Source organism: Durio zibethinus, chromosome 9 (assembly GCF_047325235.1).
Source record: "Durio zibethinus cultivar Kanyao isolate XHJ-2024 chromosome 9, ASM4732523v1, whole genome shotgun sequence".
In the NCBI taxonomy this organism is placed as follows: domain Eukaryota; kingdom Viridiplantae; phylum Streptophyta; class Magnoliopsida; order Malvales; family Malvaceae; genus Durio; species Durio zibethinus.
The window spans coordinates 2,806,965-2,914,857 of NC_143170.1; the positions used below are offsets into that span (position 1 = coordinate 2,806,965).

A 107,893-nucleotide genomic window follows, 5' to 3' on the forward strand; every position below is an offset into this window, starting at 1 on the left:
ATTCAAGTTTGCAACTCTTAAGAACTATGTATATTTCCTCAATTTTATTTATATCTTTGGTGTCTTTGAATTGGATATCAATAGTTTCTAGTTTCTATTAATTTTTCTTTTAAAAATATCAGGGAAAGCGCATAATAATAGCAATCCAGTTTTCTTTGACTGAAGCAATGCAATTACAAAAGTTGAGAGCAATAATTTGGGCAAAACATTCAAGTTTTCAGCATCTCCATAATTTGTCATTATCAAATTTAGATGTGCTTGTGCTTTGTAAATACCAATCTCTAATGTTCCTGACCCTTATGCAGGAGAGCTCTGATAATGGAGATTACGTAGGCAGATAGCCATCATTACGTATCCCTCCTTCTTCCCTGTCAACCTCCTATATCAGGTGTATATGATGCTGATACAACAAAATCTTTTCATCTGATTTTTCAGTCAGAAGAAGATTTTAACCATCAAACAAAAATAGTTTTACATATACCTTGATATCCCTTTGTTGAAGCCACTGATCTGACGAACGCATAGCGTATGTAGACGAAAGGATTACATAACATTTTTCACAAGAATATATCATAATATACAAGTTGACAAATAAGACGCACCCCAAAATGTTTAAGTATCAAAATGGCCATGATGTTAGATGATAATGTGGCTTGGCTTGAAGAGATGATGATGAATGTGCATGCACCAATATGGAAGAGTGCAATCGATTGCAGTGCAACAGCAGAGAGAGAGAGAGAGAGAGAGAGAGAGAGTTGGGGTGTGCAAGTGTTTCTGTTTTGGATGGATTTGACACGCACTTGATGAGAATGGATGATGAATGAGGATGGAAGGCGAGAGGCTGGACCCATATACGTGGGATTAATAGGCGGCCACCATGATTGATTCATGTGTGAGATCTAACACGTCAAAAACAATGGAGTGTACAATCTTTCAGGCAGGGCACTTGAAGAGGAAGAAGAATAATAAGAGAAGAAAAGAAGGAAGATAATGCACATTCATTTTATTGTTGACTATTATATCTGAATCTGATCCTGAAATATCTGTTGCCTCACATTCATCACCATGTTTGGTACTTGTAGTAAAAGAAGATATAAGTGAAGTTCTGAGTATGTCTAGTACTCTCATCACTTCACTTGCCTCTCAACCTTCTAATAGTTCAAAATTTAATCATTGTGACTCTTTCTCCCAATACTTGTAATCCAATATACTTCCATTTCCATTTCCATTTCAATTTATATAGACTAGTTTCAGTGACACGTGTAATGCAAGTGAATGGGTTTTTCCATCCATTTCCCTACCTAAAAACATATAACAATAGGGGAATGATGCAATCTCTCCTTGGGGTTTTTCACCAAATGAAAATTAATTTCTGGTGAGATCCATTGGTTAGTGGGTCTTTGATTATCTATCAATGAGTTGCAAATGAGCACATGTGAAGAAGACTGATTTGCTAATATATATATATATATAGCAAGCTGAATTCACCAACTATATATGATTAAGCAGCAGCATAAGTCAAAAGAATCGATGTGTCATCGATCTTGATCATAAATCTCAAGAGTGGTCGGTTAATGTGATAATAATTGCCAAATAGCAGAAAGTCTACCAAGGCATTGTATAAGAGAATGACAACCCTCTTCCTATTTCATTGTAACTATATATATTTATAACATTCTCAAGCAGTCTCAACTATATCCATCACTATATGCTTGTAATTCTACCAAACCATCACATAAAAAAGGAAATACACCAAATCATCCCTAGGTATTGTTAATTGTATGAATACCTAAATCCATACACAGAAATATTATCATCATTATCATCTGTCATGAAATGTTGATCAGAAAATTAAAAGGTGATGGGGGGTTTTCTTTTATCAGGCCTTCAATATGAGGTTTGACTCTTAGATATCTGCGTTCAAAGTTCAAACCAAGTATCATGAGAAAATAAAAAGTGGGAGAGGACGCACGAAATTGAAGATGCCATTCCACCTTCCTCCTTCTAATGGTCCACAAAAACCTCTAACCCATTAGCTTTAACAATTCTCAAGCTGGGTCCCTACGGCAGCAAGGTGATGCCATGAAGCCACTTGTAATTAGCTTAACCATCTACACCATATCCAACCTGACTTTCACTGCAAATATTTGCAATCCAAATATACAAAACTAGTAGTACTCTACTTATCAACACTTCCATAGCTAATAAAACTACTTGCAATTGGCAGAATGATAGAGTTTTAACTTTGTTTTACATCGTAACAAAAGTTATCAGTGGAGTTGACGCTGGAGAGGGACGAGGAGGCATAGACCTTGCCATGGGGTTTTTCTTGTTCATTGATCAATATTTGGGTTGCTTATCTTTGCAATCATGAGTCCACTTGCCATCATTACAACTGAGGAGAAATCCCTCTTTTCTCCCTTTCTCTCATTTACATTACATAGGCACCAGCCCACCACATGGTGAAAGTGACCACGAACACCACAGCCCAACTATATTTATAAATAGGAGCTTATATCCCTCCTTTCTCTCAAGTTCCCCTCATTCCTTTTCCACCATCACCATCTTCTTTATGACCTTGTTTTCATTCATTTTATCGTTTCTACTACTCCAAATATAAAGAAATCATAAAAGGATGTGTAACAACATGGCTTGGAGCCCATCTCATCCCATCTATGCTTCTAATTCAAAGAGAAGGCATAGACCAAAACAATCTAAAGTTCAAATTTACAGGCTTTCCAGGTATACATATGTTTCACCTACTAATTTTTGAGAGTTGTGTGCGTATATGTTTGATGTTTCCTGTTAATGCAAACAAATTTTTACATATGCAGGAAACGATGCGAAGAAAATTTGGAGAAAGACATGGAACTAATGAACTTGAAGCTCTACTTGGAGAACCAAAGTATTATTGAAGAGAATGAAAAGTTAAGGAAGAAAGCAAATCTTCTCCATCAAGAAAACTTAGCCTTAATGTCTGAGTTTCAGAAGAAGTTTCCTCATTTGGATCGCTTTTCCAGCACCCTATTGGCTCTCCTGCAAAAACACTGACGAAGTTTAAGAAAAAATCATCTGCACCCTTCTATATATTTATATATATATATATATATATATTCCCTTTTCTTTATGATGTATGTTAGCAATATGGAATTTTGTAGCATCATGTTTTGCCTGAACTCCTAATTAAGATAAATGATGGAATTTCAATGTTTCAGCAAAAGTCTGTTTATACTAGTTTGCCTTTTTCAGCAAGGAATCATGTCAGATAATAAAGTCAGAGATTTTAGTTATTTGTTTCTACAGGTTAGGTTGATTTGGTAGATGGAACGAGTAATGCAGTTCCATGAACGTTTCCCTTCATGGGATCAATCCAAATTTAAGAAGCAAATTCTTCTGAATACGTATCAGTTTCATATGATCATCATTTAAACCTATTCTTTGGCCATGAAATTGTTATTGAGAGTAGCATCAGAATGGTTTGACCACAATTTTCGATTCACGCAGATTGCTTTTGGCATAGAAATTAAGCTTACTCTGATAGTGGAAAGTTTGCTGATCATACATTAGAGGGGGAAGGAAAGCATTTGGGTTATTGATCTTTGAACGAGGATTTACTGATTAAAAGAAAGAAATATCAGTCAATAAACCCATTCCAAACAGCTGTTTTGTTTTTTCTTTTTTCTTTTTAATTGGGTGGTGGGAGCTTCAAGGGGCTGTGTTTCTGGAAAATTTCAATTTTGTTGGTATCAACTGCACCAATAAGATGATTCATAATACACATAAAGGCTCCCTCCAACCAACAAAGGCTCACCACTCAACCATCATTCATAGATCCTTTAGTTTAAATCTTTGGGGACACTGCTTCAAACGTAAGGCCTTAAGCCCTTTAGCATCCTTATTTGCTCAACACCCATTGTTTTCTTGATCTGGCATCTTTGTCTCTCCTTATTGTCCTTGAATTGCTTTTTATGTCAAAAGCTCATGATTTCAATTTAACATTCTTTAAAGAAATCTCAAGTTAATGTAGCACATCAGTCAAATCAGAAATTATAGTTAGACAAGAAAATCATATTACAGAACAAAAATAACTCAGAAAGCAAGATAAAGATATTGACAATAGCTGTCACATGTTAACTGAGTCTTTTTTTTTTTTTTCCTTTTAAGAATTTGTAATTCAACTCTAACAAAAGAGGCTCAAGTCAAACCAGTCTGTTGACAAACTGACCAGACACAGCAAAGGAGAGGCTTTTTTATTATAGACACAGCTCAAAACATGATAACATTTGACTCTCAGGCTGCTTCTAGTCTTTCCCAAACAAGAATGAGAGAAAAATGCTCTCCGTTTAGATAGTACAATGTTTTTCCCTGGTGAAAATATGCTACCGTCACCAATGGGAAGCCTCCAGCCTGCCAAGTCCTTCCTGTAAAGGCTAAAGGATAAAAAATTCTTAATTTAAATTATAATTCAATAATCATTTAAATTTTTAATATTTTATTGTAATCAATCATTTTTTTTTAAAAATCAATTGAACCCTTAATTAGATAAAGTTTAATCATATGATAAAATTAAATCAATATCTCAATTAAACCCTTAAAAAGATCTTAGAAAGAGAGAGAAAATAAAGAAAATTATTTTATTTAATTTATATGTATATTAATTATGTCGCATCATAAATTTTATATATCACATGAAATTTTATCTTGATTGAAAAAAAATATAATGGTATTAAATTTTCCATCCAAATAAGGGTTTAATTTGAAACAAATAAATATTGAAAAAATTAATTAATTGCAATAAAAAAATAAAAGCTCAGATAATTTTTTAATTATAATTTAGGGACTTTTTACACCCTTTAGCCTTCTGGAAAAGATAATATTATGGCTGTTGTTGTAATCAGCTCTGGGGAACCATGCTGTCTATTACTTGGTAATCACTCCTTAATGACCTAAGCGAGGAGCATGGTACCCCAAATCACCTATTAAGTTATCAATGCCCTTTGTATAAATATGATTCAGCACAACATTAAAGAAACAAGGGAAAATTTCAAATTCTCTACTTGTCAGGAAGGAAATCTATTCTCTGCAGATGATCAGGGATTCAGGGGGTGCCCTACATCTGCCCTACAATGATCCCATTTTTCAACTTGTTTGCAGAAAAAATTTATGCATCATGTGACAAAGGATTGACAAATCATTGCCAAATGAACTCTTCTGATTATTCATTTTTCTTTGCCCAAAGCATGACCAGAGAGAAGCCCATCAAAGACATGATTACTGTCTGCAAATCCCAAAAAATAGATGATTAAGGATTCAGTTACAAGCAATTCGTCTTCAACAGAACTAACTATTTGGAACTTTGAAATAAGAAGAAAAACGTTGCAAAGATGTGGGATATGGAATGTAGAGAATTGAAACAAGTTTGTTCATCATTATGAATAAGGCATCAACATATCAGAAACCACACTAGCAAAAGCAAATACTTCCATCTTTAGATGCAAAAAAAAGGCCCTTTTAACAGTCTCTTATGTAAAGTACTCATTTTCAATCGACATTGGAAGAAAAGTTACCTTAAGCTTTTCATTCCTTTTCGAATGGGTAATCAGAAACAACAAAGGGAAAAGATACAAATTGACTTACAGAGAGAGCTGGAGGCACACCGACAAGTGGATCTTGGAAGAACCTATTAGCAAGTGCAAGTGCCAGAAGACTGCTTTGCATTCCTGCAAAAGGAAACATCTGTAATATTTGCAAACTAACAACAAAAGGGAAAAGAAGAAAAGGTTCTCACCTGTCTCGAAGGATAGAGTTCTTTGCAATGCTTTCACATCAGGTGCCTTATGGAAGACAGAACCACTAAGGAAATAACCAGCAATGAACGCTGATAAATGGAATGCAACAACAAGCAATGAAACAGTTAAACCAAAAGGAGACAAAACCGAATTAATGTTGATAGCAAGTGGCGCTCCAACACAGAAAGCTGTATCAAGTACAGAAAGCGGAGGCAAAAATGGCCTGATGGCTTCACAAAGATGAGGGAACAACCTGCAGACACATTAGTTGGATAAGAACTTCCTGAAAGATATCATCAAGTTTACATACTTATCCGGGGTTAGAGTATCACCGATTCAGAAGCAACCCTGCTGCAATCGGTGCAATAACAATCTGCAGAATGCTAGAGACCATTCCCATGACATCAACAGGCAGTCTTTTTCCAATAAGCAGGAGAGACAACATTGGTGTAACAAACACAGCAGTGGCAGTAGATAATGATGTCATAACAATGCTTAAGGGAGCTAGTGGTGGATCTGTCAGAAAGGTAGCATAATTTGAGAGCTGGGCACCACTGACACAGGATACCAACATAATCCCTGCACCTGATCCATTGATCCACATTCTGTCAGCATAGATTCTCCATTTGAAGGCAAGATACACAGAACTAATCTTTGGTAGCATTGACCACAAAGACAAACATACACCCACCTAAAGGAGTAGGAAGACCAAACACTGTCACAGCAATCATTCCAAAAATATATCCAAGTAGAGGCTTCACAACAAATTGACCAACATACCCAGCAAAAATAGCATCTGGCCTTTTGAATGCTTCAATAAAATCCTTCTCACTGGAATTAACCCCCACAGCAAACATCAAAAATCCTAATGCAGGGGCATAGTACCTAGAAAGAGATCAAATAACAAAAGCATAACCAAAGGTCAGTCCTCCATCATATAGTGGAACTTTTATTGTTGCATAAACTGTATTGGTTTATCACTTGCTTTAGGTTCTGGCCTCAAAAGTTGCCCCTAATTTAAATAGCATTTAAAAAGAAAAGGTTGTAAGGGATCCTACATATAAATAAGAAAAAAGGAATAAATGAACCAATCCTGATTTGAAAGGAATGGCTTAAACTGAGCATGAAAACTCGCAGTTTGCAATCTATTTGTCATTAAAAACAAAAGCGTGAAAATGAGTAGTGTTGACAACAAATTTATAGAAAGAATCAGCTAAAAAATGACCTGCTGGTAAACCATGTGAACGACGGCGGATAGACAAGAGCCAAAATCGTACTAGCAAGGACTACATGAGGCAGGATGGAATTTGATTGCTTCAAAATCTCCAATATAGAAGCCTTCTTTTGTTTAACCATCTGAAATGACATATATAAGAACTACTATCAATTTTGCCCCAAATTAATTGATAATGGCAATGTCTACAAGGAAATACATCACAACTTTTTAACTTCAAGCACCGTTTTAAAGAAAACCCATACTTAAATATAAAAGGATAAAAGTTATCAAATTTAGGATTTGGGTATCAAACCCCCTTTATAAAGTTTTGACCTTTGAGTATTAGGTAACATATAGTAATATTATAGCAAATAGAAAAGCGAGATTACTCTTTGAACCAAACATAACTATCCAACCGTAAGGAAGTTCAGTTTAGCTCAGTTTTTTCAACACTATTATATACAAAAACATGAGTACCTGATTTTGTTCAGGGCCATATTCCTGATCTGGATCCGTTTCAAAAGAACCTGAAAACTTTTGTGATGCACATTTACACACCAAAATTTCAGAGCTCCCAACTGCAAAAAAGAACCCAGACACGCACACAAATAATGAAAAGGAAAGGCTTTTAAACCCCAACCCAGAAACCCAGAAGATTAAATGATAAAAAAAAAAAAAAGAATTAGTGGTCAACAAGAAGAAAACTTACACTGAGAAATGGAGCTGACAGGACCAGGAAAATTGGAAATTAGTGGCAAAACTGGGAACAGAACTTGTTTTGGTAAATGAAAGCTATTGTTTTGCAAGTAAACATGATTGAATCGTGGGCGCTGGATCAAGAACTGACCAGTGGTTGAACTCATGTTTGTTTTTATGTATGGATTTTTTTTTTCCTTTTCAAAAATGAAAGTGTTTTTCAGGCCATTTGCCCTTTTCTGTGTTCTTAAAACCGTATTGGAAAGTAGCGTACGAAACACTGACATCTGTGCCGGCGCAAAGGCGAAAAGGAAAGAACAATTAATAATCCAATCCCTATACTATTATACTATTAATCACTAGATTACTTCTAATTACGGAGAAAATCTTGTTCTTTGATTTTGTCTTTATTTCGTTTGGTTTTTTAAATATGGGTGGACAGATCTTAACTAAAACCCTTCAAATCTTGAAAAACATAAAAAAAAAAAAAAAGAAAACCCGAAAAACTAAGGAAAATAATATTAAAAGTAGTGATTCAACAATTTACATGAAATTCAAATATGGCGTTCAAATTCGTTTTTCTTAAAAAAACATATAAAGCAGTAAGAATTTCAAAAATCAAACATTTGTACAAACCACGACTATATAAGTATAAACAACAGTAAGGTTTCTTTTTTTTTTTTTTATTTAGAGAATTCTCCTACAATAAAAGAGTTCCATAATCTTTACAGAGAATCAAAGAATATCATTCAATAAGAACTTATTCTAAGATAGCAGCATTAAGATTCGAAGTATCACACGAATCTTTGCTAACTATATCTGCAGTAATTTGACTTAAATCATATAATCTCCTCCTGACAGCATCCTTGATAAGGTTCATTACTTGTGCTGGACCCTCTGCCATATGCTTAAACAGCCCACAATTCCTTTCCCTCTATTTTTGATATACACAAGCAATGGCAGCTCTCGTTAGCTTCTTTTGGTCGTATTCAGTTTATCAGTAGCAGGTTTTCCTGTTTCTTTGGTAATGGAACAAATTCAATTATCCAAATAGAATTGACCAGAAGCCAACAAATTTTAACATTAGGGCCTTTGCAGCTTGCCAGGATAGTTGAATGGCTTAAATTTACTGGAAAGAAACTGATTACATCTAAAAGTGCTTTGCCGACATACATGAATCAGTGTCCAATTGGGTTTTAATTTTTCCCTTCAGCTTTTGGCTCTCATAGAAGGCTTACTGCAATAGCCAGTTGCCCAGTTCTGATGCCAATCTGTCAGATAAGGCTATGCTGTCATAGTGGTTTGTCTACAATTATTCAATCATAGGAGAAGAATTATCCTATTGTGGGCAGCCGGTTCTTGCCGTCACAGGTGTCCACTTGTAATTGCACCGTCCTCCGAATATGGCTCACCATAATGTCACTGTTAGAACAAGTCCTTTTTCCATTTGTCCTCGAATTGGTTTTTGGCCTCTAGCTTTTAACCACATTTTAAAGGGAAAAAAAAGGAATGGAGTGTGTCACGGGTTTTTTCGGTTTTAATCAAATAAATGGGTTGAATTGATTTAATTTAATTAATTAATTAATTTTGATTAATATTTAAATTTTTTAAAATTTTTTTATTTAATTCAATTAAAAAATTGAATTAATCAAATTAACTAAAATTAATCAAAATATTATAAAAAATATATATAATTAAAAATAAAAATATATGAAATTGTTTATTTTATTTTAAGTTCTAAAATTTTTAATTTAATATTTTAATATTTGAATGTTTTTATTAGATAATTTTATTTAAGAATGGCAATGAACCCCGTCCTCGACGGGTTCCGACCCGACCCGATCTCATAGGGTCGGATTTTTTTTTTTTTTAATTTCGATTTTCGGATCGGGTCGGGTATAGTTAGAGAATAATCGGGGTCGGGTCGGGTATGCCTAAAACTCGACCTGACCCGATCTGATATTATATAAAAAAATTATTAATTAATTAATTATTTATTTATTTATATATATTTATATAATGATATTTTTAAATATTTATATTTAAAAAATAATATTTTATTAATTTCGGATCTGATCGGGTACGATTTACATAGTATCGAGTCGGGTATTAAAAAATCGGGTAGGATCAGATTCGAGTATGTTAAAGCATAAAGTCGGATCGGGTTCGTGACGAGTAAAACCTGTCCCGAATCCGATCCGATGCCATCCTTAATTTTATTTAATTTATTTTATATATGAAAAATAAAATTTTAAAATAAAATTTAATATAATATATTTTGTTATTTGATTAATTAAAAAATTAACTAAATTGATTAAATTAATTTTGATGTATTAATTTTTTAAATTAAAAATGTTAGTTTAATTTAAAAAATAATATAATATAATTCCCATTTTGAATATTTCAATGAAAAATCAAACGAACCGATACATTCGTAGAGTGAGTGAGACAATTCCCGTGTTGACATCTCAAGACCAAACTCACTGAAACACTCAGTTCCTCAGTGTCATCAACGTGTACCAAACCTGTTAGTCCAAGCAACATCATTTCGCCGCGTGTCCTAAACTTTTAAACGACACCGTTGCTTCCAATGGTAGCATAGTAATTTTCAGTACCTTAACAACAGAAAAATTCCCAAATTGACCAATGAGAAAGAAAATAAATAATATTTGGGTTTTTTAAATTAATCAAAAACCAAAGAACAGACATTTCTTCTCCTTTACTAAATTGATTCTCTTCTTTGCTTTCAATTCATCTACCAATTCCTTCTTGACCTTCTCTTCTCATCTATCACCCCTCCCTCACATTTTCCTTCTCTAATATTCTCAGGAACCAAACAGGAAATTAGGGTTCTTTTTCTGAAATCCAATGACTTTTTATGATGATAATAATAATGATGAGGGAGTAGAGGTGGTACCAGAGCTGAACCTAAGAGTTGAGGGTGATGATGATGATGATGTTTACGGCAAAGGGGAGAACTTGAGTCAGAGATTATTAGAAGAATGTGAAGCAGAAGAGAGAGATTTGTTGTTAAAGGAGACAGCTTTTTCTTCTATATGGAGAAGGTCTACTTGGTATTGGATCAAATTGGGAATTTTATTTACCTTTATAGGGTTATTGGCTGCTGTTTTCCTCAAATGGATTGGCCCATTTTTCATGGACAAGGTTGGTTCTTTTTTCCCCTCAATTTCATGCCTTTGTTGAATTTTTTTTATTCGTGGTTGAATTTTGGGTTTTTTTTTTTTTTTTGTGGGTTTTAGTGATTGCATGGTATTAAACTGTCGATTGGAATCGAGGATGAGTTTCTTTCCCTTTTCTCAACTTGGGTTTTGCACCCTTTTTTCAATTTGCTAATTGCAATGTCTTTAAGGGTTAGTATGGGGTTAGTGGTTCTTGTACATTTGTTGGATATGATATTGTTCTGTAATTTCTGCATATGGTCTGATGAATAATCGTGTTTTTTATCATTATATGTTTTGGCGGTCATTGCTGATTTGTTCTTAAAATGGGCTGAAACCTTCTCCATTGGTTCAGTTGATATTATTATTGATTAAGCACGATATTTAGTGAGAATGTGTACATTGTCAAGGTTGAATGTTCATGCTTTTATCTTTTAAGTTAGAAAAATTCATCAGGCTACATGATGATTATATGCAGGGAACTCTTTTCCTAATGGCATGTTCCCAATCCAGCTTATGTTATTATCTTTGAATTTCATTTTATATATTTCACTGCTTGCTGACAAAGATCTGTATTATCGTTTGATTCTGTCTATCCATATGTATCCCTAACATTCCTTCCTGCCGCAACAGTACACTTTCTATGTGCATTTTCTTCTTTAGCTTCGTAATGTCAACAAAGCATGCTAGTGATTCCTTATATGGGAATAGTTTGTGCTTCGAGAAATTGAGAATAATTGATTTGTGTTTTATGGTTTTAGTCGAAAACTGGCACTGTTGGTCAACTAATCTATATTCTATACTGGAGTAAGCGTTAACTTTTCATTTCCTAGGATATGTGTCTAAGATGTGTAACTGCTATCCATGCATCCTCATTCTTCCAACCAAGTTATGAAATATATCTAATGGCCACTTAGGTTTGATTCATTTTTGAGGTGCAGTTTCACCCAAAGTTGTTGATGTTAGTGATATTTTGTGTTTCTTTTCCGCGATCTTCATGCGGAACTTAAGGTTAAAACATGATTTCCTTCCGGAGACCAGTGGACTTTGTTCATTTATCTCGTGTAGGATAACTTTGCACATTCTAACTGGACTTCACTGATGACATGATGACTGCAGGAGCTAATGCCTATAATAAATTGGGAGATGACAACCTTTAGTACTCCAATGCTGGCAGTTCTAGTCTTTGCTTCTGTGGCATTATTCCCCACAATACTTCTACCGTCTACACCATCTATGTGGGTGGCAGGGATGACATTTGGTTATGGTTTTGGATTTCTGTTAATCATATCTGCAGCCGCTGCGGGCGTATCACTTCCATTCTTTATTGGGTCTCTTTTCCTTCACAGAATTCAAGTGCGTTTCTTATCCTAAGATTTATTTATTCAATGAATCCTCTCTCCTTCTCTGACTCTGTCAGTGTGTGGGGTGGGTATGTGTGCTATTGCTGTGTTTTGCAATAATATTCAACTTTTTCCATTTTTATGTAGGGCTGGTTAGATAAATATCCTAAGAAAGCTGCCATTCTTAGGGCAGCTGGTGAAGGAAATTGGTTTCATCAATTTAGAGCTGTAACATTAATCAGGATCTCTCCATTCCCCTATATGATATATAATTACTGTGCAGTTGCAACGCATGTTCGGTATGGTCCTTACATCTTGGGATCTTTGATAGGAATGGTTCCAGAAATTTTTGTTGCAATATACACGTAAGCTCTTTCTCTCTCCCTCCCTCCCTTCCTCCCTCTCTTTTTTTTTTTTTATTTATTTAATCTTGAGCTTGTGTTTACATATGTATATGTGTTTATTTTGCAAATGATCACTGATTACAACATATCTGCATGTGCACGTGGCTATGAGATGTATTTTTGCGTAGTTACAGGTTCATGATTTTGAGGATGTTCTGCTGTCCATTCTTGTGTATAATGCTTTCTATCATAGATATTGCTTAATCCAACATGCGTAGTTAATGTATATAACTTCCATACCTCCTAAACTTATTAACATAGATATTGATTATTGCAGTGGGATCCTCATACAGACTTTGGCAGATGCTTCACAGGAGCCGCACGGCCTTTCAGCTCCACAGATTTTGTTAAATGTTGGTGGTTTCCTTTTAACAGTGGTGACAACAATTGTTTTCACAGTTTATGCGAAAAGGCAGCTAAAAATATTGCAGAAAGAAGAAGAATTACTATTGCAGTAAGCTGTAGCTTGGTTCAGAGAGAAAACATGTCTACCCAAGCCAGGTGTCTATCCCATGTTGAGACACGATATAAGGCTGGATGAAGTTTTATTTATTGAACAACTTTATCCATTGAAGGGAATGTGTGAACACAGTATGGTCCTATGTAACAATGTGAAGAAGTGACACAGGGAACCAAACCAAGATAAAAATCTGACATCATATAGAAAGGCAGTTTCATTCTTCCATTTATTTAATGAATTTTATTCTTTGCCCTTTGTCTCTCTTACACATAATAGAGATTTGTATATGAAAGAAACGTCTGTCTTATGAAAGTTGAAGTGGACGAAGGCAAAATTGCTGACATTTGTGTACATAAATCATTGTCATTTTGTCGACTTGTTATATATGATGTTCTGCAGAATCCTTGCTTTTATGGCAGAATAGTGCTTCCCGTGTTCAACTGTTCATTGGTCTGTATTTTTGTATTGCATTTCAGACGAACATGCTTCTCGTTTGTTCCTTCTATGTTTTAACGTTCGGTGCGATCTCTTTGCTAAATAAAGAAATGTTCACATTTAAGATTGAGGCTCTTTCTCTGGTTTTAAAATCCAGTTTCAACCTTAAATGATGGGACAATGATGCTCTTTCCTGTTTGCTTATCCTTCCATCTTTGTCAAAGTATCTAAGGTGGATCAATGATGTTTACACATGTCTGCTTAAACTTCAAGATCTCAACAATACGTAGAAATATCATTCAAGTAAAACTCTGACTCTGTTTGAAAATGTTTCATCGAAAACAACCACTAGAGTTTCTCTTTCAAACGTTTGTCCCAAACTTCATGCACTGAAGTATTCTTACACTTTGATACGGGGCAAGTTTTGAGAATTGCCGTGCCCTGCGCATCTCTCTTCTTCATTTTTGAACAACCTCAAGGATTTAAAGCCCAAGCACTTGGACTTCACTAAGTACTCAAATCTTTCAATCAAGCCTTACTACTGCCTAGAAAAATAAGTGCTAAAATTGCCATAGCAATGGTGGGGTTTTTTTTCTTTTGCTACAACGAACTAAAACGAAATTCTCTCAATTCTATCATTGACACTCATTAATGTTGAATTTTTTATTTTTGGCTTTTGGAACATTAATGTCTTTGAGACACATTATTATGTTGTTTTTGGAAGATGGGATATGTTTTTAACACAATGATTAATGATAATTTTGCCACATGTAATGTAACTTAAGAAATCTAACATTATTGTGTTGCATATAAGCAAAACATGGCTAAAAACAATTCCATTTCATCTAAATACATACAAATAAAATAACATTATGGAGATCAGATCCCTTTATTATTATTTTTTTTCACCTAAATTTCCCAACAGTCTTAAGAACCCTTCTCTAAATAGTTGTGGCTGAATAAAAATTGGTGGTCTGTCAAGCATTTGCATTCAAAGAAGCCTTTGGGCAATGTTGAACAACAAAGCTAATAAATCCCAGTTAAAATAAAAAACAATTTTAAGTTTTTAACTTGTTCCTAAGTTACTGTCTGGCTCAAGACAGATTCCAAATTACCAAATCTTGATCACATTTTCACTAGCAACAAAATTATACTACACTGCCAAGCATTATTCTTATGAGATTGAAAAGGAAATAAAAATTGAAATTGAACATTATTGAGAGAGTTGTTGTATACATATATTACTACAAGGAGGATTGAAATTGAAAGATTATGATTTTTGGGCAGACTGTTGGAGCTTTTTAAAAGAAAAAAATGATTCTACAAAAAGAAAAAAGAGAGAGGGGGAGGGGCCAGGGGGTGAGGAATTGACATCTCTACCTACAATCTACCATGGCAGTGACTGGAGATTGAAGGAGAAATGAGGGGATGGAGCTTGAGACTGCTGGCCTGGTATTCCAGTAAGGCATGTTAAAAGTTTTTCCAAGCATTGTCTATGCACTAATGCTTGAAGTGTTAATGGCATGTATCACAAGGCAGTGATACACCATTGTTGGGGACCCTACCAAAATGAAAATGCCATGTATCACAAGCCAAAAGCCAAAGGCACCAACAAATTTTTTTCTCTAAATTCTCAAGTTAATTAAAGTATAAAACCCATTAACGTTAAAGTGCTAAAATTTTATAAATATAAAAGAGAATAAAAAATTAAAGAAAAAAATGGAAATCTGCAGAAACCCAGGGTGAGACATGGCAAGTTCTGAGAAGGGTTCAGAAACTTTCAAAAGTCAAAAAATAAAGGCAAAAATAATAAAAAAAAAATTCTTGAACATAATAATTTTATTCAGATAAATTTTTATATTTTTATTATATTTAAATAAATTTTTAAATTTTAATTTATATTTAAATAAATTTTTAACTTTTAATCTATATTCAAATAAATTTTTAAAATTTTAATTTGTACTTCTTTCTTAACATAATAATTATTTCCTTTAAAATAAAAATTTATTTAAATTCAAATTAAAAATTAAAAATTTATTTAAATATAATAAAATTTAAAAAAATTTAAAAAAAATAATTCAAAAAATTTATTAATATTTATCCAAAAATAAACGGAGATAGGAGAAGACTCCCGTTAGCCAGCTGAAAATACGGTGTAAACACTTTTAATTTTTCTTTTTTTTTTTTTCCTTCTAAAATTTCTGCATATAAAGGGGAAAAAAAGGGAAATGGAAATAAATTTTGACGGCCCATCTGACTAAATTTAATAAAAATGAAAAATCAAATGAGTGTCCTCTCAAGGTCTCAATCAGAACGGAAACAAAGAATTAAATGCAAGTAGAAGAACAAAAAAGCACAACACAAGTCAGTCAACAAAAAACCCACCATTTTCTCCTTCATTGACGCTCCCTTCTCTTTTGGGTTGTACTTAAATTTTTATTTTTTTATAAACATATATTTTATGCTTCTATTATCACCCTGCCAATAATTTTGTTGTGATGATAAGAATTGGTAGCATGGGTTGGTGAGACAGACACAGCCGGAGGCCTATCCTTACACGGACCACTGTGGGGTTTTCAACTTCAACTTGTCTTCTTTTTCTTTATATCAAACTGGGAGTTAGAACAAAGAAAAATGGGAGGGGAGAGACAGAGAGAGAAGAGAGGGAGAGGGCTGTATTGTAATAAAAAGAGCTGAGCTTTGTGATAGAAAGAAATGTACATGCACGTGGTTCAGCTTCTGTTGGTGGCAACCGTATAGATATAAATATTGGCTCACCTGTACAACTGTATTCCTTTCCAGCCAAGACCCTTTCTGCATATTTGTTCTCACTTGTCAGTTGTCATCATTTTCGTTGCAATTTCTCCTATGCTTTTTTGCTTGCCGTCTTTAACTCTCTTTCTTTTGTTTATACCTGGAAGAGCTAAAAAATTTAAGATTTTAAACTCAAACCCGGAAAGAAAAAGGAGAGATCTTCGGTTCTGACTTCTTAGTCTTTGATTCATTGAGGAAAGTGTGGGTTAAAAGGGGTAGCTCTGTTGTTTTTGGTGAGAAAATGTCCGTAAAATTTTGGAGCTTGTTGAGTTGTTGTGAGAGGAAGGGAGTGAAAAATATTGGTGTTTGGCCTTGATTTTGATGTGTTTTCTTGTCTTTGGTACTCGAGATTTTTACAAGTGCAAAAAACAAGCTTTGCTATGGGAAAAGCATGATTGGCAGACCTTTGAATTTTATTCAATAAGGCCAAACGTGTAGACTCAATTGTCTGTGTTCCTGCCGTGTTTCGAGCATGAGAAGGATCCATCAATATTTTGTTTCGCATGCTTTGCTCTTCCTGATTCTTGCTTCCTTTGGTAACAGAATCCTCAACATTTTGTTATCAGCAACTGACAAGGAAACCTTGCTCCAATTTAAAGGAAACATCACTGATGATCCTTACAACAGCTTGACTTCCTGGGTCCCAAGTGGTAACCCTTGTTTAGATTTAAGTGGTGTGTTCTGTAATCCAGAGGGATTTGTGGACAAGATTGTTTTGTGGAACACTAGCCTCAGTGGACAACTGCCAGCTGCCTTGTCAGTTTTAAGCTCTCTCAGAGTCTTGACATTGTTTGGCAACAGATTTTTAGGTAACATCCCACAAGAATATTCACTGTTACAAACATTATGGAAGATCAATGTGAGTTGAAATGCTTTATCAGGTTCCATACCAGATTTCATTGGTGATTAACCTAACATCAGATTTCTCGATTTTTCAAAGAATAGTTATACTGGAGTGATTCCATTTGCTTTGTTTAAGAATTGTTACAAAACAAAGTATGTTTGTTTTTCCCATAACAGTCTCTCTGGTTCCATTCCGGGGTCCATTATGAATTGTAGTAAGCTTGAAGGGTTTGATTTCTCGTTCAAGAATCTTACTGGTGAATTACCTTCTCGAATTTGCGATATCTCAGTACTGAAGTATGTATCTGTTGGTAGCAATGCATTAAGTGGCAGTGTACTCGAAGATATATCAAAGTGCCAAAACTTGCTATATTTGGATCTTAGCACAAATTCTTTCACAGGGTTGGCACCACTATTGGTTCTTAAATTTAAAAATATTACTTATTTAAATGTTTCACATAACGGTTCTTCGGTGAGATTCCTTTGATTGGAACCTGTAGTGAGGCAATGAAATTTTTAGATGCTTCATGGAATAGTTTGAATGGGGAGATCCCAACAAGCATTTCAAACTGTAAAAGCCTCAAAATTTTAGACTTGGGGTTCAACGGGTTTACTGGAACCATACCGATTAATATTGGGGATTTGGAAAGCCGTTGGGCAATCAGCTTGGCTAATAATTCACTAAGTGGGACAATCCCAGCTGGATTTGGCAGCATTGAGTTACTGCAGGTCTTAGATTTGCATAATCTCAACCTTGCTGGTGGAATTCCTGAGGATATAAGCAATTGCAGGTTTCTTCGTAAACTGTCAGTATAAGCGCTAGCTTTATGTATTTTAGATTTTCATCAGCATTGCTTGGAATTAATTCTAAGAGACTTGTATTATGTTGGTTCAGGGATGTTTCTGGAAATACCCTAGAGGGACATATTCCAGATACCCTTTACAACCTGTCAAATCTGGAAATTCTTGACTTGCATGGCAACCATTTGAATGGAAGTATCCCATCTAGTCTGGGGAACTTGTCAAAAATCCAATTTCTTGATCTCTCACAGAATTCACTCTCTGGATCAATCCCCCCTTCACTTGGGAATTTGAATATGCTAACACACTTTAATCTTTCCTACAATTATCTCTCTGGTATCATTCCTACTCTTCAAACCATCCAGAACTTTGGTGCATCAGCATTTTTTAACAATCGTGGGGTCTGTGGTTCCCCTTTGACATCCTGTTCTGGAAGCGACACGGCTTCCACATTGCTAAAACCAAGGTCATTAGTGTTACTGCCATTGTTGCCATTTTTGCTGCTACTGTGATCCTTCCAGGGGTTTGTCTGGTAACCATCTTGAACATAAGGGTACGCAAGAGTAAAAAGGAGGGCGTGACAGTGGTTGATTGAGACTTACGACTCGTTTGGTTCGCCAAATAAAATAGAGGAAAAATGAAATTAATATTTTGTGAGAATGAAAATAGGAAGAATAGAATAAGATATGTAATATTAAGTTCGTTATTAGTAAAGGACGAATTAATATTATTATATTTGATTAGTTTAAAGACTATAGATGGAGTAGGTTCAAAAGATCATTTTATCTTTATAATTTATTATGAAATTATTAATTAATAAAAATGCATAAAAAATCACAATAATTTAATATAAAAATTAAATATTAATACATAACATTATTTTAAGAATATTTTGAATAATATTTTAATATTAAATATTTATTTAATAATATTTTAATATTGTATTCTATTTTAATATTTTAATATATTAATTATTAATTTATATTTTAATGCATAATAATATCTTTAATAATGTTTTAATATTAAATATTGATTTAATAAAATTTTAATATATTATGTTTTTTATATTAAATATTAATTTAATAATATAAAATAATAATTTAACAAATTTTATTGTAATTTAATATAATTTAATATAATATATCATTTTAATAATATTTTACTATATTATATTATTTTAATAATATTTTAACTTAATTATATTTAAATATATTATCATATTTTAATAATATTTTAACTTTAATTTAATAAAATTTTAATATTATTTTAATAATATTTTAATATTTACAAATACTAAATATTAATTTCATAATACTTTAATATTTAATATTATTTATTATATTAAAGTAATATTAATTAATTATCGAATTAAATATTAATATTAATGTTATTTAATTATGAAAATAAAATATTATTAATTAATCATAATAATTAAAATTAATTAAACATGTAAAGATAAAATTGAAATTAATTAAATATATAAAGACAATTATTCAATAAATAGTATTCTCAATTCCTAATGAGGCATGAATTACAATTCTTGAGAGCAAGTCAAGAATTCTTATTCATTGTTTTCAAAAAATTGATATTCCATGATATTACTATTTTTTGTTAAAAAAATGAACCAAATAACGGAGTAAAAAGGGCAAAAGGAAAATGGCTGGAATGGAATTCCAATTCCATCCAACCAAACATGCAGTTGTTGAGAAATGTGTGTATAGCTTTGGAGTACTGGAGGAAACAAGCAGAGTGTCCAACTGTAAATGAGGTAGTGATTTTGTGTGAATATGTCAGAGGATTGTTGGAGGAGTGGCTCTGCTTCAGCTTGCTTTGATGGATTGAGTGGTTTCGCCGAAAATGAATTAATACAGGATATGAAGATCCGTACATCAGAGGTTCTTTCAAGAAGACCTAGCATGGCTGAGGTTGTTCAAGTTCTGGAGTCCATCAGATATGGAATGGAATCGTAGTGATCAAGTAGCAATAGTTTGCTCGACAATGTAGAGAGTTAAAGTATATTTTTGGAGGAAAGTTCAAAGAAATGGTAGTCTAGCTGGTAGGGGATGTGATTAGTTGTGCAAAGCAGGCAGAGTTGGTGATTAGGGTAAAAAGAACTGAAAAAAAAAAAAAACCATTCTTTTATATTCATTTGCGATTAACATCATTGATTTGTTCCTCTATTTGTATTCTTGTGCAATAAAAAGTATTCATTTACGTGTATCCATCTGTTCTTTGGAGCGGGTGAGTAAGTTCAAGAAAATCAAACCTGTAGGAAGCCTTCCCGTTTAAGTTAACATCAATGGCAGCAGCACCAAGCAGACATTGTCTTTTGTGTTCTCTAATGTAAAGATAAAGCCTCTCAAAAGCATTGTTCATTCAACAATGCTGGCAAATTTTGCCGAAAAGCTTACTGAATTGATCACAACATTTCAAATACGATACAGAGCTCTTTAATAGTGCCTTTTCTTACTTGCGTTTCCATATCAGATTTCTATGGTTGCAACTGTCAGAATTGTTGAAAGAAAATGTTGCTTGAGGTAATAGCTTTTTCATTTATTTTTGGTTCTTTTAATATCAGGAATGGACCTTCAAAATTTCCTCTTTAGGGTATCTTTAACTACAAATTGTATTCACATTTGCGATGTCTGTCAACTCTACTGTCCTTATTTTGGTCCTTAACTTGTGACAATGACAATAATTTTTTCATTTTCATATATTGAAATTGTCACTATTGAATTTGATCATTGAAATAAAAAATTCAACATAACACTCATAAAACAACATCATTTCATTGTCAAATAAAAGAGCTTTCTATCAAAAAATATGAGGGTTGGCTGTAATCATAGCATAACACAACAGCATTTCAACTAATCAATTTACAGGTTTCAGAAACTTTCTGAATCCGTTCCATAACTAGAGGGATATCTTTCTCTGTCAACGAGGCAAAACAGAAGCGGAACCATCCAGGTTCAATACAATGACAACAAGAACCTGGAGTTACATTGACCTTGGCTATATTCAACAACTTATCCGAAAGCTCAAGTTTCCCTTTATCACTGTAAGAGCGGATTAAACCACTCATACCAGCCCAACAGTAAAAACCCCCACCGCTCTTTATGCACTCAATGCCCTGTTTTTTCAACCCTGCAACAAACTGAACATACATTCTTTGAAGCCTCTCCCTATTAATGCGAATGAATGTTTGAACAAATTTTGTATCAGATACCATAGAGATGAGCAAACGCTGAGTTGGAGCTGAAATGGATGAGAACCTGGACAATTTTTTAGCAACAGCCAGAACCTCCTCATTAAAAGAGTAGATAACGCCAACCCTAAAACCTGGAACAGAAAGGTCCTTTGACTGACTGTACACTATATGGACTCTTTTCCGGTCAATATCTACCAGGCCAATGATTTCTGCCATGCTCACAAATTCTTCATTTCCATGGGTAGAACCAGCCAATATTTCATTAAGAGACAATGTGGATGTTCTTCTCTCTGGCAAAGTCTAGCAGGCTGTAAAGTGTTTCCCGACTTAGAAGATTGCCAACAGGATTTGATAGGTTTGAAATTTTTATCGCACGCACCTTCAGCCCACGTTTCCTTGCCTGGTCGAATGCTCGATCAAGAGCAGCTATACTTAAATTGAAGTTGTCAGCACTTCAGCAAGGAACGTGTATTATTTCCACCCCAGTTCACCATTTTACATCCCTGTCAAAACTGCATATTTTGTTCAAAACCTCAGGTTCCTTGTTGGATAGCTAAGCTGGTTACCAGAATGAAAACTGCAAATGGTGGAAAAAAAAATTACCCAGGGTAATATGGTGTTGGAACAAGAAATGCATTTCCAGCATCTGCTAACCAGAAGCCTAGAATCTCAATTGCAGGGGCCGCACCAGCAGTCAGCACTACCAGTGAAGGGTTGAAGGAAACAGCTTTCTCCATGACTTGAGACATGAATCCTGCCACAGCCTGCAAAGATGTAAAAAGACAAGACACAAACGTTTCAGGTAGAGACTGTTTATTGACAAAAACAAAACATTTCCAGAAGGAACATTAGATGAGAGGATCTTCCAAGGGCAGGTAGAGAATTGATTCGAGACTAATGACCCAAGACATCAATATCAGACATCTTAACTCTTGAAGTTATGCATGTTAAATTTAAAATGTTACAAAAAAAATTTAGGCCGGTAAAGGTATTTTTCCAACATATTACATCACCTGAAAATTTTAAATACCCTGCAAAACTAGTGCACAAGTTAAGAAGATTTGTCATTAATTGTTAATATCTTTCTCCCTTTTCTTTCTCTAACAACGAGGTTACTTCATGATCAGGGGCATAAATGTATTCCAGCATATGTTTAATTTTCATCAAACACTACACTGCAAGTAATCAAAGTGCATGATACATAAATGATAGAAAAGGGAAAAAAAAACACTTGTTTTAAGACATAAACTAAACCAGAAATTACAAGATCTCAGTGCACGTACATGATTTAATGAAAGAATAGTTCTTGTATCTACCAACAACATATATCACTGAATAAGAATTAAGAGTTGATGAAGTTAGATTTATAGTTTTTTATTTATCCCTTTTTAATTGAACATGTAGCACTTAACCAAAAGGGAATAATTTCAATTTATTATATTCATGAACTTTTTTTTTCTCTTTTATATCCTCTTCTCTAAGAAGCTTACTTGGCTTGTCTTGTGTCTAGTGTCTGCCACCTGGCACCTGCAATCTGCTCAGGCCTCCAATACTACAATCCATATATTTGGTGTTTGCGACCTCAGTCTCACTTGATTCTTCATAATAGAAGCATTATACTCCATTAGAGATCTTTTCTAGGTACTCAATAAACTGCAAAGATACGTATCCTCCTTTGAGGAATGCCAAACAATCAAAGATCAAGGACCCTAAAAAATTTTTGGTGCCACCATTATTAATAGAGACCAAGAACCGTTAACCATAGGCCATAGCCATACACAGCAGTCCCTAGAGCACAGAGTAACCTTATTAAAGTCACCTAAAAGGCTAATAGTGATTACTATTAGCTTTCTCACTACCATCATATCAACCATTTGGAATTTGAATACAACTTCAAATAATAAAAACAAACCTAACAAGAGAATCGACTCACAAACTGGTAGTGAAAATATTAAACTAAGTTGAAAATATTTTCACAATGTTTACCACTTTCAACTCCATCAATCCGTCAAAAGGCTGGTAAGTTGCAATCCCGCTAATGCCCATATTTCCCAATATCGCTTCTTCAGCATTCTCTGCTAGCCAATCCTTAACCAAATCCAAAGACAACTAAAAAACCAAAAAGAAAAAAAAAATCAGAAAAAACCGAACCATAGAGCATGTTAACAGTTAAAAACACAAAAAGTAAAAAGAACCCACCTTGTTTTCTGCTAAACCCAGCTGGATGACCCCATTAGGGTTACCCAGTTCATCATACGAATCCTCCTTGACCCGCCTCAATCCCGCATAATACGGAGAATCCGCACCCTTCACAATCCCATCAACCCGAACCGAAACCGAGACGCGTCCACTCGGACTTCGCGGCGATAGCAAAGCCCGAGATAGATTACGTGTCAACCAAGGAAGCTCCGCCAACTTGCCGGACGATGGCGACCGGGTCCTTGGGTTATGACCCGGGGAATTCGATTCGTTCTGGTCATCCGGGTCATTTCGATGTCGCTTCAAATAGAAATGGAGAAAGTAAAAGAGCGCGCAAGGGATTACGGAGCCTAAAACTAAGCCTCCTTGTCCTTGAACAACACCTTGTAGAGGAACTATCACTCTCATGCCAGCTCCTCCTCCCCCTCTTTTTCTTTCCTTTTCGGGTTCGGGGCTCCGAGTCCGCGAATTTCGGATTTGTGTCATTGTAGTGAAGTCATGACCACATAACTAAAAAATATTGAATGGAAATGGGAATTGAAAATATGGGTTTTTCTGGTTTTTCCGATTAATGTTTAATGGAAGAACAAAAATAATAGCTTTGTAGTTTCTCTTTTGTGCTTTTTCTTCCTTTAACATTTTTCTGGTTTTCTGGGTTTCTTTTTTTGGTAGAATTATGGGAGACAGATTCTTTCTGAGCCATTCCTTGCTTGATTGGGGGGATTTTTTTATTTTTTTGGGGGGGGATTTAGCTGTTGAGATCGAGGGGAAAGCAATGAGTTTACTGAAATGGCCTTGCTATTTTTGTCCATTATTTCTTGTGATGGGTTTTGAAAGTTGGGACTTTTGTTTTTCTTCGGTAATTTTCATGCGTTGGTTGACAACTTTTGTTATCATTCCTTGACTAAGGGTTTATTTACACGGTCGATGAAATTAACTCGGATGATATTAAAAATAATAATAATTATTATTTTTAATTGTAATTAAAAAAAATTTTGCACTTAATCTAAAATTTTTAATTAAAAATTTGTGCTACGTTTAACCAACAGCACCTCATTGAATTCTTGTTTGGATTTTACGTATAAATTTTTGAAATTTAATTGCATTTCATCGAAGTTAACAATAGTCGTATCTAAATTCATCCTGTACCGAGGGGAAGATAATGTCAAGTAAAGGTGTAAATGATGCATTAGTACTCGCAAGTTACTCAGATTTGATTCGAAGAAAACTCGAATTCGGTTTGATTATTATCGAATCAAGCTCGAGCTCAGTAGCTCGACTTATCGATCGAGCCAAATTCGAGTATTTTTATATCCGACTCGAGTAACTCGCGAGCCTAATCGAGTTTTTATATTTAAATATATTTTTATTATTTTAATTAATAAAATATTTCGAGTCCGAGTTTGAGTTCGAGTTTGAACATGAATAATCGAACTCTTATCTAGTATACGAATCGAACTTATTTTTACATATTAATCGAACTTAATCGAACGAATTCGAGTAGCTCGAATTCGATCACGAATCAAGCTCGAACTTGAAAAATAAAACTCGATCGAGCTCGAATCGAGTATTGAACCTCAAATTGTAAGTCGAACTCGAGCTTCTCACTACTCGACTCGACTCGACTCGATTACACCCCTAACGTCAAGTCCTTCGGTTGCTTTGTTCACTGCTTTAAGATGAGATATCTGACGTAAATTTGCTACATATAATTACTACCTCAAGGTTTATCCTTTTGCACATGTTTTGGTTTTGGATCTAGCATTGCTTGCAAATAGATTAAAGTTATTGTGTTTGATCTAATCTTAGCTATGATAGTCATATGATGAAGCTGACAAAAAGATGTTCTTGATGCTATCAAAGGCATGTACTACTAACCTTATTCTAATGTGAAGCCAAAAAGATAGTATGATCACTCTCCTGTATTTTCGCTTATTATGAATAATGGCATCATTGGATCATTGATAGGTGAATTTCGTCGTAATTTTATTTCATAATTGATTTTATAATAATTTTAATTAAGATTAAATTAACAACATTTTGCGTTGCTTGATCCAATGATAAAGGAATTTTAAGAAGGCACAAATGTTTAGATTTGAATAAATCAATTGCTCTCCATTTTTAAATCACGTGGACAAAAAAATTAATTATTATTTATGTACAAGAAAACATTGTTCTAACCTAACCTTAATTAGAAACCCCTTGGAGTCTCTATAAAAGAACAAAGACTACAAGAGATAGAATCTGTCCACAATTGATCCTCAAAGTCCCCCTTTGCACTCAAGACAATACCCAAATTTTGTCTCTTTTTTGTCCACCACGACCTCAAGGCAAGTCACCATGTATCCCGAATAAATTATATACAACATTAGGGGTAAGAAAAAAAATAAAAAAAATCAAAATTTGTTTAAAATTTATAATATTCAATATGGTTCAAATTGATATTTTTTATTCGAATTAAAATCGAATATTATATATATATATTAAGTTCTATCAAATTGTGAATTGAGATATAAAAAATAGAAAAAAAAATCGAATCAAATTATATATTTTTATTAATTTTGTATATATTTTATATTTTTATAAAATAAAAATAATTATTTTATATAAATTTAATTAAATATATTAAAAATTCTTTTAAAATAATATGTATAAAACAAAATTTAAAAACATATGAATTGAATAAAACACAGTTTGAATAAGATAAATTTAAAAAAAAAATTTATATTTAAATCAAAATTTTAAAATTTATAATATTTTATATTATCCAAAAAAATTAAACTTAATTCAATTCGATCCGAATATTATCACTTTTACATAACACAAAACTTTGAAGCATTAACTTTGTTGGGGCCTTTTGTAGTTTACTAGTTGATGCCTTTCACTTCATTGAGGAATTTTGGTTATATTGATATTAATATAATTATATTTTATTAATTATAAATTTAAATATATATAAAAACTAATTATTTATAAATTATATAATACAAATGCATTGGCTTGAAAATAAAAACCAATTATTATTATTATTATTATTATTATTATTATTATTATTATTAAAATTTTATATAAAATTTTCTATAATTTGAGTTAAATTTAAGAAAAAAATTTCACATACAAAATTTTTCTAAATAAAATAGACCATTTGTAATTTATAATAATTTCATTGTTTGAATAATTATTATTTACTTTCAAAATTATTATTTACTTTTTCTTCCTTTTTTTTTTTTCTCTTCATTCTCTCTATAATAAAATGAATTTCTGGTCAAAAACATCAAATATTGTCAATCTTTATGATATTTTTCATATTTCGACAAACATTTGTTAAGGATTTTTTTTTTTAATTCCTGACGTTAGTTTAGGAAATAGATTTATTAACTTTGGGCTGGTGTTTCAATCTAGATATTTAGGCAAACATTAGTCAAATAGCTGATTTTTTAAATATTTAAATATTTAAATATTATTTAAAATTAATTTTAATTAAATCAATTTAAATGTTAATTATTTATTTAAATAATATTTATTTTTTATATGTTTTAATATTATTAATATTAGTTATTATAAATTACACAATAAATATGATTACATAATAATTATTTTTTCATAAATCTCTTTCCTTTCTAAATTTCTAATGTAAGAAAAAAAACAAACAACTAAAAAACATAAAAATAATAACAAAGTCAAATTCAACCATACTCATATAATTCTATACCTCAATTAACCCTTAAACCTTAAATCATTATTTATGGCAAATGTTAATTGTTTAAATTTTGAAACTCAAAAATCTAAATGAAAATTTTAGATTCAACAGGGATAACTTTAGTGTAATGGTATGGATGATGTTGGTTCTATCTTTGTTACTATTTAAAGTAACATATAAAATAAATATATGTAAATAAAAGTTAAAAAAAATATTTCTTATGAATTCAAACTGTTTCTAAAAAATAATAAAAATAAACTATTTAATTTTTTTCAATTAAATTGGTTTATTTATAATGGGCCAACCCTTTCATAAAAAAATGGGCTGACCTTTTCCCTTTGTTTTTTCTATCATAGCGACCTTTGTTCACTCCGCCAAGGTATTTTCCTATAAAATTTTCAATCAAGTTTATCCCCTCGTTGAACAATCAAGCTATAGTTATTTCCAATAAACTTTAAATTCATGTAAGGTTTTGAGGCTTTTTTTAGGGTTTTCCTTCAAATAGTTAAGGGTTTAATTAATTAAGTTAATTTAATTTTTGAACACAAAATTAAAATTTTTTTTAAATTATTTTTATTAATTAAAATTAATTAATAATCAATTAAATTGATTTAATTTAATTAAAATCAAATTTGAATATTCCCTCTTGTTAAAGCTAATCTACGAAAATATAGGATAGTGTGGCCAATCTTGCTAATGGATTTAATGCTTAACCCCGATTAGCTTCTCAAATCAAAATATCCAACCAAAAAAACAAAGGTCAAATGAAGATACAGGATAACAACAACACGAGTCTGTTGTCACTGCATTCAATGAACAACATTTATTAAGTAATCAGACATTTGCCTTCTGAAAAACACACACAAAAAAAGTTCTGAAATATCCAACAACCAAGCAATCATACCATTCAAAAGGCAAAGGTCATACTTCTAGGTCTTGGATCTCAAATCTCTTCCAAAGGGCCAAAAAATAAATAAAAAGGAGTGTCCTTTTCATCAAACAGTCTATTTATTTTCTTTTTAATCTTCAAAGAGATATATATATATATATTATTTAGAGGTAAAGCATAGATTTTTTTATAAAGAAAATTATAATACAAGAAAAAACATTATAAACATAAAACATTGAATTTTAAATTTATTAAATATTATATTTTAAATGTGAAAAATATGAATTAAAATCATATTTGATACACATAATTATAATATAATAAAATAAGATAATATTATGAATAGAATTAAATTAAATAATATCATTTTATTTATATTTATTAAGTGTAAGAATTAAAATAAAATAATTTATTTATTACTTAAAATTTTTTTAATTTATATAATTTAAATTATTAATATAATTTTTATGATATAATAAGATATATAAGTTTAATCATTTGAATTAAAAATAATCTTTTTCATTTTGGAGAAGATTAATCATCTTATATTAAAAAGTTGATAATTTTTTTTATAATCTTATTATTTTCAATTAGATATAAACTAAATATAACATAAAATAATTATCATATTATTTTATCAATCATCTTATCATCAAATATAACATAGTTGAATTAAATCTAAAATTTATGCACAAATTTCATAATCCTTTGAATGGGAAAAATGAAATCCATAATTCATTACATTAATTAAAAATTGTAATGTCAATAAATTCCATTGAAAAACCTCAAAATACCCTTCTTTTAAAATGATGATCTCTTCTTTATCATTGATTAACTTAAAAAAATGTTGCTCTGTCAAGTGTAATTCTTTAAAGATTTAGACATTTAAAATGTAAATAATATTTCATTTTTAATATTTTCAAATATAATTTTATTTAATAATTCATATCCTTCTTTTAATATTATTCTATTTTATATGGCCTTCTGCATAGAAGTTTCATCATTAATCAAGAAAAATAAATAAATTCCATCGTAATTTAGAGGTTTAATCATTAATCAAGAAAAAGAGGCTGGTTAATTTTAGGGTCGGTCCAAAACTCTGTAAATACTCTTTTTCCCTTCTCATCTTTGGCGCCAGATTTGAATTCCAATCAGAGGGCCCCCACTCTTCCCTACCCTTCATACCTGACAAAAAATATAACCGTTAAGTGGCAATCCCGCAATTACAATCAAACCCCAGTGGCAAATGCAACCAGCGCCGAAATTTCAGTCCCGTCGACAGGATCTCGCCACCCGAAGCCTTGTGCTCGAACCCCGATAGCAGTGCTCCTCACTTCTACGACAAATAAATTCCCCAAAGAAAATTCAAACCTAATTGACTATTTTACCCTCCCCTCACAGTTCCCCAAAACAAATTTTCGGAAAAGATCAGGGATTCAATCGTCAAAAGATTTTATAAACTGCCTTATATTTTTTGTTTTAATAATTTCAAAAGGCCGTAATATCAGACTTCGCTGCAAATTTTTTTTTTTATTTTGCTTCGAATGCTACAGTGAAGCTGGCTCAAGCGTAGTCATCACCGTTGTCAACTCAACCTCGCCGTGCCAAGATTTTTAGGGTTTCAGATTATCAGTCCCAATGGTGGCGGAGTTTGGTTCTGGTTGGTTAAGGCCAAGTTAGTTAGATCGGTATTTAAAAGAGAGAGAGAGAGAGAGAGAGAGAGAGAGAGAGAGAGAGAGAGAGAGAGAGAGAGAGAGAGAGAGAGAGAGATGGAAGAGGAGATGGAGATAGAGCCAGTGTTCGAGGTGCGAGAGATTGATCTTGATTACGAGTTTGATGCGACTCGGTTCTTTGATTTCACTCGCGAGGAGTTGCCGACGGAGGCCAGAGAAGCTGAACTTTGGTTCGAGTCGGCGCCGACTTATCCTCCCTCTCGTCAGTTTTTCTTTTGCTTAATAATGGTTGCTTGAAGCAAGAATTATTTTACCATTATTTTATTTAATTATTTGTTCATTATCTTCTTGTTTGATTGAAGAAAAATAAACTGTAAATATGATTTTATTTTCTTTCTTAGAGTTATTATCAATGATTGCCTTTTCTTTTGTTTCCTTTGTTTCAAAATTTTGGAGACATTATTGTTAAAAAAAGGTCCTTTAAATTTCTGGCATTTAATTGTTTTCCTCAAATCTTTCATGGTAAACATGTTTCTATCTTTTAACCTTTTTATGTTTTTGGTTGTAGCTTTTGTGTCAAAGTTAGTTTTAAGGGAGGAAAGTCTCCTGGAAATTGTGGCTACGTCTCCAAAATGTAGAGAAGCGGAAGATACTAGCACATTACTTGAGAATGATTCCGAAGATGTTATGGCGTTGGAATTTTCAGCTATGGGTGACACTAACAGAGGTACAATTACCCATGCCTAGCAACTTATATATGATGCTTTTATTGCATTGAACTTTCTTTTTATTTAGCTTTTAAGGCCAACTGCAATAATTTAGCTAATATTAAAGAGCTGTGGAGCTTGCTTCAGAAATAAATCGAGAGCCTTTGAGGCAAGCTTGTGCTTCCGCAGGCAATTATACGAAGCATGGGCTTGAGTATGGTCTGTTTTACAGTTGTTGGTTAAACCTTTGATTATATCAAAGGAAAAAGAAGATTTTTTATTTTCTTTGGAAAGTCTGAAAACTAAGCATAACTAATATTATTGTTTCCTTAATTGTCTTTTAGGCAATGAAGGAAATAACAGAGGGATCTTCACCAATATACAGAAGGTTTTACAAAAAGCTCTGAAAGAACGATTTCAATTAACTACAGGTGATCATCAAACTGTGCAAAGTGATTTTAAGTTTTTTTTTCTTAATTGTCTCTCTCTCCAGTGACATTCAAGTTGTTATCATTTGTGCCTTCTCAAGTATGTTCAGTTAACCACAAATATTACTTCTAATTGTTTGTACTGTCTAGATGTGTGCCCATCTATTTGCTGGAACTTATTCTCTGTACATGTAATTTCTTTTCCTATACCTCCCTCAGGCTTGACAACTTTCAATCACATACCAAACGATAAGTTAAAAGCTAAATCTAAGAGCATGAAACCATTTATGCCAAGGAGCTCAACCCTTATGAAACCTACTGTAAGTCAGTTAGCCAAACAAAATCTGCCCCCTCAAGTTGCTACATGCAGGTAATGCTCTATTGACTTTCTTATCTATTCAAGTCTCACAATCTAGTGTTTCTCAAAGAGAAAAAGAGAATCTTGCCTCTTGGAAATGGCTACTTTCAGTTTCAACTGTCATTAAGTTTCTTATTCCCTGAAATGTAAAAGATCCTATTTTCAATAAGAGGAACAGTTTTTCTGTGAAAGCTACTTATTAAAATATTTTGCTCATGGCAATGACTAATATCCTATTTAGTAATATTATACGCTTACAATTCTGATCTTTCTGTTGGTTTTTCTAATACTTCATTTCTCTATTGTAGATTTCAGAAGCTACAGGTGGTAAATGGTGACAGAAGCTTAGGTCATTCTTCTGTGCTTGAAAGTCAAGCTTCCAAGAGGCAGAAGCTTGAGGGCGGTCTCTCAAGTAAGGTATATGAATTCGTAAAATTTCCCTTTCTCTCATGATGCTAGCTCATACCTTGTAGAATTTCTTATGGCAGCTATTTGTATTGAACATGGGTTTTTCAAGTGTGATAGAAAAGTGGTTTTTATATTGTTGAAAGAACCTGTGCTTTTAATGTTCACAAGTTGGAAACTAATAACTACTTGAGTGCTTGTTATGACAAGGTGCTCTAATTGGTTGTTTTTATCATATATGAACCCATTAAAACTGAGAGAGAGGCAAACTAGATGTTGCTTAGATCAGCTCTCCTAATTAGCATCTGTCTTCACTTTGCCGTCTCCACATTTGATTTGAGATTGAGACTTAGATATTCTATATTTATCATTAATTTCTATTAATAGTATGGTTTGGTTGCATAATTTATCAAATAAGCTTCTGGTTTGAGCTCAAGTTTTGTTCTGCATTGCAGGTTGATGAGGTGAGGCAGCAAACTATTTTAGTCCACAAGGCACCTAAAAGGGTATACCCTTGAATTATGTTATATTTTTAAAGTGCATTTGGATATTAACCTATCTTGCATCTGAAACTTTCCGGGCTTTTCTTTGTGGTTATGCAGGATGGAACTGAAAGAAACACTATCAATACCAAACTGAAGCTTACCATTCCAAGGGAACCTGAGCTTGAAACAGCACACAGGGCTCAAAGAATACGGTTAGTTTCAAGTCACTCTTTCTTTACATGTTGAGGTACAGAGTAAAAGTATTGTTAACAATCTGCTGATGCAATGATGTCTTCATTTCAGGCCTAAGAATGGTACAGAACAGGAGCATGTTACATCTGTCACTCATAGATTCAAAGCACGGCCATTGAATAGAAAAGTTGGTACTTATGAGGCAACAAAATGGACTTTCTCTAAATTTGATTTGTTGTATTTCTCTCCTCTCAAATATATGTTTACAATTTGTAGATTCTCGAGGCTCCTTCGTTGCCTCTTTCAAAGAAGAGTGTTCCTAAGTTGCCAGAGTTTCAAGTAAGTAATGGACTTTAGTTTCTTGGTTGTTCCTGGATTAATGGCATTTTTTGGAAGCATCATGAAAAGTAATACTTTTAGCAAAATGAGGTTTCCTGCATTCCATATGTAGCTCAAATTGTTGTCCCGTTGCTCCTCAGGAATTTCATCTGAAGACATCAGAAAGAGCTGTGCAACTCTCATCAGCTGTATCATCCTCATTCCAAACAAATAATGCTGATAAGGTTACACGCGTTGATATTTTTATTTATCATCTTACTTTGAGCTTTTGCATCAATCCACTTTGTTACTTATGGAAAACTTGTGTTGTTGCAGGGGTCTGAGAAACCTTGTACAATTTCTGCTAACTGCAATGGAACTAGAGAAGCCAGAAGGTAAATGTTTTATATTTTCACTATCTAGAGAATGTAGTAACAGTTTATATTTCAACTATTTAGAGAATGTGGTTTTGCGCAGAATGTATACCATGTAAGCATGCTTTATTAGTATATATCATTCAAGCATGCATTTAGTCTTTTGTATGTAGGTCCCTAGTATTAAATTTGTATTAAATCTGAGAAGGAATGACTTTGGAATTTTTTCCGGCATTGCTTAGACCAAGTGCCATGGATGCCATTAGGCAGGATGCTTGTGACACAAAGTACAACTTCAAAGCTCGTCCTTTAAATAAGAAGGTAAACAAATGCAAAATTACATCAACGTACTGTTTTCTTAAAAGCTTGGGCTATTTATCAATGATTCCTATATAATGAGTATTTAATTCCCTGTATGCAGATATTTTCCAGTAAAGGAGATATTGGTGTTTTCCGAAATATCAAAAGGGAAACCACAGTGCCAATGGTAGAGCATGGAAGATCTTACCTCTGTTTGTTACAAATTGATTGTTGGCTGAATTGTTTCAGATGATATTGTGCTTTATTTACCAAACAGGAATTTAATTTCCATACAGAGAAGAAAATTCCCCAAAATCCACCTATAGAACTTTTTAGTAAGGTAAACCTTGATAAATATGTTTTAGTTATACTGTAATTCATATTCCTTCTTTATATATTTCCATTTAACTTTATATTGCATCTAATAATGCAATTGAATTTTTCTTATTTATCTTTTTGGGTTCTTATTGTTTACTTGGCATATTTTTGTTAATATACTCTCTTTTTCTATATCTATGTTGTCTGCCAGCTATCTCTTGCGACTGAACTACAGCCAAGCAATGGATCTCAGATGAAGTTGCCTCATCCTACAAAGGTTCTCCTAGTATTTTAACTCTATTACTTCAGATTAGCACTTTTGAATTTTGATTTTTCTTACTGTGTTATTGATGTAATTGTTCTTTGGTGTAAGGGCTCAAAAGAAAATAGATGGAATTCTTTCCATCCAGAACATGGGGTAAGTTTCATAATTTCAACACAGAAGTTTGATTTTCCCAATTATTTGCAATTTCTAATGATAAGGCTTTAGCTGTTCTTATAAAGTGATGCATCAAAATGCCATTATCTTGTAGATGAGGCATTTGGCAAAGGAAAAAGAACATGTGTTTGGCGGCAAGAACATTCAGTGCGAGAGTGATGGTTTTGTCACTGAAGTTGGTAATCAATTCAGCATGAGGTATGTCAGCTGAAGAAGATAGTTAAACAAAATATCTTTTTCGTCTTTCCCTTCTTAATTGTAAGTTTTCAACAAGATTAATACATGGAAATTACTCAGGAGCTTGGGCATCCGCTAAAAGTAAAGTGGCTGTTTGTTCGGAATTTTGACGGATCAACACTTGACAATTGCACAAACCTCATCAACAAAGAAAGTTTTTGCTGCACATGGAATCTGTTGATATCCAACTCTACTAGAAATCTGTTGATATGCAACTTTACCAGAAATCAATCTTTACCTCTAAAGAAACTGACATGCTAGATAGATGAACTTTCGTGCTCCATACTTCTGGGTCACAAGTCCTTGATACAATAAAAATGTTACAGTTGTACAGCCAATCAAGGCCTCGTACCATTTCCTTTGACGTTAATTTTGTAGCATTACCGCAAATATGATGGCCGTTAGTTCGGAAATGTAACCCATTTACTAGTTTCTTCAGAAACCCCTGGTGCTCAATTCAATTTTATGTCAGGTTGGATGAATCTGTAAGTCCATCTTCTGCTTGTGTGCAGATTGCACTTAGTATGCTACTCTATGTTGTATTATTTGTCTACGGAGTTGTTCTTCGGTAGAGCATTTTTCGTCTAGTGCTTTAAATCATAAGCCTTTTTGAAGGGCCTCTTCTCTTTGTTATAGCAACGGCAAGACCTTTCGGAAACAATGTCTGCCAAAAGAAGGCATAAAGAAGGGTGGACGTGAACAGTAGACGCCATTGCTGACGACTTGAATGAAAGAGAGAGGGCAAGCCTCTTGCTTAAAACAGAAGGAGCCTGCTCTGCATACTGGATCATTGCTGCTCTGCATACTAGATCATTGCTACTGATGCAGTCTTGGGAAAGGTCTATGACCACCATGCGACGGAGAACCTTCAAAATTAACTGTTAAATTAATGATTCAGAATTATATCATCTGATTGAAAGAAACTCGGACTGTGATATCGGTCAAGAGTTTGCGTACCTGAATCCTGTAAAGGAGTTGATCCTAACGACTAGTAAAATATAGAACAATGGTAGAAAAAGCATGTCGGGCACTCACCTTATTTGTATATTTTTTTTGTCACATGTTCGAATCAGTTCTAAAAAGAATTGTGACTGATGGAATAATGGAATCCCATTCGATAGTAGAGTTTAAACCCAACAGAAAAAATCCAAGGTGCCACAGCTACACGGTGAGGAAGCCTGCTGCCCTGAACCTTTAGCTTAAATTTGGCTTCAAACGCTGGAACCAAACAATCTCTGCCGGCTAGGATGCTAAACATAGAAAATTTGTCGTCTTTTTCTCCTTTTTGTTCCAACATTTCTCAAAGCCTCAAACTGCACTTACATGCAGGTGACCGCACGGTGTTCACCACAATAGTTTGCAGTCATGATAACATCAGTCATAGGAAAGTGACTAGAATTGTTCGGGCAACTAATCACATGCTTTATTGCGGTAAAGGAGCCCACAATGTTTTACAGAATCGATGCAAACGACTTTTTCATACAATGTGTTGCAGCTACTGCTGCAACCATGGATTCAACATTCAACAACCAGTAATGACGTGAACGTGAATGTGATCACCTTTACAACACCAGAAAAAAAAAAGAAAATTGGGTACAATTTGAGGTGCTGACAGACTTCTTGAAGTGGAAATCAGAAGCTAGCATTTGCTTGGTCCCCTCAGTTGAATATTTTTGTTACATGATAGCACAATTATTAGCTGAAACTAGAACCAAGGGTTATTAGGCAAATTCTCTGGTCTCCACCCCCAATCACTTGAATAAAAGCCAAATGGTTGCGATCACCAAATTTTTCATCCAGCTCCGACATAGACAGCTGACCCAGGATTAACCCGAAAGCATCAGCAGCAACTAATGCCTAATGGAGCATAATTACAGCATTTGGCTTTTTTTTTTTTTTTTTTATTTAACACGAATATTTTGTTGATTAAACTTTAAAAAGCAACATGCCAACTTTCCAACAACCCTATATCGTATTTTATGCCAATCCTTTGATCAGACGGAACGGGCGAACAAAAAAATCCATGTAACAACCCCGGTTGATTTGGAATATTAACTTTTATATATGAATTGCAAGCCAGGTCCTGTTTGTTTGAATTGCCTCGTCCCAAGCCTCAACAGATTTCCGACTTGACTCAGTCAAGCCATGTACACTAGAATTCATATTCATTAATTCTAGATCTTGCCCTTCAACCAACACAAAAATTTTAAAGCTAGCCACGCCGAGAATAAAGTTCCAACAACCCCCAAAATTTTGAGCAACCCTATGTCCCTCCCTGATGCAAGTTGCTGATTCGAAAATCCCAATCAAGCCACACCAAGTGGTTATCTGTAAGCTTAAACTGCCATACACACGTGGCAACCGACATGGAGGCACATAAACAGCAAATCAAGGTTAAACAGGACATGGAAACGTTGCTTTCAACCTGAAGCAGATGAACAGACACCTGTTTCATATTGACAATTGCCAGTTTATCAACCATTCAGACATTCACTTCACAGCCCTTATTTCTAAGGTGTTCCATGATAAGACAATGATCCCTGAATTGATTGACATTGATTTTGCCTTCAAAAACGCTAAGCTAGTAATACAATAAAAGTGAAAGCTTGATCACTCAGACAAAAGCTATCAAACTTAACAGCCAGCAGCAAATAAGCTGAAAATATTCAGCATGTTTGTTATAAACCTCGCATTCACATCACAGTCAGCAGGTTCATTAATTATTATACAATGAAAAGGCATCCAAATGGCAAAGAATAAGAAAATAAACTTCTTAGGTGATTTTGAATCTGCATGTCCATAGCTATTTTTTTTCCCGTGCAATTTCAAGAGTAAAAAGTGAAGCCTAAATTGTGCCACTAATAATAAAACAATTTGCATTACCTTCAAAAGTTCATTCGATTCCATTACTTGATTACACATGTCTGAAGCTAAAATTCTCTAATCATATGCCAGATTGACAGTTGATTCTCACCGGTTGATAGAAGATACAAATTCCTAACATAGAAAAAGTGTTTGTCCACAAGATAAAACCAGTATTTTAACATCAATCACAGGTCAGGGAAAAGCAGCATTTTTCTTACTTGCAGCTAGTTTCCTGGCAGAGAAATATGGACTCTGGTCATCTTTTGAAACTTCAGTGCACAGTTGTTAAAAGATTCTAAAGTTCTTCACACTTTTTTTGATAGTAGTAACAAAATGAATGGTCAATGACCTCAAAGCTTATCAAGAAATAGGCCCGAGGCGGATTCATTGTCCATCAATTTGAATTGAAGTTATCCCTTTGGTTTTCTACATCATATTTAATACAGAAAGTGACAGCCATGCTGAGAAATAAATGTGAATAATTAACCAATTATCATTGGATGGCAAAAACCACATTGTAGATCACAAGGATGAACTTTCAAATGGTATATAGAAGAAGAAAATTCTATTCAGATTCTCAGGACACCTGAAAACGCATCAAAATTTCATTCCCAGGTTTGTTATATCATACAAAAACATGTTTCCTTCTAAATTCAATTCAAAGGATTAGATCCCTAAACAGAATTACCAATGAAATTCTTCCAAACTCAAAAACAAGACCAAGAATGTCAATCATGCATAGATTTAATTGAACATGGCGTGAACAGAAGAATGAAGTCAATAATGCAACATATAGCAGTGGGGGAGATTTTTCTCCCAACTATAACACATAAAATTGAATATTTGAATTGAGTCTTCTATCTGTCTATTTTAATTCAGCAAAACCATATAGTATAAGATTACAAACAGGGGAAAATGAAAGAATTTTATTCTGTTAAACCACCCCAATAACAAAAGAAAAAAGCATCTAACCTTTTTCCTTTTCCACCATCGTTCCTATACAATCCAATCACAATTTTCTTTTATCCAAATTCTCTTCTTTGATTCTTTTTCCTCCATTAAAATCTAATCAAAAATAAAAAAGCAAGAAATTATAATGAATAATAAAAAAAAGAAAAAGAAAAAAGAGCCCCACCCCTGTTGCGGCAATCAAAATGAATCCTATCCTTTCTTTTTTAACTTATTGTCAGTGTGTTGTGACCTTCGATCTCTTCTTTGCCTCACTGTAAAGCACAATTCCCATAATCGTAACAGCGAATCCAGTAATCCCCATGCCGGTCACCGGATTCCTAAAGATCATAACCGACACAAACGCTGCCACTGCAGCTTTGGCATTACCCAAAACCTGCAAAGTAAGGGCACTCGTATGCTTGGTAACCAAAAAATTTGCCAAATTCACCAAATAGGCCACCGTAGCATTCCCAACCAACAAGAAAACAATAAAAGAATCACTCCTAGCTTTCTCAAGTGTGACTCTTGCAACATTCCCTTCAATATATAGAGTAAACGGTAACAAAATCATTGCTGCCATAGGAGCCATATACAATAACAAGTTCATGGAATGTAGTTTCTCAGCTTCACTAGTTAACAAGATCCCTTGAACCACAGATTTCAAAGCACGACCAGCAGTAGAACCAATACAAACCAAGAATCCAAACAGGTTAAACAAAGGCTCACTATTACTAGCCAAAACAATCCCAAAAACCACAGGCAAAAGTGCGAAATAAACCTCAGCAGATTCCCTCTTGCAAGTGATTAAGAAAGCAAAAATGGCAGTGAAAAAAGGGGTCGTTGCACCAATAGCTTGGTTAAACGACACCGGAATGTACCTTAAAGAAGTGTTCCCACACACCACAGAGAAACAAAAGATAGCACTCAAAGCAAAGATCTTGAAAAACTGCTTCCTTGACAAAATGTGTTGCCTTGGAACTATTTCAAGAAAGTTTATGGCTACGTAACTGTAACAAGCACATGCGATCATATGAAGCATGGTGAGAAAGATTGGATAACGGTAGCCATAAAAGCTGAGGAGATACTTGTTAAGTAAAAGGACCCCAATGTTGGACATGAACCATGAAGCAATGATCAGAGCTGTTAAAAGATTAGGAGAGAGATGGGATCCAACGCTGTAGAGGCCGTTTCTAACATCACCAGTTGGGGTTACTGGAATGTCCAACACCTGGTGGTTGGTAGTGGCGGTTGAGTCCAATCTTGGGTTGCTCATCCTCCTTGTTGTCCATGTTTGTGCTTCCACCATTTGGGTCTTTGGGGATGACAGTAAAAATAGTAACTTTAGCTCAAAGACTCAAAAAATTTTTTCTTTCGGTTTTCTTCTCTCTCCAAAAATTAGGAAACGAGAGACACAGAGAAGAAGAGAAGAAAGTATTGTTTTCCAATTGTTTTTGAGTGGCTGGTTAGATCTGAAGGATATGTTCAGTGAGGTGAGGTGATCTGATCAGAGGGTAAAGATTTAGAATTGAGAAAATGGAGAAATGGTAAACGTTGGAATGGAAGAAAGGGTACAGAGGATAAAACATAAAAGTACTAATTAGATTCCCTCATGAAAATAGCTTAGATGTCGAGGGAGTGTCGTTAATGGATTCGCTTTCAAGACTCTGGTATTACCGTGTGTCTTTTATGGTTAAGTGATAAAATGTACACGGTATGACTAAGATGTTAGTGGTGGGATTAGTAGGAACATAAGATTGAACATTGAAAAAGTAGGTGTTGATCAAAACTCCGTGGCCGTTGGCTGATAATGGGTAGGCCCATGCTTTAGCCGAAAGAGGTCTAATAAAAAGATTTATGTTTAAACCTTTACGTCCAAGCATTTTAAGGCCATATAGTGTTTTAGGTTCTTTTGGTAAATAACATTTTTTCATTATAAAATAATAGTAATTTCTTTTGGTTAGATATAGCAACGGAAATATAAATCATAAGTGCCTCGAGTTCCCCTCTATTGGATTTACTTTTTCTGTTGGGATTATTTTGATCCACTAGTGAAGGTTGAAGTTAGGAGCCCACGTTTTCGTTTGGGATGAAATTTTTTTCATGTTGCCTGCATTTTCTTGCCCACTGCTAGGATCACAATCCTCAATTTTTTTAGTACTTGACTTGAAGCACAATCCCCAAGCTTATCATATCTCATTTAGTCATTTTTGGTTGTATTACAGGGAAAAAAATTACCTGCAACAAAAGTTTAAGATTGAAAAATTTTTGTATCCACACATTTAGTTTGAATACTTCCTTCTCCAAATTAACAAAAAAGAAAAGTGTGGAGCATTAGAATTTTGGGCCCATTAGAAATCTAAAAGCCAACATTTTGCATTACCCATTATTCCACAGTAGCATTAGAAAAAAGCCTAAGCTGATAAAAGATAGGTGCAACCATGCGAGTACAACATTCAAGCTAGCTAAGGCTAGAGATTGATCAGAAATGGAGCCCATGAGTCGAAGCAACCCAACAAACACCGTTAATGTCTCTCGCATCTAAAACGTTACATCAAAACAAAAATCAAAGTCTCAAATCCTTCTAAGGCTCGAGCTTGCTGGTTACTTAACAACAAACATCTACCAAAATCTGTCATATTATATCCTTTGTTTCTTCCACAACTTTTGATACTGTAGTGAAGGTTCAGCTTTTGGATTACCCCCCTCGAAGAACACTCTTTGGAGAGAAACCAACAAAGCTGGAAGAGAGATTGCTGCCACTACTGCTGCTGCTATCCACTTGGAGTGAAATGGAGAGGTTGGTATCAGCATTAGTAGAGCTAATTCTAGTACGTGAAGTAGTAGCAGCTTGAGAAGCTTCCGCAAGCTTTCTTGAACGCTGGCGCCCTCTGTGCATGTGCCGCTCACAGTACTTGTGATCTGGGACTGCTTCTTTGCTACACCTCCATTTCTTCCCATCTGTTCGTCTACATCTTCCTGGCTCTGGATCCAGCCCATTTTTATACTCCAAGCGCAAGGCTCCATAACCCAAAACTGGACCAAGACGAAAGAAAAGAAGAAGAAAACTTTATTACTACTGATCAATTAACCAAAAAAATAGCAGTGCTAGAAAAAATTTTAGTGACTATGGGAGATGTTTTTTGGGTACTTACAGCCGGAGTAGAGTTGATAAGGACTGCCATGGAGGCCACCAAGAGAACCAGCAACACTTTTCCATATAGGAAGAAGAAGATGATGGGGGACAGGAAGTCCAGCTTCCATGTACTTGTAGATGAGAGATTGAAGATGCAGTTCCTGGAGCTGAAAAACTGTGAACCCACATGATTTTGTGTACCCAGTTGGTCTATGACCAGAGCCACGTCCAAGCTCAAGACCTAGCCCAATTGGAGCCGACCGTTCTTCCCCACTCAACCTATTACTCTCCATGTTCCACGAATCACCCAAATTTGTAAGTCCAATCCCTGTAAAAAGAATCACCAATACATGATGGTCAAAAATTTCTAGAAATCATGAAGTAATATGCCCTGAGTGAGAGAGAGAAAAAAAAAAAGGCAAGAGTACCGAAGTTTGCAAAACGGGCAATCTTGAGATGTGAGTCTTGGGGCTCCATTTCTTGCGTGTGGGCATAAATCAGAGAAAACAAAAGGTCAGAACAGATGCTGTATGGTCTGGAACACTAAAGATCAAAGATACATCCTCTTTGGAAGTGGGAGCAGTAAGACTTGATTTTTCAGTCAGAAAAGTTTAGCTCATGGCAGAGTTAATGGGATTGGAGAGGATGGGCCAATGGTATATCTAACCTTCTTAAATGACAAATGTAACAATGTCACCAAGCACGCCCCAGTTGTCCTTCTATGAATTGCGTTCCCATCCAACAAAGAGAGAGATAGACAGACAGAGATTAAAGTGAAAGTCTTCTGACATGTCAGGAAACTCTGCAGGTGTTGCAGAAACAAACGCGTGTGTCACGTCATGAGTCAAGACAAGTAGAACCTGGGACCCGCAATATGACAAAGAAGACGGTCTTTTTGCTTCGCTTCCCTTCTCCCACGTACGAACAAGCAACAGTTTGTCAGCATAACTAGATACTTATCAGAACGCGTGAGCAACACCTTAAAATTTGAAATGATCCATTCTGCATTTGCACATGAACTGGGGGAACTGCCTTGAAACAAAATGGTGACTAGGATTGTGGTCAATGGTTACGGTTTCATTGATTACCTCATCTCATTTATGGTATAGAGAAAAAAGCCACCTAAAGATACATTGAATTTAACCTTCAAATTTTCTGGTTTCCCTGTGCATTGCACCATTATCGAATTGATTTTCTAGTTGTTGTTAAGCAGACAAGAGTAAGTACAAACTGATATCATCACCAATCAAATATAAACACATGTACGTATGTATTTGTATTTCAACCGTTACTTTTGCAGTGCCATTTAGCATTGCTATTGTTAGAAAGAGCGAGTTAAGCCCCATGCGTTATTCAAATATTCAAAGGTCAGGAATTTTACGTTTTAGGTTACTTTAAAAGATTCTTATATAATAAAAGATATGAGGGTTGGTTTTGGCACGAAAAAAAAGAAAGAGAAGTGCATCGCAAGCCGAAAAGAGGAAAAAAAAAAGCCAAAAAAAATTAAAAAAAAAAAGAAAAAGAAAAGAGAGTTAATTGAATAAAAATTAATTTATGATTCGATTGAATTAAAATTTTATTAATAAATTTATAATTTAAAATTTTATATTTTGAACGAAAAAAATTAAATTTTAAGCTTTTTAGAAATAAATTTATGTTATATTTATTGAGTTATTTATTTGATGAAGTTTTTTTAATTATTTTTTTAGTTGTTGATTAACTTTAATTTTAGCTACAAGAAAATTTTTTATATCAATTATTTAATAAGGAAGATTTTTTTGATTGTTCATATTTTTTTTCTACAGTTGAAGGTTTTTCACGTAAATATTGGTGTCTTTTTTTTTTTTTACGTTTTAAATTATTGATTGTTATTTATTACAAGTGGTTTATTAAGATATATTACTTCTGCATTGTTATGTTTGTTGCTTCAAGCCCAACAAGTAGTATCAGAGCAAGAGTTATTTTGAGATATCGATATAAAAATAACGTAAGACAAAAGTAAATTCTATTTAAAATCATGAAATGTAATACATGTTTTATGATAAAATTGATAGCATCAAATTATTAAATTTAGAAGCTTATGATAGAGGAAGATTTATATGAGTCGGTATTGAGTGATTCAACTAAACTAGTAGATACAAAAAATAAAAATTGAAATAAGATAAGTAGAAAGACTTTGGTTACAATAAAAAAATAGGTTGATATCAACGTGTTCCATCATGTAATACAAGAGATAGATACCCACATTGTTTAAGAAAAATTAGTAGCATTGTATGAGAAAAAATATGTATGAATAAAATTATACTTGTTGAAAAGCTTACAGCTTTGCAGTATAAGGATGGATAATCGATTACAAAGCACTTGAATAATTTTTAAGATGTATTTAATCAGATGACTACTATGAAACTTAAGACGGATGATGAAATAAAAGCGTTGTTTCTTTTGAGTTTATTGCCAAACAGCTGAAATACTTTAATTATGATTATTCTTAACTTAGCTTCTTATTACAATGTGACATTGGAGATGGTAAAAAATAGTATGCTAAATGAAAAAGCAATGTGAAAAGATTTAGACCTTAGGAATCAAGTTTTTGTTATAGAGAACAAAGGTAGAAACATCGACAGAAGTTAAAACTCAAAAGATCATAATAAGTTTAAACGTAGATCTAAGTCTAGAAATAAAATGAAGTGTTTATATTATGGTAAAATAGGTCATATAAAGCAAAAATATAAAATCTTGAAGCAAGAACGAAAAGATAAAAAATATAAGAGTTTAGATGATGACAATATTATAATAGTGAATTCAGATAATGATACAGTTATTTTGATTTGTACACATAATGATTGTAATCATGTTGGTGATCCTAGTATTGAATAGATAGTTGACACAAGAACAGTATATCATTGATTCCTAAGAAAGAGCTATTTATAATTTACAAAGTAAGAGATTTTGATTACACCAAAATGAGAAATAAGAATGTGTCATAGATTCTTGAGATTGATGATGTTGTACAAACTAACACGAGCTGTATGTTAACTTTAAAAGATGTTAGACATATTTTGAATATGAGAATGAACTTGCTTGCTATTAATATCTTTGATAAAAAAAGATATAAGAGTTGATAAAAAAATGTGTAGTGAAAGCTTTTTAAATGATCTATGATAGTTGTAAGAGAAAAATTATACTGTATAATATATAAGATATGGATGCAATTGTACGAAAATCAGATAAATACTGTTGAGGATAATGTTTCAACAAATTTATAACATAAAAATTTGGCATATATGAGTAAAAAAAGGTTACAGGTTTTGACAAGGCTGTCTTTTATTATGTTGACCAAAAGTATTATCTTGATTTATGTAATCATTATTTATTTGGCAAGTATCATAAAGTTTTTTTTGTAAGCATTCTCAGAGAAAAGAAAACAAATTGAAATTGATTCATTCTGATGTATATGATCTCATTAAGGTTGAGTTATTGGGTGGTAGCTGATATTTTGTTACTTTTATTTATAATGCTTTACGTAAGACTTATGTGTATATGTTGAAAAACAAAAGTCAGATACTATAATACTTTTAAAAATTTCATGTCATGGTAGAAAAGATGACAAGGTTGCCATTGAAGTGTATTTAGACTGATAATGGTAAAGAATACACATTCAAAAACTTTGGAGAATATTGTTCAAAGCATAAGATTAGGTATGAGATGATAGAACCTGAAATATTGTAACATAATGGTATAGCTAAAAGGATGAACTGCACCATTATAAAAAAAATCAGATGTATATTGAGGATGACAAAATTACCAAAGTCATTTTAGGGTAAAGCAGTCAACATAGCTTGTTATTACTTAACAAACCACCATTAATTCCTTTGGGCTTTGACATTCCAAAAAAGGTACAGATAGAGTAAGATGCTTTATACTCTCACTTGAAAGTTTTTAGGTATAAAGCATTCATATACGTGTCAAAAGTATAGAGGTAAAAACTTGACAGTATAGCCATACATTATGTATTTGTAGGATATGATGATGAAAAATTTAGCTATAGGGAATGAGATCCAGTGAAAAAAAATGATTAGAAACAGAGATGTAATCTCTCATGAAAAAAAAACTATAACAGACTTTGAAAAAAATGAAAAGATTACACGAGTTACTATTGAGTATGATATTTCAACACCGATAGAAGTTCTACAAGAAAAAATTATAGATGGTAAAAATAAGTAAGAGATAGAACTTAAAGATACGAATGAGTCAACCATAGTTAGTGATGAGCCAAATACAATCAGTTTTGAACAGAAAAAATAATCCTCTCTATCTAAAAGTGTTGAGCAAGGTGAACAGTCTTCTCCACTAGAGGTGTTGAGCATGGGGAGCTACCTTCGAAATTAGGTAATGTAGAATCTCAACCTAAGAAATTTATTAGAGAGCACAGCCATCTACCAAGTATTCAAGTTTAGATTTTATTTTAGTTACCAGTAAGCCAAAGAGATTGCAATATGTGCAGACTATTTCATATAAATAACATTGATTAAAAGTAATAAAATAGAAGATTAAGTCATTGTGAAAAAATATTACATATGATTTTGTTAAACTTTCAAAAGAGAAGATGTCGTTGAAAAATAAATAGGTGTTCTAGTTGAAAAAATGTGACAAACTAGTGAGGTATAAAACTTGATTGATGGGTTTTTCTCATAAATCTAGCATCGATTTTGATAAAATCTTCTCTTTGATTATGAAAATGAGTTTCATTCTAGTATTGAAATTAGTAACTGATTTAAATCTTAAGCTTGAGCAATTTGATATTAAGATTACATTCTTGCATGATGACTTACAATAGGACATTTATATGGATCAGCCTGAAAGTTTTGAAGTGAAAGGAAAATAGCACTTAGTTTGCAAACTAAAGAAAAACTTATATGGCTTGAAACAAGCTTTATGACAGTGGTACAAAAAATTTGATTCTTTTATGGTGAGCAACAACTATAAAATAATGATAATGGATTCTTGTGTGTATGTTAAAATTTTTTTTGATGATAATATCATTATTGTTTTAGTAAATGTTGATAATATATTAATTGTGGAACAAGATGTTGGTATGATTCGTAGGTTGAAAAAATAATTACCTAAGTCATTTGACATGAAAGATTTAGTTCGAACAAAGCAGATTCTTAGTATAGATATTAAATATGATAAAAAAGCTAAAAAACTATGATTATCATAAAAAAAAGTATGTTGAATGAGTGCTTAGTAGATTCAACATATAACATGCTAAATCAGTTAGCAATCCACTTATCAACTATTTTCATTTGAGTAAAAAATCTTTTCAGTGACAAAAAAAGAGCAACTAGCTATGTTTAGTATTTCTTATTCTTTTGCAATTGTTTTTCATATATCTTATGGTTTGCACATGGCCTGGTATTACTTATGTAGTTGATGTAGTGAATAGATTTTTTTCTAATCCAGGAAAGGTTCACTGGGAAACAGTGAAATTGATTTTTAAATATTTGAAAGACAGCTAAAAAATATACTTAAGTTATAGAGTTTCATAACCAGTTCTAGAAGATTTACTGATGTTAATATGGTAGGTGATCTTGATGGTAAAAAATTTACTTTAAAATATTTGTTCATTTTTGCAGAATGAGCTATGTTTTGATGGTTTAAGTTACACGAGTATGTTACCTTATCAATTACAGAGGTTAAGTATATTACAGCAATTGAAGCAGGTAAAAAAATATTTTGGATGAAACGTTTTCTTCTTGAATTAAGGTTGAATAAAAAATAGTATGTAGTATTTTGTGATAGTCAAAGTACTTTAGATTTGAGTAAAAATATCACGTATCATGCTAGAATGAAGTACATTAATGTTAGATATCATTGACTATGTTTAGTTATTGAAGAACAATAAATGCTATTTAAAAAAAATCAACACCGATGAGAATGTAGCAGATATGTCTACTAAAACACTTCTTAGGAAAAAATTTGAGCTCTATAATAACTTGATCGGAATAGGTTCTTTGGTCAAGGTAAGTTTCAAATAAACCTGTTATAGTGATAAATCTTTTCATAATGGGGCTGGAGGGAAAATTTGTTAGGAAGAGTAGGGTCTAGCCCCATATGTTATTTGACTATTCAAAAGCTTGGCTTTGTGTTTTAGGCTATTCTAAGAGAGCCTTACATAACAAAAGATGTGATGATTGGTTTTGGCATGAAAAAAAATTAGAGAAATGCGTTGCAAGCCAAAAAAGGAAAAAAAAAAGCCAAAAAAATAAAGAGAAAAGGAAGACTGAAAGGTTAGTTGAACGAAAGTCGATTCGTAGTTCGATTGAGCTAAAATTTTATTAGTAAGTTTATGATTCAAAGTACTATATGTTAAATGATAAAATTTGAGTTTGAAGCTCTCTATGAACAAATCTATAGTGTATTTATTGAGTAACCTATTTAGTAAGATTTTTTCAATTATCTCTTTAATTGTTGATTAGCTCTAATTTTAGTTAAAAGATAATTTTATATATCTATTATTTTATAGTAGATATTTTTCTAGTGGTCTATAGTTTTTCCCTTTATACTAGAGGATTTTTTATGTAAATTTTAATGTGCTTTATTTTTTTACATTTTGAATTATTGATTGTTGTCTATTACTGTAAGTTTATTACAATATATTACTTCTACGTAATTATGTTTGTTGCTTTAAGCTCAATAGTTATATTCATCATTTTTTTTCTCAACTAAAACTCTCATTAAACTTATTTATTAAATTAAAGTAGTTTTGAACTTAATTCCTAAAATAGGTATTTTGTATATGTGGGCTCCACATCATATAAAAGTATTTAATTAATTATAATTTTATAAAAAAATTCAATTAGAGAGATGGGATTGGAAACCTGACTCTGTTCAAGAAATCAATTTCAAGATCTTAAAATAGGATTGAAAATTCATCTCTATTTAGAATGAAAACCAAGGAAAATGAGACATTAAAATGCAGTTTCTGATGATGATTTTATATTTTTATTGTCATTCAAAAAGACAAGGAGAATCACTCAAAACAATCTACCTGATTACTTTTTTATGTATAACATTTTGGCGAGATTTGTGCCATTTATCAATCATTGAACTTTTGTGATTGAAAGCATAACAAGTTTCAATGTAAATCGAACTTTTGTATTTGCCTTGGTTAACAATAAGGTTATGATTGCTTAATTTTAGAATCATTTATGCAAGTGATCCAATGTACTTCAAATATTAGCAATAACATGTGAATTTGAAAATAAGTTGTTTCTATTGCTCTGTGCTTAAAATGGATGTTTGGTTCTCATTACAGCATTCATTGTTGCCTTGTGACAGGAATACTTTCCCTGTTACGTTTTGATTTTAAAGATGTGTTCGACGAGGTGATGCATTGCTCCATATGTATTACTTGTGAAAAGTTGTCGAAATGGAAGGTAAAGATGAAGGGTTTGCGATTCTTTCTTTCCTCCTTTTCCCTACACGTTCTCATCCAAGCTAAGTCACGGAATGGTAAGAGAGCCAAAGACAATTTAACCAAAGAGAAAGGAGGTTAAAAATGAAAGATGATTGAACCCATGTCTAAGTTTAAGTCCTGCATTTTGGCCCACCAAGACTTCAACCCAAATCTATCATCCTCTCGCCATAGCTGTCCAATCTCTTACTCTTAATAAAAAACATTCTGAAGGAGGAAAGAACATCCTGTCATCAGCCCCGCGACAATTTTGGCATCAATTAAAGAGAAGTGAGTTTTTAAGCTTTAAAGAGATGTAGTTTTTTATGGTTCAAGCAAGCATTGCGTTCATTATGCAATTTGGATCCTTTTGTGCTAATAGGTTTTGAGATCTGTTTTACCATAGAAGATCCGCAAAATAAACAAACATGGATTTCTGAGTCGAGACATGCACTTTTGATTTTACTTTTTCACTTGACTTTCTCAATATTTAGTTTATGGAAACTACTAATTTATTCTTAACCAATGTCATTTTTGTTGGGAAAAGAAAACAACGAAAAAGATATGAAAATAGTCGCAGATTGGACTTCACAGAAGTAGAAAAAGAGTGGATTGGAGGAAGAAGAGTGACGTGAAATTCTTTTACTCGTGGAATTTAGTTGTACATCACTATAAGCTTTTGGGAATAAAGTTTAAAAACACCCCATGCAAGGAAATAAGATTACAAAATTCCCTTGTTTGGGAAAAAACTCGTTGTACCCGTGGCAGCTGGCTATTTCTTTGGTTTGATCAGTGGTCATTATTTTCAATTTGCTATGTAAATCCCAGTCAGACATCAGGCATCACCGAAGGTCAAAACTCGACAAAAGCAGGTGATTGTGTTAATACTAACTTACAACTATTAATATACGACTTAAAATAGAAAATTGGCGTCGCCCGGACTCGAACCGGAGACCTTCAGTGTGTTAGACTGACGTGATAACCAACTACACCACGACACCGTTGCTCTGTGAGGTCGTTTCTTTTAAAGCTAATTCTAAGGAATTTATCAGACATCAACATGACAATTGAGACTGGAAATAAAACATTATTTTATTTAGTCAAGTGGAAGATCCAAAAGCTTTTCTTTTAGTTTTTTACGGTGACATTCAGTTTTTCTTCTGATTCTTATGATGATGTGCTGCTTTAACAGTAAACATCTGCTGAACGTGGTATCTTACATGGGCATTCCTATTCACTCACTTCTTTATGATTCTTGTTTGGTGGATCTAGCAATAGGAATGCATGCCTATTCACTCACTTCTTTAAAAGAACCAACAGATTCTGCCATTTGGAAATCATGTTGCTTGCTGTACTGGAAATGGACTCAAATATGCACTCATGGATAGTTCATTTCCGGAAGATGATTAACTTTCTTGACAAACGTGATTGAGTGGTTAATATTGAGGTAAGAGCTTGATTCTCAGCAATGTGAGTAAAGGTTAGATTAAAAGTCTCTGTAATCTTCTGGGTAGCAATGGCACCTTAAAAATAAAGAGCATTTGCAGAGATTGCAGCACTGATTATTTGCCTTTGTGTAGGATCTCAAGTTCTCTACGCGAAACCATGCCACGGGACCCGTTTGCTGCAGAAAACTGATGCAACTACAATCAGGTCAAGAACCAATTATTGGCCGAAGGTCAATTTTTTTTTTAATCTTTTAGTTCAATAAAAAAATGGCCTAGGCCCACGAAGATCCACGTTCAATCATGAAAATCAAAGAAAATGTATGTTGTTTAGCCAGCGAGGTTGACTACTCTTTAAAATTGGGCATGGAGATTTTAATAATAAAAAAAAAATTTCAAGTTTTTTTTTTTTTTAAATCCGAAATAAACAGATTGATCAATTTTTTAAATTAAGTAAAATATATAATATCTGACAGCTTAAGATAAATAATTATAGATAGTATATTTAAAATAATCTTAATAAATAATCATTAATAAAATTTAAATTTAAAATTTTTTTATCAAAAAAAATAATTTTAATAGATTAAATTAATTATTTATTAATAAAAAACTTTTTTAACGTCTTAGGTTCTTATCCTTTATTTTAAAAGCGAAAAGATAGGATCTGCCAGGAAATGAATATTATAGAGCATAGAAATTTTCAGAGCAAAACTGTGGATAAGATTATAAATTTGGCAAGGGCTTTATTCATCTGCTCACTTGACTTTGTTTATTTTCTCTAAAATGAAAAAAGAATAGCAGACTGAAATAAATTGCATGCATAGACAAAAGAAAGAAAATCTCTCCACAAGTAAGATTCTTTTCCATGAGGTGAACAAAAAAAAAAAGCACATAATAATAAGGCAGAAAAAGAAAAGAGTTATCTTGGGATTGACCCACTACCCAAATAATATATTTATAAAATAGTTTAAGGAAACATTAATAATTTTGGTAAATAACTAAAAACAAAAAATATAAATCTTAATTAAAAAATTTATATAATATCTTGTTAAGTAAAATAAGTTAAATTATTTATATTCAAATTCTTCGTAGCCTAGATATTATCAAAGTCAAAAAAAAAAATTACCTAAAATAAAATTTTTATTCATAAAAAACTCACTGAATCAAGACTTGCAATATAAGAGCAAAACTCTAAAAAAACATAATCTATTAAAAACAAATTCAACCGAAAAAAGAAATAAAATCTTTCAACCCAACATAAAACATATAAAATCTTGTTAACACCTAAACTAGTCAAAAAATCTGCTAAAAATTTTACTTCTCTTAAACTAACCTTTCTAATTTCAACCCTAAATCTATAAAAAAAATCTCAATATAATTTCCCTCATTGTTTTTTAAAAAACTTGTCTTATAAATTAGAATCTCATTATGACTAGTCAAAATCTCATCGTAAATGTTGTAAGTACCTACCATCATAATCCTAAAAAGTTTATTATTGCACACTAAAATGAAAGAAAATGATATAGTAAATAGGGCAAGCCCTTCATTTTGATACCACATACAAATTCGCTATATATTAAAAAAAATCATTGATTATCAAATAAACAAAAAGAGGTTTTGGATATATATCTGGAATTGGGCATGGCTCAGTCAGTATCTCTTGCAAAACAAATGAAGAAATCATTACCAAAAAATATTTTAAAAAGTTTAATCTTTTAAAAAATGGACAGTTTCACTTTAATAAAATCTTAAAAATAAAAAATTCGAGAATGAATTTAAAAATCATAATAATTGACAAGACATATTCACGCGGCTACAGGCTACCTGCATACTTTTCTTTTTTTCATTAATTATCTGATAGCATTTTTCTCTGCTTGTACCTCCCACAATAATGACTAAGGAATGCAGCCTTTAGAAGAAAGTGTTTGATGTTATCTTTCAAAAATTCAAAATTATTATTAATAAATCTATAAATTTTTTTGGTCCTAAGTGGGACCCATGTCGCTCATGAAAAACTATTGTAGGTAAAAATATACGAGGTAAGATACTATAAGGCAGCTGTTTTTTCAGGACATTACTGGCTACTTTTTTAAGTCCCATATTGTTTATTATTATTTTGGGAGGAATGTTGGGGATGCTCAAAAAATAACGGTCTAACAACATTTGAAATTTTATGGAATCACATTAGTTTATTTTTATAATTTATAATTAATTACATGTTAATATTGTCTCATCTTTTCAGAAGTTAAATTTTATTTTTTTAACTGAAATTAGGTCATTTATAAAAGTAAGTATCCCATTTTGAATGAAAAAAAAAAAAAGATTAACGTGATTTCATTAAAATTTTGAGTGTTAAACGTGGCTATTGAGTTGGCTGCCCCTAACATTTTCCTTATTTTATTTCAAAACTTAAGTGGTTATCAAACACAACAATATGTATTTGATGCCTGACATCTTGGTGTGCAAACTGTACAGCATATTGACATGGTTTCTGATTTTTTTATTAGAGATCTTACTTGGATTCTGTAATCTCCTGGGTACCAATGGTACCTTAGAAATGAAGAGCATTTGCAGAGGCTGCAGCACTTATTATTTGCCTTTGTGTAGGATCTCAAATTCTCTACGCGAAATCATGTCACAGGACGCATTTGCATACAACTTCAATCAGGTCAACGACCGATTATTTGCCGAAGATCATTTTTTTTTTTAAATTTTTTAGTTCAATCAAAAAATGGCCTAGGCCCATGAAGATCCACGTTCTATCGTGAAAATAAAGGAAAATGTTTGGTGTTTAGCCAGCGAGGTCGACTACTCATAAATATTGGGCATGGAGATTTTAATAATAACAAAAAAATTTTCAAGTTTCAACGTGTTAGGTTCTCATCTTTCATTTTAAAAGCGAAAAGATAGGATCTACCTGAAAATGGATATTATAAAGCATAGAAATTTTCAGAGCAAAACTGTGATAAGATTATAATTTTGTGAACTTGGCTTCACTTCGTTTATTTTCTCAAAAAAAAAAAAAAATAGCAGACTGAAATTGTATAAATTGCAAGCGCAGACAAAAGAAAGAAAATCTCTCTACAAGTAAGAATCTTTTCCATGAGGTGAATAAAAAGAAAGCACATAATAATTAAGACAGAAAAAGAAAAAAGTTATATTGGGATTGACCCACTACACAAATAATGTATTTAAAAAATAGTTTAAGAAAACACAAATAATTTTGATAAGTAAATAAAATCAAAAATATAAATCTTAATTAAAAAATTCATATAATATCTTGCTAAGTAAAATAGGTCAAATTATTTATATTCAAAATTTCCAAAACCTAGATATCATCAAAGTCATAAAGAAATTTTTTTTTTACCTAAAATATGATTTTTATTCATAAAAGAGTCGCTAGATCAAGACTTACAATATAAGAGCAAAGATCTAGAAAAACATAATCTATTAGAAACAAATTAAGCCAAAAAAGAAAATAAAACCTTTCAACCCAAACATAAAACATATAAATCCTTTCTAATCTCAACCTTAAATCTACCAAAAATCTCAACATACTTTTCTACCATTGTTTTTTAAAAGATTTATCCTATAAATTAGAATCTCATTGCAACTGATCAAAATCTCGTTGAAAATGTTGTAAGTACCTACTATCATAATCCTAAAATGTTTATTTACCCTTTTTTTTTTTTCAAGTTCAATCATTCTACTTTTAATATTCAAAATGATTTTCTCATGTCCCATACCTTTCAACTTTATCTTTTATCTCTGCACAATTTAAACTTAAAAAATACAAACTAAGGTGACTGCAAAAGATTTTATAATGAAGGTTTTTAAGCAAAGATAATTGAATAAAGAGTCAGAGTTAGAGTCTTTTTTATTTTTAATTTTTTGCTTTATTGTTAACAACAAGAACTACTTGCAAACATAGAAAACATTAAGTGATTATTGCTATTGCACATTAAAATGAAACAAAATGATATAGCAAATAAAGGAAGCTTTTCATTTTGATACTACATACAAACTTATTATATGTTAAAAAAATCATTGACCATCAAATAAACGGAAAGAGATGTTGGGTACATATCTAAATTTGGGAATGCCTTGATCAATATCTCCTATAAAACAAACGTAAAAATCATTATCAAAAAGTATTTTGAAAGGTTTTACCTTTTCAAAAATTGAGTTCAATGTGCAAGGATTCCATTAACCAAATGAAACCAAAACAAAGGGATAGTTGTGAATATTTTTATTTTTTGAGACAATTTAACCATATAAAATGAAACATCGTTGCTTTGTAAGAAAATTAATGAATTCACATCGATTTTTGGAGTCATTGAAAGAAGTTTCTTCCTAGTGCTCTTATTAAGATGCCTTATACTTAAAAAAAAAAAAAAACTCTCGCAAACATTAACTCAAAGAAGAACAAAAGAGAAAGAAGAAAGGTTACTAATGACTAGTTCACGCTTTAAAAAAACAAATAGATGTAATTTTATTCTTATTTTAAGAGCCAAGTCTATCACTATTGATATTTTGACCGTATTCTTTATTTGCTAAAATTAAAAAATATTATTAAAATATTATTAAATTCTTTTTGGGTCTTGATAGTTTCACTTGGATAAAAATTTAGAAATAAAAAATTTGAGAATGAATTTAAAAATCATAATGATTGATAAGATATATTCCCATGTCTACACGCTTTTCTTTTTTTCAATAATTATTTGATGACTTTTTTCTCTAATGAGTTGAATGTATCTCCTACCGTAATTATTAATAAATGCAAACTTCACTTTAACAAAGTTTTTGATTTTATCTTTAATCTGAAAATTCAAAATTATTATTAACAATTTATAATTTTATTTTGTGCCCTAAGTGGGACCCTTGTTGTGCAGGTAAAAATATTATAGACAAAAATATACGGAGGTAAAATGCTATAAGGCAACTATTTCTTCAGTTTACTTACCAAAGGCAAGGATTGGAAACTTAGAGAAAGTCCTGGTTGAGATGAGAGATCACTATTTTTAAATCATTGATGTTTCATTCTCTGAAATGATGACACTATTTTCGTTATTATTTTTAAAATAAAAATAAAATTGTTTTTTCAGGACACTAATGGCTACTTTTTTAGGTGCCATATTGTTTATTATTATTTTCGGAGGACTGTTAGGGGCACTCAAAAAATAACTGTACAGCAACATTTGAAATTTTATGGAATCACATTGGTTTATTTTTATAATTTATAATTAATTACATGTTAATCTTGTCTCATCTTTTCAGAAGTTAAATTTTAATTTTTTTAACTGAAATTAAGTAATTTATAAAAGTATCCCATTTTGAATGAAAAAAATAGATTGACGTGATTTCATTAAAATTTTGTGTTCAACGTGGCAATTGAGTTGGCTGGCCCCAACATTTTCCTTGTTTTGTTACAAAAATGGTTATCAAACACAACAATATGTCTTTGATACCTGACATCTTGGTGCGCAAACTGTACGACACATTCCTATGGTTTCTGATATTTTATTAGAGATCTTACTTTGATTCCTTGCTGGGAAGAGGAAGGGAGAGAGAGAGTGAGAGAGAGAGATGGACTTCTTGACAAGTTCCTTGTTTTGTCTTCTGTTGACCTGGTTCCTGGTTCAAGCTTTCCATGCAATTAGGAGGGGCAGGAAAGCATGTCCGGACAAGCTCCCACCTGGACCGCGGCGGTTTCCAATCTTCGGAAATCTGTTCGATCTTGGGGACAAACCCCACAAGTCTCTGGCTAAGCTCGCAAATACTCATGGTCCTGTTATGAGTCTGAAACTAGGCAGCTTAATCACGGTAGTTGTTTCCTCAGAAAAAATGGCAAAAGAAGTCCTGCAAAAGCATGACCTCACATTCTCTAACCGAACTGTTATCGATGCTGCCCGAGCCTGCCAACACTATGAAGTTGGGTTGCCTTGGATACCCGTCTCACCACTATGGAGAACTCTTCGCAAAGTATGTAATACGCATCTTTTCACCAGTCAGAAACTCGATTCCAATCAGTTCCTGCGTCGCAAGAAAATTCAAGAACTCATCGCCAATGTTCAGAAAGGTTGCCAGACAGGTGAAGCAATTAACATAGGCCAAGCAGCTTTCAATACTACAATTAATTTGCTGTCAAACACTATATTTTCTATGGATTTGGTTGATCCAAATTCACCTATTGCTCAAGAATTCAGGAAAACGGTGTGGGATATCATGGAAGTCGCAGGGAAGCCTAATTTGGCGGATTATTTCCCTGTGCTTAGAAAGATTGACCCGCAAGGTGTAAGGCGCAGGATGACTATCCTTTTTGACAAGTTGCTTGATCTTTTTGGCAAAATCTTTGATGAGCGATTGCAATCAAGAAAAGCACAGGGTTCAACTGCATCAAAAGATGTTTTGGATACTCTAGTTGACATTATTGAAGGCAATATCGAGGAGCTTAATAAAACTCATGTTACACATTTGCTTTTGGTAATCTTTTCTCTTCCTCTAATTTTCTCTTTGTTAGATCTCTTGGTACCATTAATTGAAACTACAAATATTAATTTAACCATGTTACATGACAGGTTTTATTTGTTGCTGGAACCGATACAACATCAAACACATTAGAGTGGGCAATGGCAGAATTACTTCATAATCCACAGGTTTTACTTAAAGCTAAGAAAGAATTAGAGGAAGTTATTGGCAAAGGAAATCCAGTTGAGGAATCGAACATAAATCGTTTACCATACTTGCAAGCAATTATGAAAGAAACCTTCCGAATGCACCCGACTGTACCTCTGTTACTCCCTCGCAGAGCTGGAGCAGACGCAGAAATTTGTGGTTTCACAGTCCCGGAGGGTGCACAGGTGTTGGTTAATGCATGGGCTATGGGTAGAGATCCAAGCTTTTGGGAGAACCCAAATGCTTTTATGCCAGAGAGGTTCTTAGGATCAGAAATTGATGTCAAAGGCAGGGATTTTGGGTTCATTCCATTCGGTGCAGGACGACGAATATGCCCAGGATTGCCTTTGGCAAATAGAATGTTGCATTTGATGTTAGGTTCCCTTATTCACTCCTTTGATTGGAAACTTGAAGGTGGAATCTCGCCAAAGGATATGAACATGGAAGAGAAGTTTGGCCTCACACTTCACATGGCTGAACCCTTGCGTGCTATCCCTGTTCTAGTGTGACAACACTGTTTAAATCGAAATAAAACGTTCGTAGTTTGTAATGCATTTGCCGAGGACCATTGATGACTTGGTTCTCCTTATGTGGACATTTGCAGTCAAATGGTCAAAACTCTACTTCTATATTGCTATGATCTTAATTTGAGTGTTGCTGATATCCTTGTACTTCTCTTTGATATCATAATATGGGATTTAATGAAAGAAAATAACCTGAGAGAGATTTGATTGTTCTGTTCATCTGTTTGTCTTCTCCCTTTACCATTCCCACCATATTCATTTTTATTTTTGGCTGCCTATATAAGATGAACATTGGCATATGAGGTGAATATGTACAGAATTCATCTGTCAATGAGTTCCTTAGTAAAATCGTGCTCCTTGTCACGTGAAAACGAAGCTTAGCTTGACCTGCGATTGATTTGCTATTGCTTTTTTTCTTTTTGGCCAGAGATTTGCTAGAGCTTTAGAGCTATAGTATTCACAGTTCACTCCCTGGAAAAGCTGAAGTAGATGTTGAACTCCATCACTTCATCGTTCCAAAGTGTGCACAAGTGCTGGTCAATTCGTGGGCTTGAACTTTCAATATTAAAAAAAAAATAAATATTTTATAATTTTGATATATAATATAAATAAATTAAGAGTTACTCTTACCCATAAGATGATAATAGTATTTTATAATTTTGATGCATAAATAAATATATTAAAAAGTTACCCTTACTCATACGCAATTTGGCTCAATTATTAATTAATTATTATGAGTTCGAATAGCATTTTAAATCCACTTTCAATGAAAATTAAATTTACATTATTTATATTAATAATATTTTAAATCTTTTAATTAAAAAAAAAAAAAAGGAAAATTTTTTTCAACCATGTACTACTGTAGAAGCCTAGATGGGCCTCGCAAGTGTGCAGACATCTGACACAGATTGGGCAAAAACATGACTCATTTTCTCCAGTCTCCCTTGCTCATATCTACTCTCACCCTCCCAAAGCGGCTTGTCGGATCCTTCTCTCCCACTCTACTTCTGCACCGTCATACAAGAACAAAACCCTTCTGCTCCGACATGTCGGCCACGTCATCAACTTCCCTAACTCACTGCATCTCCTTGCCGACTCAACTCGGTCAACCCGTCCAAATCGTTGCTGCCCCTGGCCTGTCCGATTCCGAGTTCAGGTGAATCGCCTTTTTTTTTTCTTTTCTAATTTTAGTTCTTTGATGTTTTGAAATTTTTGAGTACCCATTGTTTGATCAATCATAAATATGGATTTACAGGAGTGCTATTGGGTCATCTTTATTTAGACAATGGTTAAAGAATCTGGAGAGTGAAAGTGGGATTTTGGCTAATGGAGACATGACTTTAACTCATGTCCTTATTCAGGTACCTACCCTTTGTAAAACTTGCATTAATCATTTGGGTCTTTTTGAAAAAAAAAAGGGTACTTTTTGTTTTCCTTGTTTTTCTCGTTGTTGTATTGAGAATAAGAATTGTTACTTAAATTGATTATAAGAGGCTATGTCTGGTGGGTTTTATGCAACATTTGAACTTGCTAAGCATTTGGGCTCTGAAATATTAGAAATGTTAGATATATCCAATAAACTCTGTTTTTCTTTGTTTATAGAACTTTAGGTTGATTGTTTGCTTTGATAACAGGGAGTTGATATGTTTGGAAAGCTCATTGGCTTCCTTAAATTCAAAGCTGATATTATTGATAAAGGAACGGGAAAGAAGGTATTTGATCATCTTCATGAATAGCTTTCTAAACAGATTCACAACAAAATATGGTTCTTTATGTAACTTCTTGATGTTGTAATTAATTATTGAATTCAGGTTTTATGGAGCATGTATTGCAACTATCTCAGCATTCCACGCTGTTTATTCATGCTATTTTGAAGTATCTTATGAACTAAAACATGCTTAGGTTCCAGGTATAGTATTTGCACGAGGACCCGCTGTAGCCGTACTAATTCTTTTGGAGTCAGAGGGCACGACATATGCTGTTCTCACTGAACAGGTGGGGTGATGTTTTAATTGAAAGTTTTCTAATCAGTTTGTCAAGTATGATGCAACTGAGCAGAGATTGAACTCAGAAGGTGGACATTTAAATATTGCTACTTCATTGAAACCTAATGAGTCTTCATTCTTCTCTAAGGTTAGGGTCCCTACTGGGAGGCTTGTTCTGGAATTGCCTGCGGGAATGTTGGATGATGACAAGGGTGATTTTGTTGGCACTGCAGTTCGTGAGGTCTGCTCTCTCTCCTCTCATCACAGCATGTGCGCAGACACAAACACATTATTCAAATGTTTATTTATGTACTTTTTCTGTGGGCATCTGTATGTTAGTCATTTTACCAAACATAAAGTTCATAAAATGATTCACTTTAGGTGATGAAATTTGCCATTATTGAGGTCAAGGGTTATATGCTAGTGTACCGGATATGCTGATGTTCAACATCTGCCATTCAGTTGAGGCAATATAATATTTTTGACAGGATATTTTTTGTTCAAAATTCCCTAGGATTAGCTTTTTTTTACCCCTCTTTTGTTATACAAATGATCTCTTAATGAGTTGAAACTGACAGGTTGAGGAGGAGATTGGTATTCACTTGAACCTAGAAGAGATGGTTGACCTCACAGCCTTCCTTGAGCCATCTACTGGATTCAAAGTTTTTCCTTCTCCGGTATGTTGACATCTACCAAGAAGTATCGGCAATACCCATGAGTGCTCTTCTTGGAAAATCATTCCATGTTGAAAATCCTAGAAGCATTACTTTGGAATAGGATTCTTAGCTACATATAATTTTCATTATCTTGTGAATTTATGATGTATACTATTTGCTTAGAATCCTTGCGTTACAATTCCAGAGCCTCAAAGGTTCCAGTAGTCCTTTCTTGAGAATACTGTGTCCTTTTTGGGGACATTTTGTATCATGACTTGATTCAGCTTAGTAGTAAGATTTCTTGTCTTTACATGTTAGGGAGGGTGTGATGAAGAAATTGGACTTTTTCTGTACAGAGGGCATGTTGATAAAAACATTATTACACAGCTGCAAGGAAAAGAAACAGGTCTTCATGAACGTGGTGAGCTGATCAAGGTTCGCGTCGTTCCTTATGAGAAACTCTGGCGCATGACACCTGATGCAAAGACACTCATGGCAGTTGCTATCTATGAAATGGCTAAGAAAGAAGGATTATTACCACAGAAATCTTAACCTGCCAGCATCTAGTTACAGGCTTCCTTTTTTCTGGTTTGATCATTCATTTTGAGATCATGGAATCATGGGTAACTATTGTCCTAGAAATCAAGTTATTATTTAGCCTGTATAAAGATGCGTAAAACTGTCCAATGCAGCATAGATTGTGTATTGACATTGAATTTATCCAATGATATTTCTAGTTCATAGTCATTGAGACATATTGAAAACCGTTTACATTTATCTTCCACAATCTTTTGTATGAAAAATTAAACTCATATCTATTTACTGGAGCCTCTATGAGTCACTACTAAAGTTGTGCGTTAGTGCAAGAAGATTTAAGTGATTGGGTGCAGCTAATATTAACATTTGAGCTTTAACAATCAGGTTCGTTTCCTCAACAACCAAAACATCAATGCCAAATTCTCTAGCTATATGGTTTGAGCAGCTTTTTCCATTGTAATTGAAGCATAAAGCTCACCTGTTTTATTAGATTGAAGTTCATCTTTGTTTTGCAGATCATGCCTAGAACTAATTAAATAAAGACAACAAGAGATAACCTAAACAAGAATCCTTATGCCAAGGAAACAAGGGAAGCTACAAGTAAATATACTTTGATAAAATACTGAGACCATACTGGTAACAAAATCTTTGTCACTTGCTTCCCAGACGGTGGTGCCATCACATGCACATATCTTCTTGTAGTTTTCACCAAACCCAGCGCTCCGGGCAATCACTGCAGCTGTCAAACTTGGATCTGATTTATCTTCAGTCTTATATACACCTATTGACCGCCCAATGAGATCAGCAACTCTGAGCAGGTGTTTGACACCAGTGTAAAAGGCCTCACCATTCTTATCCACATCCAGAGTTCGCAGGTCGCCAAGTGGCTGTAAAGCACAAACAAGGTTAAGGAATGAAATAAACAAACGTGATTGGTGTGAAAGAATAGATAACAAGATGCTGGCATATAATTAAACAAATATAATTATTCAAACAAAAGGAAAATATGCCAAATATATGGAAAACTCATTCAAGGGAAGATACAACTTGAAATGGGTCCAATCAAGCTGTCCATATGCAATAACTCTAGAGGCAAAATTGATTAACTTGTATGCGAATATCAACAACTCTTTTACAGCATAGAATCATCTTCCACAAGTTTATATATATATACATACATACAATATTCTCTTTCTCAATAAAGGTGCCGGGCAGGACAAGGGGGGGGGGGGGGGTTTAAACATATTTTCATTCATTAGGAAATTAAAAAAAAATATGAAAACACAAATTTGCTCCAGAAATAAACCATTTGAAAATAATGTTAAGGCAGCACAATGCCCTTCTTTTTTATTGTGCCCTTTAGATAGCATTGACGGATCCATCGACCAGTAAGTGCTATCTTTAACAGGTAAGTGGTACTTTGAGTCTCATACTTGCACTTTGGTGGTTGCTAAATGAAATTACACTGACATATACACGTACACACAGAGGGAGAGCTAGAGAGAAAAAGGAAAAGTGACAGAAAAGGCAGTGCATGTGAGGTGACTTGAAGATTTATTTAAAAAAAGGAAAATATGAAATCCAGGGATGGCAAAAGATGGAACAAGACCTCTTTATCAGTTCCTTCATTTGATGGATTAAACACTTTCCCAGTACTTGCTGCACCTCTTGTCAGATCACCGAATTCATTAATAGACCGTGTTTTCCAGGTGACAAACCACCAAAACTGGCTTCAGTCCTAGTCAATTCCATACTCAAGCCAATCGAACTGCACCAAAAATTTTGGACCTTTGAACTCAGCAACAGCAGCAGAAACTAAAAAGTCTGCAAAAGGACGTACAAGGTTAATAATTTGAGAAATTGTAGTTTTATTTGCTGACATGAGATGGTGAATTTACTCAATCCTATGAATGGCATGCACAGAAATGTACTTCATAAAGACCACTTTTAAAGCTTTAAGGTTCTAGGAAGTGAATATTGCTTGTTTCCTTATAATTTATTCAATGAAAGCTCTAAATGAACTGATTACCAGACAAAGCAACCTTTGGTCAATTTATTTAGGAGATGGTACCATTTAAGTAAACCACATCACTAATATTAGCAATTAAGAAAACATTTCTAAAATTTCAAGGACTTCATCAACAAGCTAATATGAGCATAAATTTTATTCAATCACAATATTTCTTAGAACATCTCAGTGTCCTCGGCTAAGTCATAGTAATGACCAAAACTTTCCTTCTTTTGGAATGAAATAGTAAAAGGTAGGATTGGCTGCTACATAAATTCTGAAATACCAAGAACAAATATGACTTTCCTCTCTGTCTGTTACCAGAATGCATAAATGAGGGCAAGCATCAAATGAATAGGTTAATGTCCCAAAGCGATTATAAGTTAGATTGACAAACCTTCTGGCGCTCCTTGTCCTATTAATCTAGCTTTTCGACCAGTCTGCTCCAATGCGTCAGTCAATGTTTTTCACGGGCAAAGAACCAAGTATTCTCACCACTTGATTGCTCAAGTCCACTTCCGCACTTTTGACTCCTTTGCATATAAAAACAAAACATACCATAATTCAGTAATTAAAGCAAAAATAAATATCAAATGAAAATTTAAAAACGTCGCTTCAAAGCCTTAAAAGATTGATCATGCACAAAATGGTTGCTATTGCTTACCATTAACTGTTTGTAGCTTACTCTTGAAGGCATTAAAACAACCTTCACACTTCATATCCACCATATACCCTGTCTGATACCAAGACTCAAAATTTTAGCATGTTAACAAAATTTAAGGATTAATCAACAATAACTATCCAATTCATGTTCAAGGAAAAAGGAAAACCTTAATTTACAACTAGAATACGCTTGAAACTGAATTAAAATAATCAAGAAGATAAATTTACAAGAAGGTCAGGCAAGGACCCATTTTCCCGCAAATTCAAGATAGAAAAAGTCAAACTTTAGTAAAGATAATAGTAATAAAGAAGAGCAAGACTGGATGTGAAAAGAAATGGGCAGTGCTCAAAATTTGAAATTTGATAGCAAATCTGAGATTGGTTGTGATCAGATGTGCATGAGTCCATGTGAAGAGCAGCGGGAAGACTGGTGAAGGTTCTTGTAAGGCCTAAGCGATTTGGTGATGAAGAGAGGACAGGGAGGCCTGAAGTTTTTGGGAAATGAGAAGATTTGCAGGAAGAAGAAAAGAAAGCAAAACCTGTAAGCAGAGCGGATACAGCAGCTATGGCAGTTGCTGGGGTCAGCGACCTCAAAAATGCCACTGCTTTCGTTTGGGTATTTCATTTTTAGGTGAAGACCAATTGGTGGCGACTCATCGTGCTTGATTAATGACGTAATCTTTTTCTTGTTCTTAATCATCAAATTCTGTTCCTTCTGAAAATTTAGCCAAAATTAATTAAACATTTTAATACTATTATTTTTCTTTGTTTCAAATGGACAATATAGACTTTGTCATGCAATTTTAAGATTGTCTTTTGAATAGATCATTGACCACCTTACTAGGAAGCAGAAGTATCTATTCTTTGTAAGATTACCGAGAAAAAAAAGAAGAGCAAAATGTTAAAAGAGTTGGGGCATGACATTGCCAATTGATTTCTGTACAAGTTCGCAACTGCCCCTTGTAAAAATACTACAATCAGTTCATACAATAGAGTACATAAATGTGTACAACATGACAATAGTTTTGTGTCTGAATTGTATCTCAACTATCGGATTAGAAGAATAAATTTACTTCACTCAATGACCACCTTGCGGCAAATTTGAGCTCCACCAGATGAAAGTGAACTGAAGCAAAAACCAAGATCTCTCTGCGCTGGGGCTGGAAACAATCTCAGGATGAGTTATGTGACCTCTTGCGAGAATGGCACCGGTCAGTTAATAAACTTGAGTTTCTGCAGAAGTCATCAAGCTGAGTAAAGATGCATAAAATCAAATTTAAATATTCAGTACTGAATCTGAATTACTCACGAATCATCACCATGCTTTCTACTTGTTGACTCTTTTATCGTCCGAGATTGTGTCATCATCTGCCAAGGACACAGTACTACATTAACAACATAAGATGAGGTTCAACACATATATATATATATATATATATATGCCACAGTGCAAGGCCAAGCTAGGGTGTACAACAAAGCAAAGTCCCAACTCCCAACTGGGGGGCTGATAAAACTTAGTTCATCCACACATTCAATTTTATTTTCCCTTTCTTGGTCTTTGGAATAAGTTCGGAATTTAAAAATTTAAAGTCCAATCAGAGGAACATGCAGATGTAAAAGTCTACTTTTACACATTCTTTCATGCAATAGAGGGTACAGATTGCAGGCCAGACCTCCTAATATGAAAGAATGTCATAAGTAGACATTTACTTTTCATACAGAAATGAGTAGGTTGTCTTCCTGATAGTGCTTCAGAACTCTAATACAATCAATCAAACTATCCAATCAATAGGACCCCAGACATTTTGCCAGGTGTGCAATCGGCTGGTGGTAGCATGATCATATTCATAAGCAACTTATTATTGGATTATTGACACATTTTATTGACTGCTTAGGCAACTAACCACATTAAAATATGCAGTGAATGCATTGACAGATACAGATAGCAGAGACAAAAATACACAAATAACCAGGATCAGGGAGTTATTGATAGAAAGTATACTGACAGGGTGACATAATTGTTTGCTGGTTCTGCCATGGGCTTCCAAGTATTCTTCATATGTCTGCAACAAAAATCAGGGGTAAGACATTAACAAGAAGAAAGATTCAGACATACGCCAACAGGACTATTCAGCGAGAGAGAGAGAGAGAGAGAGAGGGGATGTTCCTATTTTTTCCCTTTTGGTGATAAAACAGCAGAAAACACAGAACTTTGTCTAGAATGATATGCAGCAGCCAAAATTTGAATAAAGTGTGTTAATCCTCATGTCCGCAGTTGATTAAGGATAAACAGCACGTGGAGCACAAGAAAAATGTTGCAGGATTCAGTATGCTGCAATCTTCATATCCTCATGTGCACTAATCCTCATGTTCATGGTTAATTAAGGATAAACAGCACAGCACATGAAAAATGTCGCAGGATTCACTATGCTGAATTCTTCCTAGTCCAGAAAGAGAAGTGGGAACATATGGGTTAGGGGATCTAAGTTGAAATACTAACCTGATAAATCTAGCTTCTCTGATGAATCACATTTTATATGATCACAAAGAAAGTATCCGCTTAGGTTAAAAACATATAAATTAAACAAATAAAAATAAATTGGAAAATAAAGCTTAGATAAGGTCCCAGTACCATTTCAAGAAAATCATCCTCTGTCAAGGTACTAGCAAGAGGGCTTTCTGCAGATAAACCCCAAGCATCAAATTGAGTAGACATATCATGGTTTACTTGTATATTGGTGAGATTTCTGTTGATGCGAGAATTCTTCATACTTGCAACTTTTGATGCTCCCACAGTGGTCGGGAAATATGCAGTAGCCAAAGTATGTGGATGTGTTAAATGAAGTCTACTTGGGTCAGCTTGATGTTGATAGAGAAAGGAATGATAAGGCATGCGTGTACCAGCCCAAGACATATGCAGTGGAGGCACATTATAATCTTCATCTCCTAAAGAATATGGAGGTTCTAGGCAAGGCCTTTTTGAAGGTAGATCATCCCTGATAAAACTGTTCCAGTATAAATTCATGAAATTAAACCAGGCTCATGAGCTTGATTTTAATAGAACACATAACTTGAAGATACCTTTTCAGTGGGACACCTGCATCATTACTCCCATCAAGGAGCTCACAAAGAGCTTCCCCTATATCTTGAGGTAATTCCTAAAAAGAAAACATGAATCAAAATCTTAGCGTGCATCACACAGATGCTTAATTTTTTTTATTTCCAAAAAGAAAAAGGAGAAACAACAGCATAATATAAAGGATACCTGGCAGTCTCTGCTGATTTTGATAGGTTTGTAGTCATTCAATGGGTTCTTAAGGTGTAGAGTCTTTTGAAAAGGCAAGTGATTTAAGCAAAGCCATTTGATCTTAAAACTCCGGCCCCAAGGGTTACCTTTACCACTTCCTTGGCTCCAAACATTATCTCGCCTCCATCCAACGGAAGACAACATTTGGGCATAACCTTGGAAGAAACCACTCATGTTGACACTAAATATTAAAATAACTCTACCAGAATTCTGCAAGGCAAGAAAATTCTACCATATAAAACATCTAGACTAGAAAAACTACATAAGATCGAAATAAGAGGGATTTTACATGAAAGGCTTCTTCCAGAATTGGTTCATTCATGACTTGAGTAGCCCAAATTCCTTTGTCAATCGATAATTGGATATTTTGGTGGTTCAAACTCTTAATGATGAAATATCTTGTATTATACAATTCACCCCTTTTGTCTGTGACGTGGGAATGCTCTGGTTCTTGTGCCCTAAAGGGATAGCCATCCTCATTCTCTGACATACACCATAGGAAAAATGGCTTACTGATAATAAATAAAACTTGAATAGAAAAGGCAGTTGCCAAATAACTGGCAAATTCTGTACACAAAAAGCACATGGAAAGCAGTAAAAGGATAATCTACAGACTGCACTTTAATATATAAATGTTAACAATCTTCATTGCTTAATTACAACAACAACAACAATAACAAACTAAGCCTTATATCCCATTACTCTGTGGTTGGCTGTATGAAAGGCTAAAAAAAGGAATCATTTAGATCGTAGTTTTGAATCTTCTTACGCCACTCATTTCTATCACAAACAACCTTTTCATCTACTTCCTTAACCCTCATATCATTTCTTATTACTTGCATCCACATCTTTCATGGTCTACCACAAGAAGTTTTACTTAATTATAGTACAAAAATATAGATGGAGACAGATCGGTGCCAACGTCTCCATAATGTATCACAAAGTCAGGTGAACAAGTTTCAATGAAGTTAGAACTCTATCCTGCTTGTGTCTTGTTTAATGTCTTATTTTTACACAACCATCAGTCAATCCAAAATCACATGAAAGAAAAAATAGTTATGATCACACATCTACGATGAAATTATAATGCGAATAAAGGAGGAACATCAAGTTTTATCATAATCCACTTCATGCATTAGATGGTCAAAACTTTTACACTTCAGCAAACTTGATAAACATTAACTGCTGCCATCATCCATGTCAAGGAAAACCTGGTTTTAGTTCATGTTTCTTGCACTAAAGTGTACTATAGATGGGTATTCCTATTAATAGCACAATAGCACTTCCAAATTATATGTGTCCCAAAGAACCATACATTTGTTCTGAGCAAGGCAAAGAGAGAAGGAGATCATAAAACTTAGTTATAAGCTGTTTTAAAATAATTCTAGCTACAACCACAATCATGCACCACATAAGACGCAAGAATAAATATATGGGGAAGACAAATTTCTCATCAATCAAGTTAATTAAAATACAAGAAACATGTAATAATGTGTTAAACAAAACGAACATGCACCGTAACTTTACCTAGATCATCTGAATTTCCCATGTCATTTTTCCATTCAGTCACTGATGAATCAACTACAGACGCATTTTCTCTCGCAGTATCAGAAGACATGTCCGAATTATCTTCCTATCAGAATGCAGATATGGGTAAAATATTCAAGACAGATTCTGCCGCAGTACAAAGATTCAAGCAGACTCTGCAGCAGTACAAAGCTTTAAGCAGGCTCTGTAGTATTTGAAAAAAAAAAAAAACAGTAATATTTTGCAATCTCATTCAGTATGGACAGAGCTCAAGTATCAGAAATCTCTAGCGTCAGCAGCAGTAAGCAGAGATAAATTCTCACGAACAAATAAATTACGGCCAATTCCTTATTTGAAACATAAAAAAAAAAAAAAGAGAAAAACAAATTTGGGAAAGTTAACATTCAATAAAACGAAAATCTCAGAAAACAATTTAAAACTAATTATCCAAAGGAATTACTCCCATTTTCCTTCTACTACTTTGTTTCTCAGCAACCAAACAGGACATAAAACGAAAAGAGAAAATTGAAATAGAAAGAAAGAAGTAAAAGAGTGTACCCGTTTGAGAGAACAAAAAGCCCAAGGCAAAGACACAGGAGAGTAGCGTTCAAGTGAAAGTACCAAGTGATTGTCTTTTGAGTTGTGTCTTGCGCCTGTAGTAATGAGCCCTAATTTTCCCTTATTTTTTTATTTTTATTTTTTCAATTTTCCTTCCCTTGAATTGAACCTTCAAATTAGACGCCGTTTGAGTATGGGTTTTTTTCCCATTTACGGCTCTGGCGATTGAGCGGTTTTGGAGTGGTCCGGGGGCTGTAGAAGGGTGGACAGATCGGACGGTGATGCGTGCGTCTGTGAATGAGAGAGAATGTGTTTTAAACTAAGTTTAATCTGGTCCAGCTCAGCCTAGACCCAAATGGTTTACATGGTCCACCTTTCCCCGAGCCATGCCAAAAATTTCCAGATTTTTTAGGCTAAGACCAAAATATTACTGATTTTAACACTATTTTCATCCAAACACGATTAATTAGGGCTGCTATAATGGCACCCTTAAAAACATTATCACGAGTACAATAAAAGTCATTTATAAATTAGAAATACCCAAAAGTAAAAAAAAAAATTAAAGTCATATATATGAATACATTGAAATTGAAGTTTTTCATTAATTTTTCTTTTTCATTTTTTTTTTCAAATATCATATTGACACATCAGAAGGATTATGGCTTCCTCTGTCGTCTGAAAAACGATCCTGAAAAGTATGGGTTATCATCAAAAACAGCAAAACCTCTCCAAAACCCTTCAACAAGACCTCCTCCCTCTTGTTCTTGTCCTTCGCTCTCCTTCTGTTCCTCCTTTCTTCTTCTTCAAATCCCAATTACAAGCACATTTCAATCTCCTTGACCCACTCGACTCATCCGAGCCAACCCACTCTTTCCTCTCCCGTCATGCTTCCTCCGTGCTTGCCCTTCTCTGCGTGGGCAGCACCACCGTCTCCTCGGAAACCCTTTCCCTTCTTCCTTCTGTGAAGATTGTTGTGGCCTCAAGTGCTGGAATTGACCACATCGATTTACAAGAGTGCCACCGCCGAGGCATTGCCGTCACCAGTGCAGGTCAAGTCTTCTCAGAGGATGTTGCTGACTTTGCTGTCGGGCTTCTCATCGATGTTCTCCAGCGAGTGTCAGCCAGTGATAGGTATGTTCGGTCCGGATTTTGGGTCGCAAAGGGACCATATCCGCTTGGTCTCAAGGTGATTATTATCTTTTAAGTGTATTTTTAAATTTTCGAAACATTCCAAAGAGACCATACCTGCAAAAGCATTGCAAGATACAACTATGAAAAACATGGGAACGTCAATTGATGATTGATTGTCTTAAATTTGACGGTCCAGAGGTGCCTTGCTTTGTTCTTTTCTCCATCATGAACAAAAGTTCATTTAGCCAAAAGCTTAATGAAAATAAATGCATAGAGCATATATGATAGAATCATCCTGGGGAAATTAGTCAAAGATAAAAAGATATATCGGGATATATAGTGTGGGTTTGAGCTCTATGACTATATTCTAATGCTTCTTAGATGAATACTAGATGTATAATCCTGATTCATGGTTTGGTTGCAGTTGGGTGGAAAGCGAGTTGGAATTCTGGGGCTTGGAAGAATTGGGTCCGAAGTTGCCAAAAGGCTGGTAGCTTTTGGCTGCAACATTGCCTACTGCTCAAGGAAGGAGAAGCCATTTGTTCCATACCCTTATTATTCCACAGTCGTTGACCTTGCAACAAACAGTGATGCTCTCATTCTTTGCTGTTCATTGACAAAAGAAACTCGCCACATAATCAACAGGAGCGTCATGGAGGCATTGGGGAAGGAAGGAGTTATAATTAACATTGGAAGGGGGGCTCTGATCGATGAGAAGGAATTGGTGAAGTTTTTGGTGCAAGGACGAATTGGTGGTGCAGGTCTTGATGTGCACGAGAACGAGCCCCATGTACCGCAAGAGCTGTTTGCAATGGAGAATGTTGTTTCGACTCCTCATGCTGCTGTCTACTCCCCAGAATCCTTTGCAGCATTGCAAGAGCTGGTAGTGGGGAACTTGAAGGCTTTTCTTTCTAATAAGCCTTTGCTTTCACCTGCTCAACTTGAATGAAGGGGCTATCCCTTGTGGTAACTTCCTCATTTGACAATCTTTCCGCAGGATTAGGATCATAATCTTTTGATGCTTCAATCGCTTCAATCGCTTCAATCGATTCAAAGTAATTGTACATTTTATTTTATGAAATGTATTAAAAATTTTGCGATAAAAAATAATGATATATTAATGCTTTTGTACATCATCAGAATTTTAAAGATCGAAATAAACTGCATTTTTTTTTTTTTCTTGTTGAGCTTAATTGTTATTTGTATGCATGGTAATCCTACTCAACAAAGAAAATAACAGTGTAAAAGAGAAGAGTTTTGCTTATTTTAAATGGAAAACGAAAACGAACTTCAGGTGTATAAAGAGTTTTGCCAAGGAAAGTTTCAGGAGACAAATCGAGGAAGAAAATGTAAACAAAGGCATTAATTCAGAAACGGCTTAATACAAGGAAGCAAATTAGTCTCTCATTATTCCATAAAACAGGTAAGAGAGAAGCAAAGGAGTGCCAGACACACACCACACTGGTGTCAGCCTACCACATCCAAGGCTTTAAACCATGAAAATATAGCATCATCAGACCCGAAAACATGCATTGAAAATCACAAGATATTTTTGATGTAACTAAAGACTGGTCTCACTTAGACAGACCATCCTGGGTCTTCCTGAACAGCTTGTGCTGGATATGCTGAGCAAAGGTGCGAGGAGGGTACAAAGGAGGCTCTGTCTCGGACACTGTCTCTGGCAGTGGCTTGAGAATGATCTTCTCCTTTGGCGGTTCACAGAAAACTGCCCATGAGATCCTAACCTTCTCCTTGTTAACCAAACCCCTATGAAGAATGCTCTTGTACTTACCATTGCTGAGGATCTCGATGGTGTCGCCAATGTGCATGATGATGGAGTTTGGAACACATTTGGCGGTGATCCACTCGCCTTCGTAGAAAAGTTGAAGGCCAGGAACCATGTTGTGGAGAATGAAAGTGAGTGCACTTACATCTGTGTGAGCTTCAACACCGAGAGCGAGTTCTGGTTGAGGGCATTTGGGGTAGTAATTGATTTTCATTTGGAGGAGGAGCTCTTCCAAGCCACCAACTTCCTTCTCTAGCCTTCCTTTTTCCAATCCCAAGCAGAGTGACAGTGCCGAAAGAATCTTGCTTGCTAGGGCTCGGAGTTCCCTTGCGTACTCACTTGTGACTTCACTGCATATATATGTAGTAACCAATTAACGTTAATAGGGTGAATTGTTAAAATCCATACAGATCGTCTAGGTTTAATTTTATGGTAATGTAACCTAATACAATGAAAAGTAGATTCTATCTAATCAGGCAGATAATTAATTCTCAAACTGATAGATCATTTGATTAAATGTGAAAGTTTTCAATGAATCAGGTGGACAATATAGCATGTAAAGAATCTAGTTATAAACAAAATAAACCAGAATTCAACTATATTTGAGTGTAAACAAGCTAAATTACTCACGTGTAGTCGCTTGGTGTTTTAGGCCAGATTGACAAGTCTCTCTTCTCCTCAGGATACACAAGATGGAAGAAGTAGTCTTCCCATTCAAGCTGCCCACTAGCGTTGTTAGCTAGCTTGCTGCCATACCCCTGAATCTTCCCTGAAGCCTGGTCGTTTGCATACTTCTCTTTCTCCTCAAGAGGGAGTTCAAAGAACTTCTGTCCAGCTTTCCTGACACGATCCATGAGTTCGTCCGAGATTCCATGGTTAACAAGTTGCATCACACCCCATTCCATGGCAGCTTTCTTCAACTCCTGGCGACATCTTTGGCGTACCTCGTTGTCCTCAGAGTCAATTTCCTTTAAATCAATGGTTGGAACTTGAGGCCCTTCCTCTTTTTTCTCTTCATCAAATACATTACCTATGCTTGTCAGCTCTTCCTGAGGTCTGATATACTCTTTCGGGATCGACTGAATCCCACTGCTTGCCAAGCTTTCTACTCTGGGGGCCACTGAAGTCACCATTCTAGCAATCTAAACTTGTTTGAAAACTTTTGCGAAATTGCAGTATGAGGAATATGCTTTACTGCTGATCGTTAGAGGGCTTTTTATAGGGCCATGGATGAAGAAAATTTTAAGTGGAAGAGATGAAGAAAACAATGGAAAATCAAGCAATGATCAGTTGCCTGCTGAACAAGTAATGGTGTAGAGCTACCAACTCAAGAGAAGGAAATACTATTGAAGAAAAATAGACGGTAAGTTATACACGTGGTGAGTAGCCATGGTCAAACAAACTTGGATGTCCTAAATCTGAGTTGACTGAAAGATTGGAGCGAATGTGGAGTCCGAGCCTAACACTTTCCTTCTCTTTTCAGATAAATTATAGTAGAAAAGTTCTGTCATCATTTCTCAGCCACATGCGCTTATACTTTCATATAATTATTTGAGAAAATCTACTGCTTAGCAAGCATAATTACCAATCTTCAAACAATCCTGAGTTATGTTCAAAAATAATTATATTTGACCAAACTTTAGATTGTAATAAAGAAGAATGACCATCAGCAATAAGAACAAGTTTACACATCTTAAGTATTTCGATTAGATATTAAACGGTAAACTTAATTAATTAGTAGCTTATTAGAAATGCAAATATACTCATTATTGATGAAATTATTTTAATTTTTCGTTGGAAATCATTCTAAGTCAAATGATTGTTTAAATGATATGACCATGCGAAAATCAGGTGAATATTTCGTATTCTTTAACGATTGAATATTCACAATTTAAAAAAATAAATCAAAATTAAATGAACGATCATATAATTTATTTATTTTTCTTTTTTATAAAGGATTGGCGAGGATTGGAATGTGAACAATAATATTAATTAATACTTGTTAATTTCAGTCCATGTTACCCCTATCGTATCATTATAGTCTGCATATTTTTATTGTTGTATTAGAATTTTTTATTGGGCTGAGAGTTAATTATAAACTACGTTGTTGAATGGGATCGAAAGAGCTGCATCTGGAAGAATAAGGTTGTTGGTGTTTCGTGCTTCTGCCAATGAGCTTTCAGTCAGCCTCAGCCTCTGTGCCTGCTGCTGCTGCTGTGGGACGATCAAACAAAAACTAGGCAGGGAAGGTGAGAAAATCTATGGGCTGAGGAACATTGTTTTCAAAATCAAAGGTAGCTGGCCAACGAGAATAGAAGTCAGCCATGCTCAAGTTCTAGAGTACTGCATCCATGAAAGATCAAGTACTATTGCACTATCAATCATTTGCTTCATGTATCGGTCAAACTTGATCTTGAACTTTTTGGCCTAATTATCCTAATAATATATGCTAAAAACTTTATAATATTAAAAATCTGAAATCCCTTTTTAGAAATTTCTTCTCCAATTATAATCAATTCCATTTTCCTTTTTTTTTTAAATTTTAATATCAATGATCAAATTAATCACTACAAATTATATTTAATTTCCATTTTTTTCCAAAAAAGAGAGGGGGCTGGCTCGACGGGGCGCCAAAAGACTAGAGGAAGCACAAACTGAGTAATGAAGCCCAAGAAACACAAAACTCAAACGTGGGCCCCAAAAGACATGAACACGTGACTGCCCAATGGACTCACGCGGCCAAGACAAGGCAACCGCATGTCCACCTCAGGGGCGTAGAATGAGGATGATGACGTGGCAGATTTGTCAGATCAAAAATCGGTTATCCTCTGAAGCAAGACGAACGAGGTAAGACCGTTGCATTTCCCTTCACACGTTAATAGGTTGCCTTATCTTTATGCTGTCTCTCTTTCCCTCCAAAAATACCAAAAAAAGAAAGAGTGAAACAAATTAAATCACAATGCTCCATCATCATCAGCTTGACTCTCTCACCACCTGAAACCAGCAAAAACCAAATAGCTCCATAGCTTTAACAGATTGAGTTCTTGGTTAATTTTTGCCTTGTTCATCAATGGCTATCAAGTTGGCCTTTTCTTTGACACCCCCTCGTTTGTTCACTGTCACCTTTCAAAAACCCTTGATTACTTTCTCTTCATCTTCTTCTACCAGGGTTCAATCCAATGGAAAGCAGCTATGTTTTCGACGGAGATTGTTCTTACTTCCCATCAAGGCTACTGCTGATCAACAAGGTTTGAAACTTATAATCATCTTTCCGAGACCCAAAAAAAATTCCATAGTTAAGCTTACAGCTAAATTTGACAGAAAATTGAAATATATTCCTGAAAAAAGATTTTGATTTGTGGGAGAATCGTTGAGGTGAATCTATCATTCTTTGCAGGTCAGGTCGAAGAAGATGGGGTTGTTGATAGTAAAATTCTGCCATACTGTAGCATAGACAAGAAAGAGAAGAAGTCATTGGGAGAAATGGAGCAAGAGTTTCTTCAAGCCCTACAAGTATGGCAGCACAATTATGTTTTTAGTAATTTGTTTTCCCTTCAATTCGGATACTTAACACATATATCAACTCTACCAATGAATGGAGCAGCGGTGGTGTTCTACTTAGAAACCAAACTAGAAAACCTTTCCTGATCGCGTTAACTTCAACCTGGCTGTCAAGTATGCATAAGCATGACACAAATTTTCTTCCTTTCTTTCTTTTTTTTTTTTGGCAGGCATTTTATTATGAGGGAAAAGCTATCATGTCAAATGAGGAATTCGATAATCTAAAGGAAGAACTAATGTGGGAAGGAAGCAGTGTTGTCATGCTAAGTACAGTACAAATTTCCTATCAAGCAGTGTTCAAGTAATATGGTCATGAATCCTAACATTAACCTTGAAGATGTTATAACTTTCTTGGTTTCCTCTTTTTCCAGGTTCTGATGAGCAGAAGTTTCTGGAAGCATCAATGGCTTATGTGTCTGGGAAGCCAATTCTGAGTGATGAAGAATTTGATAATTTGAAGCTGAGGCTAAAGGTTTGTCAGCATTTGTCTCCTTTTTAGATGACACAAAATGATCTTCACCTCTCAATCTCACCAATTGTTGGAAACGTTAGCAGAGTAGTTCTTCATTGCATCATGACCTAACCTGTGTTTACTCATCCTATTGAATATTACAGTATCCTGTTCTTATATAGGTCTTCATGATGAAACATAAGACTTTTTTTTTGTGCTGTGAAAGGTATAGTGCTACAGCACTGCATAAATTGTTGGTTTGTATGCTTCTGGTTTATGGGTTTGATTTAGAAAGCGAAGGAGAGTTGTACCCTTATATGGTGTGGACTGTTCCCAGCTACTGAAGTGCCTAAAATATCTAGTTAATGTAACTGATTTATGAATTTGCTTTAATGAGAAAAGGAGAATTCTACCCTACAAATTATGCAACCATGTAAGCTCTATTTCTGCCCTTTTCCTATCCTAAATCGCCTGTAGTTAGTAATGGAGATTAGGCTATCAGATTTACTTGTTTAATGTAGCATTTCCTTCTAATATTGTTATTTTTTCTATAACTATTGTCTAGATGGAAGGAAGTGAAATTGTGGTTGAGGGTCCACGATGCAGTCTCCGTAGTAGAAAGGTAGAGAGTGTTCTGTTTTCTTCTGTTTTTAGTGTGGCTGTGCATACCATGAATTATTTTGAATTAAGCATCCCACATAGGTGTACAGTGATCATCTTTCAACTTCAAAAGCACAAAGGAATTTTCTGTTTAAGCCTAGTATAATTGTTCAATTCACACTCATTGGATTATCTTTCTTTTCTTAGGTGTACAGTGACCTCTCTGTTGACTATTTGAAGATGTTCCTCTTGAATGTCCCAGCGACTGTGATTGCCCTAGGATTGTAAGTTTTTTTTGCCCTAGGATTGTAAGTTTTTTTTTCCTTTCTTTCTTTGCACTAGTACTGTTTTTATCTGAAAACAACAAGATATTGACTACTTAAAAGAAATCTGCATTCCAAGCCTGTTGTCATGCTTTTCATCTGTAGTTATGATACGACTTATCCTTATAATTCACTCATCTATGTTCTGGTCTTGCTAGGTTTTTCTTCCTAGATGATCTGACTGGATTTGAAATCTCATATCTGTTGGAGGTAAACTGTTATTATCGCTGTTGTTTTGCTGCTGAAATTAATCCATGCAAAGGCTCATATATTATCCTGGTTCTCTGCCCTTTTCCAAATTTGAAACCTCACATTGACAACGGGAAAGTGTGATGCCAATCGGATAGCCATGCTCACAGCCTTTTGTACACTGTCAGTCTGTCATTAAATATGTGTCCTACATTTGTTTTTGTACTTAAAATTTTTACTGCGCATTTTTGAATTGCAGCTTCCAGAACCATTCAGTTTCATTTTCACGTGGTTTGCTGCTGTGCCCTTTTGTGTTTGGTTAGCTCAAGCCCTCACAAAAGTGGTTGTGAGAGACTTTCTGATCCTAAAGGTAAAACAATTGTTTCATCCCTTCCAATGTTACTCTGAAACACCCCATATTGTTTCTATAAACGATGATGAAACTAATTTGTGACTTTACCTTCTAGGGTCCTTGCCCGAACTGTGGTACTGAGAATGTCTCCTTCTTTGGCACCATATTATCGATTTCCAGTGGTGGAACCACCAACACTCTTAAATGTTCAAAGTAAGTCGATCATTTGTCAGCCTTTAAAAAAAAAAAATGAAAAGTCGACCATTTGTTTACTAACCACATTCACTAATAGAACTTTGAGTTTTCATCATTCACATCGCTGCAAAGTTCTAAGTTCCAATTGTTTTTCACTTCAGTTGTGGAACCCCATTGGAGTATAATTCGAAAACGCGGTTGATTACATTGCCAGAAGGAAGTCAAGCTTGATTGGAGGTATATACTATAAACCATGCTTACTGTAGAATCCCTCATGGGATAACTTTCAAATATCAGATAGTATACCTAATACGGTTCTCAGAACTTCAAATTTTGACTTGCTACGTATTTGCATTTTCAGAATTAAGAAATAAGTAAATCATTAGCCAATTTTTTCGTTCAACCAAAGGGGGACAAGGCAAAGGGACCAATCAGTTACTTATGGATTCATTATGCTCTTATACTAGCGAATGTTTTGATGTCTTAATTGCAATTGATGTTCTTGTTTAATTTCTGTCTCCTGCCCTCCAAAAGTTGCAGGCTCTAGCCTAGCCTGTGCTTGAGTTACTTTCAAACAGAGAAATAGTGCTAGTAATTTATTTTTCTTCTCTTCTCTTGGGCAGTGTTATTCCCACTTTTTAACGGGCACGGCCATGGCTGCAGGATAAATTACTTCCAGGGATCCACATTAAGACTGCTACTAACTCATGGAGTGAAGAGTGTCATATGTTCTAAACCTGGTGGGTCATCATTTGCAGCACAGGAGGAAATTTTGATATGTGCTGCATTGTAGAATGTATACCTGTTGTATGTTACGTCAAACACTGTATTTGTAAGCAACATGTAATATATTTATACCTATAACAGGAATGTTGACAGGAAGAGAAGAGAGCAAAATTGTTGTGAAGATCTTTAATTCAATAAATCATATTCTATGCAATGCTCTGAATGAGCTGTAATTCGTATTTGTAAGGCTGAAGCTTTCTTTTGATTCCATTCTCACTATATTGTTCATAGTGTAGTACATTTAAGTAAAATCAGATCATTGTATAGCCTTGCTGTATCGAGAAACTAATCTCGAAGCTGCACCATCAATTACTAAATAAACTTTGATGGCCAAAAAATAGTAGTAAATAAACCAATAGAAAAGATTCTGGTCGATATAAGCCAAATGTATGCTGTCTGGGACAAGAACAGGGTACAAAAATTGCAGTGACATGTTTCAGCACCCAAAGGCATTCAAAGATAAGCAAAATTAAGCATATGGGAACATGCTCTAACAAAAAGGAGCACCAATCCAATCCAAAAGACCGAAACACATTAAGAGACCAGACCCTCACATCAATCAACCATGGAAAATACTATTAACGCAATGCTATTGCCACTTATCTTATCAACATCCTGTTCCTCTATAAGATTGCCACATCCATGTAATCTCCAATCTGGATATTAAATGCAAACAAACTTTAAATGACTTAAAAGTATAATTCGGATATGGATATTTTTTAGTCTACCTGGAAACTAAGATCAGCCAATGCCTTATTATCATCAACTCTCCCATTTCCATAAGAATTGGTCATGCCCACCTACAGAAAAGCCAATAGCAAAACAGATTACAACTTCCATGAGAGAAGAAAAACTGACATCAGTTCTCGTCATAGGAGTTTCCTCTTGCAAATTTGACCGAGTTGAATATGTCAACTTTGTCCATTTTTCTGTGAACGTAGTGAAAATATTTGACTTATTTTGCTTTTTTATGGCTTGTAATACAAATTATCGGCGACAATAAATCTATGAACTGAATTGAATCAATCCAGATCAATGACAATGTTTGAAAACCATGACCACATGCTTGCAGTAGTACTTGGCTCTAACAGTATGTTTGGACTGAGGTAATGGGAGAGAAAGGAAAAGAATAGAAAGAAAACAAAAGGAAATGGAGAATCCTTTCCGTTGTTTGTATATGACATAAATAAAAATAAAGGAAAGGAAAATATACTTAGCTCCCTTTAGGTTTTTTTAATTTTCTCCATTTTTTAATTATCTCAAGGAAAGGGAAGGAAAAGAATAAAATTTTTAAAATATCAAATGATTATTATATTTTTATTAATTTTTATAAATTAAAAATATATGATTTTAAATTTCAAAATTAAATTAAGAATACAAAATATTATTTACCAATAAATTTATTATCTTCGATTTTTTTTTCTTATTTTTTTTTTTACTAATTTTTATTCAAACATAGCGCAAGTCTTTAACCGCATATTCGCATAAACAAAAATTGCCTGGAACACAAAAGAAGCAAATACCTGCCTCACCATAAAACGACCACGTTTATCAGGATACACAAGCAAAAGATAATTTGGCATTCCTTCATAGACTAAGGGTATGTTCGTCATATAAGCACCTTCATAGACGTCATTGTTTTGAACCTTTCCATTGTTATGTATATAATAGGATTTTTCTCATCCAATTTTTGTCTAAATCATGTGCATTGGTCGTTAATCGGTATCAATCATGAAGCAACATCGTGTATACTTTCTAATAGTAGTTCAGGTCCATCATTGGTGATTTAACCCAGTACGTTTTCTGTGTGAGCTTAAAGGAGGAGATTGTCGGTATGGGAATTTGTTTAGCAATGGTTACGGCACGGACACAGCTGCTCTTAGCAGCATTGTTCAACAATGGGCTTGCTTGCGGCACTTGTTACCAGATAAAGTGTGTCCAATCACCTTGGTGTTACCGTGGGGTTCCATTCACCACAGTGACTGCTACCAATCTATGCCCTCCAAAATTGGGCCCAAGACTCCAACAATGGTGGATGGTGCAACCCTCCTCGAGTCCATTTCGACATGTCCAAGCCCGCTTTCATGAAAATTGAACAGTGGAAGGCTGGCATTGTCCCATCATGTGCCGAACGTATATAACATCCTCAAGATTCAAACTCTAAGCCCGTTGGAAACTCAAATCCCGTCTTAAACCTTCACCTATTTGTTTAAAATTTCGGTTTGACTATTCAAATCCTCACTTTCATTGTTTTGATACAAAGAATTCAACGTATGAAGGAATATGTTTAAACCATTTTTTAACACTCCAACAAAGTAATGAACTATGATAACTTTTCTATTAAAACATGGCCTCCTAAATGTTCTATATATATAAGCATTTCAATCCTTGTAGGGTGCCGTGTGTGAGGCCAGGCGGGCTTAGATTTTCTTTCAAAGGAAATGGGTACCGGTTATTGGTGTGTGATGAATGTAAGAGGAGGTGGTGAAATTGCAAACATGTGGGTTAAAGGAAGCAGAACAGGGTGGATTAGCATGAGCCATAACTGGGAAGCTTCATACCAGGCATTTGCAACTCTTGGAGGCCAATCTCTTTCCTTCAAGCTCACTTCATACTCAACCAAGGAGACTATCATAGCTTGGAATGTTGCACCTGCAAATTGGAATGTAGGATTGATTTACAAGACAAATGTGAACTTCCGTTAATCAACAAGTTCACAATGACTCTTCTTTTTCCTTTTTTTGCCCTTTTTAAAGCCCTAGGTCAAAGATTTTGATCTTCAATTCTTGCTCAATATTTGCAATACAGAACATTGAAATACAGAACTGATAAATAATGCATGCATTAGCTAAAAACCTAAACCAATAACCAAGACTAAAGATGGCAGTTGGCATAATTAAAAAGAACTTTGACTCTCTGGTACTACTAATTCTTTTGATTTTTTTGTACAAAGGCCATGTGTGTCTGTGGACCAAATCAAAGGGATAAAAAGAATTGTGACAGGATGCCATATGGCTAGCTAACATGAGACCCACAAAATTTTTTAAAGTGGGGAACATGTTAAAACCACAGTTTGAGTACTGAGCCCCCAAATGGGAAATATACCCTCATTTCAATCCCTCAGCACGCCAGCTTCCTTTTCATTTCCCTTTTTTATATGAGGGGTCATCACTCATCATCAGGCCACGCCCCAAATCATTTCTCCCAACCTTAATCCTCCTCCTGCCTAGCTCGTCAAAGCTTCTTTCCGTGCCGCAAGCATAAAAGCTTCATGTTTTAGAAGCTTTTAGGCAATTTCAAGGGAATTTATTAATGCATATAGAAGTGCCTGTTGCTTGCTAGAAACTCCAAAATCCTCCTAAAATCATATCGTATTCAGTAATTTTTTTATGTAGATGATATATGGTTTGATAGCAAAGAAAAAGGAGAATCTCATTGTTAGAAAAAGAGAAAATCTCATTGTAAATTCACCAATGTGGCAAATTTATATTGGATTGAACCATTGGAGAAACTGCAGATGCCCCTACATTATCCGAAGCAGGCAATCGTTTTTAGCTACATTGTTTCGGCTATCTCATTTAGATTCTACTTGGGACACCATATAATGAAAAGAAAACAAGAACTTTCCTTCCTTTTTTTTTTTTTACTAGTACTTCCTTTCTCTTAAATTCAAAGCCTCTATCATCTATAAACTTCTCCAAACATTACATACTTTCCTCTTGGCAATTTCAAACCTGTCACATCTAGAAGAGAAACAATAATCTGATCTAGAATATAGCTTTCAAAGAAATAAAGTTCCTTCCATACACCAGCCTAGAAAAAGACCACACAAAACAGTTCTGGCCAACCTAAGTTCTTCTCATGGGCTCTCTCTTCTCCCTCACATTGATAATACTTTCATGGGCATCATTACTCTCATTGAAAGCTGAAGCTGAAGGGATCAGATCAGCTCGCCTTCTCGATCTTCTCATTAGGGACTACACAGTAAAGTCCTTTGACAGGCATTGGAGAACAGGTGTTGTACACACTGTACGTTTACCTGTAAACTTCTCTGGCATCAAAGTCGATATAGCAAGGTTTAGATGTGGAAGTCTCCACAGATATGGTGCACAAGTTAAGGAATTTCATCTGGGAAGTGGTGTGACTGTGCAGCCTTGTGCAGAGAGAGTCATGGTAGTTAGACAAAACTTGGGTTATAATTGGTCATCCATATATTATGCAAACTACGATCTATCAGGTTACCAGCTTGTGTCACCTGTATTAGGCCTCCTCGCTTATAATGTTGGTAGTGATATGAGTCCTGGTAGCCCTTTTCAGGTAGGAATTTTTGCCAGGGAAAATCCAATTAATATAGATTTCAGCAACATTACAAAGGCATCCAACATGACAGGAATCAGGCCATTGTGTGCTAGTTTCCAAGGAGATGGCAAAGTAACATTCAAAAACCAAGTATTACCCAACGTTTGTGTTGCAACCAGGCATGGCCATTTCGGTTTGGTCATTGAGTCACCGCCATTGATGCCTGTGAGGAAGAAGATTAGCAGATGGAAAGTGGCGGTTGGAAGCTCAATTGGAGCTGCGTTGGGTGCTTTCCTCTTGGCGTTGCTTTTGGTGGCAATGTTTGTGAGGGTGAAGAAGAAAGCAAGAATGGAGGAGTTGGAGAGGAGAGCATATGAAGAGGAAGCTCTTCAGGTTTCCATGGTTGGACATATCAGGGCTCCAATTGCATCTGTTACTCGAACAACGCCAACAATGGAACATGAGTACATACCTTACTCTTCTTGAAATGTTAGTTACATGATTTTTTTTTTTTTATATCTATGATCATTCTTTTTGTAAGATTAACTCTATTTGTTTTTGAGATAGAAAACAAATACGACAATATGTTCTTATGTTCAATTTCTTGGAACAGGACAACTCTGTTTTTCAAGGATATCTCTGTGCTTCAGAATTTCATTCTTTCTGAGCTCAAATTGGAACAAACCGCAGAATATCAGATTGTTAATTGTTTATTTGAAATTTCGGGTTCCAAAAAACATTAAATTGAAAGGGCTTTTCCGTTCTGTCCTTCTGGCCTACATCAGTCAAAAAGCCATCAGCGTGAGCTTTAAATATTTTCCAAAAATGATTACAACTTTCACTGACAATTAAGGACCAAAGAAAACCAAAGTGCTTCCTTTACCCCTCATCCCTATTCCCCCCGCCAAGAAAAAAAAAAATTGCATGTAAAATTTTGGATATTTACTGTTGTTTTTCACCATCATAAAAACAAAATGTAGGAAACAGTCTAATTTGGTAGTAGCAAAGAAGTTCTTGGCTGAAATCATGCAAGCCATCCCTCGGTAATTTTTGCTAACAATTACAACATCATGGAAAGAAGACTGCATGTCTTAACAAATTTCTTTTCTCCTTTGTGGGTCAAACACAATTATCATTTGAAGACCCTTGAAATTTAAGTTTGTTTAGGGGTGAAAAGAGTTGGTGGCCACCTCTACTTATGTCGTGTATGGGCCATAGCAATCCGTTGGCTTCCATATTATAACACAGAGTTTTTCAGCTTTTAATAGCTTCTAATGTTAGATATAACAGACTGAAATCTGAATTAAGAAATGCTATCGTGCAAAACAAAATAGGCAATTATTTCTCTCAGGAAATTAATCTCTGAAGAAGATGGAAATAGGGCTTGGCTATGCTACCCAAAGTGGGGAACCTTATAATTCAAGGTCAAGGATGTTATTATCAACCTTCAATTATTCCTCATAATATTAACTTTAACTAATACCTCCATCATCTATCCCAAAAAAAAAATCTCCATCAACTTTTTCCCCCTCTCATTTAATGCCAATCAGCCATGATTTTCTTGCTGCACCATCCCCTCTATGCATTGAACACTTTGTTTTTATAGCATTTTCTAGGCCTTGCAATGGTCATTGAGCCAAAATGGCACCATCAGCCCATGTCTCAAGTTCAAGTAAAAGATTTGAATTCTAATTTGAATTCAGTTAATTTAAAATTTAAATTTTTACAATTTTTAAAAAATTTTTAAATTTATTGTATGTTATCACTTGGGTGGTTAAAACTTGGATTTTACATATTTTTCTCGTTATTCTTTCTCACCTCATTTTTATTTTTAATTATTTTAAGTTTGGGTGTAACATGTGATTATATATCCAGAAAAATGGAATTAGGAAGTAAATTATTGAAGGATTAAGTATCATTTTCCTTTTAATTATTACTTTCAAGGAAATAGATCTTATAGCAAAATAACATTCCAAACGACTACCAGATTGATGGTTTAAAAAACCTCCAAATTTTAAGTTTTTTTTTTTTTTTGAGGTATTCAAATTGCATGTTTTTTAAAAGGAAAAAAAATTAGCCAAAAAAATTTTTCAACAATAAATACAATGATTTTGGACTGGTTTAGCCCAATTAAACCGAGTCTAATTTGCAAAATCTTTTATTTTTCAATAAACTATTTCTCATGGGACTCAGTTTTAATATTTTCTATTTATTTTAATTTTATGAAAATTTTATACTGTCTTACCAAAAGAAATATATCATTAGTTCTGAAATAATGGTTTGCAAATTGCAATTTTCAAACTTCCATTAGACGGAAGGTTTAAGAGGGAGAAAGAAATACATGAGTTGGGCCGGTTTCCAATAGGATGGCCCAATTATAATATACGATACAAACTGAAAAGCCGAATCGAAGTGTCGAATCAAACGGTCCACCTTCTGTCATTGGAATCTCTGTTGCGTTACATTTACCCACACCGAATCCTTTCCTTTCCTTCGCCCAATATCGCCTCAGTTATTGAGCACCGACGGTTGCCGTTCCCAAGATTTCCCGGGAAACAAACAAACAACAATAAAACGCTGTGTCCAAAAAAAAATATATATTTAAATTGCAAAAAGAAAAAGAAGAAACTATTTAATTAGTATTTTATTATTTTTCATTTAAGTTTTGAGAAAGCTACTAATTTTGTCTAATAATAAAATATTATGATTTTTAGAAAAATTATAAACTATAAATTTGATTAGTTTTTATCGATCCAAAGAATACCAACTCCACAATTAAAGTACACTTTAAAAAAAATCAAAAATTAAATTATATATCTTATAATTTTAAAATCGATTATATAAAAAAAAAATAATAATCATATTATGTTTACTTTCCAAAATTTTTTGTGCTGCTCATACAACATCTTATTTATTTATTTATTTAATTTCATATCATTTTGTTATTTATTTCTTTAATTTCTATATTATTTTTAATTATTTGTATCCATATTTTTTGTGATCAGTCTTTAAAATTTTTATTCTTCTAAATTTAAAAATTTGCATTTTTTAACTAATATATAGATAAATCTATATTTTTTTAATTATATTTTTTAATTACAAAAAGATATAAAGATCTTTCTGTTAACACCTCAAATTCCAATTTTGTGAGAATAAGATTCGTTCTTGAAATTCTAGTACAACTAACAATGTAATTTATTCTCATATATTCCATTTGTCTAATTTTGTATGTTAATATTTGGTATTTTCAAAAAAATTAAATTTTAATAATTATTTTTGAAAACATTACATTAAATTGAAATTTCAAATATATATTTTTAATTTTTGAAATTTAAACTTTATTTATTTTAATTTTATGATTTTATTAAAATAATAATTTAAATTAAGTTTATTTAATCTAAAAAATAATATAAAATAAATATGAGTAATACTATTAAGCAAAAAATGAATCAACCGACTCATCATCCATGTATAAAAATAGGTCCGTCCACACCGAATCCCTACTTTTCGCGCAAAAAATTAAAACAGTGCCAACGTTCTCCGTCACCGTCACCAAAAAAGGTAACTAACAAAAAACAAAAAATCTTCCCGCAATAACTCGTCTTCAACCTGTCGATCATTCTATTTTTAGGGTTTCAATTATCAACCCCAAAATAATAATAATAATAATAATTATTATCTATGGACGATCCTACGATAAGCAATCAACGTGATCGATCAGCTCCATCAACTCCCCCTCTCAACCTCCCGTTGAGAATGTCCGACTCTTCCATCCACCTCGAAAACCTTCCGTCTCGGACAATGCATATCAACCGGATTATCAACACGAACTACAACCGCTTTCCCTCGCGCACAATTTACTCTGATAGGTTCATACCCAGTAGATCCGGCTCCAATTTCGCCCTTTTCGACATCTCAAATTCTCCCACGTCAGCCGATGGAAAAGAAGAAGGTTCCGGTACATATAAAAGCCTTTTACGGGCCGCGCTTTTCGGGCCTGATACTCCTGATAAAAAGGACTCATCGGGCCTACCGGCTCGCCGGAATATTTTCCGGTATAAAACTGAATCTAAACGGTCGTTACACTCGCTTTCACCTTTCGGGCTCGACGAGTCGGTCCATGGGATTAGCCATATCCCCGTTAAAGCTCCCAGGAAGGTTCCCAGGTCACCTTACAAGGTGGGTTTTTTGGGGGTTTTTTTTTTTCCTGTTGAAATTTGAAAAAAAAATTGAGTTAATGTTTGTTCTTCTGTTTTTGTAGGTTTTGGATGCACCTGCACTGCAAGATGATTTTTATTTGAATTTGGTAGATTGGTCTTCGAATAATGTGTTGGCCGTGGGGTTGGGGAATTGTGTTTATTTGTGGAATGCTTGTAGTAGTAAGGTCACCAAGTTGTGTGATTTGGGGTTTGATGACAGTGTTTGTTCAGTTGGTTGGGCTCAACGTGGAACTCATCTTGCGGTTGGGACTAGCAACGGGAAAGTTCAGGTTTGATTTTTTCATTATTGGATGATAAAAATCTTTATGTTGCCAACTTATTACGTTTGTCTCTGTGCGTATGCTTGCTTTCTGATTTAGGCTGTGTTAGTTTTAGCTTTAGACTGTTACAATTAGATAGTGTAATCATGTGATCGATATTGCATTTGGAATCAAAGCAGTAGTTCTTAACAAACGTAATAATGTTTTCAAAGTCGTTATATAAACAGGGGTGGCAGAAAGTGTGCAAAGTGTGAAAGTTTTGTCTCCCAAAGAAGGGTATTGCCGAATCCTAAAACCAATAAGAAGAGTATAAATTTATTGTCATTCATTTGATTTAGCTAGCAACTTTTGTTATTTTCTTCTCTATGGAATTGTTCTTGAGGTTACTAATGCTTCTATATGTTGGTTGCCTTTATGGGATTATCGACTATCACAACATGTTCAAGTTGCAACTGAAAATAATTGTTTGCTTTTATGCTGTAGCTTAGAAAAGTTTAAAATTGTAGATAACTTTTGGGAGAAATAGGAGGGTAGAAAAAGCCCTAAATTTGGTGGGAATCTGCTTCATTGGTCTGATAAAGTATGAACCTAAAGTGAAGGCTTTTATCCATAGTTTATGGATTCAGCCCAGCATTGGACATTTTCTTATTCAGAGATTATCTTTGCTCCACTATTGCCTTTACATTGAGTCTTCTAACCTCTGTCTATATTCGACTCCTGCATTTTGCTTGTAGGATACTATAGTTAGTTAAGGGCTATTGCTTTCTATGTAGATTTGGGATGCATCTCGCTGCCGGAGGGTAAGAACAATGGAGGGGCATCAGTTACGCGTTGGGGCCTTGGCTTGGAGCTCTTCTCTGTTATCTTCTGGTAGTCGTGACAAGAGCATTCTTCAAAGAGATATACGTGCTCAGGATGATTTTGCCAGTAAACTCTCTGCTCACAAGTCAGAGGTTAAGCTCTTTTTCACCATCAGTTTGATTCAACCTGATCGACAATATAATATTTTTGTCCTAACAATTGTATATGTATATATGCATATTATTGCAATTGAATTTTTTTCTAACACTCAGATTTTTCTAACATGTATCTCCTACGATATCATAATTGCCACTTTTTCCTCTTGTTTTGTCATGATTTCATTGTCTCATGCAAGTCATTATTTATTTTTGGAAATGCATGTGTTACCCTTCGTGTTTGTGTTCATTCATGCTATGCTTGTGTGGCCAAACTCTGAGTCTGAATCTCTTAATGGCCATTGTGTAGGTTTGTGGATTGAAGTGGTCTTATGATAACCATGAACTAGCATCAGGCGGAAATGACAACAAAGTATGTAATAACAGTTCTTTTGCCTGTCTAACTTATTCTGATGCTTAGCCTTTTAACTGATTGAATGACAAATCTCACCTGTATGCAGCTTTTTGTTTGGAATCAACATTCCAATCAACCAGTCCTGAAATACTGTGAGCATACTGCTGCTGTAAAAGCAATTGCATGGTCTCCTCATCTTCATGGCCTTCTTGCATCTGGAGGTGGTACAGCTGATCAATGTATTCGATTCTGGAATACAACCACTAACACACACTTGAGCTGCATAGACACCGGCAGTCAGGTGATTTTTCATTTTTCTTTCTTAACATATCATGCTCCTTTAGTATGGGCTTAAATGTGCATCAAATGGACTTTTTGTTGCATAAAGTTGCTTCATTGACTGCATTGATATAGTTGATCTTTCTCTGATTAGTTTGAAATGATGAAACACACTGTCATCTGCATGGTACTCAAAGAAATTCTCCTGTCAATCCACAATGCAGTAGCCCTGTCAACAATAAGAAGATAATGGAGTGATAAAAATTTTTAATCTACATCTTTAATTTCAAGTTCTATAAATTCTTGAAATGTGTCCACGGAAAAGTTTTATTATAGAAATTAACAGAATACAGTGCCTTGATGGTGCTACTTAGTACTAGAGTTACAAATTCTAGACGGTTCTAATGTCCACTTTATGCAAGGCAGGTATGCAATCTTGTGTGGTCTAAGAATGTCAATGAACTTGTCAGCACTCATGGATACTCCCAAAACCAGATTATTGTCTGGAGATACCCTACCATGTCAAAGGTATACAAAGTTTAAAAACAGTGTATTTATGATAATAATCTCTCATTATCTACTTTTCCCCCTCTAAAATTTTATTCTACTGATGCAGTTGGCTACTCTTACGGGCCACATATACAGAGTTCTTTATCTTGCAATCTCACCTGATGGACAGGTAACTCACCTTCCCACACTTTATAGTTGCCCTTGGCTTCTAATTCTGTATTATGATAAAAATAGATAAAATATATGAAAGTTCTGCGATTTTATTTTCTCTTTATTTGTACATGCATGCTTTTCCTGTGGTTGAAATGACTTTTTTTTTTTCTTGCAGACAATAGTTACTGGAGCTGGAGATGAGACACTAAGGTTTTGGAATATCTTCCCTTCCCCTAAATCTCCGGTAATGACTATATTCTCACAAATTGTTTAGTCTTCTTTTCCTGACCATTTTAGTCTGACATTAGTTTTAATGTCACTCTTAAAATCTTAAGTGTTTTCTTTATACCCTTCTTATGGATTCTCCCTGCAGAGTATAGATTTACTATTTATTTGTTGGGAGTATAGATAATTTAAGGGGGAGAAGAGGGAAAGATGGTACTACTTTTTTTGGTCAAAAAGGTAGTTTCTATTTAGGACTGTTGATACTCACTTTTCACTGAAAAGTGACTGCTGCACCACTCTGTGGGTTTGCCTCTAACAGTTAATGATTGCCCGTAATCGCAACAAGTTCTTTCAAGATTCTCTTCTTTCTGGTTGTGATAGAATTGTCTGCTAAGCAAAGGTCTATAAATAAACTCATTTATTGGTGGACATGATCTTTAATGCAGAACACTGATAGCGAAATAGGAGCATCATCTTTTGGAAGAACAACAATTCGGTGAGTTCATCCAGAAAATATGCTGTAAGCATTCTCGTGCTCTGAATTATCAGACTTCATCAAGAAAATATGCTGTGAACATTCTCATGCCCTGAAATATCAAATTTGTTGGGTGTTCCAATCCACAAATTAGTCAAAAAAATTTGCGGCAGGTGCAAGAACTAATTTCTTGTTAGCTTCTTGCAAACCATTGATTTTGAATCCATTTCATTTTCTTTTAAATAGATTTGATTGATTTATAGCGGGCGGTGCTATCAATTGTTCTTAGCTGCTCCCTTCCCTTCCATTGTAAATTAAACAAAGTTGGAGAGGTTGCTGAAGAACTCGGAACTTATTGTAGTACGTTTTCTTTTGTTTGTAAATAAATTCATATTTGGTTTTCCACTTATATTTTCCAGCTCAGCTCTGCTGTTTCCAATAACAAGGGTGATTCTGAAAGTCTAGCAAATCTGGCCCTAAAACACGTTAAGCTGGTCAAGACCCATGGGTACCCTAGACCAAGCATAGTCATATTTTATACTTGATAAAAACCTAGACGAACCATTGATGGCATGACAGAATTACAGAATACGTGGCCCTGAATTCAGCTGTATGGTTCATATTTGAACACATCCAGACAGTAACCGTAATCACGTTTGCATCCTGTAAAAAGATCGATACAGGTGTTTGAACCCCGCCATTTTTTTTTTTTTTTGAGTATTACGAGAGGGGAAGGAAGTGTTTTTAAGAAATTGATTTTGTATTTACATCTTTCATCAAAATCAACAGAGTAAAATTAATAAGAATGAATGACAAACGATAAACAATCATTAATTAAATTAAATATCATTCATTCAATCTATAGTTTCCAGATTTTGTGGTGGTAACCGCTGCTGCTGGTTCCCATGTTCCATTTTCATAGGGAAGCTTTTGTGACCATGGGATCAAGCTCATTGGTGGGAAGCAACAGTTACAATTTTCTTGGCAGGGCTCGGGAAAGTCCCAGTTTCTTGCCGTGTTTTCTTGCTTTTCTTCTTGTTGGGTCCCAGTCGCACCTGCCCCACAAAATGGTGCTCCAGCTTTCTCCAGCGGACCCCAGCACTCAACTCTATTGAATTCTGGAATGTTTGAATGAAAATAAACCCAAACCAAAGACTCCTGTAATTCTGGGTAGCTTTTGAGCAAATTCCCATCTCCATGGACAAACGCCTTCAATACCTGTTTTAATATCATTATTAATTTCTAGAAGATTAACTATCAATAAATTTAGTAATCATTTGTTAAAGTAATGATTGAATAATTACCACAGGGAGTTCTTTGCAGAAGATGAAGTACCTAAGTCTAGCACACAAATCCAAGAGGAAATGGCCTCCGCTTATGTGACAGTGGACGTGCAAAGACATCTTTCCCTTTACTTTCTTCCATTCTGCCACCACTTCGTCTCTGTATAATTTGTTTGACCAACCCTGCAACTGCAACCAAACCCCAATTTCTCTTCTTTCTTCAGTTTTTGCATGTGGAAAATATTGTGAATAGCTGCGGTCAATATTCATCATATTCATTCGCAACAAAATAACCCAACATATTCTTCAAGAAAATGGAAAAATACATAGAAACTCTATTTACCAACAGATTCAATGTCATATCAACTTCTCTATCTTTCCATATTTTCCTTGTATTTATGCCTCTTGGTTTTCTTTGATGAAATCATTCTTCAGGTGACTACATAGATCTATTTATTTTTGACACTTCTTTCCCAATATAAATCCCCTGTTTGCCCTGTTTTCTTCTCAATGAAGCAGTACAAATTCTAATAAAAAATTAACTATTACAACAGCCAAATAAACAATGAAACAATTTCATCAAATGGGTTATGAAATTAATAAAAAGGATTACCTGAGAGTTGTTTATGGTCTGTGAGATTGCTAAAGTAAGTTTAGAGGTTATATCACTATGTGTGAGAGTGTAAGTCCTAGGCAGCTTCCCTGGGTGCTTCTTCTCATCAACTCCTACAAACAAAACCTTTAGCTTTGATGCCTCGAAAATTGCTGGCCCAAACAACCTTGCTACCTGATCCAGTCCAATCCAGAATAAAATCAATATAATCTTCCTTCATAAAAATTGTAATGAAAAGCAAAAAAAAAAAAAAAAAGAAAAGAAAAATTACAGGAACAATAGCTTGGTTCTTCTTCTTGGATCTTCTTCTACAGACAAAAAGAGATCCATTCTGTTCAAACACAGAAGGTCTTAGCTTTGTAGGGAGAACGGGAACCAAAGGCAAAGTTCCCATAGTTAATGTCTAAGCTCCAACTTTGATGGAGAGAAACACCCAAATAAAGAAAAAAAAAAAAACTATTCAATAATGAAATACCAGCTATAAAACAAGATACTATTATAGCAAAACCAAAAACGAAAACTTTTGAGTATAGGAAATAGAGAGAGAATCTTGGAGGAAGAGGAGACTGAGACTTCGAAACTTTGGGAACTTTTGTTTCCTTCTTGGCTTTTGGTTTTGTTTTGCTTGTATGTTAAGCTAATTAAGTTGAAAACTTTGAACACACTAAGAATTGATAGCAAAGGAAAGCGATTGGGCATCACAGTTTTTTGAGTTAGCTGGCAAATTAATTAGACAAAGTGAAAGAGAAAGAGGTTGCTTGAAGTTCAGACTTGTGTTAACATTGACACTTTGTTTAACATATCTTATTACACGTTGAGGTGGGAGTGGGACTCATTTTTTCTCGCATGCAACAGCCCTAATAGCTTTTGGTTACTCAAATACTCCACTCTTGGCAGGACACGATAAAACAATTACTTATATACTCTTAAATTAACAAAATTTTTCACATTTGGATCTTCAAAATGGAAACTAAAACTGAGAAGAATAGCGGCCGTCAGCCCAGGCCGGTTGCTACGTACGTTGTCCCTGGCCTCTGTATCTCCAACTTGCAACTTCATGCAGATATCTTCCTAATTATATAATATTTACGTGGTAATATTTTATTTATCTACTAGTTCAGCTAAAAACATATATATATATTACAGGTTTCCTTAACCACAACAAAAATTTAAAAAAAAGGCAAAAATGAAAATGAAAGTGAATATTTGTGAGGACTGATATAGGTAGCAAAACGTGGAAATTAACAAAAGAGCATGCAAGGGAGTAGGATGAAGTTTGAAATGAAGCTATAGGGGCGCTTCATTCTCCATAGGGGTTGGCTAACTTTCTTCTGTTTTTCATGTACATTATAACTTTTTTCCAAACATACACAAAAAGTCAAATATTGAGGACGTAAATCATAGGTCATATGGTTTGGTACCAATAAAGGTCAAAGTTTATAAATTCCAGATTTTGAAATGTATATTTTGCATATATGCATCCAAACTTTTTTTGTTATACCTAATATCACAGTGCATAATTGAAATCCACTAACTCTACCTAATACATTGATATTAAAAATTTTTAATTTTAAAAATAAGATTAAAAAATTATCACATATTTTATTTTTTAATATATTTTAAACGAATATATATATATATATCATTTTATTAATTTCACTTATAAAATTCGATCAGCATATTGCCATTAAATTATGGAGAAGGATTTTGTGGCATGTGCTAGTTTTGATTTCTGGTCTTCAGAACAAGTAGCCATATATCTTAATTAGTACAGTAAGTAGTATTAATTAACATGCAGTTAAAAGTATGAAAAAGATGGTTGCCATATGAAAAACATAGGATTGACGGCCAAGTTGTAGTTTTCTTGGCCTGGCATGAATGTAATCTCCAAAATCTAAGAGAAAACATTTTGTCCTGTTTTGTACCAAAGAAATTAAAAAAAAAATAAGTTTGTTTTGTTCTTTTGTTGAGAAGGTATCCCGTTCTGCGTATAAATAACAAAATAAAATTTATATGAAATTTTTATTTAATCAATTTTGCGAATGAATTTCACAAACTTTACTTAAGAAATTTCATCCAATTTTTCTCATTAATAATAACATATAATTAAAGAAGAAAATATGTATACTTCTAATAAAAAATATTTGATTAAGTCAACTTTTTCTACTCATCAAGTGTTATCATCAATTTAATTTCCAGTTAATGGATCTCTTGGTATATATTACACAACTCTTCCACACATAAAATCTTACAATTAATCATACAAATTTTATAGTATGGTCCCATCCTTTTCTGTTTATAAAAACTATATACATTCATAATTTATTTCATCACAACTAGAAAGTGGAAATGCAAGAAAATGATACCTCATGTGAATTTTCTCAAAGTTTTGAAGCTTTACTAATCGTCAATTAATTAAGTCTTATGGTTTCTTTGGATACTTCTCTCCGGGGGTCCTATGAATAATTCCGTCTCCACCTCCATGGGCTCGGTGTGGTCATCGGATTTGCTTGTTGATGGTTGTCTAGGTTGCATCCCACACTGATATGTAATAAAATGTTGAATTCTGATTATCATTCATGTTACAAAATGTTGTAAAAAGACTGTAGAAACTAATGCTAACAACTTGTATGCTTTTGTAATGCACTAGTTTTTGACAAACTCCCCTTCCTGGCTCATGATTGTTGGTATTATCTTGATTCATCGGTTCAACATAATCTTATGATATAGGAACATTAGAGAGAAAGCTAATGTACCTTTTCTCGCAGCTTTGCATTTTCTTCCCTAAGGCGTCTCTCCTGAATGTTGAACAAGGAAATCGAAATGACATTGCAGTCAGAAAATATTCTTCCAAATCAACATCCATGGAATGTTAAGCATTCATTAAAAAAAAAACTGTGATATGGTTACCTCCTCCTTTAGCTTCTCCATCTGCTCCCAAAATAACTGATTCTGAACACATCAAAATCAAGTCTTAAACCGATCAGAGCAACATTTTCTTTATGCACACATGAAAAAACTTGACCATGCTTGTGAATTTAGATGTACCTTTCTTGCCCTAAGTCTACTTAAGCTTCGTTCCAACTGGTTTTCTAACAGTTGCAGCTCATTAAGAGAACATGGCTCTAATCCATATCCCAAGAGTTTTCTGTCATATTGAAAACATAGAAGTTTACATACATACGAAGAAAATGTTGGATTTTGGTGGGCACTCACAAAAACGCATTCGACGAAAAGAAAAGTCAATTAAAAATGTAAAACTTCAATTTTGATTGATTTGCATAAACTTGTTAAATCACACGAGTATTTATAGTATTCAATAGATGAATTGAAATTTCCAAAAAAAAAAAAAAAAAAGCTACAAATATGAACAGGAAGGTCTCAGTAATAAATATATACAAGTACTGTATACAAGTTTCAAGCTAAGGATTTAACCGTTTAGAATCTTCGAGAAATTTGATCTTCTTTGCCATGCTGTGAGCGTCTTCCTTCACATTATTCTCCATGCACAAGTTCAATAAATTAGATACTAATGACAAGCCTCAATGAATATATGTATCATGAGATGAAATTATCTATCTCAGTGCATGATGCCATTTAGGTACCTAATTTTAAAAGATTATATACATGCTCATGATATCGTACTCCTCATATAGGAGGGGTCACATAGTTATCAAAATTGGATAGAATAGTAAACAATTTAAGGTTTCGGGTCACTGAATTAATAATTTAATCACCGAGTTAATTGTTGATTCAATAAAAAATATTAAAAAATATAAATTTTAAAAATTCAAAATTTAAACTTTTAACTCAAGTTACACGTTAATAATTCAACTATAAAATTATAAATTTTAAGGCATATCATAAACTAAAAATTTTAAAATATAAAATTCACAAAAAGATTAATTACTTGTTGAAATGAAATTACTTAACATTTTATTAAAATCATATTTTATACTTTAAGAGTTAGAAACAATATTTATATTTTAATAAATATAATAAATAATAACTAATTAATAATTATAAATAATAATTATTATTGTTTATATTTATTAAAAGATAAATATTATTTATTAATATATAATAATTAATCTTTATGTAATAAAAAAATATTTATATATAAAATTGATAAAAAAATATTTATATTTATATGAAAATTAATAAAAAAGAAATTAATCATTTTTATATTTTTTATATGAATGTAAATTTTTTTTATTAATTTTACATTTTTATTAACATTTCTTTTTTTATTAATTTTATATATTATTATTTTTATAATTATTTTTAACTATGATAACAATTAATAAAATTTTCTGTTAGATCATCTTTTTTTTGAAAATTGTTTTTTTTACACGTGTAAGTTTTTTTTGCAATGTCATTATTCACATATTTCATAATATGTCAATATATCATTAATATAAGGATACAAAAGTTTTGAAAATAAAAAATAAGAGTTCAAGATTTCACGTCACTAAATTAATGATTCAATCACCAGATCAATCAGGTTAATTGTCAATTCAATAAAAAATAATAAAAAAATATAAATATTTTAAAAATTCAAAATTCAAACTTTTAACTTAAGTTATAGTTTAATAATTCAACTATGAAATTATAAATTTTAAGGTATAGCATAAATTTTAAAATATAAAATTTATAAAAGAATTGATTACTTGTTAGAAATTAAATTACTTAACATTTTATTAAAATTATATTTTATACTTTAATAGTTAGAAATAATATTTATATTTTAATAAATATAATAAATAATAACTAATAAATAATTATATATAATAATTATTATTTATATTTATTAAAATATAAATATTATTTATTAATATATAATAATTAATCTTTATATAATAAAAAAAATATCTATATATAAAATTAATAAAAAAAATATTTATATTTATATGAAAATTAGTAAAAAAGAAATTAATCATTTTTATATTTTTTATATGAATGTAAATTTTTTTGATTAATTTTACATATAAACACTTTCTTTTATTGATTATTTTCTACCATAGTCAAATAATTAATCATTTTTGCTAACATGTCATTTTTTATAAATTTTATATGTTATTATTTTTATAATTATTTTTAATTATCTTAACAATTAATAAAATTTTTTGTTAGATCATCTTTTTTCAAAAATTACCTGTTTTTACACATGTAAATTTTTTTGCTATGTCATTATTCACATATTTCAAAATATGTCAATATATCATTAATATAAAAATACAAAAATAAGAGTTGGATGACTTATTTAGATGAAATAATAGCATAATGACTTAATTAGATTATTTTAAATACTTGAAGAGTTTTTTCATATTTTACCTAAATTTGTTAATTGGTATTGAACCAATCCGATTCAAAAAAAAATTTTCTGATTTAATGGTTTATTATGTAAATAGCCGATTCACAATGGTTTAATTGTAAAACCGATTTAATTACAAAATCAAATCGATTTTAACAATGATTTACCGATTCAACCTGTTTGACCGACGATCCTGTGAGAACTATAGGTGAGGGGAATGAAGTCTAGCAAGGAAGGAAATAAAGCTGTAAATAAGCCACATATGCAAAATACCAGAATAGCTGAAATAGAATATATAGAAAATATGGCGATCTACTATTGGTTGAATTAACAGATTCATTTATCTTGTCAAAGAGAGCTTCCAAGTTCCAACTTTCTATAATTGATTAAGATTTAGTGGAGATGCTTAGAACATTCAATCCAAAAGGATGGCTAGAGCTACCTGCATACTTTCCTCTAAAACTTCGCTGATGATTCCAAGATCCTTCTCTCTCTTCTGATACCGTTCTATGGTTTTGTTCATGCTGAAACATCTCAAAACATACGACAATGATCAAGAATGAGGGCATGTCTAATTTCCATTAGTACTTAAGTAGCACCATAAAATGATAATTATCCCTTAAATTTGGAAGGCAAAAAAAAAAGTTAGTACTGTTTCAGGAAAAGCTATTACAAAGCAGCCAAGACATGTGAAGGCAAAAACGGTCCTACATAACACTGTTCATAGCCCAGCAAAAAAAGATAAAGGCACTAAACCATCCCTGAAACTGCATCCTAGCTACTTAAGACATTCATGGACAAATCTCGCTGAATTAGATTGCAATTTCTATGGACCTGTGACTTCTAAATTGCAATTTCTATGGACCTGTGACTTCTAACAGACGATGCTTTGGTTCAGTTTCAAACCAAGCAGCTTTCCCTAAGTGACCTCAATTGATAAGATCGAAATTTCAAGAGCTCAAAAGTATGAATGAGAAATGTAGCCTATCAAAGTACTTATCTCTTTAAAGATGGAAGATGAAAAAATGCCAGGCAGAATTCATGGTACGAAATTCTAAGAAATCCAAAAAACCTCTATTTTCAAAGATTGACGTTCATCACATTTCTTCCTAGAATCATGTCAATTACAGTAATTTTGAACCAAAAAAAAGTGTTTTCAAACTCAGAAATGATATTGAGATTAGCGTGCATGCAGAGTCAATATGCTGCTTAGAAATTAATTATGTTGCCGCTAGTATCTGAGTATTTTGAAAACAACAACAACAACAGTAACAAAGGGCTAAACGCTTTGGATTTAGAAAGGAAAAATTAGATTGTCTGATGCATGCCTAGTGCATGACTGGACTAAAGCACTGCATTCTCTTCGAAACAGTCTTTCCAGCCAGGATCCTCTCTTTTTTCAAGTATTCCTTTTGGACCACATCTTCCTGGATTTTTCTTTCTTATTTTTCGCTCAGCACAAAGGAGTTTGTGGCTATACCTCAGACTTGGTGCCAACCAAGTTGACTGTCTCTCTTTCTTTGGGAGGGTGGGGGTTGAGCACCGTATGGCAGATGTTGTAGTGAATAAACTAATATATGAGCTAAATCAATGCTTTGGCCTTAATCTATATTATATAGAACACAAAAAGTAAGGCCTGCATTCCTTTTTTATTTTTTTGGCAAACTTTTGTGTGGTAGATTTATAAATTTATTTCTTTATCATGAGGTACAAGATCTCATTCATGGAAAAATCAGAAAATTAGCTTTTCCCTTCATTTGGGAACCTTGTCTCTCTGTTTATACAAAAAGAAAATTATCAGGGTCTAAGGAGGCATCAGTAGAGGTAATAATACATGGTCTAAGCTAGGTTTCAGCTACAACAATTACCATAATTTCAAAGCATGAGAATAACAAACCAGTTTTATGAACCACTCTGAAATTAACAACAGAAAAGAAATCCAAGATTAATCCAGGCCAGATGGTGGCTTTTACATATGTACACTTTTATAATATTTGTTCAGACAACACAACAATTAATATTGTTTAGGATTTGAACTCCAATTCTCCAAATCACCGGTTAAGGGCAATATATATATATATATATATATTAAAAAGGCTAGGTACAAATATGAAGAAAATTTTACATTTTGACTTCAAAATAGAAAAGAAATTTTCTTCTAAACTAATTAATCACTTTAAAATAAATCAATGGCCATACAATATGTGATAATGTTTTATCACAAAAGGCTTCCATTTTCCTATGTTAATAACCGAAAACCACAAAGGCACTTTTCTCACTGTTTAAAATGACTTGAAATATGTTGAAAGATGAAGAACTTGGAGATTTATATTATCAAACTTGTCCATATAGAATTTATGCCTACACAATATTAGAAATCAACTAATCTACCTTTAGTGCTTTTCCCATTGTTTATAAATGTTAACAATTAAAGAATGTGGACATGTTAGTTTGAAGCTTTCTGAATGGAACCAAAAGATCTTCCTTCCAATTGCTTACAAAATTGTTTGAGGTCCACAGAAATGTATAGAAATGGATGATGGAACCAAGTTCCCATTCTTGTTAATTTGCATATGGATCGAATAAGCAACTCTAACATATGTGTGGAATAATAATACATTAAATTATAAAATAACATGGCGATTTTAAGTTGCTAAAGTCAGCCAAGATTGTGGATGGAGAGCTTCCTATCACATGTTTCATGCATTGTAACTACTGAGCTCTTATATATTTTCCTTTCCACAACTTTATTACGCACAAAATATCTTGAAAAAAAAAGTGCATGAAACAAGTTTCTCTGGTGTCTATAGTTTGTAACTCGACTAAATATCAGCTAGTCTCAACCTAACTCGATTTTGAAGCGTCGATAACTCATTTAATTTAGTTAACATCACTCTCATTTTAACAGTTCCAACATGAGTAAGATTTCTCTAGGATGAATGAAAGGGTTTAAGATATTTAACAACCAGAGGAAAAAGAGTCTTAGCATCTTGAATGCTTTTGCTATTTCAGCCAATCTTGATTCAGGATCAATTCTTATAAAAGGACCATTTTTTTAACTTTGAAGGAACTTCGAAGCTACCATCTTAATCAAACTCTTCATTTTTCTTAATGTACTTGTATCATATACGCCTTGTACACTTAAAAATGGGTATGGGATATAGACTTAGCTCTTTACCAGTACATGAAAATAACTTAGAAATTAGGCACTAAATTTATATATACCTGTTTTACATGGACCTACATCCAATTAATACTTGAAGTTGAGTCTAAGCAACAATCAACAGTAGAAGAGCTAGCTATTAAGACAAGTTTCAAGCTCTAAAGAGAAATGATTTCATGTAAAAAGGTGAATGCTAGCCAGAACCATATCACCATTAAGGCTTCAACAAGATTTTAATCTTTTTGTGATGTTTGAATATCTCTAGGAAGCCATGTGCAAGATCAGTCTTAAAAGACATATGCCCCTTGAGATTATCAGATGTTCTCTGGCTAGGGATCCTGGTAATTATGTAATTATCAGTCTTAATAGAGGAGTAATTTTTGGATGAGTAATAATCTAAGTATAATTCTTTGTTTTAATTAATCATGTGGAATTGACGCTAACACTAACACTAAAAACATGTCAGCAGTGGTATACCTTGAAAAATGCAAATTATTTCTCCAGTGTAATCCAATTTATATGTATGTTAAAAAAAAAAGAAAAAACCATATAAACAACAAATGCCAAGTACAAACTCGGCTCTTGCCCAGAGGCACCTTTTAAACAGTCAACAGGTTCCAACTTTTTTTTTTTTTTTGGGTTCAAATTAAATAACTTGAAATTTTATGACCTGTTTAGTTCATATGGAAAATGTTGATAATAGACCAAGAAGTTATTGACAGAATCAAACTAGAAATATTCTTAAAAAATGAGCATATACACATTGTTGATTCATGCTCATTATCATTAATCTCAAAAACTGTTTCAAAGCTAGCTAGCTAGGGTCAGGTTAAACAGTACCTAATATTCAGCGACCAATCTAAGTATATTTTACCCCAAAACATTAACCCTAAAATGATCTCTCTTTCTTGTTCTTTCTCAGGATCTTGCTGGTTGAAGAGAGAACAGATTTCAGCAAGATCATTTGGAACAACAACAAACAAGGAAATCCAGCAGAACAAAATCACCTGTTTAGATTTGCTCCTGAAGAAAAATAAAGAAGACAGAAAGACATCGGAGACTAGACCCTTCTGTCAGATAAAGCCTGAGATCATCAATGTATTCTTAGTACTTGCCTAGGAAAATGGTAGGTGAGCGTGGCCTCTATATAATTAAGTAACAACCCAGTTTAATCACCCAAATTTATTCATATCTTCTCAGATTTAGTTAACATAAATGAACTACATAAATGATCAGATTGTATTTCCAGTATATAGCTGACTTGCCATGAGTATGAAGTAGTTAGTTTATTTACTTTTATTAGTCTCCATGATTAAGTTTATTTCTTTTATTAGTCTCCATGATTATGAAGATGAAAGTTGAAAAGATGAGATAGAAAACGCACCTACAACTAGAAAACTCATATAGATTTCCTCTAGGAGAGAAGATGATGAGTGCAATTTCAGCATCGCAGAGAACTGATAACTCAAAGGCCTTTTTAAGCAACCCATTCCTTCGCTTTGAAAACGTTACTTGCCTGCTTGTTGCATTTTCTATTCTCTTCATCTGAATTTTCCCTCTCACCATAGTCTCAACAGTAGTTCTCCTATAACCAAAGGGAAAAATGAATTCTAGAAGAAAAACCCAGAAAAGGGTAAACTCGTTGAGTCCTAGGAAATAAATGTTTGTCTGAACTGAAACTGATTTTGATGGTCAACAACAACCAAAGACCCAGATGAGAAAAAGGTTTCCAAAAATAGAAAGGGAATAACTGAAAAATCTACTCAAATTAGGAAAAACATACAACTAAAAAAGAAGCCAGAAAAAGAACTTTCTTGGCATGTTAATGCTCAAGTTGATTTGAAGAGAAAAACAAGATTTTACTGGGAATTTTTTGAAATTTCTCTTGGATTTTGTAGATGAGAAATGACTTAACCAAGTTGTTCCTATTCACTCCCTCAAGCTCCTATAACCCTAGACTGAAAGTATTTTAATAGTAAATAGAAATAAAACAAAAATTAAATAAGATATAATAGACAAAGTCTCTTTCTTCTTTTGGTAAAATTGAACTATTGAAGGAAAAAAAATAGGCACCTCCCGAAAAAAGAAAAAGAATAAATGCCAAAACATGTGATTCCACAGCGAAGAGAAATTTAAGTGGATGCACCAAAATTGTATGCTTATTGCGTGAATCCATGACACCTGTCATATTACTGACAACCTCCACGTCCGGTATCCACCGAAAGCAGCAAAGCCAGGTTGTAAGGTGAAAAACACAGAACATTCCTGTCGGTTGTATGCAACAACTGGACACTCACCGAACACAATTAAAAGATTTCTAAGCGTGGTCCGTACAAGATCAGGAACACGTCTGCTTTCATCCGTACAATGGCTTAGAGAAAATGCTAATGGGAGTTTTCCACGTCATATCTTTGGAGGGATTCTGGATCAGGCTGGCTAGGTTGTCACGTGGCTGTTACTTGTTTGGCGGTAGGGTTTTCGTCTTCGGGGGTCTCCTTTGGTTTTGCCTTTTTCTTTCTGGTTTCCTTTTTTTTTTTTTTTACTTAGTGGGTTGTGTCAAGTCACAAGTGGTGGCGCACTGTTGAGATGATAAAATATATTTTACTCGATGAATTATTTAATTTTATGATGGTGGGTAGGCCTTCAGGGGACCACATTAGGGAAATGAGCCTTTCACTCTGATGGGGTCTGAGCCGGACAACTTTGATGGCTCTAGATTGATGGTTTGGTGCATCGTCGTTTTGCTCATTGGGTGAGTAGATATTAGGGGGAAGCCAACCCACTTTATTAGAGATTAGAGAAATGTCAGCATTTAGGCCAAGACCTAAAGACAAGGACGATGACTGTCTCTAGCTCATGTCGTTCTTGGCTTCCGGCTACTCTTAGCTTTCATAAGTCCATTGTAATCATCTTATTTAGTTTAGTATCAATTTATATTTTAAAATTAAATTTTTTATTTTTTATTTAGTTTAAAATTATTATTTTTAAAAAAATAATTATTTTATTGAAATATAAAAAAGTGTAATTAAATTGATGAATTGAAAGTGTTTTAATTAAAAATGATTCTGAAAAAGAATTAATTTGAGAGATGAATTTGAATTAAAAATTTAAGGTTGAAGTTGATTAGGAAATTTAAATTAAGAAACTTATTTTCTTATTATAATTAGGATTAGAGGTCTATAAAAGATCTCATTAAGATAAGTTAAAAATAATCAAGAATCAATTAAAAAAATTAAAAAAGAAAAAGTTAAAAAAAATTAAGAATTTTTTTATAGTCTTTTCTAATGTTTTGGGTTTAAATAATTACGATTTTCTTTTGAAAGTTATGTGTTATAAAAAGTAGTTGAAAAGAAAAACAAAATGAAGGTATTCATCAAATTTTAGGGTTTCGAAAAAACAAGAAATAAGACAAAGGGTGAAGAAACAGAAAAAGTAAAAGGGGACTGACCCAATTTAAGGACCCAATTTAAAAGCCTAAATTTGTAATCGGTTCCAATAACCAATAAATTGAAGTGGGTAAGAACAATTACAAAAGCCCACGTGCTTTGGAATTAATTGTGGCTTAATCTTTAGTATTTACTTTTAAATTGTCTTTTTCATAAGTTTTAGTTATCTTTGTATTTTATCATAATTGTTTATTTATTTATTTGTTTGTTTATTTGTTTATTTTATTTATTTGATTATTTATGTGTTTATTTATTTGTAATATTTTTTTAAAAGGAAAAAAGAGAAAATTTTGTTTTAAATAAAATAAAATAAAAACTTACCAAAATAGTGAAGGGTTTAAATTTTCTTAAAATAAATGTTTAAATAAAAAAATCTTACTAACATATTGGAATATTCAAATTTTTAATAAATTATTTTAATAAAACAAAAAGCTTTACCAACATATTGCAAGGCAATTTGATTTGTAAAATAAAATTTTATTAACATATTGAAAAAATTTATTAATTTTTTATAAAAAAAATTTTCAAGAGAAAAATATAGTTTTTAATAAAATCTTACTAACATATTGGAAGGTAATTTGATTTTTAAGATAAGGTTTTACCAACATATTGAAAAATATTACATTTTTAAATAAAATCAATTTTTAGAAAAGAAATAATTTTCATAAAATCCTACCAATATATTGGAGGATAATTTCTCATAGAAAATCTTATCAACATATTAAAATATATTTATGAAAATAAAGAGTTTTTTAAAAAAGTTAAACTTTGAATCTCCAATGATGGAATTACTAAGAGCGTTATAAATAATAATCTTTATGTAAATTTCTATGTGAAAAATTATTTCTAAATTTTATCAATATATTGAAAGATTTAGAAAAGATTTTCAAAATCAAAATTATCACAAAAATGTCAATTATCATAAATAAATTTTTTTTTATAAAAATTAAATAAATCTGACGATAAAGCATTTTCAAAGCATAACAAATAGTCTTCTTAAATACTTTTGAAGTGAAAAAAATATCTTAAATCACAACCAAATGATTGGAGTAATTTTAAGATCAAATTTCTATAATTAAATTTACTTAGTAAAAATTCAAAAATATTTCATAGCTTGAATAATATGAAATTAAATTGGTACCACTTTTGATAGGGGTTATAAGGGTGTTAAAACCTTTTTTACATGTAACCATACTCTTGAACTTAGATATGATTTCGTGGATTAAAATCTACCATTTAAAAACAGCTAAGTCAATATTGAATTTTTTTATTAAATGGGACAGATTTGATCATATAACCAATCGCACATATACAAAAAAGATTAGTGGTAACTCTTTTTTTTACCAATAGGTCTACAAAATCTATACGTTATAATAGTTTTGTGACTTCACTGGGGAAGAGATCGAGAGCCAAGTCAATAGATGATTTCTTATTGTCCAAGCCTAATCTAATAAATTTAAGAATTTTTTTCCTTATTTGTATTTTATTTATTTATTTATTCATCCATTTTATATATCTGTAATTCATTTGCACATGCATAATAGGAGCTCTACACCTGAGTTTCATCCCTTAAGAAAAAATAAAGTACCTACGCTATCGTGAGATTTTATGTCTTCGTTTGAGCTAACAAAATACTCTCATTTAAATTAAATCATTTTCACTTGTAACCTACAATGGGCGAATATTGAAGTGCCTTACTAGTCTATGATGGATAATGATATAAGTAATAATTTGGAAACTTTTAAAGTTAACCCAAGCCACATGTAGTAAAATATAATAAGCCAACCTTAGGTTAAAGCCATTCTATCCATTATTATAGTATAACCCTACTTAGGACATATGAGTGGACTTTTATGAATTTTATTTGTATCAATTTATGTGAAATTTTATTTATTGTTAAGTTGTTGTATGTTATATTTTAATACAGCATCATTAACATATGTATTCATCTGTGCATTATAATATGATAAACATTAGCACATGCATTCATTTATCTATTCATACATTATTGTACATACATTTATGTGTTTATGCATTATATTTTTTTATGTCAAGCATTCAATGCATTCATTTATTCATTTATTCATTCATACATATAGGATCTTCAAACAAGTTGGGTTTTAAAAATTTTTAAACACTTAATATTATGAGCATGCTAATTATGGTACATACAGTTCAGGGATAACTCAACCGTCCAAGAATCTTACTCAAACAACTCGTCATTAATATAATACTAGAGCTTGAGCCAAACAAATGGAACTAAAAAATACAAATCGTCTAAAAAAAATAGAAAAGGCCTAAGAAAAACTAGACGGAGAGTTAAGTAAAATTTTAGAAACTCTAAACAATTTGAACAAAGAAAAAGTCGTAGAAAAATATGCCAGCCTATAAGATCATCCATTACAATATGTTGTTGATCCTCTTAATTATAGCCCATAACAGGCTCAATCTATGCAGGGTATTCAATCGTAGTAGTTTACATTCTTTGCAGGGTATATTTATTTAATAATGTTATTTACATCAAATTAAAAGCATTACTAAAGTTTTGTGAACCTTGTCTTTGCTGAAAAGGTAATAAAGCCAATCCAAGTCTCTAACTTAGATAATATCGAAGAAGAGAAAAAATTGAAGCTGAAGGTGGTTGAGTCTCTAAAGGATTCAAAAGTTAATCAAAATATGAACTTGTCAGAAAAAAGGTTACGTGTCGTAGAAGAAATTAATTTTTATAGCTCTATGGATGCAGATAAACTTTGTTTGGTTGGTGATGTAGTTATCTTACCAAAGTTTAAAGTTTCAGAGTTTGAAAAATATGATGGTACTAAGTGTCCAGTGACTCATGTCATTATGTACTATCGAAATATAGCTACTTATATACTACTGATGAAAAGCTATTGATATATGTATTCTAAGATAGTTTTATTGGTTTTGCTGCTAAATGGTACATCCAACTAGATATGGCTTATATTACTACATAAAAAGAATTGGCAACGATTTTTATTCTCAGTATTGGCACATCATAAATTTAGCTCTAGATCATTTTTTTATGCAGAGCATGAAGAAGAAAACAATTGAGTCATTCAATAAATATACCCAAAGATAAAAGGGCATAGTTACCCAAGTTTAACCGTCTTTGATTGAAAAAAAATTATAATGTTATTTATGAACACTCTGAATAAATTTTACTGTGAAAAGATGATAGAAAATACAATAAAAATTTTCACTAACTTAGTGATTTTAAGAAAAATTATTGAAAAAATAATTAAGAGTGGCAAGCTTAAGGAATAAGAGATCACCGGTATAAAAACATAAGAGATGCTTAAACAGAAAAAAGTTAAATCTTAAACTGTGAATTTTGAGGGGCAACAGTTCAAAAGTTATGCTTTATATTCACCATCGACTTATCCTGCTTACTACCCCACGATTAATAGAATTACATAAGCCTCTTACTAACTTGTTCCATAATTAGCTAATCCATCAACCTACCAATTAGCCTTTCAAACATCTACACATGGGTCTAGTCCTATCATTACACCAGTTTTAAAGCTTAACAACTAAGCAAGTAGTTCAAGAAAATCTCAAAATAACTAAAAAAGAGCTTACATTGATCTTATCCCTATAATCTACACTGAGCTATTCTCAAAACTGGTTAAAAATGACTTGATATCCCTAATTATTCTAGAACCATTGAAGTCACCCTATTCAAAAAGGTATGATGCTAATGCCATTTGTGATTATTACAATAGAAACGTGAGTCATTCTATAAAAACTTGTTCTACTTTTAGGCACAAGATGCAAAGTTTGAATAGAGTAGGCTTTATGAGTTTTGATAAGCTAGATGAGCCGAATACTGATAAAAATCTTTTGCTTGACCACACAAAGACATAACTTTAACAATGATAAGGATAGTCGAAGCTATCTGAAGTTGCCTGTCATTTTTGGATTTTTTTTAAAATAATGCTAAGATTTTTTTTATGTATTAGAATTTCATTTTATTTTTTATCATTTGAATAAAAATGGCAAATATGATGCATTTTCATGACATTTTCTTTTTCAAGTCAATCACTATTATATGTTTTTATCTTCCCATATCTTATCCTACACCCATCCTCATATTCTAAGTAATGAATGTTTAGAAAATAATGATTATAATATGAGATTCAATTTTAAAAACTCATTCATATTAATAAACTTGATCTGTTAAGATTATTTGAACAAGTTATGTAAAGGGAGTTCAAAAACAACTTGTAAAGATTATTTGACCATTTATTGAAAAGCAAATAGAGACATCCCATAAGCATGTAGTCTTTTATGGTGATCTATCCACAAAACAAGTATATGTTTAATAAAATGGTCTTCAAAGAAAGTATTTATATTTGAGATAAGAAAAGGCCATCTTTATTTACCTTTCAAGAAAATAAAATTTATCCATTAATACCCTTTTAAGCCTATTATGATTTTTTTTTCTAAA

At 33.3% G+C, this 107,893-nt stretch overlaps 13 protein-coding genes, 1 non-coding gene and 6 pseudogenes across 31 annotated transcripts; 10 read left to right on the forward strand and 10 right to left on the reverse strand.

Annotated features, from left to right (window-relative positions):
• The first annotated feature begins 2,526 nt into the window (after nucleotides 1-2,526).
• On the forward strand, nucleotides 2,527-3,191 carry LOC111315466 (protein LITTLE ZIPPER 1-like). The gene is made up of 2 exons (XM_089765455.1): nucleotides 2,527-2,742; nucleotides 2,835-3,191. Exons 1-2 carry the CDS (start codon nucleotides 2,636-2,638, stop codon nucleotides 3,049-3,051), a joined length of 324 nt encoding a protein of 107 aa, XP_089621581.1. The 5' UTR covers nucleotides 2,527-2,635; the 3' UTR covers nucleotides 3,052-3,191.
• A 1,598-nt stretch (nucleotides 3,192-4,789) lies between these two features.
• On the reverse strand, nucleotides 4,790-8,321 carry LOC111305827 (putative sodium/metabolite cotransporter BASS6, chloroplastic). Its single transcript, XM_022903680.2, has 8 exons — nucleotides 7,715-8,321; nucleotides 7,483-7,583; nucleotides 7,015-7,145; nucleotides 6,481-6,674; nucleotides 6,122-6,374; nucleotides 5,789-6,042; nucleotides 5,638-5,720; nucleotides 4,790-5,278 (listed from the first exon to the last, which is right to left on the reverse strand). The coding sequence occupies exons 1-8, from the start codon at nucleotides 7,986-7,988 to the stop codon at nucleotides 5,216-5,218; spliced, it is 1,353 nt and encodes a 450-aa protein (XP_022759415.2). The 5' UTR covers nucleotides 7,989-8,321; the 3' UTR covers nucleotides 4,790-5,215.
• Nucleotides 8,322-10,346: 2,025 nt separating this feature from the next.
• LOC111305832 (uncharacterized) lies at nucleotides 10,347-13,505 on the forward strand. The gene is made up of 4 exons (XM_022903701.2): nucleotides 10,347-10,866; nucleotides 12,000-12,236; nucleotides 12,371-12,588; nucleotides 12,905-13,505. The coding sequence occupies exons 1-4, from the start codon at nucleotides 10,570-10,572 to the stop codon at nucleotides 13,083-13,085; spliced, it is 933 nt and encodes a 310-aa protein (XP_022759436.1). The 5' UTR covers nucleotides 10,347-10,569; the 3' UTR covers nucleotides 13,086-13,505.
• A 2,005-nt stretch (nucleotides 13,506-15,510) lies between these two features.
• Nucleotides 15,511-18,657, forward strand: LOC111302373 (uncharacterized; annotated as a pseudogene).
• A 2,096-nt stretch (nucleotides 18,658-20,753) lies between these two features.
• LOC111305842 (putative aminotransferase ACS10) lies at nucleotides 20,754-24,123 on the reverse strand (annotated as a pseudogene). The gene is made up of 4 exons (XR_016344999.1): nucleotides 23,388-24,123; nucleotides 23,175-23,297; nucleotides 21,792-21,952; nucleotides 20,754-21,700 (listed from the first exon to the last, which is right to left on the reverse strand). The product of XR_016344999.1 is annotated as a putative aminotransferase ACS10 (transcript).
• A 5,351-nt stretch (nucleotides 24,124-29,474) lies between these two features.
• On the forward strand, nucleotides 29,475-35,313 carry LOC111305853 (protein TPX2). Of its 2 annotated transcripts, none has more exons than XR_016345000.1 (18): nucleotides 29,475-29,911; nucleotides 30,218-30,376; nucleotides 30,701-30,787; nucleotides 31,004-31,154; nucleotides 31,451-31,559; nucleotides 32,003-32,053; nucleotides 32,150-32,244; nucleotides 32,336-32,411; nucleotides 32,501-32,563; nucleotides 32,704-32,787; nucleotides 32,879-32,937; nucleotides 33,159-33,237; nucleotides 33,338-33,403; nucleotides 33,494-33,556; nucleotides 33,746-33,811; nucleotides 33,918-33,952; nucleotides 34,068-34,171; nucleotides 34,271-34,305. XR_016345000.1 is itself a non-coding variant. In XM_022903718.2 (18 exons), exons 1-18 carry the CDS (start codon nucleotides 29,746-29,748, stop codon nucleotides 34,287-34,289), a joined length of 1,542 nt encoding a protein of 513 aa, XP_022759453.2. In that variant the 5' UTR covers nucleotides 29,475-29,745; the 3' UTR covers nucleotides 34,290-35,313. The 2 variants fall into 2 exon arrangements, 1 of the variants encoding a protein (XP_022759453.2); XM_022903718.2 differs by having other exon boundaries at nucleotides 33,908-33,952; nucleotides 34,271-35,313.
• Nucleotides 35,314-37,910: 2,597 nt separating this feature from the next.
• Nucleotides 37,911-39,730, reverse strand: LOC111305862 (putative sugar phosphate/phosphate translocator At1g12500 pseudogene; annotated as a pseudogene). The gene has a single exon (XR_016345001.1). The product of XR_016345001.1 is annotated as a putative sugar phosphate/phosphate translocator At1g12500 pseudogene (transcript).
• A 695-nt stretch (nucleotides 39,731-40,425) lies between these two features.
• On the reverse strand, nucleotides 40,426-41,772 carry LOC111315474 (GRF-interacting factor 10-like; annotated as a pseudogene). The gene is made up of 3 exons (XR_016345372.1): nucleotides 41,588-41,772; nucleotides 41,179-41,487; nucleotides 40,426-41,059 (listed from the first exon to the last, which is right to left on the reverse strand). The product of XR_016345372.1 is annotated as a GRF-interacting factor 10-like (transcript).
• A 7,770-nt stretch (nucleotides 41,773-49,542) lies between these two features.
• Nucleotides 49,543-49,616, reverse strand: TRNAV-AAC (transfer RNA valine (anticodon AAC)). Its single transcript has one exon. It is a non-coding gene; the product is annotated as a tRNA-Val (tRNA).
• A 5,899-nt stretch (nucleotides 49,617-55,515) lies between these two features.
• On the forward strand, nucleotides 55,516-57,478 carry LOC111315480 (geraniol 8-hydroxylase-like). The gene is made up of 2 exons (XM_022917214.2): nucleotides 55,516-56,543; nucleotides 56,639-57,478. The coding sequence occupies exons 1-2, from the start codon at nucleotides 55,647-55,649 to the stop codon at nucleotides 57,242-57,244; spliced, it is 1,503 nt and encodes a 500-aa protein (XP_022772949.2). The 5' UTR covers nucleotides 55,516-55,646; the 3' UTR covers nucleotides 57,245-57,478.
• A 647-nt stretch (nucleotides 57,479-58,125) lies between these two features.
• NUDX14 (nudix hydrolase homolog 14) lies at nucleotides 58,126-60,671 on the forward strand. The gene is made up of 7 exons (XM_022903737.2): nucleotides 58,126-58,415; nucleotides 58,515-58,620; nucleotides 58,894-58,971; nucleotides 59,162-59,254; nucleotides 59,393-59,485; nucleotides 59,823-59,921; nucleotides 60,219-60,671. The coding sequence occupies exons 1-7, from the start codon at nucleotides 58,180-58,182 to the stop codon at nucleotides 60,450-60,452; spliced, it is 939 nt and encodes a 312-aa protein (XP_022759472.2). The 5' UTR covers nucleotides 58,126-58,179; the 3' UTR covers nucleotides 60,453-60,671.
• Nucleotides 60,672-60,770: 99 nt separating this feature from the next.
• LOC111305882 (copper chaperone for superoxide dismutase, chloroplastic/cytosolic-like) lies at nucleotides 60,771-63,729 on the reverse strand (annotated as a pseudogene). Its single transcript, XR_016344867.1, has 6 exons — nucleotides 63,488-63,729; nucleotides 63,337-63,385; nucleotides 63,110-63,182; nucleotides 62,843-62,978; nucleotides 62,047-62,261; nucleotides 60,771-61,324 (listed from the first exon to the last, which is right to left on the reverse strand). The product of XR_016344867.1 is annotated as a copper chaperone for superoxide dismutase, chloroplastic/cytosolic-like (transcript).
• Nucleotides 63,730-64,007: 278 nt separating this feature from the next.
• LOC111305892 (YTH family protein) lies at nucleotides 64,008-68,851 on the reverse strand. 10 transcript variants are annotated; one of them, XR_016345004.1, is made up of 9 exons: nucleotides 68,501-68,851; nucleotides 67,943-68,048; nucleotides 66,705-66,898; nucleotides 66,374-66,625; nucleotides 66,190-66,266; nucleotides 65,741-66,113; nucleotides 65,115-65,549; nucleotides 64,418-64,476; nucleotides 64,008-64,341 (listed from the first exon to the last, which is right to left on the reverse strand). XR_016345004.1 is itself a non-coding variant. In XM_089765456.1 (9 exons), the coding sequence occupies exons 2-9, from the start codon at nucleotides 68,031-68,033 to the stop codon at nucleotides 64,325-64,327; spliced, it is 1,110 nt and encodes a 369-aa protein (XP_089621582.1). In that variant the 5' UTR covers nucleotides 68,034-68,048; nucleotides 68,501-68,843; the 3' UTR covers nucleotides 64,008-64,324. The 10 variants fall into 10 exon arrangements, 6 of the variants coding, with proteins under 6 accessions (XP_089621582.1, XP_022759530.2, XP_022759516.2 ...); XR_016345003.1 differs by having other exon boundaries at nucleotides 67,943-68,147; nucleotides 68,501-68,850; XM_089765456.1 differs by having other exon boundaries at nucleotides 64,428-64,476; nucleotides 65,115-65,171; nucleotides 68,501-68,843.
• A 249-nt stretch (nucleotides 68,852-69,100) lies between these two features.
• On the forward strand, nucleotides 69,101-70,809 carry LOC111315487 (glyoxylate/hydroxypyruvate reductase HPR3-like). The gene is made up of 2 exons (XM_022917228.2): nucleotides 69,101-69,686; nucleotides 70,056-70,809. The coding sequence occupies exons 1-2, from the start codon at nucleotides 69,198-69,200 to the stop codon at nucleotides 70,578-70,580; spliced, it is 1,014 nt and encodes a 337-aa protein (XP_022772963.2). The 5' UTR covers nucleotides 69,101-69,197; the 3' UTR covers nucleotides 70,581-70,809.
• A 205-nt stretch (nucleotides 70,810-71,014) lies between these two features.
• LOC111315491 (anthocyanin synthase-like) lies at nucleotides 71,015-72,698 on the reverse strand. Its single transcript, XM_022917241.2, has 2 exons — nucleotides 72,048-72,698; nucleotides 71,015-71,767 (listed from the first exon to the last, which is right to left on the reverse strand). Exons 1-2 carry the CDS (start codon nucleotides 72,548-72,550, stop codon nucleotides 71,206-71,208), a joined length of 1,065 nt encoding a protein of 354 aa, XP_022772976.2. The 5' UTR covers nucleotides 72,551-72,698; the 3' UTR covers nucleotides 71,015-71,205.
• A 1,579-nt stretch (nucleotides 72,699-74,277) lies between these two features.
• On the forward strand, nucleotides 74,278-78,079 carry LOC111315496 (PGR5-like protein 1A, chloroplastic). 2 transcript variants are annotated; one of them, XM_022917266.2, is made up of 11 exons: nucleotides 74,278-74,665; nucleotides 74,815-74,930; nucleotides 75,149-75,245; nucleotides 75,350-75,450; nucleotides 75,995-76,051; nucleotides 76,237-76,313; nucleotides 76,511-76,562; nucleotides 76,801-76,911; nucleotides 77,009-77,106; nucleotides 77,250-77,325; nucleotides 77,712-78,079. In XM_022917266.2, exons 1-10 carry the CDS (start codon nucleotides 74,488-74,490, stop codon nucleotides 77,317-77,319), a joined length of 957 nt encoding a protein of 318 aa, XP_022773001.2. In that variant the 5' UTR covers nucleotides 74,278-74,487; the 3' UTR covers nucleotides 77,320-77,325; nucleotides 77,712-78,079. The 2 variants fall into 2 exon arrangements, with proteins under 2 accessions (XP_022773001.2, XP_022772991.2); XM_022917256.2 differs by having other exon boundaries at nucleotides 77,752-78,079.
• Nucleotides 78,080-81,457: 3,378 nt separating this feature from the next.
• Nucleotides 81,458-83,026, forward strand: LOC111302392 (uncharacterized). The gene has a single exon (XM_089766178.1). It carries the CDS (start codon nucleotides 81,736-81,738, stop codon nucleotides 82,657-82,659), a length of 924 nt encoding a protein of 307 aa, XP_089622304.1. The 5' UTR covers nucleotides 81,458-81,735; the 3' UTR covers nucleotides 82,660-83,026.
• Nucleotides 83,027-85,692: 2,666 nt separating this feature from the next.
• Nucleotides 85,693-90,015, forward strand: LOC111305946 (protein FIZZY-RELATED 2). The gene is made up of 9 exons (XM_022903834.2): nucleotides 85,693-86,352; nucleotides 86,435-86,662; nucleotides 87,427-87,606; nucleotides 87,920-87,982; nucleotides 88,071-88,265; nucleotides 88,670-88,771; nucleotides 88,860-88,922; nucleotides 89,082-89,150; nucleotides 89,578-90,015. Exons 1-9 carry the CDS (start codon nucleotides 85,855-85,857, stop codon nucleotides 89,629-89,631), a joined length of 1,452 nt encoding a protein of 483 aa, XP_022759569.2. The 5' UTR covers nucleotides 85,693-85,854; the 3' UTR covers nucleotides 89,632-90,015.
• A 397-nt stretch (nucleotides 90,016-90,412) lies between these two features.
• On the reverse strand, nucleotides 90,413-92,102 carry LOC111305955 (protein STAY-GREEN homolog, chloroplastic-like; annotated as a pseudogene). Its single transcript, XR_016345007.1, has 4 exons — nucleotides 91,774-92,102; nucleotides 91,503-91,676; nucleotides 90,911-91,078; nucleotides 90,413-90,824 (listed from the first exon to the last, which is right to left on the reverse strand). The product of XR_016345007.1 is annotated as a protein STAY-GREEN homolog, chloroplastic-like (transcript).
• Nucleotides 92,103-93,680: 1,578 nt separating this feature from the next.
• On the reverse strand, nucleotides 93,681-102,523 carry LOC111305965 (agamous-like MADS-box protein AGL14). Of its 2 annotated transcripts, none has more exons than XM_089765457.1 (7): nucleotides 101,364-102,523; nucleotides 97,259-97,340; nucleotides 94,938-94,990; nucleotides 94,551-94,650; nucleotides 94,413-94,454; nucleotides 94,259-94,300; nucleotides 93,681-94,043 (listed from the first exon to the last, which is right to left on the reverse strand). In XM_089765457.1, exons 1-7 carry the CDS (start codon nucleotides 101,543-101,545, stop codon nucleotides 93,918-93,920), a joined length of 627 nt encoding a protein of 208 aa, XP_089621583.1. In that variant the 5' UTR covers nucleotides 101,546-102,523; the 3' UTR covers nucleotides 93,681-93,917. The 2 variants fall into 2 exon arrangements, with proteins under 2 accessions (XP_089621583.1, XP_022759588.2); XM_022903853.2 differs by having other exon boundaries at nucleotides 94,938-95,002.
• Nucleotides 102,524-107,893: the final 5,370 nt, after the last annotated feature.

Bases quoted from the DNA above. Each gene is read 5' to 3' on its own strand.
- LOC111305946 (XM_022903834.2), top strand. From the start codon at position 85,855: ATGGACGATCCTACGATAAGCAATCAACGTGATCGATCAGCTCCATCA. The intron at 88,772-88,859 runs GTATACAAAGTT...CTACTGATGCAG, and splicing joins GATACCCTACCATGTCAAAG to TTGGCTACTCTTACGGGCCA. The intron at 89,151-89,577 runs GTAATGACTATA...TCTTTAATGCAG, and splicing joins TCCCTTCCCCTAAATCTCCG to AACACTGATAGCGAAATAGG.
- LOC111305827 (XM_022903680.2), bottom strand. From the start codon at position 7,988: ATGTCAGTGTTTCGTACGCTACTTTCCAATACGGTTTTAAGAACACAG. The intron at 7,146-7,482 runs GTACTCATGTTT...ATGTCATTTCAG, and splicing joins ATGGCCCTGAACAAAATCAG to ATGGTTAAACAAAAGAAGGC. The intron at 5,721-5,788 runs GTGAGAACCTTT...TTCCTTTTGCAG, and splicing joins AACTCTATCCTTCGAGACAG to GAATGCAAAGCAGTCTTCTG.
- LOC111305832 (XM_022903701.2), top strand. From the start codon at position 10,570: ATGACTTTTTATGATGATAATAATAATGATGAGGGAGTAGAGGTGGTA. The intron at 10,867-11,999 runs GTTGGTTCTTTT...TGATGACTGCAG, and splicing joins GCCCATTTTTCATGGACAAG to GAGCTAATGCCTATAATAAA. The intron at 12,237-12,370 runs GTGCGTTTCTTA...ATTTTTATGTAG, and splicing joins TTTTCCTTCACAGAATTCAA to GGCTGGTTAGATAAATATCC.
- NUDX14 (XM_022903737.2), top strand. From the start codon at position 58,180: ATGACTCATTTTCTCCAGTCTCCCTTGCTCATATCTACTCTCACCCTC. The intron at 58,621-58,893 runs GTACCTACCCTT...CTTTGATAACAG, and splicing joins TAACTCATGTCCTTATTCAG to GGAGTTGATATGTTTGGAAA. The intron at 59,922-60,218 runs GTATGTTGACAT...TTTACATGTTAG, and splicing joins TCAAAGTTTTTCCTTCTCCG to GGAGGGTGTGATGAAGAAAT.
- LOC111315496 (XM_022917266.2), top strand. From the start codon at position 74,488: ATGGCTATCAAGTTGGCCTTTTCTTTGACACCCCCTCGTTTGTTCACT. The intron at 75,246-75,349 runs GTACAGTACAAA...CTCTTTTTCCAG, and splicing joins AAGCAGTGTTGTCATGCTAA to GTTCTGATGAGCAGAAGTTT. The intron at 76,912-77,008 runs GTAAAACAATTG...TTTACCTTCTAG, and splicing joins GAGACTTTCTGATCCTAAAG to GGTCCTTGCCCGAACTGTGG.
- LOC111302392 (XM_089766178.1), top strand. From the start codon at position 81,736: ATGGGCTCTCTCTTCTCCCTCACATTGATAATACTTTCATGGGCATCA.
- LOC111305853 (XM_022903718.2), top strand. From the start codon at position 29,746: ATGGAAGAGGAGATGGAGATAGAGCCAGTGTTCGAGGTGCGAGAGATT. The intron at 30,377-30,700 runs GTACAATTACCC...ATTGTCTTTTAG, and splicing joins TATGGGTGACACTAACAGAG to GCAATGAAGGAAATAACAGA. The intron at 33,953-34,067 runs GTAAGTTTCATA...ATTATCTTGTAG, and splicing joins CTTTCCATCCAGAACATGGG to ATGAGGCATTTGGCAAAGGA.
- LOC111305892 (XM_022903781.2), bottom strand. From the start codon at position 68,033: ATGTCTTCTGATACTGCGAGAGAAAATGCGTCTGTAGTTGATTCATCA. The intron at 66,626-66,704 runs GTAAAATCCCTC...CTTGCCTTGCAG, and splicing joins TTCTGGAAGAAGCCTTTCAT to AATTCTGGTAGAGTTATTTT. The intron at 64,342-64,417 runs GTGAGTAATTCA...TGACTTCTGCAG, and splicing joins AGAAAGCATGGTGATGATTC to AAACTCAAGTTTATTAACTG.
- LOC111315487 (XM_022917228.2), top strand. From the start codon at position 69,198: ATGGGTTATCATCAAAAACAGCAAAACCTCTCCAAAACCCTTCAACAA. The intron at 69,687-70,055 runs GTGATTATTATC...GTTTGGTTGCAG, and splicing joins CATATCCGCTTGGTCTCAAG to TTGGGTGGAAAGCGAGTTGG.
- LOC111315466 (XM_089765455.1), top strand. From the start codon at position 2,636: ATGTGTAACAACATGGCTTGGAGCCCATCTCATCCCATCTATGCTTCT. The intron at 2,743-2,834 runs GTATACATATGT...TTACATATGCAG, and splicing joins CAAATTTACAGGCTTTCCAG to GAAACGATGCGAAGAAAATT.
- LOC111315480 (XM_022917214.2), top strand. From the start codon at position 55,647: ATGGACTTCTTGACAAGTTCCTTGTTTTGTCTTCTGTTGACCTGGTTC. The intron at 56,544-56,638 runs GTAATCTTTTCT...GTTACATGACAG, and splicing joins ATGTTACACATTTGCTTTTG to GTTTTATTTGTTGCTGGAAC.
- LOC111315491 (XM_022917241.2), bottom strand. From the start codon at position 72,550: ATGGTGACTTCAGTGGCCCCCAGAGTAGAAAGCTTGGCAAGCAGTGGG. The intron at 71,768-72,047 runs GTGAGTAATTTA...ATATATATGCAG, and splicing joins AAAACACCAAGCGACTACAC to TGAAGTCACAAGTGAGTACG.
- LOC111305965 (XM_022903853.2), bottom strand. From the start codon at position 101,545: ATGGTGAGAGGGAAAATTCAGATGAAGAGAATAGAAAATGCAACAAGC. The intron at 94,651-94,937 runs GTTAAATCCTTA...TCAATATGACAG, and splicing joins TTTCTCGAAGATTCTAAACG to AAAACTCTTGGGATATGGAT. The intron at 94,455-94,550 runs GTACATCTAAAT...TGATGTGTTCAG, and splicing joins GTAGACTTAGGGCAAGAAAG to AATCAGTTATTTTGGGAGCA.